Source organism: Physcomitrium patens, chromosome 1 (genome assembly GCF_059467195.1).
Source record: "Physcomitrium patens ecotype Gransden chromosome 1, ASM5946719v1, whole genome shotgun sequence".
NCBI classification, from domain to species: Eukaryota; Viridiplantae; Streptophyta; class Bryopsida; order Funariales; family Funariaceae; genus Physcomitrium; species Physcomitrium patens.
Window position 1 is genome coordinate 5,000,390 of NC_143410.1, and position 130,010 is coordinate 5,130,399.

The 130,010-nt window shown below is 36.3% G+C and overlaps 9 protein-coding genes, 1 long non-coding RNA gene and 1 other non-coding gene across 41 annotated transcripts; 8 read left to right on the top strand and 3 right to left on the bottom strand.

Annotated features, from left to right (window-relative positions):
• Positions 1–5,686: 5,686 nt before the first annotated feature.
• On the top strand, positions 5,687–11,571 carry LOC112284119 (histidine--tRNA ligase, chloroplastic/mitochondrial). Its single transcript, XM_024523700.3, has 12 exons — positions 5,687–6,298; positions 7,303–7,496; positions 7,720–7,815; positions 8,012–8,100; positions 8,247–8,376; positions 8,703–8,795; positions 8,936–9,010; positions 9,289–9,406; positions 9,687–9,829; positions 10,085–10,213; positions 10,621–10,787; positions 11,115–11,571. The coding sequence occupies exons 1-12, from the start codon at positions 6,199–6,201 to the stop codon at positions 11,260–11,262; spliced, it is 1,482 nt and encodes a 493-aa protein (XP_024379468.1). The 5' UTR covers positions 5,687–6,198; the 3' UTR covers positions 11,263–11,571.
• A 408-nt stretch (positions 11,572–11,979) lies between these two features.
• On the bottom strand, positions 11,980–25,417 carry LOC112284092 (lysine-specific histone demethylase 1 homolog 3). 9 transcript variants are annotated; one of them, XM_090247084.1, is made up of 17 exons: positions 22,496–25,417; positions 21,892–22,315; positions 21,448–21,504; positions 20,241–21,230; positions 19,614–19,892; positions 19,260–19,401; positions 18,762–18,915; positions 17,774–18,562; positions 16,111–17,660; positions 15,733–15,981; positions 15,271–15,364; positions 14,808–15,127; positions 14,329–14,502; positions 13,898–14,069; positions 13,025–13,536; positions 12,775–12,849; positions 11,980–12,348 (listed from the first exon to the last, which is right to left on the bottom strand). In XM_090247084.1, the coding sequence occupies exons 4-17, from the start codon at positions 21,023–21,025 to the stop codon at positions 12,265–12,267; spliced, it is 5,379 nt and encodes a 1,792-aa protein (XP_090103210.1). In that variant the 5' UTR covers positions 21,026–21,230; positions 21,448–21,504; positions 21,892–22,315; positions 22,496–25,417; the 3' UTR covers positions 11,980–12,264. The 9 variants fall into 9 exon arrangements, 7 of the variants coding, with proteins under 7 accessions (XP_090103210.1, XP_090103181.1, XP_090103230.1 ...); XR_016500702.1 differs by having other exon boundaries at positions 11,980–12,341; positions 14,651–15,127; positions 20,241–21,504; XR_016500704.1 differs by having other exon boundaries at positions 11,980–12,341; positions 14,646–15,127; positions 20,241–21,504.
• Positions 25,418–25,623: 206 nt separating this feature from the next.
• LOC149989831 (uncharacterized) lies at positions 25,624–34,148 on the top strand. Of its 18 annotated transcripts, none has more exons than XR_016500834.1 (6): positions 25,632–28,487; positions 30,668–30,760; positions 30,913–30,966; positions 31,334–31,397; positions 31,597–31,758; positions 32,147–34,148. It is a non-coding gene; the product is annotated as an uncharacterized LOC149989831 (long non-coding RNA). The 18 variants fall into 18 exon arrangements; XR_016500801.1 differs by having other exon boundaries at positions 25,632–27,988; positions 28,111–28,166; positions 28,380–28,487; positions 30,913–31,758; XR_016500898.1 differs by lacking the exons at positions 30,668–30,760; positions 30,913–30,966; positions 31,334–31,397 and having other exon boundaries at positions 25,628–25,884; positions 26,041–26,165; positions 28,380–28,487.
• Positions 34,149–35,779: 1,631 nt separating this feature from the next.
• Positions 35,780–39,981, top strand: LOC112279547 (aspartic proteinase nepenthesin-1). Of its 4 annotated transcripts, none has more exons than XM_024514168.3 (2): positions 35,780–35,919; positions 37,793–39,981. In XM_024514168.3, the coding sequence occupies exon 2, from the start codon at positions 37,809–37,811 to the stop codon at positions 39,492–39,494; it is 1,686 nt and encodes a 561-aa protein (XP_024369936.1). In that variant the 5' UTR covers positions 35,780–35,919; positions 37,793–37,808; the 3' UTR covers positions 39,495–39,981. The 4 variants fall into 4 exon arrangements, with proteins under 4 accessions (XP_024369936.1, XP_090103852.1, XP_024369926.1 ...); XM_090247726.1 differs by having other exon boundaries at positions 35,792–35,919; positions 37,782–39,981; XM_024514158.3 differs by having other exon boundaries at positions 35,833–35,973; positions 37,782–39,981.
• A 2,852-nt stretch (positions 39,982–42,833) lies between these two features.
• Positions 42,834–44,691, top strand: LOC112289929 (syntaxin-22). The gene has a single exon (XM_073532195.2). It carries the CDS (start codon positions 43,344–43,346, stop codon positions 44,130–44,132), a length of 789 nt encoding a protein of 262 aa, XP_073388296.1. The 5' UTR covers positions 42,834–43,343; the 3' UTR covers positions 44,133–44,691.
• A 710-nt stretch (positions 44,692–45,401) lies between these two features.
• LOC112289990 (uncharacterized) lies at positions 45,402–48,634 on the bottom strand. The gene is made up of 11 exons (XM_024535821.3): positions 48,252–48,634; positions 47,879–48,097; positions 47,663–47,704; positions 47,311–47,431; positions 47,024–47,118; positions 46,812–46,896; positions 46,516–46,644; positions 46,318–46,396; positions 46,023–46,070; positions 45,805–45,912; positions 45,402–45,595 (listed from the first exon to the last, which is right to left on the bottom strand). The coding sequence occupies exons 1-11, from the start codon at positions 48,617–48,619 to the stop codon at positions 45,537–45,539; spliced, it is 1,353 nt and encodes a 450-aa protein (XP_024391589.2). The 5' UTR covers positions 48,620–48,634; the 3' UTR covers positions 45,402–45,536.
• A 1,810-nt stretch (positions 48,635–50,444) lies between these two features.
• On the bottom strand, positions 50,445–55,282 carry LOC141045104 (uncharacterized). The gene is made up of 2 exons (XM_073532196.2): positions 51,370–55,282; positions 50,445–50,783 (listed from the first exon to the last, which is right to left on the bottom strand). Exon 1 carries the CDS (start codon positions 54,720–54,722, stop codon positions 51,591–51,593), a length of 3,132 nt encoding a protein of 1,043 aa, XP_073388297.1. The 5' UTR covers positions 54,723–55,282; the 3' UTR covers positions 50,445–50,783; positions 51,370–51,590.
• A 15,289-nt stretch (positions 55,283–70,571) lies between these two features.
• LOC112289000 (inositol phosphorylceramide glucuronosyltransferase 1) lies at positions 70,572–72,869 on the top strand. Its single transcript, XM_024533857.3, has one exon. The coding sequence runs from the start codon at positions 70,942–70,944 to the stop codon at positions 72,667–72,669; it is 1,728 nt and encodes a 575-aa protein (XP_024389625.1). The 5' UTR covers positions 70,572–70,941; the 3' UTR covers positions 72,670–72,869.
• Positions 72,870–95,112: 22,243 nt separating this feature from the next.
• Positions 95,113–96,971, top strand: LOC112290984 (uncharacterized). Its single transcript, XM_024537889.3, has 2 exons — positions 95,113–96,160; positions 96,290–96,971. Exons 1-2 carry the CDS (start codon positions 95,205–95,207, stop codon positions 96,621–96,623), a joined length of 1,290 nt encoding a protein of 429 aa, XP_024393657.1. The 5' UTR covers positions 95,113–95,204; the 3' UTR covers positions 96,624–96,971.
• Positions 96,972–116,923: 19,952 nt separating this feature from the next.
• Positions 116,924–122,912, top strand: LOC112288610 (glycosyltransferase BC10). 3 transcript variants are annotated; one of them, XR_016501170.1, is made up of 11 exons: positions 116,924–118,403; positions 118,757–118,864; positions 118,973–119,073; positions 119,236–119,307; positions 119,773–119,863; positions 120,211–120,291; positions 120,496–120,555; positions 121,007–121,129; positions 121,493–121,531; positions 121,830–122,121; positions 122,594–122,912. XR_016501170.1 is itself a non-coding variant. In XM_024532981.3 (11 exons), the coding sequence occupies exons 1-10, from the start codon at positions 118,029–118,031 to the stop codon at positions 122,098–122,100; spliced, it is 1,227 nt and encodes a 408-aa protein (XP_024388749.1). In that variant the 5' UTR covers positions 116,929–118,028; the 3' UTR covers positions 122,101–122,121; positions 122,594–122,912. The 3 variants fall into 3 exon arrangements, 1 of the variants encoding a protein (XP_024388749.1); XM_024532981.3 differs by having other exon boundaries at positions 116,929–118,403; positions 121,924–122,121; XR_016501172.1 differs by having other exon boundaries at positions 116,999–118,403; positions 121,780–122,121.
• Positions 122,913–126,868: 3,956 nt separating this feature from the next.
• LOC112292493 (U6 spliceosomal RNA) lies at positions 126,869–126,971 on the top strand. The gene has a single exon (XR_002972762.1). It is a non-coding gene; the product is annotated as a U6 spliceosomal RNA (small nuclear RNA).
• The last annotated feature ends 3,039 nt before the right edge of the window (positions 126,972–130,010 follow it).

Sequence of the window (130,010 nt, forward strand, 5' to 3'; positions counted from 1 at the left end):
CAATTATCAAACTACAAAATACCAAGGCTTACTACTTCCGTCTTAATTCAACACATAATCTATTCTACAAATATCAATTCAACAATACTTCCATATTCTTATCAGTTCATCTTCCACTTACTCTCTTTGTGATTTACATATATTCAATTACTGATCTTCAGCTTACTTATTATATTCAATTTTTCAATTCATCACACAAAATTCAATATCTTCACTTAACACAACACAATTTGATAATCTCAATTCTCAAGGTCACAAATTTTCTCCAAAACGGTCAGTCCAAAGTCATATTCCACAATATTCTAATCATAGTTTCAACAATACTTCTCTCAATCACAATTCTTCACAAGAAAATAATAAAAGCAAAGAAAATAAAGAGGTAGCACCAAGCTTATCCCGGCTTATGACTATCATAGTCTGGCCCTGATCTCTTTTTTCTCAACTTCTTTATCCTACCAAAAGATGGACCGTCGGCCACTAAATTCCAAAGGTTATGAACCTTTGAATTCTTAACCATTTGTTCCATTAACAACCTACTGTTATCAACTAAACTGCCTAATCATAAGTCTAATTCTCAAGGTTATCAATAACCAACTAGTAACTTACCACAAAATTTATTTACATATTCTACAGTAACCATAATTGATAAAGAAAGGTGTTTGTTGCATAGAAGAATACATCATATTATTATAAGCAAACTTTGCCAATGGCAAGAAGATTCTTTAATTATCTTATTGATAATTAATAGTACACCTTAAGTATTGCTCCAAAACTTAGTTTACACACTCTGTCTATCCATTAGTTTGAGGATGAAAGGACAAAAAAAGCTTTATGTCCACCTTTAGAATCTTTAAAAGAGTTTTTCAAAATCTTGATACAAATTGAATCCCCCTATTCGATATAATATCTTTTGATAATCTATGATATTGATAGATATTATCAAAAAAAAGCTTGGCAGTTTCTTCAACTGTGATAGATTTTATGCATGATACAAAATGTGTCATTTTGATAAAACGATCTACTATCACAAATATAGAATGACATGAATCTGAGATTCAAAGATTTATAATAAAATCCATAGAAATAGAAGACCATGGTTGTTCTGAAATAAGTAGTGGCTGAAGAAGTCTATAGGGTCGATGATGAGGAGTTTCTAATCTAAAAAAGTGTCATATGATTGAACAAAGTCTTTTACAGCCTTCTACATTTGCAGCCATCAAAAATCTCTAGATATTAGCTCCAAAGCCTTATTGTATTCAAAATGTCTTGCCATTAGAAAGTCATGACATGCTTGAAAAATATGTAAATGTATTTTTTTTTTTTGGCACATATAGGCATCATTCGAAATAAAGTAAGTTATTCTTAAATTTGAATTTAGAAGTATCACAAGACTTAGAAGAAGTATTCTTGATATTATAAATAAGAGGATTACAAGACATACTTGATTGAATTTGTTTAAAAAAAGTTGAATCAATAGTCAATATTGATTTTATTGTTTGAAGATGAAATTATTCTGGCTCCAATAAAATTGTCCTTTGTTGATCAAAAGCTACATTTCTTTCTTTAGATGTAAGATAAAAATATCTAGAAAGTACATTTGACACATCTTGTTGTTATTCTAGCTGATAAATAATATTGAACTCAAATCTTGATAAAGACATACAAGTTGACATGAAATACTCGAGGTTCTTATAATCCACATATACGATGAAGTGGATTGGAAGTGCTTTTTAGATAATGATGCCATTCTTAAAAAGAATCTACAATTGCAAGAAGCTCTTTATCATGGATCTCATAGTTAAACTTAGCTAGTGAAAATTTCCTTGAGTAAAAAGCTATTGGATGAAGTTTATCATCTATTCCCATTTGTGATAATACGGCACTCAAAGCAAAGTCTGATGCATCTGTTTCCATAAAAAAAATATTTTAGAAAAGTCAATGTGATATAAGTTTGGTACAAAAATAAAGGTTGTTTTTAAAGCTTCAAATACTACTTCCGCTTCTTGATTCTATTGAAGTTTGTCTTTACAAGTTAAACATGTAAGTGGAGCTACAACTTGAAAGAAGTCCTTGATGAAGATCCAATAGTAATTGGCAAATCTCAAAAAACATTTGACATCTCAAATTGTTCTTGAGATCTTCCAATCCGTAATAGTTAGAACTTTTTTAAGATCCATCATAAGTCTATTATTTGAAATCATATAATCTAAGAAGTCAACTTAAGTAGTATGGAATATACACTTTTCTATCTTGGCATAGAATCCAATATCTCTTAATTTTTGTAACACATAACGAATATGAACTTCATATTCTTTTGTATTCTTAGAATAGATTAAGATGTTGTGTAGATAACAAACAACAAAATCATCCAAAAAATCTCAAAAAATATCATTCATAAGATGTTGAAAAGTTGTTGGTGCAAGTCCAAAAGGTAAGACATTATATTTGAAATGTTCATATTTGGTTCAAAATGAGTAGTATAGAAATCCTTAGAGAAATAGAAAATTAGAATGTTAGTAGTGGAAATAGAGTCTTAATAAATCTTATTGAGTCCTTAATAATCAACATACATTTGTAATGATCTATCTTTTTTTTTCACAAATAGAATTGGGACTCCTACTAGAGATTTGGAATGGCATATGAAGTTCTTTGCTAGATTTTCTTTAATATACTCCTTGACTTTAGCCAATTCATTTTGTGGTAAATTGTAGATTGATCCAAATGACAGTTGTGCTCTTTCTTCAAGGTTAATTGAGCAATCATAGGGACAATATTTTGGAAGAATATCTGCATTCTTTTTCTCAAATACATCTTGAAATTCTTCATATTGGCTTAGAATGCCACTTGAAGTCTTTGTACCATTAGAAATGGATGTGGCATAAATGACATAAGGTGATCCTTCTTTTACAGTATGTAAGAAAGTTCTTGCACCTACAAACAAAGATTTAATTGTATTAGACTTGTGATTTTTTACTTAATTAATTACATTCTTAGTTATACTTTTAGAAAAGTCAACAGTATAAAAAATCCAATTTATTCAAGGGTTGTATTTTTTTACTATGATAAATCTAAAATGATTGAATTAGAAGGAGATCTAATAATATTGAATACTACAAACCTATTATGACCATTGGTTATTACTTCTAGAGGAAGGATTTTGTAAGTAACATCTCCAAAAGACAACAAACTACTATCTATAACTTCTACATGAACAAGTTTAGCTTTCTTTATTAAAGATATGTTAAATCTTTTAGCAAATTCTTCATTTAAGAAACATGTTGAGGCTTTTGAATCTAATAAGGCAGAGGCTTTGTAATGTTTAGGTTCTAAAATAATATTTAATGTAAAATAAAGAGAGGACTTTGATGAGAGAATAGAACCTCCATTAGATATTGTACAAGGTTCTAGCCGCACGGTCCTTATTGTAGCTGGACAAACTTATTTTTCAATATATTATCTTCTTTGACATTCATACTTTTAATTTTATAATTGCATCACTTCTTTGAACAATGTTGAACAGTGTGCTTGAATTCTCTATAATATAAGTATAAATCTTCTTGATGGCAACAAGTCTTTTTGCCTCAGTAAGAGGTTTGAAACATACCACATCAATTTGTATATTCTCTACTTCCAAATGTATGTGATGAAAAGGCGTTGATATTGCCATTGAATTATAATAATATTAAGACCTACTTCTCTAACTTTTATATCAAAATTCAAAAAGTCAATTATCACACTTCAGAGTAAAGTCATTAACTTGACTTAATATTTGAGGATCACGTAAGCTGAACATCAATTTATTTACCTCATATTATAATCCATAGAAAAATTAGGTAATAAGTACAACATTATCTAACTTGATATCAATTACAAATTGTCAAAATTGTGAAGCATATAATGTTACAAATCAATTGCCTTGTGAAAAATATAAATCTTGTTAGTTGCAATACAAGTTGCATCATGTTTTCCATACATGGATCGAAACTTTGCTAAAAAAGCCTTCAAATTATTTAATATTGGATCTTGTCATTCAAGAAAAGATCAAAACCACGATAATGTTGAATCTGAAAGAAATGTACCAATAAATCTAACTTATGATCCTATAGTTGGATAACTTTGGAGTTGAAGTTCAATCACAAGTTGTATTTGATTGATAAATCTTCAAAACTTGGATCTTATGCCATCAAACTTTTCAGGTTGAACAACTCTTGGTTCTTTAATACCGGAAGGATGTTCTATTGTAAGAGAAGGGACATGATTGGATGTAGATATTGAAGAAGCTCCAATCATATCTTCACTTCTTGCCATTCTTGTTGCTCCTTGTGGTAGTAAATTGAGTTGATGCATCACAAGCATTAACTCCCTCAATTACTCTTGTATTTGTGCCATTACACTCTTTATTTCAATAAACTCTGTCATAATAATACTTAGAAAATAAATGTCTAATATTGCTGAAGACAAGCAAAAGAAGGGACTTGAGAACAAAGAAGATATTAAGAATAATATTACTTTAGAAGATGGTTATCCGCAACTTCTAATACACTTATATTTTATCAAAAAAAAGAGGTAATCCACTCTTAATCAAGAAAAGACAAAATGCTAATATTATAAGTATAGTCTTGTTAATTTATCAAGGATATGAACTAGAAGAAGATGCATAAACTTGGAAAATCTGTATCAAAAGAAAAGTGACAAAATAGCAATAAAATAGTATATATATTAAAAAGAAACTGAAATGGCTATTGTCAAAAGACAGGAAACTATAGACTCTAGAATCTAGATTAGAAGTAAGAAAGGAGTTGACAAGAGTGAAGAAGGCTTCATTCTTACTTTCATATATACTATTTAACTAGGAGCTATATGACTATGTTCTATAAGACTTCTAATATGTGTTGACTTTGCAAGACATATGCTTTAACTTATGAGGTAAGTTTTCTATGTGTGGGCCACATAGTTAACTTGTTCTTCAAACTACCAATATGTGTGGGACATGGCCAACTTGTTGACCATATTTCTAATCTAAAAAATCAATTATTGACACCTATAAAATCAAAGCAGCATCTCTGAAGCTTTTAGAAAGCTTTTATAAAAGATATTATGGAAAAAACCTTTTTTTACTTACTTTTATCTAGTCATATAAGTAATTATTGGTTTACATGTGTATGTCTGTGACAACCAATCCCTCATATTCTTCTCTCCATGTTCTCAAATCTCATCTCAATCCTCCTCATTCTCCCTTCTTCTCCACAATAAGGTAGATCAATTTAATAAATGGGTGGTTCATTTTAACATTTAACACTTTCTCTCTCTCTCTCTCTCTCTCTCTCTATATATATATATATTCACACACTAAATAATCTTCTTGTGCTTTTGTGCTTCTTAGATGAATTAATTTTTACTCAACCCTACCTATTTTGAATTATACATAATATTAATTTTATAAACTGGACAATGAATCAGAAAAATCACGTGTCACATCATAGAACCCTGTCAAATGTTTTACCTCCCACTCAACGGATGTGTCCTACGTGGCACGCAGGTCTTGTCCAGCGCGGCGACGAAGCGAGCTCTGACGTGGCATGCGATCGAGCGGGTGGGACGGGTCGATATCAATCGGATACCAATCCAATCCAACCGTCCCGGGATCACGCCAGCAGAGGAGAGCAGGGGAGGCTTTCTTGCAATGGCCCCGCCTCTGATCCCCTTGTTGCACTATCCTCTAATTCTCAAATGTGCTCTCGCCGAGCCACAATTGCGTGCAAGTTCATGGCCACCGCGATGAGAGAGCGAGAGAGAGAGAGAGATTGTAGTAGCAGAATATGACCTCTTGGCGAAGCTGGGATGCATTGAGCTTGAGTGAACACAGGTAAGAAGAATGCGGGGCGGCAATCTCTCTGGCAGTGAAGGTGAGGAAGATAAGATTGCTCGCTCGATAGGAGTTGTGCGTGGAAGAGGAGTAGCTGCGCTGGTTTCATCAATTGCGGTGTGAATGGCTTCCTTCCTGTGTAGGAAAAACGTAGAGTGAGAGAGAGAGGGAGAGAGAGGAACGGGAAGTCGAGGGGAATTCGTTCTCGGGATTTGTAGGTAGGAAGGAAGGCATTTAAAGCTTTCAAGAGATTGTGTGCGAGCGGATGAACACGGGCGTGCTCGTAGGAATCTTTGGTGCAGTCGGAAGAGGAATTGAGACATCAGGGAACAATGGCTTGTGCAAGCGTTACAGGTCACCTTCTGGAGTCGGGCTTGGTGGTGCCTGTGTGCAGGACTCGGAAGCCTTCTTCCTTCTCTCCTCCTAAACCGAGTGAGCTCTCCTTCACCTTCCTCATTCCTTAATTTATGAAAGGGTTTCTGTAGCCTTATTTTGCTAATTTTTGCTTTGAAATTCTGTCTTGATTGGTAAGGCTTGACAACTCTTATTGCTACTACAGCAGGTTTTGGTTTCCACGTTTTGATATTATAGGTTACGAGGGTTGTGAGATTATGGCTTTGTTAATCGTAGGATCCCAATGCGGGATGTAAGGGAAAGGTTTAAGTATGTAGTTTATTTCTACTGTCTGGGCTGCCCAATGGCTCTCCAGCATTAGTTGTAAACCAACCATATATCCTCGAATGCTTGTCGTATAGTACATAGCAGGCCATGATCCTGCATAGTTTTCTGGAGTAGTGCCCAGAGAATTGTACAAGAAAGTACTAGCTGTGGCCATGAAAGGTCTCGTTCTACACAGGGTTACAGTGGCCATGAAAGCTTTTAATTTGTGGTATGGACGATTAATATGGGAAGTCCTATGATCCTCACAATTGCACCATTCACCTCTTGCATTCTGATTCAATCCAAGGAACGTTGATCTCGTGCAAGGAATTGGATTTGAGTCAACTATAGGGACCTATACATGCCAATGTCTTGTCATTTAAAAATCCGTCACGACCTGTTTCAATATTTCAAAATCTTCCTTCTATACAGTTTTTCCTCTAATATCGTTTAGAGAGAAAGATATACTGTCTCTGTGCAATTCATCACCTGAACAATGGCCACAGTCGCTAGCACGAGAAGTAAGGAGGCTAATTAGAAGGGTGTTTCTTCGAATGCTTGTATTTCGTTACAAATATCTTTCCGCTAGGTTCTAGAAAGGTACCGACCTTGCTTCTTTGAGTTAGGATTTTCGTATTTTCAAGGCCTCATGTAGCACTGAACGATAACTCATGAGTATCCTTTTTCTCATGTGCAGCTTTGAGGGTTTTAAGTTGAGTGGCAACCTAAATTGCTTTCACAGTGTTCTTCCGTTGATAATGTGAACTGTTTTGCAGAATTTTTTACTGTTCGACGATCTCTTGCGATCAGAGCGATGTCAGGAAGTCCAGCAGTTTCCCTCAAGGAGAAGGAAGGTACTCCGAAAGGAAGTATGGGCTCCCTCATCAGTACTGATCCTCCGAAGGGGACCCGAGATTTTCCACCCGAGGACATGCGCCTGCGTACATGGCTGTTCAACAATTTCAGAGAGGTTTATTTATTATATCTTTAATCCCCTTGCTTTTGGCATGAATCCTAGCACATATTATGATTCGTTACTTTTGCGGCCATATTACTGGGATGGAATACATGACTGCTGGTGAGTTATCCGGTAGCGCTCGTGGCTTATGGTATTTATTTTTGCGGAATTCATTTTACTTCACCAAGTTTCTAAGCTTACAAAGCGTGTCTTCTTGTTCATTTTGGTGGTGCAGGTGTCTAGGTTATTTTCTTTTGAGGAAGTCGACTTCCCATTAGTAGAGTCTGAAGAACTTTATACCCGCAAAGCTGGTGAAGAGATTGTTGGGCAGGTACGGAATCCCTGATCCAGTGCGAGAATAATGTATTTTAATAAGTGAATTTTTGCCAAAATTTGTGCACCTATAATGTAAATTACATCTATGTTAAGTTTCCCTCCGTATACGTGGGATGCGTAGTGGGTATGGATCAAAAGAAATGGTAAATCTACTTATGCGAGTGCTGATATTTAGAACTGTATCGATGCAGCTCTATAATTTTGAGGACAAAGGTGGGAGAAAGGTGGCGCTACGGCCTGAACTCACACCCTCTTTGGCCCGCCTTGTATTGCAGAAAGGGTCAGTTCTCTCTGCTCTAATCTTCATTCTCAGTTTACCTTTACTGTGGCGAAATTTCTTCTTTGTATCATTGGAGCCTGTTCAGTTATGTAAATTTGCAGGACCAACTATTCCTGAAAAATTCTAGTTTTCCCCTATCTTCGCAGGAGAGCACAATCGTACCCTTTGAAGTGGTTTGCTATCGGCCAGTGCTGGCGGTATGAGCGTATGACCCGCGGACGTCGCAGGGAGCACTATCAATGGAATATGGACATCATTGGTGTTCCTGGAGTTGAGGCAAGCAACGCGTACTTAAGTAAATGATTATTTTGGAACTAGAATGATTCGTGTCTATTATACTTGTATGACTATTGTCTTCTGTGCTGTTGCTTGCATAATTTTTGGCAGTCTAAATATTGAATCAACCTTATATCAAGGATCAAAGAGAAAAGCGTGGATTTGGGCAGTGATCACAAGGTTCACCGCCTGGACTTAAGAGCATGGATGCACATTGGTGATCTTAGATACTGCTACTGTGATGCCTAATTAATAATATTGGAGCAAAAAAATGCAGTTGAGTATTGAGTATGATTTTCCAACTTCTGTTGTTTTTACTTTTGCAGGCTGAAGCTGAGCTCTTGTCAGCTATTGTGACATTTTTCACAAAATTGGGCATCACGTCTAATGATGTTGGGATCAAAGTTTCGAATAGAAAGGTTTGTGATCCTTTACTTTATCGTACAATTTCGTCAAAGCATTCTTGAGTCCTTTACTTATTGTCGTCCCATATTAATGCAATTCTTGAGAAGAGGGTTAGGGTATAACTTAACAAAAGCATAGCTCGGACGCGATACAGGTGCTTCAAGCAGTACTGGAGAAGTTCAACATCCCGGTTGATTCCTTTCCGGCCGTGTGTGTGATTGTTGATAAGGTACATTACACATCTTGCTTCTGGAAATAGGGGGTTTTGCTAGTGACTTGTACAATGTAAGTTTGTACGTGACTTGATACGGTTTACCACTTGTTGTAAGTGTGATAGATATTGGTCATTGTTTACCAGATTTTTTGATCCTCGTGTCAGTTCTGTTCTGGTTAGCGATGCTGCACACATGCTGCTTTCATGGAATGGTACAGGAGCAAAGATTGCACTGGATTCTTTCTTGCCATTTATATGTGTCTTTTCACCATCCATGTCGATGTATGTGTCAGTTGGAGAAACTTCCAAGAGAGGAAATCGAGGGTGAGCTGGATAAAGCTGGTGTCCCTAGTAATGCCGTTGAGGGAATCTTGAAAGCACTTAGTCTTAAATCGTTTGATGATCTCGAAGGTAGTGATTTTCATGTGATTTCGGTGTGAACGCTTTTGTGGTGCATAAATCTGATCAAGTTAATTTGCTAATCATATACGGTTGCGCTATCCCCAGCAGTTACCCAAGCGACTCTACAGAGATCACAATGAACTTTGTCTTGCTTCTGTTTCGTTCTTATAAACAATTTTGTATCCTTCAATTTTCACTCGCCATAGTTAGTCTTTCTTTAGCTGAAGAGTCGTGCGATGAGCATTTGGAATTTTGATTTTTAATTGACATATAAGTTTGTGGTTTGCAGCTCTGATAGGGGCACAGAGTGGTGCAGTGGCAGAGTTGAAGCAACTCTTTGCCTTAGCAGAAGGTTATGGTATTCAGGATTGGCTTCATTTTGATGCCTCAGTGGTGAGAGGCTTAGCGTACTACACCGGGACCGTATTTGAGGTGAGGTTCCTCTGACATAATTTGCCGGTCATCTCTTTTACACCTTTTTGGTCATCCTCTGGAAGTGGCTAAAGATTTTGAAGGCAACTATAACTTCCACTCAGTAATTAGCAACAGTAAATGGATGTATTGGAAGCAATTATGATATCGTATGCATCGACTTCCTGTGGTAGATCATGTCTTCGTATGTTTTCTGTTAGTCTCTCTGTAGGTGTTGATTTTTTTGTTTTAGTTCTGGTGTTCGCTGTGTTGCAGGGTTTTGACAAGGACAAAAAGTTGAGAGCTATATGTGGAGGCGGTCGTTATGACAGGTTACTTTCCACCTATGGAGGCCAAGACACACCTGCTTGTGGATTTGGTTTTGGAGACGCTGTTATTGTCGAGGTCAGTAAGTTATTCCATGAATTATGATTTTTAAAGTACGTTTCGAAGAGGAATTTGACCTCTAGCTTGAAATTGAACTTGGTGGACATGGTTTTTGGATAGCGTCTATACAAATGAAGTTGAAACTGTTTTCAAAATCCCAGAACTTGGTTTAAAAGAATGGAAGCTCGAAAATTAGTTGTAAACAAATGGAAAAAGCTTTAGCACAGGGAATTTGGGTACTTCGATAAGAACTTCTAGCTGCACGAAGATATTTAGATGCTTTAATTTTTTTAAATTTATTATTATCATTATTATTATTTTTTATGATGCATATTTCGCCTCTTTAGTAAAATTTCTGATAAGGTGTTCCACTAGGATTAACGGGTTAACTTTAAAATGATGGTTGTATTGGTGATATCATACAGCTTCTGAAAGAGAAGAAATTGCTGCCTGTTCTCCCCCATGTGGTGGATGACGTTGTGATGGCTTTGGAAGATTCATTAAGAGTACCTGCAGCAGGAGTTGCTGCTCGCTTGCGCAGTAAAGGTCGGGTTGTTGAACTTGTCATTGAGAAGGGCAAGAAAATGAAATGGTAAGCTTTTGTAGTTGCCCCACAAGCCATCATAATAAATCTAGTAAAACTGCAAAACAGCGCCTAGTGGTGTTTCATTAAACCAGATCTACGCATATGTCAGGTTTGTTAGTTTTGCCTTCATTATTGTACGGGCAGTTTACAGTCAATGATATGAAAGTACTGTGACATACTCAAATCGTGGTCAACGCCTGAATGGATAGACATTACTATCTTTCCTCATCTAGTGTTGTCTTCGAAAGATCAAATAGGCTGGTTACGATGGTGGCATGGAGCTTATAACTCTGCTTTATCAGTTTGAGAATAATACGGTGGTGTGCCTTTCAGGGTGTTTAAACATTGTGACACGCTGAAAGCTAAGCGTTTGGTGCTTCTTGGTTCAACCGAGTGGGACCAAGGGAAAGTAAATGTGAAGGATTTGGATGCGCGAGAACAGACATTGAAGACAGTGGATGAGCTCATCGAAAGTACATAGGTGCCTTTGAGGTATTCCTTGTTCACCGGCAGAAGTTATGTACGCTATCAAATAGCTAATACACATTCTTTGAGAGGCTCGTCCTTTAGTTTATACCTTCTAAGTATTACAGTATTTGGTCTAGATATCTCACACAAGACTACCATTTTTACATTATCAAACACATGGGAAGTAGTAATTACTGCCCCTTGTGATGATTTTCTGTTCCTGTAGCACACAATGCAGTTGCAGTTCTCAGTAATTCAACGCTTGCGGCACTTTTTGTTTGATAATCAGAGCGGGGCTGGGCTGTAATCCCCTTCAAAAATACATATTGGAGCAACGACAGCGTGTCTCAGTAGTATCTAGAGAAATTTGAGAACATTTCAACCAGTGCATTTTTAGGTGTTCAAGGATTTCTTGCACAATATGACCACTGTAAATCCTGTGGCTATGATTCACAGCTAAGGCCTCGATGTTGCTGAGTTACAAATCTCAAACCAGCCATTTTTGGGTTTTGAAATATTAATTACAATTAATCACATTATAGATAATATAGAGTTAAATGCAGTGAATACAGTTACTAAAATAACCCTCTTTCTGTGACATTCCTCGAATTCTTTTTTAATTTAAGCATTTTAATTTTGGGACTACGGACTAAAAAAAATGCTTCCAGTACATCACACAATTATTCGACAAAAGAAACTTTCTCAATAGAGCAATAATCTTGCAACACAATACCGGTGCAACATTTACTTTATTAGCTGTACAAGAAAATGCTGGTGAGAACACTTTACTGACCTCACAATAATGGATCTAAGATACAAACTTGTGTACGCAGGTATGCTTCACAGTGACAACTCGTGAAAATTTTAAATAATGGCACAGCGAAAACGAATATCACAAACTCTATGATGAAGATTGACAAGATCATACAAAAACATTTTAAGAAATACATGAAACATTTTTTGAACACAATCTCCTTCCTCCTATGTCTGCAACGCGTCGTAAGAGTGCAACCCATCACGGGAGCTCCGAATACATCAACGTGAGCCACCTTTGAGGTGTCTCTCTATGTACATGTCCACCAAAGACCGTATCTGCAATCTCACAACCACCAAAGCACACCGCACAAAATATTTATGACCGCCATATGTACCAATCTCTAAACCGGTGCAACATTCCACAATCCTCCACCCAAAACCGCTAACTGACGACATGAAGAAGGTACCAGAATCTCGCAATATGTGCATTCACCACCCCACGTTTAATTTCAAATTGCACTGTCAACAAGGCTAAGAACTCCATCCAATTTGCTACAGTGATATATCAACAAATCAGTTCTCAAGATAAGGTAACAGCTCTGCCATTTCTGTCAAATCTCCATCTACCTTCGCTTGGTCAATCTTTCAGCACACAACAAAACTCATCGCCGCATCTACAGCTTTCAGTTCTTCCAATCAAACATTTCAGAGAAAAGAACACATTTCATTCATGCTAAACCATCATGCTTCTTATCATTTTAAACCTTACCTTAACTTTCCGTTTCAAGTTCAGAAACTCAGAGACGTCCATGTTGTTGTCTCTTGAAGTGCTCCGGTCCATAACCTGCAAAGTTGGCAACAGTCGGCGAACGTGAAAGTCAAAAAAAATCTTCCTAATAACCCCTTCACATGTAAGATAATACATTCAAAGACGGCGATTCCGACTAGGAGGTGGTTCGGAACTCCGGATTCAAACTCGTCCCACATGTTCCAACACTAAAAACCAGAACATTGCCCACCTTGGCAGTCGACTTTTTCACTATAGCTTTGAAATCATCTTTCTGTAACTTTTTCGTCTTATACAGGGGAGTCAATAGCTGAACCACGTAATCGGAGACCGCCTTCTTAATTACATCTGCGCCTCTCCGGTTGTCTATAAGTTCATTGCTTAGCTGTGAACAAGCCACACCAGGTGACGGTTTGCTGACGTACTCCACCCCTCCTGCTAAACCCTCCGTTCCACAAACAGCTTCCTCTACTGCACTTGATAAGTCGTTTCTTATACAATTGGTAGTGATCACAACATCCACCGAGGACATTCTGACGTCTGCATTTGTTCCAAAGCCATCACCGTGGGCTTCAGGGTGCCCATTTATGTCGCTCGCTGCAACACATGTGACTGGTAGACTAGGAACCAGCCCTTGCCCTTGCTCAATGGGTGTATTCTGATCAGTGCTACCAATGACATCACAGCCATTTGCCTGAACAGTCGATATACAGCCGTTTTCTAGTACCACTCTCTGCTCGACAGCTGCACGGCAATAATCATCCAGGATTAACTCTTAGGCAATCATACTTGCAGATTCAAGAAAACTCTAATTCACCACCAAACCCATATGACTGCTTGAACGAAATACTTGTGAGGTCTTTACTACCAAGATTAACCCCATATACACCATCCGAGAACTACACATTGAATACATAAGTCACTTCGAGAAAGCTGTATTTACAACGTTTGCCATTTAAAATTCAACAAGAAGAGAAACGATCACAGCAGAAGAAGCACAAAAACATCTTGCAGCCACGAGAGGCATGCATACAACCATGAGACTGAGCTTCTCTAGCCTCAGCGTTGCCGTCTATGAAGAAAACAATGCGACTACAATAAATACCTAGCAGAGCGTTGAAGGCTGTAGATATTGGAGGATTGTCGGCTATTCCTAGCCAGCTTCTTGTCCTCCAATCCAAATTATCCTCCTTGTCACGCTTGGAAAATTTGTAAAATGATGGGATCTTCGGCAGTTGTGGAAGAGTATTTCGTTGAGCCTCCACTTGTGCGTACGCCTACAAATATCACAACTCAGTCCAAGCTGATTAGAGTGAGACTTAATACGCCTGCACATGCTTACACATACCTCTCCTCATCGTTTCGAGGAATGTAACAAGATTTCTCATTGTCACTACCTATATCACCAAGCCCGGTATGTTCCACGAAGTACAAGCCACACCAACGTCAACACTATACCTTATCTCTTCTCAGTCGCGATAATCAATTCTTGATGCACAACAATCAAAATATATAAACCACACACCTAAAACTCACCTCTGCAGCTGCAGCTGCTGCAGCCCGTGCCTGCTCTGCAATTTCAATGGCATTGATCTCCAACTTGGACAATCGTCTCTCAGCATTTCCCTCTTCGGAATCTCTCCATATTTCTGAGCTTGGAATACCTTGAAGCCCGGGCTGATCGCTCTTCACCTCCTCACCATTCGATACCTACATGGAAAGAGGATCAAAAACATCTTTCACAACCGGCCGATGTCCAATCGACATGCAGAACAAGAAACTAAAGACGGTACAACGACTTCACGAATTGATTATGACGGTAGTAAACAGTTAACAAATTCCTTTTTTAACACCTTACATAAACGCTAGATGTGCTTCCAAATGCTCATCACTCCGTACTGTGACAGAGCGAGTTGACGGACCAACTTGATGAACCTCAATATGAAGCTTTTCGTGGCGTACAGCATTGGTATGTCCAGACTCCAAAAGAATATGATCCGACTCCAGACGTGTACCTTGCTCTGTCCACCTGAAGAGGAATCACCACTAGGTGAAGCAGATTGGTTGGGAGGCCTACACTTCGAAGCGCTGCAAGGTGCAGGAATCAACTTAGTGCTACCCAGCGCACACTTCTGAGTATCTAGTACTTTCGTCGTCGGACGTGCGGTACATGCACTCGGTGAGCTTCCAGCAGACTTCCTGATTGATTTTATCATCCCTAGTGCTTTCTCTCGTCTGAAAACTTCCATCCAAAGTTTCACAAGTTGACCAGCAACGGTTCGAATATCACGACTAGTATGCATCCACAACTTCTCCTTCACGGTTTTTCCGACACCTGAACCAAGCAAACCGTCAGAAATTCATCTTCAATAACATGTCATCCTTCATCCACAAAATCCCAAGCGTGAGACATCCTACGCCAAATTAACAACGAGAGCAAATAGGCTGCGGTAAGATGATCAAGAGTCATGACAGTACCCGACTGACGAATAGAAGATAAATCGGTAGCCACCACAAGAAGCAGTCGAACGCAATGCCGAAGAAGCTGGATCCCATCCTTGCCCATCGAGTCCTACAGAGACCCACACATCCCACCAGCGCAATATCAGAACCGCAATCAAACGTGTGGCCTCTGCAAATCAAGCCCAATGATCCAGGTGACCACACAACACATTCAACCGCAGTCCCTGTTATCATAGTCCACGAAACAAAATTGCCTGAAACGCATAGCTTACACATGTTGCCAACTGTGCCAACACGCACACATCAGATACATCGTGCTGCATTATGTCTCAATTCATTCCACCCCTCACAGTGGCGAGTACACATAAGGTGGGTACCACAAAGAATGTAGTAATCACCTTTGACCAAGCGGGCTCATAGAAGAGAATACACGGCAGACATATCTGATTGGTAACGTCCGAAATAGTAAGATCGTACCATGATCCACGTATTCAAAATCTCCAGCCCAGATTTCGTCCCAGCGAAAGCCTTCAGAGGAAAAACTGGCAGTTGCAACATCTCTTTGATAAGAAAAAGCCGTCCTGCTGTCGTCTTCGCGTTACCGAACATGTCATTCAAAAGGTCTGCACGGCTCAGAGGTCCCCCTTCTCCGTTCATCGCACCTGTCTCTGCCCTCAATACGTTCGACAGCTCCGCCGCTGCCAATCGTTTCATCATGTCTCTCACCTGCACGTAAGCGGCACACATTCAAACATCCCAATGCCTGAATTATTCGTCGTGTCCTCATTCCTCCACACAGGCCGTCCTCTCACTTAAAAAATCCAACCAGATCCGCTCCACAAAAAGAACACCCACCTCATTCCTCTCGCTTTCTGATTGACGCTGCGCAGCCGCCAGTGCTTCCGCCTCTGCCATGGTATCCCCACGGTTCTCCATAATATCCATGACCCTTATCGCCTCCCTCAAGCCACTCATCATCGCACCCCCCACCGTGTCCGGGTGCTCCTTGCACGTTGCTTCCCCTGCGAAGTACACGCAGTTGTCCACCGGCCGCGCCAGAATGTCGTAATCCTCGCCTGACGCCCCCACTGCTACATACGAATAAGCTCCCCGACTGTAAGGATCTTTTCCCCACTTCGTCACTGTGGAGGCCACTGGCTCCGGTACCGCCTCCTCTCCGAATAACCTCCTCAAAATCTTAACAGCGTGATCCACCAGTTCCCCACTCTCCTCTTCCTCCCCCTCCTTTGCCGCTATGCCCACCACCAGTGCCACCAGGATCGGATACCCACTCGTCCTCTTCAGGTTCCAGAACATGAAGCACCTCCCGCGTGCCAAGCTGCACCCCGCCGTCGCCCCAAAATAATCCACATTCTCGTCCCAAAAAGCCAACGGGAACTCCAACACCACCTTGTTCAGCACCCCGAATCCCAGCCGCTTTATCGACGCCGTCTTCCACTCCGGAAGCTCAGGGCTGAAACGGATCGTCCCAGCTTTCAAACACCCCAGCGGTACCGTAACAAGCACCGCGTCGCCCAAAAACTCCTCTCCATCTTCCGTCATCACCCTCACTTCCCGCTTCACCTCGCCTCGCGACTTCACTTCGCTGCAGCTGTGACTGATCTCTGAGACCACCCTTCCAAACCGGATGTCCAAACCTTCGCTCAATGCCTCCACAGCCTGACTGTACCCTCCTTTGATCATGCAGTGAGGCCCCCCGAATCCCCCATACACGTCATCTTGGTTCCAGTAAGGCAACGACACCACTTGCAGCTCCGCGGCACATCCATACTCCAGATTCGCGAAATGCCAGTCCATGATTCGCCGCTCCAACTGATTCAAATCCCCTTTCAAGGTCCTCACCTGCTCCGCGCCCATAGTCCCTCCGTTCATCAACTCCAACCTCGTACCTACCTTCTCCTCATTAGCAGACTCTGAGATTGCTAGGTTCTCCGACGCATCGCTCACCGTCAGCGTCTCACCAATCACATCGCTCGTCGTCACCGTTACCACCCTTTCCAACTCTTCCGCCGATGGCTTTACCAGTGACAAACTTTGGGTTTCCATTCTGCTCTGCTCAGACCCTTCCCCCGCCATCGACATGTCGTCACGTACGTCACCATTGCGTCCACGTCGTCTTTTTTTCAGACATTGTTCCAGGCCCTCTGCCAGGCACAGCCGCATCGCGTCACCCCCATTCTGTGCAACCATCAGCACCGTGTCGTCCAGTAAACTATTGTACTCCGCCTCCAACGCGGCGTCCAAGTCCGCAGGGACCTTTTCTCCACTCACGGAATCATACAACGGGCAGTCCCCACGCAACGTCGTCAGCTCCAAATCCAGCTGCTTGCACAAAAGAGCAGAAGGATCGGCCCTTCGTTCAGTCGCCACATCTGCCTCTACACCTGCCAAAGTCCAACGCCTTTTCACCATAAGTTGCAACACAACCGCCAGCATATCCAAATCTACAGGCCAGACCACAACGATCCACCATCATAAAACAAAGCCCTCTACTCACCTGTAATGATGCTCGCCCCCAAATCCACGGGCGCAGAAAACGTTTTCTTGTCCGTGTACACACGCCCGCCCACGCGCTCCCGAGCCTCCACAATCGTCACTTGGTATTTCATCCGTTGCAAATGTCGAGCCGCTGACAGTCCCGCAGGTCCCGCACCCACCACGATCACTCGTTTCGTACCCTCCTGCTTAAATTTCAAGCCCCTCTCTCTCTCCACCTGAGCCGCTGCCCTCATTGCCACCAGCCCTTCCACAAGTACATCGCACTTGTGTAGCTCGCGCAACACCTGCGCGCTCTTGAATTCGTCCAGCTCATCTTTTGATGCAACCAAGTCGCACCCTTCTGCTTCCACGGATTCTGATCCCGCGTCTTCGAACTTCCTCGTATTCGTCCCATGCCGTCTACGAACGAACACTTGGTCCAAAGTGGCCATGTCGTCTATCTCATTGTCCACCTCTCCGTTCAGGTCCTCGCACTTCTCTTGGGGCTCCGCTTTGCACAACGTAATCTGGGTGAATGAACTCAGCGGCTTGATTTCGTCCTTGTCGACTTGCTCTAATACCGAAGTAGACTCTACTGCATCCGCATTCAGACCCACCTCGATGTCCATGGGTATGCATTCCCCATCTGCAGCCCCTCTATTCAGCGGCTGGACCGAACTGTTTCTGTTTTCTGTAATCCTGGTCGTAGATTCGTATCCATCCTGACAAGAATCCACTCGTCCATTCGGAACATCACAATGAATTTCCTCCTTCATCGTCCCTGTGCTTGCGTTCCCTCGAATTTGATCTGCCAAATGCACTAAATCGTAAATATCTCTATACACTTGGAAATAGGCAAAATACAACCGTCTCTGCATCTACACGAACCTAACCACAATCCACGTGTTCTAGCCACTGTGAAAGGAACAGTACAGCAACACAACCTGCATGCCCCTGTTAGCTACCTTCTTCACCACTACCTAAGAAAGGAGTCGTGGAGCACTCACCAAGAATCAACGCCACTTCTTCAGCTAAGTCCAATTCTGCCCCCTCAAATACTGATTCAGCACTCTCACTTCCTCTTAAGTTGCCATTACCTTGGTTGGCATGAACACCTCCATACTTCTGCCGCTTATTGGCTACACCGAAGTTAATGTAACCCTGTCACACATACCCACAACAAAGATCCTCGTCAAATAAAATAAAATAAAATAAAAACAGGATTGCCAACGTGGTTCACATCCTCCAATCGAGCTACTCCAACAAACGTCCGGTAGCAATCTAGACTGTCTTTGGAACATGATGAGGTCATGCTTCTTCTTTGCGCACCACGTTTACGAACCCTAGTCTGATTATTACAACTATGAAACGAACAAAAAGCAAGCTGAGTTCATTACAGGCCCAGCTTGCGCAACCGCACCGCTGCACCACTGCCTCGTACTACAATAATTCCTCATTGCAGTTAGCTGAATCCTACCAGATTCCTGTATAAACATTACGCTTACATGGTAGTCCAGAAATCTGTGTATCTCACGAATGAGACCAGCTCGAGCTGGCTCTCCCACTAATGGCTCCTCCGAGATGCCGCAGTCCGTCACCATCAACAAGTGTTGCACGTCTTTCTCCCACATCCCCAGCACTAGGTTCCTGTCAGACACAGCCATTATCAAACCTTCAGAGCAGGACAGCTACGTATCCTATAGAAGATCACTTACTGGCTCCACTTCTCTATATCACACAACTCCGACTCATATACACCTCTAAACCTGACCAAGCTCCCCTAGCCTCATCAAAACTGTAAAACGGAGCAACGCCGACAAAGCTCAGGCTTCTCCACTAAACACGACTAGCAACCAGACCTGCACTCTAGATACTCCTGAAGGCCACCGCGTCGTTTCAAAGCATCCTTGAAGCAGACTCTCTCTGCTCCACTCAGAGTCCGGGCTCGCAGACCTGCTGCCACAGCTGCGGCCTCCCCGGAAAAAATATGACCGGGCGAAGCAAACGCCGAGCCACCCTTGCCACGCCCTCTGCTCAGCTTATCGTTTCCAGGGTGTGAGTTACAATCGAACGGCACCTCTGCTACTCCAATAATCACATCCCACTCCATATCGCCCTCGTAAGCCATATCATCGTGCCTGACAAATCAGCATTTTTAGGAGGGTTTGTGAATGACAGAAACAAATAGCTATTTCACATACACCACCCCTGCAAAACAGGCTATGAGACTTAACTTCCAAAAGACATGAAACAAGTAAGGGAGCCACAAGGATCCCTTAGACGCTGTCCAATCCTTTTCAATTTACGCGGCTATGATAAGCTCCTTCGGCTCTCTGAGAAACCGTCTGAGGTGGCTACCACAATTGGACACATGGAAGATGACACAACTAGAGAAGATGCAGCATACAGGACCAGGGCATCAGCAACAACTCCCTGATAAAGACTACCACAAGAAGTAAAAAAAGAAAAGAAAAGAAAAGAATTGCCTGCGCTTCTTCGATTGCCGAGGAGCCCTACAGGACTCCATCCTTCCTTTCTTAGTGCTCCTCTGAAACCCACTGTGCAAACGATTTTTCTGTGGGCCGCCCTTTACAGCTCTGTCACCTTGTCTTAGTTTTTTATCGACCTCGTAAACCCAGTCTGTTCTGGACAGACTAGAAGAAGATTTCATTTTCTCTGCCCCTAATGGATCCATCGAAGAATGGAGAACACCAAGAAGGGAAGGACTTCGCTCTTCCGTCGGCGTCCTTCCAACAATCGCTCTGAGAACAAGCTTTTTCACATTTCCCTTCAACATCATGCACAATGGTTGATTGTCATCCAAAGAATCCTCCGGCTCTGCACCCAGATCCTTGGCGTCTTCTCCGATTTCCTCCGAAACCGCCCCGTTATCCAATCTGATGATTTCTTGCGAGGTCTCTGTTAAATCTGCTGCTATCGCTATTGACCTCTTCCCCATACCCATGGTGGCATCGATGCAGTCCTGTGTAACTTCGTCACCGGCGACAAGCTCATCGGCTAGGAACATCCCTCCTACTGAACCTTCGTCAAGTTTCTCCGACGATTCTACAAGGACGGGGATTTTATCTAGAACCTCGGATGAGGAAATAAACGATTCATGCTTGTCCCCTATCTTGGGACCCGAAAGCTTAGCGAGAGAAACGTGATATGCGTCCAATACGGACGAGGGGACAGGAGACAAGAAGATACCTGGGGCCATCTGTGCAGACACAATTGTATCTGATCTATCCCCAGAATCATGCACCTCCATCGATTGGTAAGAGCGCAGAAATTACACAACACGCCAATCCATACCTGCCACCAGCACGCCCAAGTCATAGACTTGCATGCGCCACGAGATTTCTTACTGGGATACGCCCTCCGTATGCTACTTCAGCTTCCTTCAGGGTCCATTTGCTCACTCCATCATTCTCCACGTCCTCCAAAATCCACTCTTCCAAATGCATCGCAAATTTCTGTCATGGAGCCAAAGCGTTCACCCCCTGCTCCACTCAGTACCACTACTTCACATTTTCATCCACCACCCCACTCATGATTTCCAAGAATACTGGATGCAATCGATAAAGAATCCAAGTATATGCTCCCATACGATGCAGTGGAAAACCTAACCCTGGCCATAGCTGTTACGATTCAAGGTTTATCGAAACGTGTGTAGAAGACCATGGTGCTCACCATAGCCTCGCTTTCAAAAGAAACAATTCCGACAATTTCACAACAAATTGCACCTCCCTGGGATAGTGAAAGAGGGACAAATTTTTAGGCAAGTTGCAAGTAAGTGGTACAAATCAAAGCACAAACCAGCAGTTGAACAATTTTGAACAAGGAATTTAACTGACACATCCTTCGATTATGACATGGTCAGAAACACTAATCCGACGACATCGCGATAACCAATTTATCAGCTCTCGACAAAGGACACACACATTTGCGCAGAAAGAGATTCAAGACAAAAACTATCTATTTCAACCTCGGAACATCCTCATCTCCTTTGCGAATGATCTATACGGACTAAAAGCGATGCATTTCACAATCATCCATCCTTTCGCTGCCAGGTGGTAGACGAACACGTTCATACGGAGGATGACACAATGAGGTCGAAAAAGATGAGACTCTCACCGAAATTTGTTCGAAATAGCGCGTTTTGGGGGTCGGAAGAAGGCTTGAGCGTTGTAGCAGCTACTGCAGAGCAACCAAATGCGCGCAGAACAAAATTAACGTGGTTCTGACATTAATAAAAGTGCCCAGCTGAGACAGCAGAAACTATGGCGCTGTATCACCAGCCCTAGGTTTTCCGCTTCGATGGCACAGTGGATGGATGAGAACTGGGTCATTGTGATGGATGAATCACGACCATAGGATAGTGTTCGCTTATATTGAGTGCTGGATTGTCAGTATCGCCGTCAAAGTTGGTAGGGCTTCTGGATTTCATGCGGATGTAGATTAGGCAAGCCTTCTGCGTCGTAGCTGTTGGTTTCAACGTCAGGTTCGGCTGCTCAAACTGTCCAAGGCAACGGAGGTGTGTATCTGAACAATTCTTCATCTGCATCTTACAAAGTCTTAAAAAATAAGTTTTACATTCCACTGAGGTTATGTCAGACATATCTACTGCTATGACATCTTACAGTAACAACCTGTTACTTTCATATCACAGCAAGAGCTAGTTAAAAATTGAAGTGCCTGTTCAAAAGAATGTATTGGAAGGAAGAACGAACATGCATACCCAAGAAACTTCATCGTCCCTTAAAGCAAAATTCGATACTCCAAACAATTTGAGCTGTGCAAGGCAGTCGTCGATATCGAAGTTCCAGATTACACAGAGAAAAGGTGCATCGAAACTGGAAATCGCCTGGATGGATAGTCTGAACCTTCTAACTCCTCGGCAGATAGAGAGATGGCAACTGAATTTTGCAGCACAGTGGGCTCGTAGCAATGCGGCATTTCTTCCATATGTGTGCCCCAACTCCTGAAAACTCGTCACCTAGCTACTTGCTCATGAGTCTTGTATTGAAGAAGAAAACCTTGTAGGGAATCTCTATCATACTACTTAATCCCCATGTTACCTGTGACTACAACTGCTGAGAAAAGTTGACACAAAATATGCAGTGAGCTTTCACTCACAAAACAGGCACGTGAGCTCATCTACAATTATCATCTGCCAGTCCCCAATCACTAGACCAAACGCCCAAATCACTTCGCCTTCACAACTCTTCAGGTGAGAAGGATAGAACACGTGGTGGTGTACCATGTCACGCAGCACCAAAAGCCGGTCATTACGTTCAAGATTAGCACAGCGTACATAAGCAGGTGTGTCCATCTCTACCCATTTGCCTTCTTGTGAATCGAGAGCTTGAACCTTTTCTGAAGACAGAGGGTGGACCTTGCAGTGACTAAAATCCCTTTCAGGGTTGAACTGGTCACCACTGTGTACATCTCGTACATCCTTCCAGCAATTCAACTTAGAGTCGTCCTCCTTTCTCAAATGGTCGAGAACGCCCATCCAGAGCCTGCGAACAACTAAATCTTCACAGATCGCATAAAACTTGCAGCTCATGAAGCCAGGCTCCGTATCAGCAACCATAATTACGATGGGAACATGAAACATTGCCTCGGTATGAACTTGCATGCTTTTGTAATTAGGTTACAGACATAAAAACTCAGGTTACTTCCTTGCTGCTGTTTGAATAATAGCAAAAGTTTATTATCCCCCAGTTTTAGCAAGAGGCAAACTACCTTCAGGTACGCAACACCCAAAATGAGTACTCAAGCATGACTGTTCTGTTGATAACAGGGCCAAAATTCTGTCCCTTATATCTGATTTCATGCGTCAAATTAAGAGGTTGGTCTCCAAAGGACTTAACACAGGTCTCGCGTGCAGCATTGTTGAAATGCATGTGAAAAACAGCCTTGTGAAATTCATGAAGGAGAAGGATCTTCTGCATGCAAATCGGAAATATGTACAACTTGCCAAATGAAGATTCGTCATAACTTTGTCCACCACTTCTTTAGAAAGAGATCGCCAGAGGATTTCACCAACGCCTGAGCTGCTCTCTTAATTTCCAAAAATTCATATTCTTCTTCAAAACTACTTGGCAACCCCCGTTTCCCTCAAGGTTTCCTATAACTCCGATTTGCCATTAAGAGCTCAAAGATATCAAACTATCTTGAAAATGAAATCTATTCGTCTCGTTGACGATCGTAAGATCGCAGTTTCTTCACACTAAACCCTCGGCAGCCCTTAAATTTCGAATCTTCCTTCAATGAACAAAGTCTTCAACTGGCATCTGAAAACAAGTATAATTCAATCTATAAAAAGAAGTAGCGGCACATTGACTCTCCATTAGGAGCTGGATGACCGATTCTGATATTGGAATACGACTCAAGAATCTGACTGGTCACAGCACTTTAATTTTCGTCAAAGGCTGCCGCTCTAACACTTGATCCAACCTGTGTACCGCTCGCCAATAACCGGATCTGGGTTTCCTCGATCCATTACTCTGCCCACTGCTGTTTATTCCTAAGGTTGATACTGTTTAGAGAAGGAAAAGAGCTTCTACAACGAAGAATGTCATGAAGCCAATTCAAATGCATACATGACAATCAGGGCCTTTCTGCAGAACATGACGCACAACTACATAAACTCCCATCTAAGTGCTACCATCCTTCAGCAAACAAATATTTCCCCAATTGATGAATACTACACAATTAAAGCGGTCGACGCGATTGACCAAGTTTGACAACCCTGGCTCTGTGTCGAACTGTGATTAACCCTATGGCTTTCAATATTGTCACAGCATGTGAAATGTCCTCCACAATTCAAAGCACCTCATTAATCGTGCACTTCGTTTAATACAACGAAGGCATCAGATTACATAAAAAGTGCAGAAGTAACTCCGTAGGGGCGGAACAGTGCACCTACAACATGAAACATGATTTCATCGAAAAGGACATTATAATCTGTGGAAAAGTGTAAATGACAGCCATCCACTCGTTAAGAACGTAAACTGCTCGATAATCCCTCAGCTCGGTCCCGTACACCGTGCTCAGAAACTAGAGGAATAGCTCAGCTAGATCATGTACTGAGTAGAGGATACAACTTAATTTCAGGTCAGTCCCAAAATAACGTGAAATCGGTGCAAAGAAACAAATGTAACATGCTTTGGAACATGTATATCACATCTAACAACCGACCAAGATCAACATACATTCACTTCGAAGACATCTAAGTGGATAATATCCCCAATGTCCAACTAAATTTACCGCAGATGCTACTGTACACTGCTTACTACACACCAGAAAACCACTGTATCCCGACCAAATTCGTCCACCAGCCCACATATCCACGTCCACAACCTCCACAAACGATGCCACAATGTCTCCAAATTCAACACAAACTTGCTGGTCTCTCTATATTTACATTGATACCTCACAACTCCCCCCCCCCCCCCCCCCCCCCTCACAACAATCGCATTCGTCAAGCCTTGATTTCGCCAGGAAAACTTCGACATCATGCGACAATTTCACACCCAAACAAGCACAAAGAGAGGGAAAATTCAGCGTAAGAAAACGGCTGGAGCGACGCAAAAAAACGAAGAGGAGAAAGGCGGAGAAGCGATTCAATTGCGAGCAACCCCATCCCCTCGAATCGCTAGAGGAATAGCTCCACTGCAGTAGAGTTGATTGACGGGCAATCGTCACTCCAAACCCCCTTCCTTGCGAGGGCTTCTTAACATCCGCCTCATATCCACTTGCAAAGAGACAAAACAACCTCTCAGCTCAGGTTCTCAATCTGGCTCCACGGCTCTTAACATAATCCTCGGGCTGTGATTCCCCCACAATCGTTCACACACCGTGGTCCTATTGCCGTGGTTCCCTGCGAGGAAAGCACCTTGCAAAGATTTGTTTTAGCGATGGGGGGAATGTGGCGCTTGCGAGTTTGAGTTGTGGATACGAAGTGATCAATCGATTTCGGTTTTTTTTTAATTGAATGCGGCTCATACCTTTGGAGCACAAGAGTAGGAATCGAAAGGATTTGGTTGCACTGATGTCGATCGATCACCGCAGTGATGTTTGATATAAGAGTTTATGTTTGATGTAAGGGTTTTTGTTCAGGTGAGTAGCACGAGGAAACTGATATGTTAAGCGCAGGGTTGAGGGCTGCGAGAAACTGACGCGTGAGAAATGTCGGGACTGTTTCATTTTAAGTACTGTTGTCATTGTCTCTGAAGGCGTATTGAATCAAGCAGCGCCTTAGCATTTCCGTTGCAGGTCAGTCTCTTAGGATTTCCCGTTCGAGGGGATTGTCGACGTGGAGACCTGACAATCACTGCGCATTCCTGATCTAGGGCACGAAAGACGTCGTGTGATCGACAGCTCTTTTTAAGAAAAGGCTAGTAAGTAACAGAAATTGTTTTAGGGTCATACCAAATTTAAAGAACTTGTTCCTTACTGCGTTCGTTATGTATTAAATGGATATTGAACGTCAGAAATTTTGATGAAAAACTTCCAGCTGTAATGAGGTTGCTTCTTTGTTATGTCTTGATATCAACACAGTGTTCATTGTCGATGTTGTGAGATTGACCTCAAAATTCTTACTTAATACTTGTTTTTAAATTACAATGCATTTCTGTGAAACATGAAACGTGTGTTACTTGTGTTAAGTGATTCTTTATCACAAGAATATTTTTACTGAAAAATCTTTTGTGATTCCGTTCCTGTGACTTTGTTGTAGTTTATTATTACTTGTGAGATACATGAACAAGATTGTAAAGGAATCTTCGTGTCGATAGAACAACCATAGAATATTGGAATATGGTGCTTGCATGTCCTTCTAGGCTCTCCGTGCTCACAGCATTTCCTTTTTGCAATGTAGGTTATCACTTGCGTGATAAATGCTCCTATAATACGTGTTCAGAATTTAGTTGTGCTTCTGATTTACCTCATTGAGGCTAAGGTCAGTGAGGCATGCCGTGCCCTTGGAAAATTTGAAAGACCGCCTTGTTCTGTTGGAATCTTACCTTGAATGGATAGGGTCAAGTTTATCTTCTGAACTTCTGCAGCAGAAAGTGTTTCTTTTGAATCAAGATCACATGTAGTGTTTTAAAAACTATTATGTACTGCAACACTCGAAATAGCAGTACGTGCCCTGGTGTTAAGCAATGGTCGTCCCAAATGGAAGGCAGGAGCTTTTTTAATTGCAACTTGTTGAGTGGAGTACGATTGAAGGGAAATCAATTTTTAAACTAAAATTGAACAGGGTCCACTGAGATAAAGAGATTTGTGTTGAAAGATCACGTTTTATTTAATTTTTCTAGTGTTTGGTCCTAGCAGATAATTACAATTCTACGTGAAGTAATCTCAGCATTTTCATTTTAAAATTAGTTACAGCTTTGTTCTAAAGGACTCAGGGTGGGTGAAGAATGTGCTCACTTAGCACGGAGAGCCGTGAAAAATTGGGTAGTGTTGTGTTTGATCTCACAGGGAACCAGCTCAAGTACATACTAAGCACAGCACCTACATGGGATACGTGTGAACTTAGCTCTCTCTTCGTCCCTCTGATTCACAGAGGGCTCTATACGGATCATGTGCTCTATCTTCTCTTTCAATGTTACCATTGACATTTCTAATCTGGTGTGATGTCCCTCAGACTAAGCAATGTGGTTCGTACTTGCAGCTAGGTTTGGATGTAAGACTAGGTTTGAATTGTGAAGCTTTTGCATAACCAATTTGCAACGGTAGTTGTTTTAGATGCCTTCGCCTCGAGACATTTTTAAACACGAGCAGCATTTTAAAGAGTGGTTCAATAAGGACCACAGTTAAGTTTCTTCCTGCCCCCTCCCAGTGATTTGAGTTAGGCACTGCTTGACTCAAAGAGCCCCGGGGCTCTACTTCAGGTTCAAGAGAGATGTTTTACTCGGAACGTTTGTCTCATCCCTTCCATCTTTTCAGATATATCTTGCATCACGTTCAGTCATCTCTTTATGAGTTTCTACCCTCCTGACCTCAAGGTTTATGAGCTTGAATATGGTGACAACGTCGGTTAGGAAGTTCCCAGGTTTCAAGGGTCGACGCTGCGACACTCAAACTTCATCGTGTTCCAGTCAGTCAGTTGTATTCAATTGAACATGTCATATGAACAGGGCTGGATGGGTAACACATTTAGATAATTCGGTGCTCTTGGTCTAGTTCGTGATCCCGTCAGAAGTCTTCACTCTAGGTAAGAAATATTTTATTCAGGATTATTTATTAGAGAATGAATCCAACACGATTGTTTGGTGAATTTGTTCAAATATTTATTCTCGTATTCAATCAACCAACAAAATTTAATGCCCTTTGCAGGAGAGGCTCCATTGTAATGTATTCCTGTCATTTTACCCTGAACAATTGGAGTCACTGTGAGAAACATTCGACTTTATTAATTGTTCCATTACTTGCCAGTATTAACAGTGAATTTGACTAATTGGTCTTCCTAAATACTTTTGAAGGTTATCTGCTTCCTCTGAGAGGTCACTGCGAAGGCAAAATCTTACGCCAAACTCCATTTGAATGACCTAGATAATATCCTCAACTTACAGCAATTTTAACTTGTTCAGGTTAAATCTTTGCAGGATCATGGGAATTTTCAGCAATGGTAGTTCTTCGTGACCATCGGGATGGAAACGTCAAATTGCTTTGAAAGAAACGATGCAGGATTCCTCAATGCAAACTACAGTAAGGTAAGAGACCCAGATTCCATTTCCACCAACTGGATCTCCAAAACCTCATTACAAAAGACTTGGCCAAGTTCTTTGTGCACAATTACGCACCAAATGCAATCGGTCTAATCCCCTGCACCACCACCGCCACTACCGCCAAAACAAATCTGGAGGGGTCCAAGTACAGTGTAGGAGCATCTTTAAGTACTGTGCAGAACAAGTCCTGAGTTATACTGGGGCAGTTCACAGGAGCTTTTGGACTTTGGAAGACGCTGAAGTTTTTGTAGGTCGTCGAGGTTAGGCCTTCCTACCTTCTGAGTTGTGTCCCTCTCTAAAACTCAGATGGGTGCTGTTAGGTCTTTCTTCTGTAGATTCTAGTTTTCTGTAGGCAGTTTTGCAAGACCAGCTTGGACTCTGTTTCTAATAAATTGATGTGGTGGAAGGGATTTAGTAAACAGATCGGCTTGTTGAAAGCATGTCGGGATGTAGCTCACCTCCACACTTCTTCAGATTTTTCCCGAATGTAGTGATGGTCGAGCTCGATGTGCTTCGTCCTTTGATGCATGACTGGGTAACTAGTTTGATACTGCTCAAGTTATCATAGAGTAGTGGTGTCGGTCTTGGAGTCTGCACTTGGAGTTCCTGTAACAGACGACAAAAATATGTGATTTTTCTTTCTGCCTCCGACAGAATCCAATATTCTGCTTCGGTTGACGACAGTCCTAATGTGGACTGAATTTTGCTTGTCCAGGCTATGGGTGAAGACCTAGTTTGTATAGAATCCCTGAAGTTGATTTCCTTTTCTATTTCCCCCGCCCAGTCTGCATCTGTGAATACTAGGAGGTTGTTATCATCTGCTGTTGGGTAAAGTATTCCATAGTTCATAGTCCCTTTCAGATATCTCAGATTTTTTTTGTGGCTGCGATTAGGTGATCCTGTTGTGGATTACCCATGTATCTCGAGACACAGCTGATGGCGTATTTTATATCCCAGCGACTTATGGTTGCATAGAGCAGTCCCCCAATTAAGCTCCTGTACATATGTGGATCAACTGCTGGAGTGCCAGTCTCCTTTCGAAGCTTGCCTTTCGGGTTCATAGGAACTGGTAGGGTGTTGCAGGGCGTCATCCCGAATTTGTCCAACAGTTTTTGTATATATTTCCTTTGGTGAAAGTAAACCCACAGTTGTCGTAAATCAGGTGACTCGAATATTTTATGTGTCATCTCCCGTTATGATCATCTACGTAGAGTACTACCACATGTACTGTCACTTTTGATAGAGAAATATAGATTTGGGTCTTCTTTGCTTTTAGTTAGTCCCTGTGATTGAAGGTACCCATCAATCTTGCTGTACCAGGCTTTGGGGGCCTGCCGCAACCCATATAATGCTTTTTCAAGTTTACATACCCTTGCTCTTTTCATTCTAGAATCCTGGAGGTACTGTCATGTAGACTTCTTCATTGATTTTTCTGTTTAGAAAAGCAGTTTTGACATCTAGGTGCTGCAGTTTCCACTGTTTTCTTGCAGCTAATGCGATTATGCTTCTTATGGTTGACTATCTAACGACAAGTGCGAATGTTTCTACAAAATTGATCCCTTCTTCTTGTTCGAATCTGCGAGCTACAAGCCTTGCCTTTAGTTCCTCGACCTGTCCACTTGATCCCACTTTTGACTTAAAAATCGGTGTCTTTCCGACATGTCAACTAAGTGCCAGGTCTAATTTCGAGTTATTGAGTCCATCTCTTGGTCTATCGCTATTTCCCATCCTTTGTGTTGAATTGCCTGATCAAAGGTTTCGGGTTCAAATTCTGCGGTTTCTACTGTCAGTAGGTAATTGTCTCTGAACCTGCTGTTTGGCCTCCTTTCTTGTGTTGGGTATCTTCGTTCCCTCTGTTGGTTTGATGTATGTTCCGGAGTCAGCATGCAAGTGTTGAGGACGTTTTTGATGTGAGAGGCTGTCACCATCATCGTCATTGTAACCTGTGAATTGATCAGTGGAGCTAGAGAGTGGAGGTGCATTGTCCGATGAGCATTGAGTGGCAGGAAGTTCTATTTGCTCATCATTTTTGGTTTCTCTAGGTTCCTAATTTGGGAATAGGGCCAGTTCTTCTAATTTTCCGTCTTGAGGATTGATCTTGACATAGCCTATTTGGCTTTCGTCGATGACTACATCACGGCTAATGTACAGTTTGCGTTTTACAGGATCAAAAACTCTATATGCTTTTGAATGCTCATCGTAGCCTACGAAGAGACACCGCAGTGTTTTGCTATCCAGTTTTGATCTGCTTTCTCGTGGTATGTGTAGGTATGCTATGACTCCAAAGATTTTTAGGTTGTCTACCCCGGGCTTTGTTTTAGTGAATCTTTGTTCAGGTGTAATGCCATGGTTAGCTCTTGTAGGACTAATGTTTACAAGATGGTTGGCTGTATTTATAACTTCCGTCTAGAGAAACCTAGGCAGTTTACAAGCAGCCGACATTGATCTAGCTCTCTCAACCAAGGTTCTATTTTATCTTTCACTCGCTCCATTTTGCTGAGGTGTCCTAGCTATTGTTATTTGCCTTGCTATTCCATGGTTTGTCAAGAAGTTGCTGAATTCATGAGATAGGTATTCCCCTCTCCTGTCTGCGTAACATTAGTATTTTCTTGCCTGTTCCGGATTCTACCCTTGATTTAAATTCTCTAAATTTCCCGAATGTTTCACTTTCATTCTTCATGAAGTAAACAAAGCTTTTCCTGGAGAAGTCGTCTGTAAAGACAACAATGTATCTTGATCCAACTAATGAGGGAGTTCGAATAGGTCCAACAAGGTTAGAGTGAATGAGTTGTAATACATGTGTGCTCATGTGTGGTGATGTTTTTGGGAAGCGCCCTCTGTGTTGACGTCCAGCTAGGTAGTCTCCACAGATCTTCTTCGTATATCCAAGTATGGGTAGGCCAATGACTCTTGCTGCTCTCGAAAGGTGCTGAAGTCTTGCGTAATGAAGATGTCCATATCTGTTGTGTCAGAGATGTATGTCACCGTTGAATGATCTGTCAGCTTCTAGTGATTTGTTTGTAAACCTGTAGAGACCATTTGATAAATCCCGTTTTCCTATGGCTAATATTGTCTGTTCTTTGTGATTGTTCAGAATGATGCATTGTGAGTCGGTGAAGACTATGATATGTCCTTGTTCGGTTAGTGAACCTACTAATAAGAGGCTACATTTCAAGGTCGGCACATATAAAATGTTTCCCAATTTTATTTCACCTCAGGCTGTTTTCACAGTGGAAGAACCCACGGCTTCAACTTGGTGAGCACCACCGTCGGTTGTTTTTAAAGTGTGACCAGATGGGTTGCCTTCTATCCATTGCAATTTTCCTCTCTCTCCTGTGACATGATTACTAGCTCCAGAGTCCATGTACCAATGTTGTTTTTGGTATTCAGTGAGGTTTGCATCTGAAGACCACTCTACTGCTCCTGCATAATTTCCTTCGTTGTAGTTTGGATCTGAATAATACTTTCTGTGCAAGCAGTTTTTTGCAATGTGGCATGGCTTTCCACATGTATAGCATATTATAGTTCTGGAGTTTCTAACCAGTCTTGTTTCGTTACGGTACGTTGGCAGAGGGTTGCCTTGATAATGTCCAAGTGTGTTTGCTCAGTTGTGAATTTCCGTTGTATTGTGTTTGTTGAGGCAGGGATCCACAATGATGGTTGCCGTTGCTGAATGGTGCAGTTCCTCCTCGGCCGTAGCTGCGTCCTCTTCGTCCTCCTCCTTGGAAGTAGCCTCCTTGTCTTGGATAGAATGATCTCTGAAACTGTATTGATAGTGCCTTGTCCTGTTCGAGCTTTTGCTCTCGTACTGTCATTCGGTGTGTCTCTGTTAATATTTTATCCATGATTTCTTCGAAGGATGGGTTTGTCATGTACATAACCCCTTAGATTACCATCTCATAGCTCCTCGGCAGTCCATTGAGAACAATGTTGTTTAGTGTCTTGTCCTCAACTTTTTCCCCGAACGCCCTTAGTTGGTTTCTGATGTCCATCGCTTCAGACAGATAAGTATTGACTTCCTCTCCTTCCTCCATCGTCATGTTGTGTAGTTTGCTCATGAGTAGCATGATTTGCTGCTGATTGCCTGCTCCGAACATGTTCTTCAACATTGCCCATGAGTCTGCAGGGTCATCGTAAGAGGAGACGGATCCGATTAGACTGTCGGCTACTGACATAATAATCCCGGTCTGAGCCCTCTGTTTTGCCTCTATCATTTTTATTTCTGTGACATACGACGTATTAGTCATGACTGCAGGCTAGGCGCAGGGTGTTCGCTTTACTTCCACTAGTGGCCACAGGTTCTCTCTCTTCAGAACCGCCGCCATTTTTACTCTCCACACATTGTAGTTTTGGATCCCTAATAATCTATTGCTGTCTCGTCCTTCGCAGTTTGACGATCTGCTGCTCTCCGTCATGTCTTTCTATTTTCAGATCTCATTGCTATTCTAGGACTGACTCTTGTTCTATCTCTCTAGTACATAGGTTAGAGAGCAATGCTCACCCAAGTCTCCTATTCTAAATCTCGCTCTAATACTATGTTACAGCACACTTTATGGAAAGCAAATCCAATAGGAGCAGGGCTAACCTTGCTTTTCATTGAGTAAGAAGGTCCATCAAATACATTTCCGCAAAACCCTAAAATTAGGGTGCGCTGAACCTCGGTTGGCGTGGATGACAAATGATGTTCATTAGGCCAGGAGGTTCATCGAGAGCAACAGGGGTGAGTTTCGCCAACACATTGGTATCCCAACTTAGAATGGTCGATTATAATGGTCAAGTCGAACGCAGGTTCAGAATTCAGACGAGAAGGTTGAGTGCACTTGCACAGATGTGCTGTAGAGGGCCAAAACCAGACAGACCCTACCAAAAGGCTAGTGTATTTGGAAGAACAGCTACGACGTCCACGGTCAGAAATCAACCTTCTCCATCATCGGGCCTCGATGGTGGGCAACCAGTTTCACTAGTTACACGGTGCTTTTCCATGAATGAAGGTAAAGTCTATTAAACCCAGTAGTGGCAGATTCAACGCTGGTGTCGAGCTTGCGATCCTGCTGTTCAGTGACTGCAGCAGGATTGCACAGCACACGAAGATGTGGGTTCAAACTTCCGAGCAGCCAAGACAACTCTACACCCACCCAAGTTTTGGGATCGTCATCGAATTATGAAATACGAGAGCGTATACAAAGCTCCCAAAAAACACAATACAAGTTCCAAGGTCATAGTGGACATTGACCAAAGCTTGACAAATCCAAACCATGGTGTGCAAGTCCCGAGGTCGGTGACAGTACCCAACTGACAGCTGCGGTCCACATGCCCATGCTTGCGAGAGAGGACGTAGCAATGGCTTGCTTGTCTTTTTGCAGTCAAAATGCTAAAGTGTTAATTCTTCTTCTTCTTCTTTTCCCCCCCATGGCTACAGTTTCAGGGGTTGAAATTGTGCAGTTTCATTGTTCAATTATGGGTGTGAATCAGACTTAGTGCTCAGGTATTCTCAAAAGTACCGCCAGCCTTTTTTTTTTTAATGAAGAATGGGTATCCTCTGATGCACGGAGGAAGAAGGAATCTTTGAAACTGTTCAACTTTCTGTTCTTTTCTGAAACAAAAACATGTGTTCATCCCACATGATTTCTTTTTCCTTTTCTATTACTTATGAGTACCATCATTCCAATTTTCTTTCTGTGTATGTTCTTAACTAATAATCTAGATTTCATTTGTAAGATAGATCATCTATTTGTTTAAAAAAAAAAAAAAAAAAAAAAAAGAGAGAGAGAGAGAGAGAGAGAGAGACTTATCTGATATGTTTTATCTATTCATGCAATTTGTGTTGATGTTAATTTAAAACTGATAATCATTATTTGTGGATTTCATTGGTGTCAAAAAAAAAAGGAAAAAAATGAATAAGTGAATAATACAAAAATCATCAAAAAAAAACAATTTCTCATTAAAGCAATTGCTTAGAAGGGATCATAGAGGGAAAATTTTAATGTAATCATTTAATGTTTAGCTATGATCACAAGCATTTGAAAAGGAGAGTGGACTGAAGTAAAGAAAAAAGAAAAAAGTAAATATATGGCAAGGTCTTCCTTGATTGGATTCAAGCTACAATGTCACCTTCTTAACCACAATCAAAGAGGGATTCAAGTAAAGAAACCTTAAAATATCCAAGAAAGTTGTAGCAAACATGCCAATCTCATTGACATCACCCATTGACATGTGCCAATCTGAACAACACGTTGAAACATCTTCACAACACCTACATGCTACCTCTTTCCACATCATTCACTCCACCAAATATTCAACAAATTTAAAACAAATTTCTAAAATTAGAACCAAAACTGGAACAAAAAAAAATGGTCTCTTCCATTACCAACAACAAGATAAGAACACACTAAACAACCAAACGAATTAAAAAACACACACACACACACACACACATACAATCAATATATATATATATATATATATATATATTTTTGTATGAATCTAAGAAAGAAGCTCAACAAACAACATTCTCACGTCTGAAGAATCCCTTGAAGTGCATTCTCCAAACCGTTCACCTCGCTAAACGCAGTCCCCACCCCCAATGAACAAAGTCATTTTTTGAAAAAAGTGGCCGAAAAGTAAAAGGACGGAAGGAAGAGGAGGTGAGCGCCAGTCAGAGTAGTGCGCCGTCGCGGCGTCGGGAGCCAGCGCCACGAAGTGGCAGCGAAAGCAAGCGCGTCCAAGTTTTCAAGGAAGGGTCGCGCCGCGAGAGCGTGGCGCTGGTGCTGTCGTCGAGGGGACTCATCCGCCGAGCAGCCCCACACACGTCTCTCGCTCGTTTCTCGCTGGTCTCTCGCTCGTCTGCATGCTGCCGCATGGCTCGCGTCTATCTCGGCGTAGGACTCTCTCGCCCTCGCCCTAGCCCCCCACGATCCGCTCGCTAGCTTGCTGAGAGCGGATCCGCCTGTTCGTAACTGGGAGTCGTTTGGCGTGGCGACTTTGTGTTCCCGAGCCCACGGGGGGTAGAGTTTCACCATGTGCCCCATCGCCTGTGCTTTATTATCGCCCCATCAATGATTTCGAGGATGGAGTAGGTAATAGTGTAATACGCCAAGGTGGAATTAACTGCAGCTGTGGTGGTGGTGGTGGTTGGGGGTGAGAGCGCCCTCCCTTCTTTGTTAGAGGGTTTTGTATCTCCGTGGATCGTCGCATCTGGCGTCACGATTGACTCCCCCCCAACCGCCTCCTGGATCGATAACCTGGGTTGGTTATCTTTTCGGGGGTGAAAGGAGGGTCGAGGTGGCGTGCGCGAATTGAGCTCATGACATTCGACTCGGCTGCGCTGTGGGGTGGTGGTATCTCGAGGCTGCTTTTCAAAGCGTGAAGCTGTGTTATTCGACGCTGTGATTGTCGACTACTTCGTCGCTAACCGAAGGTTTGTGGGGGCGGCCTTGGGAGCGTCTTGGCTCTCATGGTGCTTGCTTGAAGGGTCAGTTTGTGCCCAGCCTTGTGGACCTCCTGGCTGTGCCGCTCCAAGGGTCACATGAAGAATTGATGATTTTGGCTTTCGTTGTTGTGCATTTCGTGTAGAAAGGTTAGGCGACATGAATACGTAAGGCCGAGTGTTCAGTCGTTGCCTTTGAGGTAAGGCTGGAGAGGTGAATTGCTAGAATTTGGTCCGATTTGGTGGCAACACTTGAATGAAGTTCAACTGTTGAGGCTTTCTCTGAGTTGCATCATGTAAGTCTTGGTTTTGGATGGAGTGCTTGCTTCTTGCGTCCCGGCAGCATTGAGTAATTCTGTAATATACGCATTGTGCGTAGTGGACCCATTTCTTGCACAAGTCAGTGTTGTCCTTGTTTTTTAAACATGAAGGTGCAACAAGTCACATTCTCAGAGAAACTCGAAACGCAAGATACAACCTAGTTTGTTTGCACTGTTCCCCTGAAGTAAATCTAAGTGACAAATCTGTTGCCGGATATTGAAGTTCCTGATCGAATCGCAAGAGAGCCTTGAGTTCTGTTCATGAAGGCACTCCTGCTTTGGAGCCGGACCCAGCTCTTTACTTGTGTTGCTGGTTTTCTTGAGAAAACTGGCAGTTTTTAATTTTTTAATTTTTTTTAACAGATCCTTCTTCTTCTCCGGTTTTGGTGGTGGAAGTGACCGAATAGTGCGTGCATGTAGCAGTTATCTCCCTGATCACATCTGCAACGTTTCATTTGGAATCGCAAATTTAAAAATCAGTTAGGATTAGAGCTAGTGGCACATCCATGGGGTGATTGTTCTCTCTCCAACGACTCGTACACAAGTAAGGCAAAGCCTTGCAACGAGTCACGAATTGAGTTATAGTATTTGGCAATTGATTAGAAAATCAGGTGTTGGAATCAACCCATTCTCACTTGTTGAGCATGACAACCAGTGGTTTCTGCACAATTTGGGGCGACATTTTAAGATTTCGCTTAGGTACTTGCTTTTCGGAGCTCAGGTCTCTCTCTCTCTCTTTCATCGATCGTTATCGTGGACCGTTATCGTGGATCGTTTCGGCAAGTTCATCGCTACAGGGATGCCATGATGGTGGTAGCCAGTTCAGTCAGCATCGGTTACCCAATTGAAGAATCTCGGTTAGTGTACCAATGCTCCCTACATCTATTCGTCTCCAGCAAACCTAGAATCATGCATCATCCAATAGTACCTTGCATGTAGCTAAATCGTGGGCATCAACTAAAGCTACTGGACTTTAGCCAGAGCTTCGAAGAGGTTAGCGGTACAGTAAGGAAGAGATGGCTCAAGGTCCTCATCATCTTTGCCCTTGTGTGTGCCTCCCTCAGTACTTTGGATCATGTGTCTGACCTGAATTGACGTGCAAACTAGTGACCAAGCCTGTCCCTCCGTGTCATCGCGCGGTCATTAAGCAGTTCTACATTCGCCGTAGACACTGCATCGTCCTCTGCCGCTGAGCTGGGCTGTCCTGTTTGCCATCTCTTGTGTTTGGTCGGTATCTAGTGTCTGTTTTGCTGCGGTACTCCATTTCTCCACCCGTGCGAAGGGAACCAAAGATGGTCAATTGTGAGCTGGAGCATGGCGGTTACTTACAGCGGACTGAAATTAGTGGGGTGGTGTGTCCTTCTTCCGACAAACGGCCATACTTCAGGATGCCTACCTACATTGTACTCTTTATGCCAATTGCGGAAGTTTCGCTGCTGCTCTGCTCATGTTATCACCTGGTCTTGCTACAAACCACGATCACAAACCACCTCCCGTTGATCTGTGTCCCGTGTCTGATTCATTTCTGCTTAGTTGCTGCACAGGGGCTCAGTTCCAGACATGGAGTCTACAAGTGAGTTGGATTGCCGGCACAGACGAAAGTCAGGGAAGGGACTTGTGTCGATTGTAGGATGGACATTAGCGTTCATTCTCGCAGTGTTCGTGGGCCTCGCTGCTGTTGACAAGTACCGGTTGTGGACTTCGGAAAGTATAGTTGGCGATTCTTCCACAGGCTTGCGAGTTTCGGAGGTGCAGGCCAGATTGAATGTTTGGAATGGAGGCGGAAATCACCATCTTTTAAAGCAAGCAGAAATGCGCAGTTGGCGCAACCGGAAGCTCGTGGGTGTTAGCGACACTGAAAAGAACGGATTCAAGGTTAAGATGTTGCACCGGAACTCGATTGGCTCGCCGTTTCGAAAAGAGTACGATACGAAGATGCAAGCATTGATGGAGGATATGGCTATCGATGCAGCGAGGCTCGCTGCTTTGCGACAACAGCAGAGGCGCAGATCAGATTCAGTCACTGTAAGAACATCGGGTGATGCAACATGCGCGATGCCTCCATCTATGCCTCCAACTTTGACAGCGATTGTTGAAGGCCCGTCTTCACAGGACTACCAATTCCGGACCCCTCTCGTCTCGGGCACTACTCTTGGCTCTGGACAATACTTTGTTGATTTCTCCCTTGGCACACCAGAACAGAAATTCCATCTCATCGTGGACACTGGATCTGACCTCGCCTTCGTGCAATGCGCTCCTTGCGATCTATGCTATGAGCAAGATGGCCCGCTTTACCAACCATCCAACTCCTCGACCTTCACCCCTGTGCCTTGCGATTCCGCCGAATGCCTTCTCATACCGGCCCCCGTCGGAGCTCCTTGTAGTTCTAGCTATCCAGAAAGTCCACCACAAGGAGCGTGCTCCTACGAGTACCGCTACGGCGATAACTCCAGCACTGTAGGGGTGTTTGCTTACGAAACTGCGACAGTCGGTGGAATCAGAGTCAACCACGTAGCCTTCGGCTGCGGGAACAGAAATCAAGGAAGCTTTGTCTCCGCAGGCGGTGTTCTCGGACTCGGACAGGGAGCTCTTTCATTCACCTCACAGGCGGGATACGCGTTCGAGAATAAATTCGCGTATTGTCTCACGAGCTATCTCTCCCCGACGTCAGTTTTCTCGTCGCTCATCTTTGGCGACGACATGATGAGCACAATCCACGACCTCCAATTCACACCACTCGTCAGCAACCCGCTAAACCCCTCGGTATACTACGTCCAGATAGTGAGAATTTGCTTCGGAGGTGAAACGCTACTCATCCCAGACTCCGCTTGGAAAATCGATTCTGTAGGCAACGGGGGTACAATTTTTGATTCCGGTACTACGGTAACGTACTGGAGCCCGCAAGCGTACGCAAGGATCATCGCTGCTTTCGAGAAATCTGTGCCTTACCCGCGGGCACCTCCATCACCTCAAGGTCTGCCGCTTTGCGTTAACGTTTCGGGCATCGACCACCCGATCTACCCCTCCTTCACCATCGAATTCGACCAGGGCGCGACATACCGACCGAATCAGGGAAATTACTTCATAGAAGTATCTCCAAACATCGACTGCCTTGCTATGTTGGAGTCATCATCCGATGGCTTCAATGTCATCGGCAACATCATACAACAGAACTACCTGGTGCAGTACGACCGCGAGGAGCACCGCATTGGCTTCGCACATGCAAATTGCGACGCACCATCGTAGGCTTTCGAGCTTGGTGGGGGCCGTGGTGAAATGACAACCGCTGTAATCTTGCAAGTCCGCAAGCTGTTTCTCATCTTATTTTTTTCTGTTGCTGTCAATCTGAGCTTCCATTTTCTTCCCAAGCAACTTATTCCTGCCCGAAACATTCGTTGCATCCGTCGCAGAGGGTCAACTTCTACTTAGGCAACGAGTTCCAGTGATACCCCTTCGAAGCCAGGAAGCACGCCGCGTCTACAAAATCAGGCTTACGGCTCTGCTGATGAGTGGCTGGACAAGGGAAGCCGGTAATCATCGCCAGGGATTGATTAGTGCCGTCCCCGGTTAGGTGAATACCTTTGGTGGTTTTAGCGTCTGCCAACTGCTCCGATTAAAATTGTGGCCGAAGTTTCAGCAGACATCCAATTTGTGTAGTCCAAAAGGAATGAAGTCAATTTAAGATCCGTGGCGAATAACCCACTTGAGATCTACTCTGTTTTTACAAAAGAAATCGCCTTTGTTGTTGCACAATCTAGATATTAAACTTCAATGAATGTCTTGGTGTCTCGGGATCGTGCATCTTGCCTCACAATCCTGCCTTCTGATTGGGACCGCAGGTGAAACCTTTTAGTTTGGTGAAGCTCTGCGCTATCATAGTTCACTGTTGTCGACTCGTGTCTAACTCATCGTACATGTCAAATATCACTGTACATATCTCAAAGCAATGTTTTATTGCTTTGGAAGTCAGTGAGGTGTTATCAGTGCACTGTAGAATATTTATTAGTGCCTTGTAGGATTATACGATTGTTCTGGAATCAGACAACTCCCAAGTGTTTGGATGTCTTGTTAAAAAATATGTGGAACCCGCACTTATGTCTATCGAATGAGGTGATGCTGATGAGGAAGGATTTTTTTTACAATACTCTATTTCGAGTCGACTCTTCCTCCAGCATGCGTAAATCTTGTCCTCACATGATCGGTTTATAAAATCAAATGTCTATGTGCTCTGACTGTTTCAGGAGATATACATGACATTCAAAGCATCAAGTGAAAGATCCAACTACCGTAGCCAGAAAAGTTACTAGAAAAGTACGTTATATTTGCGAATGTGGGGTGACACGAGAGAGGATCTGATGTTAGATGGCGCAGCATGGTCGCCATCACTCATTGTTCACAAAATTCTCGCAGCGAGGGCTCTGAGCCAACCCTGAAATGACGTGCAACTCCATGGCCTGAAATGGCAACACCATTAAAACCAACGAGAAATCGTCAACACCATTAAAGCGTCAAAATGCTAGGTTCCAAAACGAGAAACTGCTGGCACGCTCGTTTCATCCTTCAATGATTCTTGAATGTTAGCAAGTTCAACATGCTTAGATCTGTACACGAGCCTATATCAGTGCAACAGCTGGGTTATGATGCCACTGCCAAGACAACTATTCTAGAATGAGTACACTGTAACACGGCCTTCGGTAAATGAGGTTCAAAGATGTACAGAAGTACCATCACAACTTCCCCATGAGGAAGGCAGTGGCTGCTGATCACACCCTGGATATTCAAAAAGGAACCGCTCAGCTCAATCTTCATCCTAATCCATAGGGCACTGCCCAGTATGCAATGTGCAAAATAATTGCTGAAATTTGCTAGTTCTTTGCACACCTGGTCCTGCCTTCCTTGAGGTGGAGTCGTCATAGTGACGTGCGAAAGTGGAAGCATCGTGTGTGAAACCCTAGCCCGAAAATCCATATCCAGGAAGCGTTCGACGAACTGCTGCCTAATTCGCCTATTCGGCACAGCAGAGTTGCAACATTAATTAGACTATACAAAAAAACTTTGGGTTGAGTGTGAGTTATGAAGGATGTTTGCATATCTTTAGATTCAAAAAAACTGGAACTTTTTTGAGGAAACATAACAATCGTTTCTTGTAATCAACCTTGTGTATCCATTCAACCCAAGTAAATAAATGTAAAAAATTAAAATAAAAAAATAAAAAAAATGTAGTATGTTTTTATTTTGGTAAAGTAGATATTTTTTAACTTAGGAGTCAATTCTTTGGAACTTCCCAATTTTAACTAATTAAAAGATTTAAAAGTTGTATTTTTTCACCTTGTCTTCTAAGTGTAAAGACCCCTCAATGATGAGAAATTTATTTGAGTTACAGCTACTATTTTTAATTATAAAATATTAATTTTTTGGTTTAAGCCTCACACCTCATGTTCTATTTTTTTTTTGTTTATGTTTTGGTGGCATACTTTGTTCCCAATCCCCCTATTCCATGTTTCCAATCCCTCCATCCCTGTTTCCAATGCTTGTCCCATGTTCCAGTTCCTTATCATTATAAATGGCAACAATAACCTTGAACAAAGTTTCTTTTTTATAAAAATATTTTGTAACAAACATTGTTGATGTTGCATTGTAATTTTCCAATTGTAATTAAAAAATAATGCATCTCATTTTAATTTAAACACGTAAATACCCAAGAGGGTGTCATCTTAATAACATGGGGTGTTGCTTTAGCATCTCTTTCTCTCTCTCTCTCTCTCTCTCTCTCTCTATATATATATATATATACATATATATACTAGTGGTTAAACCTACAGTCACTCATGATTATGTTGCCAATTAATATTGTCATTCTCTACTACCAATTCTTTAATATCAGTGCCCCTTATTATAATTAAAAAAAAACAAAAAATACAATATACCTCAGTAGCCACTAAATGCCCCTTACTGCAATTAAAAACAAAGAAACGAAAAACACAATATATCTGGGTAGCCAATCAGTTCCACTTACTGCAATTTAAAAAAAGAAGAAAAAGATCATTTTCCCTGTTGCTCCAGCCAATGGGCTTTTTGACGCTACATATAGACACAGGTTGCTTGATTTTTCTATATATATAGATATAAATTTTATTAAAAATTGGAATATAATTTTTTTGTGTATGACATGTATTATTTTATTATTCTAAAAATAACAATTTTATGTTTTTCAGTAATATATTACACAAATTCAAATAAAAAAATAAAATGTCATATTCACTAATATTGCCTGAATGAGTAATCAGTATGTCACAACATTCCAAAAAAAGCAACCATAATTTCACTTCTTTTCATTGTGTTTGTTTGTTTGTTTCTTTTTTGCATAAATCCAACATGTATTTCCTCCATGGAAAACAATCGTCAAACCGAGCGTTTAATAATAATGGCATTAATCATCCATTCAAGAATCCACACAGTTCCCTAATTCATCCATCCACACATCATCCACTCCATGTCAGCATGCACACGTGGCACACGGGAAGTCCGAGGGAGAAGAACTCGGCTACGGGCTCCGCTGCCTTCACCGACACGGCGCCCATGTGGTCAATTATCTCCTCACTCGCTTCCATTGAATTCCTCCCCCTTCTCATCTCACACGATGTCCTCTGGAGTTTCCATGTGATTCAGCGGGATTGAAACTGTGGCATGGCAGTTGTGTTCTTAGGGCGGGGCTGAATTGAAGTCCTTGGTCTAACTCCGCTTTTTTCCCGCTTGATTCCCGTGTTAGAGTTTGTTGGGTTATGGGATTTGAATCAAATTTGACAGATTCCTTGGCTCGCGTGGTTGTTTTCGTTGAGGGTGAGGGGAATTTGGAGTTGGGTTTGGATTTTTTGGGGAGTTTTTGAAGATTACGTGGTGGTGCGAGGTAGACTTTTGAGGTATGTGTTTGTGGGTGGTGGGGATTTGGAGGAAATTGGTGGTGTTGATTGAAGGGGAGGTGTAGGAGGAGTATGTTTTGCAAGGAAGCAGGAATAAGGGGAGTGTTCTCTACGTTGTTGTGGTGTAGAAGTGTTGGGAGATTGGAATCGAATTTGAGGAGCTGGTGGTAGAGTCATGAGTTTCGAGGATTTCGAGACCGGTCGCAACGCCGGGTCGCGCAGGCAAGATCATAGTGATACGGTGGCAGCAGGGATTTTTCGAATTAACACGAATGTGGCAACTTACAAACGTCTTGTGAATACCCTTGGGACCCCAAGAGACGATCATGGACTTCGGGAAAAAATACATGCGACTGAACAGAAGATAAGTAAGCTTGTTGAGGAAACAGTGGCAAAGTTGAAGGAGGAAAACGAGACGGATCATCTTTTCTCTGCAAGCACCAGTAAGAAGATTAGAGATGCTAAGCTGGCCAAAGATTTCCAAGCCGTGTTGTTGGAGTTTCAAGGTGCTCAGAAAGCTGCTCAGTCTCGCCAGAGAAAGTATGGGCCTGTTCTTCCTCCCGCCTCTTCCTCTGTGGAATTGGATTCTATTCGAGGAAAAAGTGATGATAACGTCCCCTTGTTACGGCAGTCCCAGCAATTAAATATCCAAGCAAATGAATCAGAGGTTATATTCAATACTGTTGTTATCGAAGAGAGGGAGCAGGGTATCCAAGAGATTCAACAACAAATAGGAGAAGTTAGCGAAATTTTTAAGGACTTGGCGCAGATTGTTTCAAACCAAGGACATCTTATTGATGATATCGAAGCTAACATAGAGAGTGCAGCGTCATCAACTGTTCAAGCCAACATTCATCTTACCCGCGCTGCCAAGAGCCACAAGTCATCAGAGTACTGGAAGTGCGTGATTTTGGCAATCATTGGGACGGTTCTATTCGCCTTTCTGATCATCTTGTTCGCTTGATTTATTACCTTCCATGTCCCGTCATGGTTTCACTCAACAGAAGAAGGTGTATTCCTTATTCATTTGGGCTCTTCTTCATGCTCTCCAGCCCAGTTCGACTCCACTCAAGTTGCCCGAGTTCTGGAAGTTGGCCTGTTTCAATCTCATTCGGAAAAGATTCTTCTGAGCCCTATTTAAGGTGATTCTTCACTTTATCTTTAGTGTAAACAATTCTACAGCCGGAAAATTTCTTAGGGAGTCCTCATAAGCTTTTAATTTTCATTTTTTTTGCATTGGGTCGAACGTAGCTTCGCTTGTTAAAATCGAAACTGCCAAATGACGAGATCGTATTTGGAGCTCAGCGAGTCCATAGTTCCTGGGTTGGCTCTGGGGTTGCGACCTCAATTTTGCATTGAGCTATAACTTAGAGCTCACCTTAGTCCTCAGAATATGCGTTTTTGTTAATAATGTATGTAACATGTTACCCATTCTTTAAACATAAAATGTGCTAGTTATCTGCTCAGTTACTGGAAATAAAATCGAGTGAGAAACTCGATGATTGAAGGTTTCTTATTCTCAACTGAGCGTGTATGACCCTGTTTTTGGAACCCCTTGTTTGTTTTGTTTTATTTTTATTATTATTTCTATTTTTATCGCATACGACGAAAATGCGGTTGTACGAAATCTTCGTTCGTGAGGGTTGCGTTTCTCAGGATATAACGTCTAAAACGAGGAAGTACTCCTGGGGCGTTGTCGGTGCCCTGGAGGTTAGCGTCGAAGTATCAAGATCAGGTTCGGTGGAGCACCTGGTTCCGTTCCGTCCGCGAGCGATTCTAGGGTCTCCATAAAATGAGCTTGTCCTCCCTGCAGAGCTGCGATGGTATCCGCAAGCTTATATAACGCCAAGGAGAGCAGAAAACTAGTTGGATGTGGATTATGTTAAGAGGTGATCTTGTATGGTCCACGGTAGAACCAATTTGTGATGGCGGAGTTGTACCAAAACTTGCCTTTTATTTACAGCGTAAGTTCCGTGATAGATTCCAACGATGTTCATTCCCAGCCGTGGATTGTATTGCCCTCTCATATCTGTTATTATCATGATAAAAAAAAATTATAAATTATAAAAATTAAAAAAAATCTTCTAGGGCTTCATCAAGAAAAATATACGACTGTAGTATGATCCATGCCCAACCTTCACACAACCAACTCGTATCGTAAGAACTACACCTCTGGAATTGTTCCACCTGCAGGAAACATGAGCATTGTGGCATACGAAGAATTCACACTAGAAACGTGAAGGCCTTTTGACACTTGCGTGCACTAAAATTAAATTAAATGTTATACAAACAACACCGAGGATGATTTCTGACTACCCGTCGCTGAGTTCCATTTAAGGCAATGCAATAAATCTCAATTCATTCGCTTTCAGTCTTCAAGAATACGATCCACCATATCCATCACATGAGTGTAGTATTCTCCTCCATCTGTACCACGACAGAGGAACTTCAGCGATGTATCCTCCTACGAACTTAAACATCACCAACATATAGATCCATCTCCTTGACTTCCGGTTCCGGAAAAATCAAAACTATCAACCAATATATGACGTGCATGCACAAAATCTTACTAGCCAACTCAATTGAGTACAGTAATGAACTCATGATATACAGCGTGGAAATTAGAAAAAACTTACAGATAACAAAATGGTTAAGTAAGTGGAAGAACTGGTAAAGTTGGTGACGCTTTTCAAATCCTGGGATCTTCGGTAGCAATTGGTGATAAGCAGTGTAGAAAGCCTCAGCTGGTAGACAACCCAACTTGTTAAAAGGTGAAGTGGAGATGAAAAGGCCGGAATCATGCGTGGTGTAAAGTATCAACAAAATGAACGAGTTTTCGAAGAAATGAACTTACAGAAGCCAGGGAAGTCTGGAACGGGTTTCCATCCCTCAAACGCAAGATCTGAAAAATAAAATAAAATAAATAATAAATAAATAAATCCAATCCAAGATATGCACCAGAAAAACAGATGGGCAGTGTAGTTGCAGAGATTCAAAGTAATGAAAACAATTTGGCAGTTTTACACAAAACCAAAAGGTTCACCTCTCTGTGGGATGCACAACGTGAAACGATATATGTTTTCTTAGAAGCAATCAAAAGAAAAATAGGGTATAGCTGGATCAAACTCGGAATACACGATGAGGTTTACCGAATTCAGCGTCACCAATAAAACCTGCTGGATCAAAAACTGCAACTTCTCCTGTAGCGACTAGTCCGGAATTTCCCATCTGGTAATTATTTGATCATGAGCACTACCAAATATTCAGAAACCATGCCAGACACAACTCGTTAAAGGGGGTACCATAAATTCAATAATGATATAGAATAGCTCGAGTCCCAGGCTCACCCAAAGATCACCATGGAGAATACTCGGTTTGGGATTATAATCCTTGAGGAGCGACCTTGCTCTTTCGACAACCATAGCACCTTTCATTTCTAGATCTGTCTTGTCTCCGCCCAATATTTCATACACCCTCTGCAAATGGGTTTAGATAACCGTCAGTGTCGAAAAAATCAAGTCCAGTCCAATGCCGACTGCAACGTTGACAGCAAGAATTATTTTTGAGTATTCATTGTCCTTTTCGTAATTCGCATGAGATCCCTTGCTTCAGCTGAATTGATTCATGTGGTAGGAGGGTTTACCTCAAGCCTGTCCCTTAGTCGTTGCTCGACAAAAAACTCCGACCAAGACGAATTCCAGCTGTTGTCTAGTGGAACTATTCCAACCCTGCAATCATCAAAGGAGCATATATGCCTCCATAAAATCAATCACTTAAAGAGAAGGGAAGTACGTCAAGTAATTGGCTTGGTACAAGAAATATGCAAGTAGTACTGAAGTGATGTGTAAGTGAAACCTTGTCGTCATTGGAAAACCGAAGAGGTCGCCAGAGTCGGCTAAGTGCAACCTTGCCAAATCGCGACCTAGCGCAGATAGACTGCTTTCTTGCATCTGGAAAGTTCAGAATAGGTCAAACCCAAGGACTGAGCACAAGAATGACAGCTGAGAATTGCTACGATATCAATTCTGAAACTGAACGTAGTTCTAGCATAGAGAACTCCAGATTAGGTATCCCACGAATATTCATTACCATGGATGAAGCTCAAGTAGCGGTTTAAGGAATCTCAAAGTACAAAAACTGACCATGCCGAAGGGCCTGAACCGCAGATGTTTCATTATTATATACGACCCTCCATCTGGTAAATTACCGCATCCTAGCGGACTGGGAACAACTAATGTCTGAGTCGCCACTAATCGCCTGAGCCTGCCAACAGCACAAGCATAACATGTACATATACAGAAAGAACAAAATGAGCTGAAAAATAAACTACACAAACATGAAGACTATCCCAACCACTGCATGCTTCCAACTTGAAGACGTCACCAGCGCAAGCAAGAAAAGGAAGATATATATATATATATATATATATATATATATACGACAGTTCCGGATTGCACACATCCTTGCAATGCAACATTAAGGTCGCATACCTACGCTTCAGATTCGCCCACAAACATGCTGTCCATATCAAAAGCCCTGAATCAAAACCAAAAGCCAAACGTGATGTCCCTCTCAGTCAATGTCTGAAATAATAGCAGCACATGTTGCTCAGCATTCGCATTCGACGACACTTCCCAATGTCGTGCATTTCAATTTCGAGGTTTTGTTGGAGCATCAGAATACCAAGACGAAGAAACGTCAGCAACTGACCGATTAATCTTCACAAAAAAGTCTCCACCAGAGCAGTGGAATGCATAAGATTCGTTGATGCATCCACTGAAGTGAATTTCACGAGGTTTGCGAAGAAGCTCTCCGCAGCCAAGCTCTTTCAGATGAGACAAGATGGTGAAATCACCAGTGGTCATTCCTGCACCAGACTTGGCTGAGCTTTCCGAGCTGAAATCAAACCATGATGCAGAGCACTTCCACCTGCACACACAAAATTCACAAACCTCAATTATGGACCTCTCCAACATCACCAAGACAAAGACTAAACCCACAGAAAAAAATGCCCATTTAGATATTCACCAAGCGAGCACACTAACAGGAAATGCAATGTGAGGCCGGGTGATTGTACTCATACTTATCGGCGTCCATACGAAGCTCAAAGCGCTGTAATTTCTTCCCCAATCCAAGAGTTCTCCAGCCCTTATCTCCATCTTCACCTTTTGTAACATTCATGGCACGAAACATAACTATATTGCATTTCCTTCTAGGTCTGGCTATGGGCTGAATCTGGAGCTTAGAAAAGAGGGACCCATTTGACAAGCAAGGCTCGAGAACCCACATTATAAATGTGAAATGCTGATGGTAGTCGAGGTCACAACGGAGAGAACAACAACAATCCAAACCAAAATAGGAAGAACGACACAACCTTGCACACCAACAGAGTGCACAAGGGCTCCAACCCCTCAACCCTAAAATTTTGAGTTTTAGAAAGTAAAGAAACATTGCATTGCTGAATTGGATTTTGGACAAAGGAACTTAATATTATGTTTTTCAACAGTAGCACATCCTGTATTCTGTGCACTTTGCAATGTTTGGACTGCGTTTTCATCTAAACATAATGTTTTGTTCTGCGCCTTTTTCTACTTTTTACTTTTATATATAATTTTATTATTATAATTATTATTTCTTCATGTGTTTATTTTGAAGGAGATTATTTATGAGATTATTTATGAAATTTGATACAAGAGTATGTACTAAATTTGGGTAATTGTGGCTCATACAAGACAAAGGTGTTGTGATTGATGTTGTTAGAAGATTTTTTAAATCATTTATATACAAAAGTATAATTTATAAATTAATAGCAATAAATATTGGAACATTTCTATACTTAGAAAAAACAAACAAAATGTGAGAAAAATGTGAAGTTAAATGATTTTTTGTCTTTTTGAATGAATAGTATTGTTTCCCAAAATTTGTATTAGGACCATCTTCAAAATATTTTTTACAAACATTTAAAGAACATGTTAAATTGTTAAAAAAATATCCTTTAAAAATTAAAAATAAGAAATTTGTTCATATTTGAATAAAAATTTATAACTAAGATTTGATTTGGTGAGTAAAATAGCCTCTTTTTACTTATATTATCTTTAAAGACAAGCAATTCTAATCCTCAATGACCCTAAAAATATTAGATGATGGTTGGGTTGGACCTAAGTTTTTGAAGTAGTTCCAAAAAAGTTGGCAATTTGAACCCTAACTATAAAAGCATGACCACTCTTGACAAAAAAGTATATATATACTATGTCAACATGTCAAAAATAAAATGAAATAAAATAAATACAAACACTTCTAGAGGAAAAAATTTCTTCATTAAATTAGAGATCTTCATAAGACTTTTAAATTATAGCTAGTAATAGGCTTTTAGGTTTAAAGACTTTCCAATATCATTCTTGTACTTATCAACATAAAATTTAGTAAAACTACTTTGGTATGAGAATCTTTATGATTAAAGGTAAAGGAGGGAAGTCACTACTTTCTAAACTCATGATTGGTTGAAATTGAGAATTCTGCTTTGATTGACTTAATACTTTGAAAAATCAACCAAGATACAATGAGAGGAATACTTGAGGTAGAATGCATTTCCTTCCCTACATAGCATGAATGGTGTTGTTTCTTGGAGATAGTGTTAAACCTGTCTAAAGAGAGTTTTTTTAAAAAATTTAAGAAATGAGAGAAATTGCAAAGAATATATTTTATTAGAAAATTGAATCAAGTTGAAATATAGATATAAGTTGCAATCATAATAAAAAATTAAATTAAATCTGATTAAATTCATGTGATAAATTCTTCTTACTTTATACTATCTCCAAAGATTGAGATTTCTAAAACCATTTTTTTTTAAGAAACAAAAGCTTTTTTTTCATGACTTTTCAAAATAGGCTTCTAAGTCTAAAAGTGCCCTTTATACTTCCTACAATTTTTCAAATACACAACCAAAATATTCTTTATAAAAACAAATACTAATACTTTCTAAAACCCTTCCCTATCTTCTCAATTCCATTGTCATCTTCTCAGACATCCCCCTTAAAATTGGGCAACCATGTAGTTGTAATCCTAGGGCTTTTATTTTATTTTATTTTATTCCAAGTCTTGACTTTGGACAAAGCATGGGCCTATTGCATTTCCCAAGACAAACTGAATCCTTTTACAATGTTCATTGCACTGTGACATCCAAACACATTGTTAACTCCGTTTAATCAGGCAACGTCCATGCACACAAGTTTTTTCAAGTTCTCAAGTTCTCAGGAACGTTTGTGGCACTAAAACCTTACGAGTGTCAACAGTCTGTTCAAGTCTACAGACCTCTAATTACTCAGTATGGTTCAAAATACATCTTGTGCAACTGTGTTTGTGTGTCGTCTAGTTGGTTCCACCCACAGTATACCATGGTAATTGGAATTCCTACTTGTAACCAAAGCTATTCAACCAGTCTGACCATGTAACAGCAATACTACTTGTGCTCACAAAGTGACATGCCGTCTAACTCCAACCTAAACCAAAAGAATAAAACCAGGCCAAGGAGTGAATTTGTTAAATGGAAGTGGCAGACGATTTTGCTGCAAAGTCGGCCTAGGCTTAGTGGGAAGCAATGACTGGGAATTGAACCCTACATAAAAGCCACCAAACCTATGGGTTAGCCGCCAATTCAGAAAAAAATAACAACAGGCAGGGATAGATTACATGTCCGAAAAATGGGGCAACCATGAATCCGAACATGGAAGCCCAGAAGGCATTGCAGAATGAAGACATCTCCATCACATGTGACATCAAACAAAAATCATTTAAGGTTTTCAACATCCGCAAAACAAGACAGAAAAATCCCTCCGACGACTTCCGTCAAATCTTAAATTAGAATATCATATTGACAGCACTACATGGTAGCTTGCCTTTTAAATGACTTATAACAGACATTTCGCAATTCAAGCATCTGGTTTCACAAAAAGGTACTCAAAATCTTGCCTAACAACCACTCATCCTAGATAGGAACGAGCGCAATGTAATGCTTCATATGAAGGATTTTATTTTAGTTAGACATATGCAGAACAACTGTAAAAACGTCAAACTCCTAAGAATTCACACAATGACTTCCAGCGTCTAAATGTCAATGAATGTAACAGATAATTCCAAGAACCACACAAGACACCCACACTATTCTAAGAAAATCAAATGAGTTAGCAGATTGATGCACTTACCGCATACAGACACACAGTAAAAGATCCACGAACACTCCAAGATTCGAGTGAGGGGCTTCACAGTAAATCAATCCAAGGACATACGTAGAAACTGAGGGCTAGTTTGATTTCGACACCTCAACCAGGAGCTAGAATAGAACACTTTTTTGCTTCTTGTTCTTCTAATTTCGGAGTGATCAGTACACAAAGGGCAGGAGAAGTCTTAAGAACATGTTTGAGGATCACCTTAGACCTTCCTCTAAGGCATGAAACTGCTGCTCACGGACTGATAAAATTCTTTTCATGATTCCGATTGTGATGCCATCTGGCATGCAACCCTTCACCTTCATTTCATGGAATATCATCGCAGCCTCATGCACTTTCCCTGCTCTTCCAAGAATATCTATGAGAACGTTATAAGTAACCACACTAGGATTATATCCCTCCTCCTCCATTGAATCAAATAGCTCACATGCTTCTAAAAGTTTATCCACCTTTCCAAGGCTCTCTATCAAGGAAGTGAATGTGATCACATCCGGCACTATACCCTTTTCCTTCATCCGCTTGAAATAACTTTCAGCCTCATCGACCATTCCCATTTTGCCAACCCCATCGATGAGAATATTGTAAGTAACAAGATCTGGAACACAACCCACCTTCTCCATCTCCTCCAAGAGCTTCTCAGCCACGTTAAGCCTACCAGCTTTGGCAAGCCCAGAAAGCAGGTTGTTATAGGTAACAATATTAGGAGGGCACTGCCTACGTTGCATCTCCTCAAAGAGTTCAAGGGCTCTGTCCACCATTCCTTTCTTACCAAAGCTGTCAATGAGACTACTGTACACGCCGACATTTGGGGTGCACCCTTTGCTTATGGAGTTTTCAAAGAAATAGTAAGCTTCCTCCACTCTGCCCTCTTTCCCGAGAGAATCGATGAGAGAACTGTAAGTTACAACATCAGGAACACATCTCTTCTTTGCCATAGCCCGGAAAATAATGAGCGCGTGACTGAGTTTTCCTCCTTTACCAAGGACATCCATGAGTGAAGTATAAGCTACAACATCGGGCTCGTGGCCCTCTTCCGTCATTTTGGTGAACATATTAAATGCCTCCTCTAACCTTCCCGATTTTCCGAGACCGTCAAGAAGAGAGGTGTATGTGAAAAGATCCGGCAATATATTCTGATTCTTCATGCTATCCACCAACTTGCAGGCCTCGTCCACGCGATTGGACTTCACAAGCCCATTCACCATAATATTATAAACGAATGTATCAGGAACTAAACTGCTTTCTTGTAGCTCATTGAAAATCTGCAAGGCAAAATCGATCTTCTCATCCTTTACAAGAGAACTAAGCAGAGTTTTGTAGTTCCCCAGCAGAGGCTCCATTCCTTCTTCTTTCATCCTCCCAAAAACGTCGAGGGCTTGGTCCACATCGTCAGACTTGCAGAGACAATTAATTACTAAGCTATAAGTGGATACATCCGCAACACACCCTTTCCTAACCATTTCATCAAATAGACTCAAGGATTCTTCTTCTTGGTCCCTCTTATAGAAGGAAGCCATCAGTGAACTGTAAGTCACCACAGAAGGTTCGCAACCCTGTTTCTCCATCTCCCTTAGTAGACTCACAGCCTCATCCAGTCTCCCAGCCTTGCCCAAGCCATCGACCAACGTTGTGTAAGTTACCACAGTTGGAATGCATTCGTGCTTCTTCATTACCTCCAGCAGTTTGACAGCTTCATCCACATGTCCGTTATGAATAAAAGCAGACATCAAAGTGTTATACGTGATCTCACCGAGGGACTTGAATCCTAGGGAAGGATATTCAACCGTCCTGTCTGCTCCTTCGATGGTACCCTCGTGGCCTGCATTAGAATCTCTAGAGATGATACATTCTCCTCCCTTCTCTACCATTTCCTTGATAATTGCAAGGACCTTATCCATTTGACCACCTTTGCCCAGGACATCGATCAATGTATTGTAAGTGAACACATCTGGGACGGCCCCTTGCTCTTTCAAGTCATGGAAAAGCTGCCAAGCTTCAGGCTGGCGACCTGCTTTACCCAAGACAGATATCATGATATTGTATGTGCGTAGATTAGGCACTAAACCCCTATCCTTCATCTCCTTGAAAAGGCCGCATGCCATGTCTGCTTCACCTGCCTTACCTAGACCGTCAATAAGAGTATTGTAGGCAATCGCATCTGGAGAACAATTATTCTCCTTCATTTCAACAAACACTTCACATGCTTCTTCCAGTCTACCAGCCTTCGCAAGCCCATTGACAAGAGTTGTATATGTCACCACGTTCGGTGAACATCTCAGATTTTTCATTCCATTAAAAAATTTGCAGGCTTCATCAATGTTTCCAGACTTTACAAGTGCATCGATTAACACTGTGAAAGTATGAACTCCTGGATCAATACCAGATTTGATCATTTCCTGAATTGGCTCTGCTGCTGGATCAAGTCTCCCAGATCTGTTGAAACTATGAACAAAAATGCGAAATGTTTGAGCATCTGGCTGAATACGAAATTGCCCCAATTTCCCAAAAACAATAACAGCACTATGGTAGAAACCACCCTTCACGAGGAGCTCAAGCACAAAGTTGTACATGTTTGTGCTTGGATTACATCCAAAACTCTTCATCTGATTGAAAATCTCTAGAGCCCCGGAAACGTTATTAGTACTGCCAAAGGTACGCAGTAAAGAGGTCAAAAGGTGCATAGAAATCCGGTGACCTTCCTTCCACATGGCTGTAAGTATTTGAACCACTGCGTCAGTCTCCTGAGCCCCGGCGAGCCGTTTGATCATTAGAGTGTATGTCCCCACAGTATGACTGTAACCGTCCTGCTGACCTGCCCACGTAAAAAAACACTTGGCCAGGTGGAGGTCCTTCTGATTCACCACCACGTCGCACACAAGACCAGGATTCAACTTGAACTTGAGCCTCTCGAGCTGCTTCCCCATTTCGGCATCCCATTTTCTTCTTCGGATTACTCCGTTAATCTTCTTCAGCTTGAACTTATCACCACCCGAACGCTCAACTGCTTCCAAATTACTGATTTCTGGAACGTCCAATCTAGGACTCAGAATACCGGCAGTATAATATCTACACCCTGAAGCTAATTGTATCCTTTCCTTCACCATCTGACGTCTGTAACGCGCCTGAGGAATTTCAACCAATCGATCCGGGAACCCGACACAGTCGACGATTCCATCCTGCCCACTCGCCGACGACACATTTCCAGAGATAACCCCTGTACTATGCCCACCAAGGTGATGGGAACACAATTGCTGCTGGAAGTGAGTAGCAGCGATCACATGATACATAGATCTTGTACGCCATTTCCTAACAGCAATGGGTAGCATCATCCGCCCTCTACGCAGAAACTGACGCCCCCGACTAAATACCAATCATGCAACTAAAACACAAAGTATCCGCTTCGAGTTCAAACCCCCTCGACTCGTCTCGACTGTCCCAAAATTATCCTCAAGCCACCCACCACTGTCCCCTCTCACACTCTAACCCAACTCTGATATCTTTGACCCACCATGTCCATAACTCAAAACTAAACCCTACAGCCCACAATGTCACGATCTAGCAACACCCACCGCAATTGGGTTAAACCCATAAACCCTAATCAATCTGCTGCAAGCTCCGAATCCCCTTATACGAATCTGCCAATGTGAGCATCCTTGTGCTACCTTTCACCTTGTCTCTCCCCAAACCCCAAGTAGTGAAAATGCACAGAAACTGGGCTAGTGAGTGGGGAAGATGGGCATAAGAAACAACTGAAGAGGGAAGAGTGAGAGGCGAGTCAGTGAGTGAGTGAGTGAGTGAGTGTGCATTCGAGATTTGGATGCGACGAGGAGGAGGTGGAAATGCGCCAAACCGCAGTGGCCACATCGGGTTCAGTCTCATCGTGGATTTTGCAGTGGAGTGGCTCTCCCTCCTAGAATCGTGTCGCAGAAACCTCCTTGTTCAATCGACTGGCTCGAGACATCTGGGCCGTCGGATTTCCATATTGAATCCTGGCTTCACAGGATTTATTGGAACGCAGGGAGGGAACAGAAGGGAACCAGGGGGCGGGCAGGTTGGAGGGCGGCAGGTTGGGAACTCAGAACCCATTACCGATTGGGCCCGCACGGATCCATATTCTGCCACCTCATTGGGCCCACCCTGATCCTTATTCACAAGGATGCGGAAGTTTGTTCAGGGGCTGCCTCTCAATCCCAATTCTCATCCATCACTCTTGCTTCAATTTTTTTTTTTTTTTTTTTTTTTTTTGTTTTCATACACAATAGGAAATGGCACTCATACATGTACATGATATTTTTTTTCAAGGAAGAATTTTTGCTTCTTAAAAAATTTACTCATTAATTTTTTCTCAAACACAAATATTTTATAAAAATAGGATTCATTATTGAATATTGGTTTTTACAAGAAAATAAATATAAATTGGCTAAATTTTAATTTACTCTATTTTTATAAAATATTTAAATTAAAAATAATTTATTAAAATATTATAAAATTTCTCTTCAAAATATTTTGCATATCATAAAACAAATTCTATGAGTATTATGAATCTAAGTAGTTTTGCAACTAAAACAAATGCAATCATCATAATAGTGTGGTCATAAAAACCACCACTAAAATGAATCTTTATTATATATAATAGTAAATACCACATATGAACTATCATTAAATCAAATAAAATCCTTAAACAAAACATCAAATTTTCCATCCACATTCTTAATAAATATCAAAATCTTTGAAGAAAAAGTCTACATCTTGGTCAATATTGCATCCTTCCTTATCTAATGCAACACTATTATCGTCTTTTACAATCATGTCTTGGAAATTTCAACACTCAATTTTGGTGACTCTAGTAAAAAAAAAAAAAAATGTTTAAATCACTATATTTTAGATATGTTTCTTTGCACAACATAGATAGTCTCACTTGTATATACGTTTTCTAAATAACTTCTTATCTTTGTTGTAAAACTTTGAATCTATAAAGTTTTTGAGCTATTAGATTTTTTTTGCCATATCTTTCTTCATTATCAAATTTTTTCTCTTTTTTTTTTGGCTTTCAAATCCAAGTCTAGTACTTGTAACTTGAGCTAATATAGGAATAATACTACTACCTCTTTTTAGTATAAGGATTTATAAAGGTCTTGGTAATAAGTTTCTTATATCTCCTAAAAGTACCAAGGTTGATTTTGTTGTTTTATTGAATATATTATATTATTCTATAGTTAAAGTCTCCATCTTATTTGGTGTCATCAAACTATTTATCTCAAATAACTTGTGGACTTGAATAGCATGCCTAAGAATTTGAATTCTACTATCTCGTCCATTGCTTGGACCATCATTTGATCTATTACTTGGACTATCATATAATTTATTACTTGAGCCATCATTATAAACATCTTCTTCTTGGTCAAAGAAGCCATTGTTTTTATATGCGCTTAGTAATAAATCCAATATATGTGGATATTTTTCATCAATAATCCATCTTCAAACCCACATGTATTTACATATGAGACCATGTTTATTGCATTCACACCATTTGTAAGATAAATTGACAATATACCATTTTTTTAGAATATCTTGGCTTTAAAAAGAAATTTCCATGTGATATGTAAAAAAAACATCCAAATTCGACAATTGGTCTTGTTTGTAACATTCAATGAACAACTTAGTTCTTTACAACCTTGATAATTGTTGTTTATCTCCACTTCACTTAATACTTTCTTAATTAAAGAATAGTTTCTTAATTCACTTAATATATGGATATTGTAGTAGTGTTATATTAAAGTAATTCCTCTAAAATGATGTCTTGTATCTAGCTTGCCTATCAATATAATAATAAGTTCATCAAATTGTCAATTCACCTTTCTGTTTAAAAGAATATATTTTACATATTTTTACATATATTCTATAAAATTAGTTGTATTGAAATATCCATGATAATATAACCTAGTCCATTTTGGCTATATCAGCTTCTATTGGCAATTGTGCCTTGTCCAACCATTTTCTACATATTTAAATACCTTTTTATTTTTAATATATATAATCTTAAATTTTCTGTATTCAATATCAATTTTTTAATATATGATAAATTTTAATATAAAACATATTATCTTGTATAAATAAAAATACTAAATTTTAAGTAATTCAGGCAACAAATATTTGATTCATGTATTTTTTGTATGGAACCAATACAAAACTATATGATACTTTACTTGAATTTCATCAATTTTTTTATTTTCTTAATGAAAATAATCTTCTTTAATGAATTTCATTAAAGCCTTATATTTTATATTATTTTTATTAATTACTATTGGATTTGGTTAAATTATATTTATATTTTGAAACATGATATATATTGTAAGATATAATATTATTTGTTCTTGATTACTATCTTTGTCAGTATTATAAAGCATCAAAAAAATTGGCTTCCTCAATTCCATTGCATTAGAATATATCCTAGAATATAATAGCATATTCTATTGATTGGTCTTAAATGTTGAATCCATGATCCATGTATGACAAAAAGTATTTTTACTATAATTATTATTTATGTGATATGAATAGGTAGAAGTGTTAAAAATAAATTAATTTCATAATATATTTTAGAGAAGCTTTTTAAAAGCTTTATAGATGTTTCTTTGACTATACATGTATTTTTATTGGTTGGTAGGTTAGAAATTTAGTCAATAAGTTTACCTTGTGCCAAATATATTGGTAGCTTGCAAAACAAGCTAATTATGTGGTGTTTTCGTGATGTAATACAATTAATAGGTAAAAAAGATGAAGAAATTATTGAAGATCTTACTTCAAATATTGTAGCAAATTATCTTAAAAGATAGACAATAGTCTAAGAGAAAGTAAAATTAAAGGTATAAATGCTATCTTTTTGTAAAGTAGGCTTTTATTTACTTTGTAAGGTGATAAATAAGGTAAAATAAGGTAAATTATAAAAATAAAGAATATGAATATATGTAGGAAGAAGTTAAGAGTTGATTTGAATAAAAATAAATTCAAAAAAAAAATTGATATCCCAAGAGGTCTAGTTATGAACCTGGATTGAAATAAGACCTTAAGGCACAAAATTGAGCATCTACAGTAATTGTGAGATTCTTTTGTAGATTGGAGAACGGAATTTGAGAGAAAAATTAATAAAGTTTCTTTAGACATTGATTTTGAGTGATTTGAGTATATAATGACTTTGTAAGAGCTTTGAAAAGTTATAGTTATTTTGGATAATTCTAGAATTTATGAAATAAAAACTATATTATATTTTGGAGAATTTTGTAAGTTTTATAGTAGATCCATGGTTTAAATTTTAAGAACTTATGTAAATAGTTGTTTAAAATATATGTTATAATTTTGAGCTTGATCGAATGGTTGAATTGAAGATTATTGAATTTCAAATAGGTTGAAGTCTTAGAAATTGGACTTTGAGGGGCAATTAGGATTTCTAAGATCTTTTGCAATCTTCAAGTTGGATTGGAACGAAATTTATATATAAAAATAAAAAAAATTAATTTACTACACATATGTGAAATTTGAGAACAATTGAATGGTTTGAAAAAGAAATATTAGCATGAGAAGTTCAATATTCAGATTGGAGTAGGAGGTAGGCCAATACCTAAGCAAATTTTAGGATTTTTCTTCGATTTGAGATAAGACTTTGTTATTGCAATTTCCATTCTACTTTCTATAGCTAAGTGCTTGGTCCATTCTCAAGCAAGACTTTATATAATACAATAGTGTCCATATAGAAAACTTGCCTTGTAAGTTAAGTTATGTATTGTCTAAAATCAAAATATTTTGAGGTCGTATAGAACATCATTACATAGCTCTTAGGTAGATAGTATATATAGAGGCAAGAGTGAAGTCTTCTTTACTCTTGTCAATTCTTTTCTTGCTTCTAATCTAATTTCAAGAGTCTATAGTTTTTTTGTCTTTTGACAATAGCCATTCTAATTTCTTTTTAATATACATACCTTCTTATTTCTATTTTACTATACTTCTTTGAGAAAATCTCACTTGTTTATTTACTTTCATTAAATTCTTGTCCTTAAAAAATTGATAAGAATACACTTACAATATCTAAGCTTTGTCTTTTTTTTTTTATTAAGAGTAGATTATTCTTTTTTCTTGATAAAACATAAGTATATTAGAGGTTGCAAATAATCCTCTTCTAAATTGATATTATTTTGAATATTTTTTTGTTCTCTCGTTCTTTTCTTTACTTGTCTTAAGCAATATTATACATCTTTTTTCTTCTAAGTATTATTATGGCAAAGGTTTTTAAAATGAAAAATGCAATAGTACAAAATATAAGAACAATTGAAAAAGTTAATACTTGTAATGCATCAATTCCATTTACTACCACAAGAACGAACAAGATTAATAAAATGTAGAGATATAAAAATGATAGAAGCTATTTCAACATTTGTACGAAATCATATTTCTTTTTTTATAATAGAATACCATTCAAGCTTTAAAGAATCAAGAATTGCCTTACTTGAGAAATTTGATGGTACAAGATCAAAGTTTTGAAGTTTCATTAGTCAAGTATAACTAACAATTGAACTTCTATTCTAAAGCTATCTAATTCTAGGATCACAAGTCAAGTTTATTAAAACAATACTTTTTGGTTCTACGTTGTCATATTACGTGTTGTCTTCTTTACAAATGCACTAAGCACCTAGCTGTGGAAGGTGAGGTTATATTTCACAAACATCTAAAAAATCCTAATAGATTTCACCCATGTTAAAAGAATATAATTCAAATTCCAATTCAAAAGTACTAAAAAATACTCTTCTTAGTAGCCTCAATCACACATAAATCTCAATTATCTTATTACTTTCATATTTAAGCAATTTAGATTTTTCTTATAAGCTCCAATCCTAATCAGTGAGTTTTAACAAGCTGTAACTTCTAATCTGACCGTCCACTTGATGTAAAATTTTGCATGGAATTGTTAATGTAAGTCCTCTATATGCTCACGAATTTTTAGTCTAATCCAACATACAAATTGTGAGAAAATCTCCAAAAATTGCACTAATGTCACTCGGCTGCCAATTTGAAAAGTGAAGCAAAAATCCTAGCTGTGATTTTTCCTTCTTCAACCATTAAATTTGACTCAAAATTGGTGTGAAGTTGATCTTTAAGTCCTTCAACACCATGCCAAATTTCATCTTGATCCAACTGGTAGATCTTTAGATATTACAGAAACCTTACTCAACCTCAAACTGCCAACTTCCAAAACTCTCTTGTGTTAAAAATCAGATATCTCTAAACCACACTGTTAAATTATGACAAACTTTTATATATGCTTAGCACACCCAATAATCCAAATAATATCAAATTTTGAATTATAGATGTTATACTGATTGCACAAACTAATCAAAATTTCTAGTCCTAATTATATTATATAAAATCCAAATCACCAATATAAATCTTGACTTTGAACAACAATTTTCAAGACTTCAAAAATCCTAAAAAAAAAATCTTTATATCCTTGAAAAGAACTTCAAGCTAGCTCTCAAATCTTAATCTTTGATCTTCAAATGCCTCTCTAATTTGCCCTAGGCAGTTATTTTAATGACCAAAGGTCTAATTTCGACTCTGTCTCACAAATGGTCAACCCTCGGGTATCAATCTAATCTATCCTAAGGAATTTTTTAGCCCAATCCTACCTTCAATTTGATCCTAGTATCAACTATATCAACCATTTACCTCTTCTACGCTGATTTTATCAATTTATGGCCTTTCTAAGGCAGTAAAAGAGTTTCTATATCCTAGAAGGTAAAAATACTAACTAATTTTTATCTACTTACTATTAAGATAAGAAAATAGGCTAAGAGACTTTCATAAAAGCCTTATTAAAATATTTTGAATTATTGTTGAATTAATATAATAGAATATTAATTAAAAAAGTATTTTTAGTCATATTTTTACTATATAATCATATCATATCATGACAATGTTATCATAGTTTTTATCTTTTCTTGAATGATGTCATTCAATATTAGATAATTTTAAAGTTTTTTTAGGAGAATTTTGATCTATACATAGAGAATATAATATAATTTATGTTACAACAAAAAAGATCTATATTTTGTAATAAAAAAATCAATTTGTAATATTGTATGCTTTATAGTTTTGACAAATTGAAATTGATATCAAGTGGAATGATATTACATTTATTAATTAATTTCTTTACAGATTATAAAATAAGATGAAGAAATTGATGCTCAATTTAATTGATCCTCAAATATTGAATCAAACAATTTATTTTGTTGAAAAGTATGACAATTCGCTTTTTGAATTTTGGTCAAGAATTGCATAAGTAGGCCTCAACATTATTACAATTCAATGGCAATACCAATGTCTTCTCAATACATATCTTTAGAAGTAGTGGATATACAAATTGATAAGGTATATTTCAAACATCTTATTGAATATAAAAAGACTTATTGTTATTAAGAAGGATTGTATCTATATTATAGAAAATCAAAGCATATTATTCAATATTATTCAAAGAAGCAATACAATCATAAAATAAAAAGTATAATTATCAAAAAAGATAATATATTGGAAAATAAGTTTGTCCAGCTATAATAGGAATTATGAGGCTAAAACCTTGTACAACACCTAATGAAGGTCCTATTTTCTCCTCAAAATTCTCTCCTTATTTTACAATAGATATTAGTTTAGAACCTAAACATTACAAAGACTTGGCCTTGATAGGTTCAAGAGCCTCAATTTATTTTTTAGATTAAGAGTTTGTTAAGAAATATAATATATTTTTAATGAAAAAAATATATATTCATGTAGAAGTCATAGATAGTTGTTTATTATTATTTGGAGATATTATTCATAAAAAATTTCTTCTAGAAATAGTAACTAATAGTCATAGTATTTTGTGGTATTTAATATTATTACAACTTATTTTAATCTAATCATTTTTAGTTTATTTTAGTTAAAAAAATATAATCCTTAAATAGATTAGATTTCTCATAGTCTTGATTTTTTTAAAAGTATAATTAAAAATATAAATAATCAAATAAAAAGTTATAAGTCTAACACAATCAAACTTATGTTTGTAAGTACAAATACTTGCTTATATATTACAAAAAAATGATCACCTTGTGTCATTTATGCCACATCTATTTTTAATAGTGGAAAGACTTCAAATGGCATTCCTACCTAATATCAAGATTTTAAATATGTATTTGAAAAGAAGAATGCAAATACTCTTCCAAAATATCATTCCTATAATTACTCAATTGACTTTTAAGAAAGAACTTAATCGCTATTTGGTGCAATCTATAGTTTGTCACAAAATGAGTTGACTTAATTCAAAGATTATATTAAAGAAAATCTAGCCAAAAACTTCATATGCCATTCCAAATCTCTAGTAAGAGTTTTAATTTATTTATGAAGAAAAAAGATGGATCATTGTGAATGTGTGTCAATTATCAAAGATTCAACAAGATCACTATTAAGAACAAGTATTTACTATTTTTGATATCTAGATTTATTAATCAATTGAATCAAGCTAAGATTTATACAAAAATAGATCTTAAGAGCCATAAAATTTAGTATGTATGAAAAAAAGAGATGAATGGAAGAATGTGTTTTGAATCAAGTACAGATATTTTGAATATAATGTCATGCCTTTTAGACTTATAAATCCACAAATAGCTTTTTAATATCTAATAAATATTATTTTTAAAGAGTTTTTAGAAAATTTTATCATCTATTATCTATATGACATTTTAATCTATTCTAAGAATATAAAAGAAGATGAACTTCATGTTTGTTATGTATTATAAAAACTAAGAGATGCAAGACTCTATGCTAAGATAAAAAAAAATATGTATTTTATACTACTCAAGTCAACTTCTTGGAATACATCATTTCAAATGATGGACTTATAATGGATCTTAAGAAATTTTAAATTATTATAAATTAAAAAATCTCAAAAATGATAAAAGATGTTCAATATTTTTTGGAATTTTCCAACTACTATCAAATCTTTTATGAAAGACTTCTCTCAAGTTGCTACTCTACATACACATTTATCTTATAAAGATAAACTTAATAGAATCAAGAAGTGGAAGCAATATTTCAAGTTTTGAAGATAGATGTTATTTTTGTACCAATCTTATATCATATCAACTTTTTAAAGCTATTTTTTATAGAAATAGATGCATCAAACTTTGTTTGAATGCCATGTTATCAAAAATAGGAATAGATAATAAACTTCATCCAATAGCTTTTATTCCAAAAAAAATTAGTAGCTGAAATTAATTACAAGATCCACCTTAAAAAAACTTCTTGTAATTATGGATTTGTTGTAAGAATGGCACCATTACCTAGAAGGTACTCTTAATCCAGCCATTCGATATATAAAGTACAAAAATCTTAATATTTTATGTCAACATGTATTTTGAATCATCGCCAAGCTTGCTTGAGTATGTCTTTGTTAAGATTCAAATTCAAAATAACTTATTGACCAAAAAAAATAATAAGATTTATTTGATATATTCTTTGAATAATTTTACTTTATACCAAAGGAATGAAATGTCACTTTTGATCAATAACAAATAATTCTCTTGAAGCCAAAGTATGTTTATCTTCAAATAATGAAATAAAATATTAATTATTGATTCAACTTTTACTAAGCAATTTTAGTCAAGTATGTCTTTTGATCTTTTTATTTGTGATATTAAAAGAAACTCTTCAAAGTATCATGATATTTTTAAATTTGAATTCAAGAATAATCTACTATATTTTGAGGAGTACTTATATATTTAAGAAGATGAAGCTCAATTACATGTTCTTCAAGCTCATCATGAATTTCTAACAATAAGACATTTTGGGTACAATAAGACTTTGAAACCAATATCTAAGGATTTTTGATGGCTCTAAATGTAGACGGTGGTCCAAGATTTTATACAATGCTATAATATTTGCTTAAGATTACAAACTCCTTATCATCAATCTTATAGAATTTTTCAACCATTACCTATCTAAAATAACTATGGACTTCTATTTCTATGGATTTTATCAAAAATCTTCTAGTCTCAAGTTCTTATGACTCTATATTTATGATAGTAGATTGTTTTATCAAGTTGACAGATTTTGAACCATATATAAAATCTATCACTAGTGAAGAAATAACCAAGCTTTTTTTTGACAATATCTTTTATTATTTTCGATTACTTAAAAATATTATATTAGATAGGAAAATTTAATTCGTATCAAGATTTCAAAAAATATTTTTCAAGATTTTAAAGATAGATATAAAACTATCTTCAACTTTCCATCTTTAAATTAATGGACAAAAAAAGCGTAGAAATCAAGTTTTAGAATAATATTTGAAGTATACTATCAATTTCTAATAAAATGATTAGAAAACTCTTTTGTCATTGGTAAAGTTTGCTTATAACAACACAATATATTCTTCTATTCAACAAACATCTTATTTTATTAATTATAATTATTATCTATAACTAAATGCTTTTGACTTTTTAAAGTTAATGATCCTCTAGCAAAATATTTGGCAAATCATTTATTTGAGTTACATATAATAATTAAGATACTACAAGAAAAGGCTCAAGAATAATAAAAAAACAATGCAAATGCCTATTGTAAGATTCAGCTTTATTTCCACATTGATAATAAAATATGATTATTTTTTCATAATATTCAAATTATTTGCCATTATAAAAAGTTAGATTACTTACTTATGAATGAATCAATCTAATTACTTCTTATTGATTACATCTATTAAATTTTATGAAAATCCATCTTCTATTTCATGTATCTCTTTTTGAGTCATATAATACAATAAATATCTTGAAAAGAAGACAAATATCATTGCCTTCTATAGAAGTCAATAAAAATAAAGAATTTAAGGTGGAAGAAGTCTTAGACTTAAGGGAGGGTTGACTAAGATTGAAATATATTATTCATTGGTACAAATATAATATTAACAAATATAGATATGATAGCCAGAAAAAAATCTTATAAATGTAGCAAAGAATGTCAAAGCTTTTCATGAATGCATCCATCAAAATCAAAAAAAAGAATAGTAAATCTTTGCTGTAAAAGAAACACAATTTAAAAAACATTGCATTCTATCTTCTATCATTGTTTTTAATTTCTATATAATTATGGCATTAAAGATATAAAGAATCAATAACTAATAGATTCAAATTAAGATCCATCATTTATTGAATTATTAAATAAGACATTGTAATTATCATAGTCTTTAACATGATGTAATAGGAATGAAGACCTTTAAGAGTAACATGTTTTTTTTTGAATAGATGACAAGATACAATGCATTTGGTATCACGACCTCAAAAAGAAAGTTTTAATATTTGGTGATTTTATTAGAGGTAGAAAAATCTCTTGATGGTATTATAAATGTTTTGTTTGAAAGAAGTTATGAAGGTTTCAACAATGATCAAATAACATGGTAGTCTTTTTGCCCTAGTATAAGACATTACCAATAGTTGAGAGGACCTATCAACTACCTTCAAAGGAAACAAAGATTAGAATACATAGCAAATATAATTTGACTCATCTTAAACTTCTTCAATATGTAATTATTGCTCCTTGTAGAATTTGTCTCTGAAAAAAGAGTTAATTTCAGAGATATATATTTACTATAATTATTACTTAAATGATATGAATAGATAAAATTAGATAAAAGTAGATTAATTTCATAATATCTTCTAAATAGACTTTTTAAAAGTTTTATAGATATTGCTTTAAATTACATGTATTTATAGTTGATTGATAAGTTAAAACTTAGTCAATAAGTTTATCACGTACCACACATGTTGATAGCTTGTAGAACCAGCGAATTATATGGCGCTCACATAGAAAACTTACCTTGCAAGTTATGATACATGTTGTACAAAGTCAATATATTTTGGAAGTCTTATAGAATATTGCCACATAGCTCTTAGATAGATAATATATATAGAGACAAGAGTGAAGCCTTCTTCATTCTTGTCAATTCATTTTTTGTTTTTAGTTTAATTTTAAGAATCTATAATTTTCTTGTCTTTTAACAATATCCATTCTAGTTTTTTTTAATATACATACCTCCTTATTTTTATTTTTTCAAACTTCTTTGAAAAAGTCTCACTTGTTTATTTGCTTTCATTGAGTTCTTGTTCTTAATACCATACCAAGTTTGTTGTAATATCTTTTACTTTTTAAAGAATTTTCTTTTTCTTTTTTCATCACTAATATAAAAAGTCACTTCTTTGCTATTGAATTCTTTGGATCATAAGGTTGATAGATTTTCATTTTTTTTTCCACCCATTTAAGAACTATTTTTCTTATCACTTCATAGTTGTCTTCATTGCATCTTTTTTTTATTTGAAGATGATATAATAGGTTTGATGCTTCTTTTGGATCTAAAATAAAATAAATTTTTTATTTTTCATATAATAAATCTTTTTTTCTTAAAATATCTTCATATCTCTTAGAATTTTTTTAAATAAATTTGATATAATTAAGTTTATTTAATATCTAAGCATAATTATTAATTGTACTTTGATGAATAAGTAAAAAAATAAAAATTCTTTAATCTAAAATTATTACCACTATAGCTAGAATTGGCATAAATTTCAACATCTTATCCTTCATCCTCTAGATATATAATTTTTATAAAAAGCTTACATCCTATATATCTTTTAGATAATTATTTTCTAAATTTAGTAATATTATTGATTTAATCAATATCCTTGCCATAAAAATTTTGTCTTTGGTAGCACAAAAAGATTGCCATTTTTGAGATATAAGGTGTCTTTTTTTTAATTCATACTTAATCCAAGTCTTAATGTCTTTGGTGACGTAAGTCTTTGGAATTCCATATTTATTCCCTCCTACCATCTATTTCAAATCATGTAATCCTTAAAGAGTTTTTGCATCTATAAGATGGGATCCTCTTTTGCAATATCCATTTCAAATTATTGATATCTATTTTTCAATGTATGAAATAATAAAGTCCAAATATTTTTAATTAAATAATTAATTTTCACCATTATGCAACTTAAGTATCTCAAAACCATTTCTAAAAAGTTCTCATTTTTTTCAAAATGATTATATGAAATACTTCAATTGAAGTTTTTTCTTGATGAACAAAATTAACATCTAATTCAATAGTAGTCTCAATTATTCAATTAAGCATTCTTCTAATTTATATTTAAAGAAATAATATCTATTAGGCATAAATACTAGAGGATCTAATTTTGGATCTTGAACCACAACCATTTCATATTCATCTTCTTATCCTTTATTATCTAAAAGTCATGGGAAGTTGAAGTCAATTTCATCATTTGAAGAAATATTGTCAAAGTTAAGGACCTCAAAGACTTCATTAATGGTTTCTATCATGCCTCCATTTTCTAAGTTTTGAAATATAGTATCTACTTCACCTACAAAAACAACATACATAATGGTTAGTATTGCATAACGTTCTTATTTTTAAAATAATATTTAACTAATTGGCAGTAATCTCTACCATTAAATTTTTATATTAGTTATTGCCAATATTTTAAATTAAAATTATAAAATGGTGGATCCCATCACAAAGTTGCCCAAATAATGACCACTTTCTACTTATTTTTCATCCATTTTTTACTACCAATTTCTCCACAGTGGTAAAAAATGGTCACCATCTATACTTATTTATAATTTATTCTACTCAATTTTTACCATCTATTTCTCCTTGGTGTTGAAAAATGGTCTCCATTCATGTCCATTTGTATTACTTCTATAATTTTTACACAAAATCATGTCTTTGTGGTAACAATCACTATCCATTTTTTCTTGCTAAAAATTTGTCCTTTTTTTTTCCTTGTTTGTTTGTTTGTTTTTTTTGTTTGTGATTGCTACCATGATTCTCTATGAGGAGGCACTACTACCCTCATATTACTCTGTAGGATTTGGCAAGCCTCCCCGTCCTACTCCACTAAGTGACTTCCAAGATATAATTTATTTTGTAAAAGACCATCAAATCTTATTATCATGTTGTGCAGCAATGTTGACACAAGGAGAGGGTGGCTAGTACTCATGGCCACCCTATCTTATAGGGCTACATACTTGGCTAAATCTCTTGCATTTCTTATGCAATTCCGGTCTTCCATAGTTCCCAAGTGTTATCCATCCTTACCGCTTCTTCCACTCTCTCCTGCTCACCTCGCCACGTTCATTTTCTTGCTCCCTTTATACTCCCTTCTTCACTTCTCTGCAACTACTGCTAATTTTTCTTGAGATCTTATGCTCATCTTTTGTGTTCTCCATGAATTCTCAACAGACCCTATAACAACAAGGATTCAAATTGAAAATCTAAGAGCCTAGATGTCTTGAGCTAGTTAATTGAATAAGAATGTTTTTTTGACATGTAATAACGAGGTTGGTTCTCACTACATTTTCATTCATCCAACTTTACGCATAGATTCATTTGTCAAACTTTAGACATACATTCGTTCATTTCATTTTTAAGATCATTCTATTATTAGAAAATAAAATAAAATACATAGCACATATTTATTTAAAATCTATTTTAATTCATTACATATAAAAAAAGTTTTTTTTATCTTTTTTTATTTCAAAAAGATTATATATATATATATATATATATATATATCTAAATATGTGTAATTATTATATCTATATATCTATATATCTATATATATATATATATATATATATTGTACCATTGGATCTCCTTACTTTGCATCTAGATTTTTATATTAAGGAGAGTTATTAAGGCATTATATTAAATTTTTTATGTTAATCTAAATTATTATAAAATTAAAATCAATAACATTAATAAAATTCGTTTTTGTGATTCTTGACTACATTGTGATTTGTGGTTAAATTTAGTTGTTGTTTATTACAATGGTGCTAGAGGTGATTTTAAAAAAGATAAATTTATCTTATATACAAATAGACACTTTTATATACAAATATATATATATATATATATATATATACATACACACACACATATATATACTCAAAAATATTATTATTAATTAAAATATTTTTTTATATTTATATAAAAATATATTAGATATATCCATATATCCTTATAAATAAATAAGATATATCCCCGTCTCTCATTCCTACTTCCCCTCCCCTCATCTTAAGTTTTGAGTTTTTAATTATTCTTGATAACAACTTTATCCAAATTCTCAAATTTGAGGTATTTACTTATTAAAATTTTGCTTTTAGTTGGAATAAATATTTGTGGTGGTAAATATCACATCCAAATAATGTGAAGGGTTGAATCAAAATAATGTTTCAAAGGACTATGTTTCTATCAATAGATTTAAGTGAAGTTTGTAAATTGCATGATCTAACATTCAATCAAAAATATTGTTTTTTGAATTGCAAGATTTTCTTAAATACATGTAAACACAAAATTATTCTGTATGTAGACATACATACATTCTCTTTGTGGACAGTATTTGCATGTTAAATCCTAGCATTCATCTCCTTACCATTAAATTGTGAAATTAGAATAATAATAATAATAATAATAATAATAATTTTAACAATTAAATTGCACAATAACAAAAAAATATGGTTTTTCATGTAATCTTTTTACATTACTTTTGTCATGTTGTATTTTATTTAAAAAGTATCATATATTTGTACATGTATAATGGAAGAAAACATGTCATAATATTACATTTCATACATAAATTTATGCTTTTGCTTCTTCCTTCCTTTAACTATTATTATTTATTGTAACCCAAATTAGCATGATTATCTAAATTCGTGGTGTGTTTAATGGGTCAGGCTGGGAATGGGGTTCAAGACATGAGACGGATATAGAATAGATGATAAGGTGGCAAGGGGGGGTGTGGCTTTAACAACTCTTTAAATAAATCATATGAAAGATCATTATTGAAGTAAAAAAATTCTATATGATTGAGGTATAAATAGTTGGGATGTAAATAGGGGTTGGGCCCCACGATGGATGCACGACATTCATCCACTGAGGACCACATTGTGGCTCGTCAGCTCTGTTCCCACAAACCGGATATCAATTGAACTTCCAGGACGTCAACCTAGATACCCGGACTGTAGGGGAATAATCCGGATGTCAATAGGACGGGGGGCTTCGGCCGAAGGACCTAAGTAGTAGTCTACTTCGGAGCCTTCTCTTCTCTATTCTCTAGTGCTACTGTTGTTCGTATGGATCACATCTTGCATCTCTAGTTGTTGTGGGGATCCCTGGCCGAACTAACACTCTCATCAGCTGGGAAGATGTCGGAAGTACAAGGCAGCGTGTTCTTTTCGCGGTTCTGCAACAAGATTTTAGCCTGAAGTGCTGAATTTCGAGTTGTTGTAGAGTTCGCTTGCAACGCGAGCTCTATTTGAGACTTTATTGATGTGGTAGAGATGGTTGAGTGTTTTTTATTTTTGTTCTTATGAATTATGAAATACTAATGATTTGAGACTTTCATTCTGAATTCATCTAGAGAGAGCTGGGCCTAGACTTTGGATATCGAATTAAGATCAGATATGGGGACAGGAACTCGTTCGATGCGGAGAGAACATAGGGTTTTTGCGCTCTTCCTTCTAGTTGTTTTTTGTAATGTCTTGAGGTCGGACGCCGGATCAAGTTCTCGAGATCTCCTCGCAGAGAGCTTCATCCCTCAAACAAAAAATGTCCAGCAAAAGCGAAGTGGCCAGGCATATGCAACTCTTTTGTACGGTGATGAATTTCTTCTCGGGGTGAGGGTTTTAGGGAAGTCCATACGGAATACGGGAGTTGCAAAGGACATGGTGGCGCTTGTTTCTGATGGTGTCTCAGAAACTGGGATTCGACTTTTGAAAGCAGATGGATGGATTGTCCAGCGTATTAAGCTACTTGCTAACCCTAATTCTAAGCGTCCCACCCGGTTCTGGGGTGTTTACACGAAGCTTAAGATTTTCAACATGACCGAATACAGCAAGGTTGTGTATCTAGATGCTGATACCATCGTCACTCGTAGCATCGAGGATCTTTTCGAATGCCAGGGCTTCTGTGCAAACTTGAAGCACTCTGAGCGTTTAAATTCGGGCGTGATGGTGGTGGAGCCTTCAAGTAGTCTCTTTGAAGACATGATATCAAAGGTGCAGACGACGTACTCCTACACGGGCGGGGATCAAGGATTTCTAAATTCGTATTATGTAGGCTTTGCTGATGCCGAACTTTTCAATCCACAATTGCCACCGGAAATTCGGAAAGCTCGTCCAAAGAAAATGGAGCGGCTTACCACACTCTACAATGCCGATGTTGGCCTGTTTGCATTGGCGAACAAGTGGATGGTTGATGCTAGTGAGCTCCGCGTGATACATTACACACTCGGACCATTGAAGCCTTGGGATTGGTATGCAGAATGGCTTCTGGAGCCTGTGAAGATGTGGCAAGACATCAGGATTACATTGGAGGAGGTTTTACCTGGAACAGGACAAGGCCGTGATCCACACATTAGTCTGATTACATGGACTCTTTTCCTGGTTCCTTTAATAGTTCTATGCTACATCAAGAGGACATTGCTCCTTCAAATTCAGAAAGATCTATTCGCCCTTGTGTGCAGTGGATCCGTGTTTTGCACTTATGCTAATCAGTTGTGGTATAAGTACAAGCCAGGAGTCACTTTGCCCACCTACTTCACCTCGGGAGCCGCCGTCTCCAATGGTTGCAAGCATCAGGGCTGTCCCAAAGGTGCTAGCGGCGACGCGGGATTGTCCTGTCGCGTACCCAAGCATTTAGGGATGATGGCGATTGTTGCGTGTTTCTTTGCATTGTTCGCATCTCTCGGATTGGCTGCTTTCCTTGTTCCTCGGCAAGTTATGCCATGGACCGGATTACTTCTGACATACGAGTGGACATTCTTCACATTCCTCTTGCTGTTCGGAAAGTTTCTTGACTACATCTATTCTTTGGGAAGAAACACTGCCATAAAGTCGTTGAGTATTGCTGAAGAGATCAGCTTTTACAGCGCAGAAAAACTGCATTCAAAGAACTCCACCTATTGGGACGCCGAAACGAGCACATACGGTATTGTCGCTGCACTAACTGCTCTTCTAATCCCAACTCTACCTTGGATTTTTGGCACCACAGCCATTTTTGCTCGCGCTGGTCTGATGGTGTCAGGCGGTTTTGTCCTTGCCGTGGTGGGGACCTACTCCGCCGAGCAGCTTGCCGTTCACTGGTTCTTGAGGGGGCACGATGATTGTAGTCACATGGAAAGATCGTCTTGACATCTTTCCTATGTTCAGTGGTCTGAATGATACATAATGCACAATCTTTCGCTTGCTGGCAGACTTGTTCCATAGTTCAGACATAGGTTAGACAAATGTTTTGGCATTAGCTGGCCTGGACAGAATAGATGAAGTAGCAAACTTATATATATCCCTTGCATACTTTTCAATCTAGTGTTGTACATAACTTGTTGATTGTACTTTCGAGGTTGTGCTTCTGTCTAAACACTGTCATGTTTCTAATGTTAGAAAGTATCAGTTCCTTTTGAAATCTCTGGAATTCAACTCAATGCAAACTGGTGTCTGGGAAGGTAGCAGCCTTGCATTGGTTGTGAAGTGTAGAATTGGATGTCCTGATCTTGTCCTTAGATTTATGATGTCCTTTTCAGACTATTGATTATGCTAACCCCTAAAATTTCAAGTAGCCTTTTGTGTGGTTTTTTGGAATTGTTTTCCTTGAAGTTGTAACAAATAGGGAAAATTAATTAGAGATCTTATTGTATATTGTAGGAGTATCTCTTACTCAAGCATTAGTATGATATGACAATAGATTAATTGATCTAAATCACTTGTATAAAGTGAATATTTACATCTTTATTAGACTTTGTTGCCAAATTGATGTTCTATTGTATTAAACAACAATCCATGCAATAAACTTCATTGTTTGTGAATTGGTGATATAATTGTGTTCACAAGATAGAAATGAAGAATTGTTTTGGATAGATAATGCATAACATTCATTCGAATTTATTCATATTATTTTTGAAATAATATAAATGTTATTGAAATCATCTATTTTTGTAATAAATACTATATAAAGCATGTTAAGTAGAATAAAAGTCTACTTAAATTATTATTAGTTATGAAAGGAATATTGTGTTTTTAGTCTCAAAAATATAAACTAGTAGATTCAAATAGACATCATATTCCAAAATGACATTAAAATCTTTGAGATTGTGATGTTTACATTGTGTTAATTATAAAGATGCATTTATGTAATTAGACTATGTGATACTTGTTGTTATGTAAAAAATAATGCTATTTGTATTCACATTAAAAAAAATCAAAATCAAAATGTGGTTTTTTCAAAGATTGAAATGATTTTATATATAAAAAATCATTAATTTAGAAATAAATAAATAAATATATATATATATATATATATATATATAAGTGAAGATAATAGTTTTGCATCTTTAAGATGGCTTTAAATCACACTTATACATATTTATATTAATAAGAAGTGTTATGTAGAAGATAAATATAAGTAAATTTGATATTATCTTGTAGCAAAACTTCTTAGAAGCTTTATAGACACCTATATACCTTTATACATGTTTGTTGTTGATTGATAGGTTAGAAACTAGGCCAACAAGTTAGCCACATGTTGCATGTGTTAGTAGCTTGTGGTAACAGGTAACTATATAGCATCATATATGAAATTAGTCTTGTAAGTTAGATACATGTCTTATAAGTTGAATACATATTAAAGATTCTATAAAAAGCCATCATATAGCTCTTAGTTAAATAGTAAAGGCAAAAGTAAATCCTTCTTCACTCTTATCAATACCTTTCTAAGTCTTAGTCTAGTTTCAAGAGTATCTACTTTTCTTGTCTTTGGCAAAAGCCATTCTAATTCTAATACTATACTTGTCATAAACATACTCATGTAAGCTAGTAATTAGATATACAAATAGATAGAAGTAATAACAGTAAGTTAATTCTATAGTACTTAATATGGAAGTTTCTTAGAAGCTTCATAGACGCTGCTTTGACTTCATAGGTATCTTTAATTGACTTTTTGGATTAGAAACGTGGTCAACAAGTTGGCCATGTGCCACACATGTTGTTAGCTTGAAGATCAAGCTAACTATGTGGCCCAAAGTACAAAAACTTGCCTTGTAAGTCAAGGCATGTGTCCTACAAAGTCAACACATATTGGAGGTCCTATAGAACATCGCCATGTAGCTCTTAGTTAGATAGTATATATAGAGACAAGAGTGAAGCCTTCTTCACTCTTGTCAACTCTTTTCTTGCTTCTAGTCTAGTTTCAAGGGTCTCTAGTTTTCTTGTCTTTTGGCAATAGCCATTCTAGTTTTTCTTTCAATATACATACTTATTTATTTATATTTTATAACCTTTCTTTGAGTGAAGGCTCACTTGTCTGGATTGTTTTTTCATTGAGTTCTTCTCTTTGACAGATTGATAAGAATATATCTACAATATCAGAGCTTTGTCTAATCTTGATTAAGAGTGGATTACCCTTTTTTTTTGATAAGATATAACCATATTAGAAGTTACGGATTACCCTCTTTTGAATTGATATTGTCCTTAGTATTTTCTTTGTTCTCAAGTCTTCTCTTCTATTTGTCTTGCGCGATATTAGACATCTTCTCTTTTCTAAGTGATATCATGGCAAAACTTGTTGAAATGAAGAATGCAATAGCACAAATGTAAGAGCAATTGAGGGAGTTAATGCTTGCGATGCATCAACTCAATTTACCACCACAAGGAGCAATAAGATTGGTAGGAAGTGAAGATATAGAAATGGTTGGAGCTGCTTCAACATCTGCACCAAACCATGTCCTTTCTCCTATGGTAGAACGCCCTTCCAATGTTAGAGAACCAAGAATTATCCTACTCGAGAAGTTTGATGGCACCAGATCCAAGTTTCGAGGATTTATCAATCAAGTGGAACTTGTGATTGAACTTCAACCCCAAAGCCATACAACTATAGGATCGCAAGTTAGATTCATTGGTACGCTTCTTTTAGGTTCAGCACTATCGTGGTTTTCATCTTTTCTTGAACGACGAGATCCAATATTGGATAATCTAGAGAAATTTTTGGCGGAGTTTTGATCCATGTATGGAGAACATGATGTAATTCGTCTTGCAACCAATAAGATCCATATTTTACGACAAGATAATCGATTAGTAACGTTGTATGCTTCACAATTTTGATAACTTGCAACTGATATCAAGTGGGATGATGCTGCACTTATTAGCCAATTTCTCTATGGATTATAATATGAGGTAAAAAAATTAATGCTCAACTTACTTGATCCTCAAACATTAAGTCAAGTAATTGACTTTGCTGTGAAGTGCGAATATGTGTTGACTTTGTAGGACACATGCCTTGACTTACAAGGCAAGTTTTTCTATGTGTGGGCCACATAGTTAGCTTGGTCTTCAAGCTAACAACATGTGTGGCACGTGGCTAACTTGTTGACCACGTTTTTAATTCTAAAAAGTCAATTAAAAACACCTATGAAGTCAAAGCAATGTCTATGAACCTTCTAAGAAGCTTCTATATTAAATACTATAGAATTAACTTACTTTTATCTACTTTTACTTACTTCTACCTATTTGTATATATAAAAACTAACTTATATGATTATGTCCGTGACATTACCCCCCCTTCTAGGAACGAGTTCCACGAGGAGCGGTCATCATATGTTGAGGAAATCTATGATGCGACGAATTGTATTCACCACATACTCTGATCTTTGTTCTCTTTGAAGATGATTGATAGGGCCTCTCAACTATCAGTAGTGTCCCATATGAGGGCGGGAAGGCCACCCAGTTATTTGATTATTGTTGAGGCCTTCATAACTTCCTTCAAATAGAACATTTGGAACACCATTAGGAGTTGTTCCTATCTCTAGCACAATCACCAAACATCGGAAGTCCCTTCGCAAGTCGTGATACTAAACGCGTTGTATCTCGCCATCTTTTCGAGGAAGAACATGTCGTTCTGGAAGATCTTCATCTCGATTGCGTCGTCTTGAAGGTTGTGACAATCGTAATGTCTCGTTCAGCAGGTCAGCAAATGAAGGCTCTTGAGTCGAATCCGTTGGTTGTTGGTTCTGCATCTCTTGAGCGTCACTACTACAAAGAAGCTATGAACAAGAATTGAAAGTAGAATGTTATCTTGCCTAGATGTTGTTTCTTTTATAAAGAAGGTTTTCATCTTGATTTTGATGGATGTCTTCGATGAAAAGCCTCCACCGCCTTTGTTACATTTATAAGATTCTTTATTGGCTCCCATGTGCATTCACTAATATCATATCCGCGCCAATGGACAAGATATTCTAATTTATTTCAGCGCCCCCTTGAATCTAAGACTTTTTCTATTTCAAACTCTTTATTATTGTCCACTTCTATAGCAGGAGGTAGAGCTTGTCGTCTTCTTGGTATGTTCACTATCTTGTATAGTTCAAGAACAGACACGTGAAATACTGGATGAATTGCCAAATCTTTCATAGTAGGATTATGCTTTTTTGGCAGAGTTTTGATCCATGTATGGAGAACATGATGTAATTCGTGTTGCAACCAATAAGATCCATATTTTACGACAAGGCAATCGATCAGTAACGTAGTATGCTTCACAATTTTGACAACTTGCAACTGATATCAAGTAGGATGATGCTGCACTTATTAGCCAATTTCTCTATGCATTACAATATGAGGTAAAAAAATTAATGCTCAACTTACTTGATCGTCAAACATTGAGTCAATCAATTGATATTGCTATGAAGTGTAACAATCGCCTTTTTGAATTTCAATCTGAGAACCATACAAGTAGACCTCAACGTTACTATAATTCAATGGCAACACCAACACCTCTTCAACACATACATTCGGAAGTAGAGGATATGCAAATTGATGCAGTACGTTTCAAACCTCTTATTGAGCAAGAAAAGACTCATCGTCATTAAGAAGGATTATGTTTATATTATGGAGAACCAAAGCACACTACTCAACATTGTCCAAAGAAATGATGCAATCACAAAATGAGGAGTATGGCTATGAAAGAAGACAATATGTTGGAAAACGAGTTTGTCCAGCTACAATAGGGAACCGTGCGGCTGGAACCTTGCAAAACATCTAGTAAAGGCCATATTCTCTCCTCAGAGCCCTCTCCTTATTTTACATTAAATATTATTTTAGGACCAAAATATTACAAATTCTCTGTCTTATTAGATTTGGGAGCCTCAGCATATTTTTTAGATGAAGAATTTACTAAAAGACATAGCATATCTTTAGTAATGCAAAATAAACCTATTCATGTAGAAGTCATAGATGGTCATCTATTATCTTCTGGAGATATTACTCACGGAACCCTTCCTATAGAAGTAATAATCAATGGTCATAATAGTTTTGTAGTATTTAATATCATTAGATCTCCTTCTAATCTAGTCATTTTAGGTTTATCGTGGTTAGGAAAATACAACCTTCAAATAGATTGGATTTCTCGAACTCTTACTTTTTCTAAAAGTATAACTAACAGTGTAGTTAATCAAGTAGAGAGTCATAAGTCCAGTTCAATTAAACCCATATTTATAGGTGCAAAAGCTTTTTTGCATGCTGCCATGAAAGAATCACCATATATAATTTAGGCCACACTTTTTCCTACTAGTGAAAAGACTTCAAGTGGCATTCCAAGCCAATATCAAGAATTTCAAGATGTATTCGAAAAAAAGAATGCGGATACACTCCCGGAACATCGTCCCTATGATTGTTCAATTGACCTTCAAGAAGGAGCACAACTGCCATTCGGACCAATCTACAGCTTATCACAAAATGAGTTGACTGAACTCAAGGAGTATATTGAAGAAAATCTAGCCAAGAATTTCATATGCCATTCTAAATCTCCGACAGGAGCTCCAATTCTATTTGTGAAGAAAAAAGATTGATCATTGCGGATGTGTGTTGATTATCGAGGACTCAACAAGATTATCATCAAGAATAGGTATCCACTACCTTTACTATCTGGACTTCTTGATCAGTTGAATCAAGCTAAGATCTATACAAAAATAGATCTTCGGGGAATATACAATCTAGTATTCATCAAAGAAAGGGATGAATGGAAGACTGCGTTTCGAACTAGGTATGGACATTTTGAATACAACGTCATGCTTTTTGGACTTACAAATGCACCAATAGCTTTTCAACATCTAATAAATGATGTTTTTCAAGAGTTTTTGGACGATTTTGTGGTCTGTTATCTAAACGATATCTTGATCTATTCTAAGAATCGAAAAGAACATGAATTTTATGTTCGTCATGTATTACAAAAATTAAGAGATGCAGGACTCTATGCCAAGATAGAAAAGTGTGTATTCCACACTACTCAAGTCGATTTCTTAGGTTACATCATTTCAAATGATGGACTTATGATGGATCCTAAGAAAGTTCAAACTATTATAGATTGGAAGATCCCAAAAACGGTAAGAGATGTTCAATGCTTTTTGGAATTTACCAACTACTATCGGATCTTCATCAAAGACTTCTCTCGAGTTGCAGCTCCACTTACACGTTTGACTTGTAAAGATAAACTCCAATGGAATCAAGAAACAAAAGTTGCTTTTGAAACTTTAAAGACAACATTTATTTCTGCACCAATCTTGTATCGTGTTGATTTTTCCAAAGCATTCTTTATGGAAACAGATGCATCGGACTTTGCTCTTAGTGCGGTTTTATCACAAATGGGAATAGATGACAAACTTCATTCAGTAGCCTTTCATTCAAGAAAATTCTCAGCAGCAGAAATCAATTATGAGATCCATGACAAGGAACTTCTTGCAATTATGGATTCTTTTCAAGAATGGCATCATTATCTAGAAGGCGCTTCCAATCCAGTCACCGTGTATATGGATCACAAGAACCTCGAATATTTTATGTCAGCACATGTATTAAATCATCGCTAAGCTCGTTGGAGCATGTCTTTATCAAGATTCGAGTTTGTCATCACTTATCAACCAGGGAAGCAACAAGGTTTATCCAATGCCTTGTCTAGACGTTCTTATCTTGCACCAAAAGAACAAATAACAGCTTTTGAGCAACAAAGAACGGTTTTCTTGAAGCCGGAGCAATGTCATCTTTGAGCAATAAAATCAACATTGACTGTTGATTTAACTTTTCTTAAGCAATTCCAATTAAGTATGTCTTCAGACCCTCTTGTTCATGATATCAAGAATAATTCTTCTAAATCTCATGATCCTTCTAAATTTGAATTCAAGAACAACCTACTCTATTTTGAAGGACACCTATTTGTTCCAAAAGGAGAAACATGTTTACATATTCTTCAAGCTCGTCACGACTTTCCAAAAGCATGACATTTTGGATACAACAAGACTTTGGAGTTGATATCTAAGGATTTTTGGTGGCTCCAAATGTGGAAGGCAGTCAAAGATTTTGTACAATCATGTGATGTTTGCTCAAGATCAAAAACTCCTCGTCATCGATCTTTTGGACTGCTTTACTAATTATCTATTCCAGAACAACCATGGTCTTCTGTTTCTATGGACTTCATCATGGATCTTCCAATCTCAGGTTCTTATGATTCTATATTCGTGATAGTAGATCATTTTACCAAGATGGTACATTTTGTACCATGTACAAAATCTATCACAAGTGAAGAAATAGCTAAGCTCTTTCTTGACAATATCTATCGCTATCATGGATTATCAAAGAATATTATATCAGATACGAGAACTTAATTTGTATCAAGATTTTGGCAGACTCTTTTCAAGATTCTAAAAGTGGATATAAAACTATCTTCGGCATTCCATCCTCAAACTGATGGACAAACGGAGCGTGTTAATCAAGTTTTGGAGCAATATTTAAGATGTACCATTAACTGCCAACAAGATGATTTGGCAACTTTCTTGCCATTGGCAGAGTTTGCTTACAATAATACAATACATTTTTCTACAAAATGAACACCTTTCTTTACTAATTATGGTTATCATCCATGACTTGATACTTTTGACTTTTCAAAAGTTGATAATCCTGCTATGAAAGATTTGGCGACTTATTTGTCAGAGCTACATGCAATGATGAAAGTGCAGTTAAAAGAGGCTCAAGAACAACAAAAGATCAATGCGGATGTCTATCGAAAGGAACAACCACCATTCCTCTTGGGTGATAAGGTATGGCTACTTCGTCACAATATCAAGACCACTCGTCCTTATGACAAGTTGGACTATCGAAGGCTGGGACCATTTTCTATTTCTATACAAATCAATCCAGTTGCATATCGTTTACATCTACCGAAGTCAATGAAAATCCATCCAGTATTCTACGTGTCTGTTCTTGAACCATACAAGATAGTGGACATATCAAGAAGATGACAAGCTCCACCTCCTCCTATAGAAGTGGACAATAATGAAGAGTTTGAAGTAGAAAAAGTCTTAGATTTAAGGCGGCGTCGAAATAAATTGGAATATCTTGTCCATTGGTACGGATATGATATTAGTGAATGCACATGGGAGCAAGTAAAGAATCTTGCAAATGCAACAAAGGCGATGGAGGTTTTTCATCGATGACATCTATCAAAATTAAGATAAAAACCTTCTTTATAAAAGAAACAACATCTAGGCAAGATAACATTCTACTTTCAATCCTTGTTCGTAGCTTTTTTGTAGCTGTGACGTTCAGGAGATGGAAAACCAACAATCAACGGATTTGACTAAAGAGCCTTCATTTGCTGACGTGTCGGACGAGACATTACGATTGTCACAACCTTTAAGACGACACAATTGAGATGAAGATCTTCAAGAACGACATGTTCTTCCTCGAATAGATGACGAGATACAACTCGTTTTGTATCACAACATGGGAAGGGATTCCCGATGTTTGTTGATTTTGTTAGAGGTAAGAACAACTCCTGATGGTGTTCCAAATGTTCTATTCGAAGGAAGTTATGAAGGCCTCAACAATGATCAAATAATTGGGTGGTCTTCCGCACCCTGGTATGGGACACTACTGATGGTTAAGAGGCCCTATCAATCATCTTCGAAGAGAACAAAGATCAGAGTATATAGCAAATACAATTCGTCTCATCATAGATTTCTTCAATGTATGATGACCGCTTTTCATGGAACTCGCCTCTAGAAGGGGGGGTAATATCACGGACATACTCATAATTACATATACAAATATGTAGAAATAAATAAAAGTAGGTAAAAGTAAGTTAATTCTATAGTATTTGATCTGGAAGCTTCCTAGAAGCTTCATAGATGATACTTTGACTTCATAGGTGTCTTTAATTGACTTTTTGGATTAGAAACGTGGTCAACAAGTTGGCCATGTGCCACACATGTTGTTAGCTTGAAGACCAAGCTAACTATGTGGCCCACATATAGAAAAACTTGCCTTGTAAGTCAAGGCATGTATCCTACAAAGTCAACACATATTGGAGGTCCTATAGAATGTCGCCACATAGCCTTTAGTTTGGTAGTATATATAGAGACAAGAGTGAAGCCTTCTTCAATCTTGTCAACTCCTTTTTTGCTTCTAGTCTAGTTTCAAGGGTCTCTAGTTTTCTTGTCTTTTGGCAATAGCCATTCCAATTTCTCTTTCAATATACATACTTATTTATTTATATTTTGTTACCTTTCTTTGAGTGAAGGCTCATTTATCTGGATTACTTTTTCATCGAGTTCTTGTCCTTGACAATACTACTTTAAGTGATATATTCTTCTTGAGTGACAAAAGAATATTTTAAGAATTTCATTGTTGAGTTTCGTATCTTTGATAATTTGATAAGAGTGCTAACTCATTTACTCTTATTTTGTTGTAGAAGTGAGTGGATTATTCTTCTCCTATTATTGTATTTTGAAGGTTGACGATTATCCACTTTTAAATTAATTTTTGATTTTTTTACACTAATTTTATCCTTAAAGAGAATGGACTACTTGTCTTTGTGGAAGTTTTTATTTGATATTAGAAGCTATGGATTACTCTCTTCTAATTTTATTTTTAGATTTATTTGAATTATTTATGAAAAAAAAATTATATTTGCTATTTTTGGAATGAAAAAGAATAAATTTATAACTATTACAATCTTCATAAGCTTGTTAATATTCTTAAGATGAATTTTTTTATGTATTTATAATGTCAAATATAGGGGTAGTCATCCAAAGCCTATGAAAGAAATTAATAATAAAATTTAAAATCTATATCAAAAATTTGTGTAATTGAAAGAAGTAAGTAGGTTCAATTCACAACTAAATCCAATAAGTCTTGCTATTACAAGTATGAATGAAGCAAAGATAAGTATGCCAAAAAAGTTCTATGGAATAAAATCAAAGTTTTGAAGATTTTTACAAGTAAAGTTCTATCTAAAGTTACATCCTATCTAATATCTTGATGTATTTATCCAAGTTGTATTTACAAATACATTTTTTTTTAAGTGTGCTCTCTCTTAGTTTATATTTCTGATAAAAAAAGATTCACATCTCTCTTATGATTTATATTCATTTTTAGTGGTATTTATAGCTATTTTTGGAAAAAATGATCAAAAAAAGATAGTAGAGACCAAATTTATATCTTTATTATCAAGAATGCATTCAACCACCATACATGTTGTTGAATTCCAAAACCTCACTTATGACATAGATTGGAATGATAAAGCTCTTATCAATCAATTTTTATATGAATTATAAGATAATATTAAAGATTTACTATTGATGATGTTTATTTTTTTATTAAAATAATTCATTACTCAAGCCATTGCATATAATAATCAATTCTTTGAAAGATGCTAAGAGCAAAGATTTAATTGAAGAGGTAGAAGTAAAGTCATAGCGTTAATTTCTAAGTTTTTAAAAACTTATTTATTAAGATTGGAACCTATGCAAATTGACATGGTTTCAAATCTTATATTGAGCAAAAAAATATTTGACTTGGTTAAAAATTATTATACTTATATTGTAGAGAACCTAAGCACACTACTCAACATTGCTCAAAGAAATAGTATAATTACAAAATGAGGAACATGGCTGCCAAAAAAGATGATGTGTTCGAAAACAAGTTTCTTTAGCTATAATAGAGAGAGTATAAATGAAAAATTATGCAATATTTAGTAAAGGTTCTATTCTCTCATCAAATTTGCTACCTTATTTTATAATAGAAGTTTATTTAGGACCAAAAAATTACAAAGTTTTTGCTTTGTTAGATTGAAGAGCCTGAACTTATTTTTATAGTTAGAGACTTTGTCAAAAAAATAAGATATATCTTTAATTAAAAAAATAAATTTATGCATGTAAAAATCAAAGAAAATTATTTGTTATTCTTTAGAAATGTTATTCATGAAATTATTCTGTTAAACGTTGTGGTGTTGTAACACGAGTATACCATGAAAATATAAAGAAAGTGGACTTTTATTAATGTTCAGTTACCTCGAATATTGGAAGTAACGACCAATTCCAGTGCAAATACTAAGAGGCCAAGTTCAGTCATTCCATTACAGTCAGCCGAGGCATACTAAAATGCTCCATTCGATTCCAATAACGGGAGTTAGCAGAAAGGAAAAGGACCAATTCAACGATGGGTGAGCCTCGTTCGAAGAGCCAATTGGATCCAATTTCAAGACATCCAATCCAGGTCCTATTATGGGCCTCTTATCTAATATGAGACCTGACTTGGTCGGGCAACCCAATGCGGTCCAATTACAGGAACATTCAAGTCTTACTACGGGCCTCTTAGCCAATATGAGACCTGAATTGGTCGGGCGACTCAATGTGGTCCCGATTACGGGGCTCCGATTCCGTTTCAAGCTGTTCCGTCTTTTGTGCCGTTCTGGGAACGTCCTTTCGATAAAAGGATCTCTTAAAGGTAAAAACGGAAGAGAAAGCTATGATGTCGGAGCTAATTCCGAATCTAAGACGGAAGATTGAAGAAATTCAGAGGCTAGGATTTGAAAGAGGAGAGAATTAGGGTTAAAGGGGAGGATAGGTTAAGAAATGGAAGAGGGGAGAGAATAAGGTTTTAGGGGTCGGACAGCTAGCTTCATGCTTTGGGAGGGGGGAAAAAAGACAGAGAATTGGGGTTTTTTTTCTTCATAGGATTTTGGAAAGACTGAGGCAATCGTTGCTGAAGTGAGTGTTGTACTAGTGAATTGGGATTTTTAATGAAGTGGGTGTGATTACTCTTGACTGTTTTGTGAAATCGAAGTTACGTCTGTGATTGAAGAATTAAAAGGGTGTCTATAGGATTGAGTATGCGGAGTGAATGAAATTTATTGGGTTAATCTAACAAGACAGTCAGTGGATACAAGGTCGTGAGTATAAAGCGGTATCGGAGATTAACAGATCGGGTTGTTCGGGGTTCTCAATAACGTCTAGAGACCTATCGGCTGGGGCAAAAAAGATTTCGGCGAGCAGTCGAAAGACATCCGTATAGATTTACGGTATATTTTTGCAGTCGTTTATATTCCAATAATCAAAAACCAATAGACTGCTTGAATATTAGCAAATCTCCATACTACCTTCTACAGCCAGATGCCTGGCACGTTCTCGAGCAGGAAAGCATGTAATACGACAACGTAGCAACTAAAGATTATAATAGCTTAGTAATATTTAATATCATTAAATCTCCTTCTAACCCTATCATTTAAAGAATATTGTGGTTAAAAAAATATAATCCTCAAACAAACTAGATTTTTCATAACCTTGATTTTTTCATTATTTAATCCAAAATTTTATTAGTTGAGTAAAAACCTATAAATCAAATATAACCAAACTTGTATTGTGAGGTGTAAGAACTTTCATGTATGTTGTAAAAGAAAATCATATTTTTTTTATATATATGTTACATCTATTTTTGATGGTGCAAAGTCTTTAAGCTATAATTTAAGCCAATATCAAGATTATTAGTACATTTTTGAGAAAAAAAATACAAATATTCTTCCAAAGTATTGTTCTTATGATTCTTCTGTTGATCTTTAAGAAGAATCTCAATTATCATTGGAAGCAATCTATAGCTTATCATAGAGTTAGTAGTCTATACTTAAAAAATACATTGATAAAAATTTGGTTAAGTATTTCATTTTTTATTCTATATTTTAATTAAAAAATATATTTTATTTGTAAAAAATAAAAAATAAAAAAATAATTTTTTTTTTTATTAATACATATGAATTATCAAGGACTTGATAAGATTACCATCAAGAATATGTATCTTTTATCTTTGATTTCAAGATTTTTTCATCAACTCAATCAAGCAAAGATCTATACAAAAATAAATCTACAAAGAGCATACAATTTGATATACATCAAAGAAGGAGATAAATGAAAGATTGCATTTCAAACCAAATCTCGACATTTTGAATATAATGTCATATTTTTTGGACTCACAAATATATTATTTGCTTTCTAATATTCAATGAATGATATTTTTTGAGAATTTCTTGATAATTTTGTCATCTATTATTTATACAATATTTTAATCTACTCTAATAATACAAAAGAAGATGAATTTCATATTTATTGTGTATTGTAAAAACTAAAAGATGCATAATTATATGCCAAGATAAAAAAAAATTATGTATTTTATATTATTCAAGTTAACTTTTTAAGATATATTATTTTAAATGATCATCTTATAATAGATCATAAGATAATTTAAACTAATATAGATTAGAAGGTACCAAAAATAATAAAAAATATTCAATGTTTTTTTAAATTTTTCAATTACTACTAGATCTTCATCAAAAAAAATTCTAAAGTTTTAGCTTTATTTATATATTTTAATTGTAAAGACAAACTTAAATGGAGTAAAGAAGTTGAAACATCATTTGAAGCTTTAAAGACAAGATTTATTTTTGTATCAATCTTATATTGTGTTAATTTCTCCAAAGCATTCTTTATGGAAATAGATGCATAAAACTTTACTTTAAATGTAATATTATTATAAATATAAGGAGATGAAAAATTCCACCTAATACCTTTCTATTCTAAGAAATTTTTAATAATCAAGATCAAGTATGACATTCATAATAAAGAGCTTTTTGCAATTAAGGATTCATTTCAATAATAGCATCATTATCTAGAATGCACTTCTATTTCAATTATTGTATATACAAATCATAAGAATCTCAAGTATTTTATATTAGTAAATATTTTGAATTTTTTCCAAGCCAATTAGAATATATTTTTATTAAAATTTGATTTCAAGATTATTTATTAATTTAAAAAATAAAAATTATTTTTAGGTACTCTTTTTAGATATTCTTATCTTGCATTAAAAAAATTACTTTTGATCAAGAAAAAAAAATCCTCTTAAAGTCAAAGTAATTTCATTTTTGAGCAATAAAATCAACATTGACTAATGCTTCAATATTTCTCAAGAAAATTCAATCAAGTATGTCTTTTCATCTTTTTATTTATGCTATTAAGAATAATTCTTCTAAGTCTTATGATACTTCTAAGTTTGAATTGAAAAATAATCTACTTTATTTTAAGGGTTACTTAAATATTTAGAAGATGAAGCACAATTATGTATTCTTTAAGCTTGTCATGACTTTTTAGCAATAGGATATTTTGGATACAACAAGACTTTAAAATTAATCTCTATAGATTTTTGGTGGTGTCAAATGTAGAAGGCAGTAAAGAATTTGTACATTTATGTGAATTTTTTTTAAGATTTAAAATTCCTCGCTATCGACCTTACAAACTTTTTTAACCATTACCTATTCCAAAGAAATCATGGTCTTTTGTTTCTATAGAATTTATCACATTTTAAACCTTATATAAAATCTATTACATGTAAAAAAATATCCAAGCTTTTTGTTAACAACATCTATCGCTTTTATGGATTGCCAAAAGATATCATATTAAATAAAAAAATTTAATTTATATCAAGATTTTGAATTTTTTTTAAAGATTTTTAAAGTAGACATAAAAAGATCTCTGGCTTCTATCTTCAAACTAATAGACAAATGAAGCAAGTGAATCAAGTTTTAGAATAGTATTTAAGGTATATCATCAATTACCAATAAGATGATCAAATTTTTTTTTTCATTGCTAGAATTTGCTTATAATAATATAGTATATTTGTTTATTTAATAAATACATATTTTTTAATTATGATTATTACCTAAAATTTATTTTTTTTAATTTATTTTTTCAAAAGTTGATTATCCTATGACAAAATATTTGGCAAATCATTTTTTTGAACTACATATAACAATGAAAGCACAACTAAAAGAAACTTAAGAATAATAAAAACTTGACATGGATGTCTATTGCAAGGAACAACCTCAATTCCATGTTAGCAAAAAAAAATGGTTACTTTATTGTAATATCAAGATTGTCTGCTCTTGTAGCAATTGTAAATTTTGACCATTTTCTAAATATAAACAAATTAATCCAATTACTTATCAATTTCAACTATTGGAGTGGTCTATGAAGATCCATCCTACATTTCACATATTTCTTCTTGAACTTGAGGTATATAAGATAACAGATATATCAAAAAAAAGATAAATGCCATTTTATTCTATAAAAATAGAAAATAATCAAGAATATGATATCAAAGAAGATTTAGATTCAAGGCAGTACCAAAATAGATTAAAATATCTTTTACATTAGTACCTATATGATATTAGTACATGCACATGAGAACTAGCTAAGAATCTTGAAAATGCAACAAAGAAGGTTGATGCTTTTCAATAACAACATCCATCAAAATCAAGATATAAGATATTAAATCTTTGTTATCAAAGAAATAAGATTTAAAGAAGATTGCATTCTATCTTCTATCTTTTTTTGTAATTCCTATATATTTGTGGTACTAAAAATTTGTTAAATCAATTACTAGTGGATCCAAGTCAAGAAATTTTATTTCTAGAATTATCAAATCAGACATTACAATTGTCACAACCTTCATGACAATATAATAGAGGTGAAGACCTTAAAGAATGACATGTTCTTCTTCTAATAGATAGTAAAATATAACATATTTGATATCACAATCTTAGATGAGGCTTCCTATGCTTGGTGATATTATTAAAGGTAGAAACCATTTCTAATAATTTACAAATTATTTTATTTGAAAAGAGTTACAAAGTCTTTAACAATGATCAAATATCAAGATAGTCTTCTTGCCTAGATATGCAACATTATTGATGGCTGAGATGAATGGTTAATAATTTTTAAAGAAAATAAAGATCAGAGTATGTATCAAATATAATATGTCTCATCTTATACTTCTTCAATATACGATTGTCACTCCTTTTGGAACTTATTCCTAGAAGAAAGGATAATATCATAGATATGTATATTTATCTCAATAAGAAGTATTAAGTAGAAGATAAATGTAGATAAATTTAATATTATCTTATAACAAAGCTTCTTAAAAGCTTTATAAACATGCATTTAATTTTATACATGTTTGTAGTTGATTGATAGATTAGAAACTTGGCCAAAAAATTAGCCATGTATTATATATATATATATATATATATATATATATATATATAGCTTATAGTACAAGCTAACTATGAAGCATACATATATGAATTTTTTTTTGTAAGTTAGACATGTATTTTTTTTTTTTGCAAGTTGGAGACATGTCAGAGATCCTATAGAAAGTCCTTGTATAGCTCCTAGTTAAATAGTATATATGAAACCAAAAATAAAGCCTTCTTCACTCTTATTAATGTCTTTCTTGTTCTTAGTTTAATTTCAAGAATCTCTACTCTTCTTATCTTTGGCAATAGTTATTATAGTTCTAATACTATATTAATTTAAGTGATATAAATTCTTCTTTAGTAATATAGGAGTGTTTTTAGGATTTTATTGTTGAGATTCATGTCCTTGATACTTTAAATGAAGTGTGATAAAGATCTTAGTTTCACAAAAGACAACTCTTTTAAGTAATTTGAGAGCATTTTAATATAAAAAATTCATTTTAAGATTAGTTATAAATAAAAAAATCTTAAGATGAATACATATCAAATGCATTGCAATTTGAAACATGGTTTTGTGATTTTGGACAAGCATTATTGAATAAGAATTTTGAATTAATAATATATATATATTAAAAACATAGATAAAAAATTACATCTTTTTTCTAAAGAAATGAAATAAAGAACAAAACCTTGAAAATATTTTTTAGAGTATGTTTGTATTAAAGATTTTAATTCTTTCTACTTTTTAACATAAAATAAAAATATAATTTTATTTTTGTAAAATTAAGAATGCCATCATTGTGGATACAAATTATTTTAGATTTATTAACTATAAACTTAAAAATCACATGAATAAGTTTCTAACTATGATAATAATTATTTTTCAATGGTACATAGACAGAAGTCCAAAAGAATGATTAATATGTATCAACAAAAATATTCATAATACTATTCAATGTAAAAATGTAAAATTTAAAAATAACAATAATGGTAAAAATAAAGACCATATAATTCTTTCAAAGCCATGTAATGGATTCTAGTAATTTTATTTTAGTCCAAGAAAAAAAAAATCAATAAAAATTTCATCATTATAAAACTTGTTTAAATTCTATTGTTCAATTTATTCTAATTAGACACAAAAAATGAAATTTGAATCTGATTTGTTTTACAAATCGTTTGTTTATTTTTATATAAAATAAAAAAAGATGGAAAATACAATTTTATTTTATTTATTTTTATTCATTCTGTTATATTAATTATAAATTAGAAAAGAAAACCCATTTGGCAAGTAAAACATATGTTAAATGCTTAGAAGAATTTTAACAGGCTATAAAATTCTTTATAATATATAGCCTACTAAATCACAATGTCTGCTATCAATTTAATAGTGTATGTGAATGTCAAGATTGTAGTCACATGGTTTAGAATATTCAGACTAATTGTGCAAAAGAAACAGGAAAAGCTTGTGTGTGAAATTGGTACAAAAGATGCTGATTCTAAAGGTCCAAGGTCAAAATTTGATTGTAATTCATACCTACTCATTTAATAAAATTAAAAATTAAATTGTAATACAGTTTTTGATAAAGATTTCATACTTTTTATTTTATTTTTATAGAAATACGTTCAAAAAATATAAGTACCTTTTTGTTACAAATGACCAAACACAAAAATTACTATCATGAGTCAAACACCAAATCTTATTTTGAAAACCATCCAATTTGAATTAAAATTTTCTCATAGTGCCAATTTCAAACTTCATATGGTAGTGAAGGTGTTGTCGTCTTTGTAAATATAAAATTTGAAGTTACCATAAGTCAAGTTGCAGTTGAAGGTTAGAGTAGATTTAATAAAACTTATTGTTTTGTCTATGATCCTCTACTTTTTCTTACACAAGATTTTTATTTTTACGTTTATTTTGAGAAACTATAAAATTCTTATAACACTGTTCACATCTGGAAGATTGTATTTTTATTTATTGTTTTAAAGCTTTACAGTAAAAATTAAACACATTTTAGTTGGAATTTTAAAGCAATTTTTTTATATTTTGTAATAGTATTTTTTTTTTTATTAACTTTATTTTTTAAAACTCTATGTAGATTATTGAAGCTAGATTACTTGTTTAGATTTACTGAAAGTATGTGTTGACAAAGAAAGAGGAGTGTTGTGTGTAATATTTAAGTTAAGACTATATGATAGTAAATCAGATTTAGCAAACAATTTCTAAGAAAAAAAAAATGATTATGTTTTATTGCAATTATTTGAAATTTGAAATCCACAAGTTGAAAATTGTCAATACATGGATTATAAATATAAAACTATTCAACTTTACATACATTTTTGCATCAATTCCACCATCCATTTATATCCATATATTTGCACCATTTGATCCTAACCCATGAGCCAAAAAAGATTTGTGTCGACTTCAGTACATATTGGAAAGGCCTAAGAGCACACAAAACTTGGTTTTCTTACTTCTGTTAACTGATAGAATAACAATAATAGCAGTGGCCATTTCACCAGTCAAAACGCAAAATAAATTGGGAAAGTTGGAAATCAGGTGTCCACGTCCCCAGCCCTGCAGAAATGTAAACTCTTAATACAAAGCTCTCAATACTCTGGACAAAAAGCCAATTCTACAGGACAGCTAAGAAGAAGATTGAGAGCAAAACCAGTCCAAAAAATGTCACAATAATTCCATTTCTCACTCCCTCTCATGCACAATAATTCTATTATCACATGTGGATGTATGTATGTACATACATATATATATATATATATATATATATGTGTGTGTGTGTGTGTGTTTGTTTGTTTGTTTGTTTGTTTTTGTTTTTTTTGTTTTTTTTGTTTTTTTTTTTTGCCTTGTTGATTTCTGAATGGTTTTCGTTTATTCCATTAAGCACTTTTAACCCCCCAAACCAATGTCAGAACTAACACACACACACACACACACACTCTCTCTCTCTTGTTTGGGAGATGATCCCAAATGCATCACACCCAAGTGTGTAGAAAAAGCAGGAAATGTGGTGCACAAAACGAAACATGTGCTTCAGAAACTCTCGGCGGCACCATGACGACGGAGCCATGGGTAGCTTTCAAAGCACCCAATCCACCCAGAAGAAGGAAATGCTTGGTTGCATGGCTGCTGCATGGTTGCTAGCTAACACATCTGATAAAGTCAGACAAGCAAGCAAACAAGCAGGCAGGCAGGATGAATGAATGGCTGATTGGATGTTGCGGAAGCCACAACAAATGCAGTGCCAGCTGTGCAATTGCGAGGTTTCAGTATGCAATTGGTTATGAAAGAAAGGGAGGAGGCGGAGGAGGAGGACAAACGGAAGTTTAATCAACCGAATGTGGATCAGGAGAGGAGGAGGAGGAGGAGGAGGAAAACGGGAGTTTAATCAACTGAATGCGGATCAGGAGAGGAGGAGGCGGTGGAGGAGGGGTCAGGGTCTCTGTTGTTGTTGTTGTTGTTGTGCGTGGGACGGCAACGGGGACAGGCATGACAGCAGTGAAAACGACGGAAGCCTCGTGAGAGCGTAGCAACAAACAGCAGGTGAAAACAACCAACCTAAGATAGGGAAAACTTCGAAAAATAGAGAGAAAAAAAAAAAAAAAAAAAAAAAAAAACTGTTGAGAAGAAAATTGCAATCCCTTCCATGACCTGACAAGCGAGTTCGATTACCGAGAAAACATGAGGACCTGGGTCGGGTATTGGATTCCGGGAGTGTTCGAGGAGTCAGGAAACTGGATCGATCGACATTATCAGTATTTTCTGGCGCCGGAGAGTGGAAAATTGTGGAGCTAAAGGGGGTCAGCGATGGCCGGCCACATGCAGTGAGTGGCCCCTCCTCATGATGGATGGATGCATTGTTCGATCGATGGATCTCCTTCTGTTGCGCTACAGAAAACTCACTCAAGCAGTGGGTTTCCGTAGAATGGTTTTTCGTTGATTGTTGTCTAGTGCTCGGCGACCTCTCATGTGGGGGTGGTATTAGGCACGGTAGTTAGGTGTGAGGTGACTATACGCTACACCATCCTGAAGCTTCTGGATCCGTATTCAATCCCCCTACTCCACTTGGATAGAATGGGTGTTGTTGGATGCAGGCCTGCCGCTGCAGGGGTGGCAGGTGTGGCAGGTGTAGCAGCAGGCCCGGCAGTTGTTGAGCTTTCATGTGGACATGACAGGTCTGACACTGACGACGGTAGTGCTGCCACCTGATGCCAGAAGCATTATTGAGCTATGTCTGATTTGTCAGAAAGAAAGAAAGAAAAAAGGTTTTGTTAGGGGACTGTTGCAGGATCATACTCTTCCGCTCATTCTCTTTCTCTATCTCACTTCCTGTGGTACCTGCTGATCATACTCTTGCGCAGAAATACACGTACTGATCACACGCCAAGGATTGAAATACGAATGCACTACCCCTCTCATGCATGATTCTAATGGTTTCCTGTTCATTCTTGAGAACCGACTTCTTCTATATAGGTGAGAAATAGCTGAGTTGTAAATGCTGGCGGTTGCTGGAATGTGGGGGTATACTGTTGCAGACAGATTGCGAGCTATGATCTGCACTGCTGCTTTGAATGAGCAGATTGGCTTAGTAATGGACATAATCCAGGGAAATAAAGGAAGAAAAAGATAGATAGTAGAGATAAAAAAAAGAAGAAGAGAGCGACGAATTGTACCCCACTTTGCATTACATTGTACTAAGTTTAAACAGTAAAACATTCAATTGGTCATCACCTGATGACTCTCAATCATTTCATCTGCTTTGCCCACCTTTAGAATCGGTGACACATTTAGTTTGGAATGTCTGAAGTTCGCCACCCGTGAGTGACAAATCCCCCCTTCTAGTCGAACTTCAGAATTGATGCCGAATCCACCAGCTTCCACTTGAATAATCCAGGCTCTTTTAACGTGTTCCTCATCAGTTTCTATTCAGCGCGATCTCAATATATATATTTTTTTTTCCCACTTGGATGTTTTCCTGGCTACTCAGATCTTCGGAGCCCCACAAGCATAATGATCCTCTCCACCGGGCTACTCCAAATGATCCGAACCAAAATTAGCGTTACCGATTGCCCCTCCGCTCTGAAAATTCCATGCAGGGCCCGCCAGATTTAGTAGTGGATATATTAGATTAGGCGTGTTTGAGGGGAGCGACACAAAATCCCATCCTCCAATCTTCGTTTTTGTCTCACCACAAATAATCACCAAAAAGGTGGGCCCAGGTCTCTTTACCGTGAGGCATGAGTGAGGATGCTCTCTCTTACCGTGCACGTTTGATGTTTTTTTGAAACACAGGAGCATATTTTAAGTATATGCAAGAGTGAAAAGCAAAATCTATGTCCCATGTCACACGAAGCAACACCGTCCAAAGACTAGTGGAGGCTTAAATGGAGAAACTCAGAGCTTCTGTCAAACCAGCTGCCAGCTTCAGTAGCCATCAACATTTAAAACCCTAGTGGAATTTCCTCCACACAATTCAATGCCCCTCCTAACTGCTTAAAAATGTATTTTGCTGATCACGCTTGCACTCTGAAGAGATTGCGTTAACTAAGCGTTTAACGTTTTAGTTGAAGTCTTTCGAATTGAAATCCGAGGCGTTTCGTGTAATGTATTTCAGTGACCGGATTTATTGTTCAACTGGTGACATGAGTACCCAGTCATTTTGAGTATGTAAAACGTCTGTCCACACCCTAATGAAACACAATGTCAACAAGCTACGATTCTGATTCCTAGACGACAGTGGGAATCGGAACCCTCCTGCATATCTCATTTAGTGAAACTAGATTTTTGAAGAGAAAAAGCATACATTTCGGAGATTGCCCGCAGAAGTACATTGATTATTTTTACGCACCGGGCAGAAGGAAAGAAACAAATCGCTCTGCAATCGAGAGCTCGCTGGCGTGGTAGAAGGGTGTAAAAGCATGGCTAACTACAGCTCAGGTCTGTGAACTGTTCTGTAGGGGACCTGACGTGAGATTTATTGCTATCCTCCCCTCCGCGCGTCTCGCATCCTCCGTGACTGCTCCCTTGTCCACAGCGCCGGGCGATGGGCTTCACCTACGCAATCGATGGTGTACGAATCAGTTTGTTTCACTCATCACTTTCATCGCGTGGACGGTCAAACATCACTCCGTTAATGTAGTGCTGTCATTGCATCCGGACTTGCGTGATTGGAGGTCCGTTGCAGTATTTGTACCAGTCACCCGGAAGGCGATCAGTTGTTTTTCTTCTTGAATTGATGTGTGTGTGTGAACCTGCAGACGAATCGCTGGTTTTCTTCGGAGGTTTCCAGGGGGTAGTTTAAGCTTGTGTAACTTGAGAGCAATGGCGTCTAGGAGGATGTTGGTAGTGGCGTTGCTAGGGTTGTGCATAGTCTCGGCTGTAGCGGTTGCAGATGTGAAAGAAGTGAAGCCGAACAATTATCCCAATTTCGAGTTTCACGAGTCGCCGGTTGTGTCTACCGCTGACGAGAAGCCAAACAACTTCCAATCCTCGCAGCTTGATGCTCACAATGAAGAAGCCTCAACAAAGGAGTTCAAGCCCAATAACTACCCTGACTTCAAGTTCAAGGAGACGCCCGTGAACGAGGCATCTCCAGCTCACGTAGACAATGCGCACGACGCGTTTGCGAGGAATGACCACAACAGCTTGTACACGGTGCCGGATGCGACCTATTGGTCGTCTCGGTCAGACGACCAATCGTCCAGCCATGAGACGTACTATGGAGACTCGCAATTCGAGTTTAATGTCCGGCAGGGAACGCAGGAAGTTAGTAGCTTCGAAAACACTCCATCGACGAAGGCGGTCTTCAAGACTGTACTTCCTGAGTACAAAGGCTCTGATGTCAGCAACAGATACCCCTCTTCGTACGAGATGATCAACGGGCGCAACCAGGAAACCAATTCCGGGAGGTTCAACCCTTTTGCCTCGAATGAAGTGCGGTTCACTAACGTTCACAAGACGCAAGTGCCGGGGGAGGATCACGCCTCTGGCAGTGAGCATTCCGAGCGCTCCGGCTCCAGCCAGTTCTACTCTCCTTCAAGCGACCCCGACTTCGCGTTTAGGTTCGCCAAGCCCGAGTCCACGACGCCGTCGAGTTTCGGTGACAACAAGTTCCAAGCCGACAACCAAGCCGATGAGAATGTTTACTCGCAGTTTCAGTTCGACAATAGCGAGGCCACTAACGATCCCACTGCTACTTACGGCCGCACAACCCCCGTCCTTGCCGCAGGTAATGCGAAACAGCTAGTCGCTGGAGGAGGCCATGGCTGCAGCCACATGTAAGCCTCTCCACTCTCTAAATGCTCTTTTTACGTGTTTCTCTTGACAGCAATACTCTGAAACCTTCGCTTTTTCGGTTTGAGATTGCATGAAGAAGCTCATGAAACACCACATTTTTGTGGTTTTAGGTATTGGGCGGAGCACACCAAGCAATGGCCCTCGTTTTTTAACGTCAACACCCAAGTCGCCCAGGCATTCGGAACGAAAGCCGGTGAGGTGTATGGAACCACCACACTGTTTCAGGCTTTGTATGATAACCGTTCCGATGGGTACAGCCAGCTCCTGAGCCATGGAACCGCAGCTCTTCTCAACTCCTACATCATGCCGAACTATGGAGACCGCCACGACGCTGTGATTGATCAGTTTCTCGGTGCACTGGCTTCCCGGACTGCGGCTGGCGTTCAAGCGCAGAAATTCTTGAACAAAAACCATGCGTATGGACCCAACGAGTGCATGAACTAGGAGCTGCGGCTTCCTCCTCCTCTACCCCCATAATCTGATCCTCATCTTCTCCTATCATTTGCCTAAGTGCATGCAATGAATAGTACTAGGAATTGGTGACTTCGGAGATGGATCCCGTCGTGGCTCACACTTATTTAGTTACGACTCGACGTGTGTGTAACTGTGTCGGTTATTGCTACTGCACCAGTCGTTGGGCGGGTGTGATCTCCTCTAAAACTTCCTCAACATTGAGCTTTTGTTTGTACCAGGATGCAGGGTCTGTAGGCCGCACGGGTGATAATGCTTAGGCTCGTCCAGGTTTGAAAATTTTATGCATTCGTGCTCTAATAACAATCGAATCTCCTGCTTCGACGGCCTCATAATGTTCTGGACGTTGCACTTCGCTGCCCCGTGTTGTGATGGTATGTCTTCATTGTTGTCTTGCGAAGTCTCAAGTGAAGAAATTGAAGGGGTTGTGAAGGAGTGAATGAATCATTTGTCATTCCGAGTCATTTGTTGGCTATTTGATGTAACTTTCATACTCAGTGGATGTCCGAGTGAGAGTCAAATCGAAAGGATTTCACATACTACTTGCAGAAGTCACTTGTTTTCACAGGCTCATTGAGAATCTACGTTCTCTAAACCCATGATCCACAACTTCTCATACTTCCGAACTAATTTCGATTCGTACGCTCCATCAGTCTGATTCAAAATAGACGAAATGCTTTAAATGTAAAACATTTGTGCCATAATGCTTCTCAAATCTAACTGTTTGCATACCCCATGCTCCGTCTCTCTAGCTGTGTCTACTTTCATTATAACAGAACCTGCTGCCATAATGTGCACTGGACACAATCCCTCACCAGACAAGCTGCACAATTGCTGCAGTGCTGATCCTTGATCACTGTGGCCAATCCTCCAAACTAGACGACGCTGATCAAGCTGCTGTCATGCGTTGCAAACACCATTCACAGATTTGTTACGCGAACTGTGAAGGAAGGTCTCGCAGCTCTTGCCAAGGCATCACGCACTGTTTCATGCTCCTTCGTTTCTTAAATTCTTTTGTGTGAATGTTTTCACTTGCCTTCATTATCTTTTACTTAACTTTATGCATGAACAAATTAATTTTTATTGCAGCGAGAAGAGAACTTTGAAGTGCAATTCATGGTGGGATGAATTATTCTCAAGTCCATTCTTGATGAGTTAAATTAACATTCTTTAAGAAATATATTCCATTTTTCTTCTCTTTTTCTAAAAGTTGTATTCTCCAATGGGTTTATTTATAATATTCTGTTATTAAGGGATGTTAGAATAGAAGAATAGATAAATGGAAGTTTAGCAAAGAATAAAGATGCTAATTAGAGACTACTGGAGAATACAACTTTTAGTGGAATAGGAGGAAAAATTAATCAAAAAATTAATCTAAAAATTATGGATTCTATCTTTAAAAAAACATATAAATCATTTATAGTAAAAATCAGATAGATGAGTATATTTTGTAGTTATTAAAAAACTTATCTCTACTCTAATAGAATTTTAGCTTTTTTCAAAATAGATTTATGAATTTTGTATTGTTATGCTTTTTAGGACTTTCATCTATTAAATTAATCATTTTTGCTCTAGTTCCAAATATTATTTTATTTTGGCCTTCTAATCTTGTAGCAATGTTACTACTTTTGTTGTTCTAGAACCTATGTAATTTTATAATTTTCGTGGTGTTTCTTATTTGTATTTTTCTGCTATATTTAAGTTATATTTTTTTGTGGTAAATAGAATTATTGGCAATAATTTATACATAGTTGTATTTGTTAGCATCATATAATTTCTTTGATTAATCAAAAAAACTATAAAATTATAATATTACACAAAAATAAAGTATTTTATAAGATAGGATATTTCAAAAGAAGTAAGAACATGTAGTATTTATTTTATTTATAATTGTATTATGCATAAAATAGATTATTTTTAACAATAAAAGTACTATAGTTTCCTATGTTATTTGAGAAATTTAATACGAATTAAAGGCATCTTAAAAAAAATATAATAAAATTATAAATATCTTACAAGCGATGGTATAGTACCAAGAACAAGAATTCAAAGATTGTACACAAACAAGTAAGATGTATATTAGAGAGAGATGACTAAACAAAAGAAAAAGTAATTATACATATTCAAGAAGAAACTTGAATGACTAATATGAAAAATTAAAAAAACTAAAGACTTTTGAAATTAAACTAGAAAAGAGATAGGAGTGAATAAAAGTGAACAAGGCCTCACTTTTTTCTCTATGTACACTATTTAAATATAAGCTACATGGCAACTTTCTTTAAGACCTTTGACACACACCCAACTTAAAAAATATATGTCTAACTTGCAAGACAAGTTTTATGTAGGTGCACTATATAGCCAACTTGTATAATAAGTAGCCAACATGTGCAACATGTGGCCAATTTGCAGGCCAAATTTTCAATGTGTTAATCACATGTAGACACATATAAAGCCAAATTTGTATCTACAAAGCTTCTAAGAAGCTTGTACATAAGATATTATCATCATTTATTTACTTCTACTTACTTCTACTTAATTCATCTTATTTAGGTAATTTCTAGTGTTAGTTATATCTATGACATTACCTCTCTTTTTAAGCACTAGTTCCACAAGAAATAATGATCACATATTAAGAAAGTCTAAGATGTAATAAATTATATTTGTTATATATTTTGATGTTTATTTTCTTTAAAAAGTAGTTGATAGGTTCTTTCAACCATTGATAGTGTCTTATATTAGGACAAAAATACTAGTCTATTATTTGATCATTGTTAAAGTCTTTATAACTTTCTTCAAATTAAATATTTGGAACTTTATTAAATTAAGGGTACATCTCATTTATGTAGCAATAATATATGGTTGTCTTAAAATACAAAAATATGTAAACATATCTTATATACAAAAATTTTGTTTATAAATAATATCTCCTATCATTCCATTGATATTTTACACAAGCTTCATAGAAATCTTCTTTTGAATTATTTGTTGATAATATCATCTATCCATATTCAATAGTAATAGGCTAATTTTTTTATATATATAATTCTTTTAACATCAAATCAATTTCAACATCACAATCTATTAATAATACAATTTATTTCTCTAATTCTCATAATTTTATCAAAGCTTTTGTAGTGGCCCTTGCTTAATAAATTTATAAATAATGATTAAAGGCTTGAATTATATATATATATATTTATAAATCTAATTCTTAAAACATCTCCAAATATATTGCATTTCAACTTCTTCATATATATTATTTTCTATTCTTCATATTTATTATGCATTTGATGTCATTGTATTTCTTTTAGATTATCATTTCTTCTTTTTTGTATCAATATCAACTTCAAGAAATTTATGCTTTTTATTTCTTAAAATTTTATTTATTTTAAATTCAATCTTTCCATCTGAAATTCGTTCTTCTAGTATCTTCTTCAAATTTGTAACAATCTCAATATACATTTGTGATCTCAGAGCATAAGTTTTTTTTCTTTATGATTTTTTAGAATTTTTCTTTGCTTTAAAGAAACATACTCTATTGATTTTTCATGCATAGGAGTATATTTTGTTATTTTTTTTTTCTATTCTTCTTATTATTTACAATGGTATTTCATTATTTTCAAATTTTATTCATTTTTCTTCTATTGATGCATCTTAATGACTCCTTGCAATAAATTTATGAACATATAATCTATCTATTGAATCATCTCACTTAAAAATTTATAAAATATTATTGCTAAAAAATTCTAAATTATTTCTAGTAATTTTGATTTTTTAGCATTATGCATTGCAGTTGACATAAGAAACTAAAATCTCTTAAAAATTCAAGATTTATGATTAGATGTTTTCATAGATTTTCTTCCAATCAATATGTTGGTGTTTCATTTCGTCAGAATATATGCACTTTAAAATCATCTTTTAAAAATACCTCCATTCTTCTTTTATCAAAGTTTGTTTTCAATTTTTCTTCACTTTCTTTTTTTAAGTATACTATACCATCATTGAAAAAAAAATTATTCCTTTGCATAGCACTTTTGTGAAATCTTTACACTCCATTCTTCAATGATCTATTGTCAAGGACAAGAACTCAATGAAAAAATAATTCAGACAAGTGTGCCTTCACTCAAAGAAAGGTAACAAAATATAAATAAATAAGTATGTATATTGAAAGAGAAACTAGAATGGCTATTGCCAAAAGAAAAGAAAACTAGAGACCCTTGAAATTAGACTATAAGCAAGAAAAGAGTTGACAAGAGTGAAGAAGGCTTCATTCTTGTCTCTATATATACTATCTAACTAAGGGCTACGTGGAGATGTTCTATAAGACCTCCAATATGTGTTGACTTTGTAGGATACATGCCTTGACTTACAAGGCAAGTTTTTCTATATGTGGGCCACATAGTTAGCTTGGTCTTCAAGCTAACAACATGTGTGGCACATGGCCAACTTGTTGACCACGTTTCTAATCCAAAAAGTCAATTAAAGACACCTATGAAGTCAAAGTATCATCTATGAAGCTTCTAGGAAGCTTCCAGATCAAATACTATAGAATTAACTTACTTTTACCTACTTTTATTTATTTCTACATATTTGTATATGTAATTATGAGTATGTCCGTGATATTACCCCCCCTTCTAGAGGCGAGTTCCATGAAAAGCGGTCATCATACATTGAAGAAATCTATGATGAGACGAATTGTATTTGCTATATACTCTGATCTTTGTTCTCTTCGAAGATGATTGATAGGGCCTCTTAACCATCAGTAGTGTCCCATACCAGGGTGCGGAAGACCACCCAATTATTTGATCATTGTTGAGGCCTTCATAACTTCCTTCGAATAGAACATTTGGAACACCATCAGGAGTTGTTCTTACCTCTAACAAAATCAACAAACATCGGGAATCCCTTCCCATGTTGTGATACAAAACGAGTTGTATCTCGTCATCTATTCGAGGAAGAACATGTCGTTCTTGAAGATCTTCATCTCAATTGTGTCGTCTTAAAGGTTGTGACAATCGTAATGTCTCGTCCGACACGTCAGCAAATGAAGGCTCTTTAGTCAAATCCGTTGATTGTTGGTTTTCCATCTCCTGAACGTCACAGCTACAAAAAAGCTACGAACAAGGATTGAAAGTAGAATGTTATCTTGCCTAGATGTTGTTTCTTTTATAAAGAAGGTTTTTATCTTAATTTTGATAGATGTCATCGATGAAAAACCTCCATCGCCTTTGTTGCATTTACAAGATTCTTTACTTGCTCCCATGTGCATTCACTAATATCATATCCGTACCAATGGACAAGATATTCCAATTTATTTCGACGCCGCCTTAAATCTAAGACTTTTTCTACTTCAAACTCTTCATTATTGTCCACTTCTATAGGAGGAGGTGGAGCTTGTCATCTTCTTGATATGTCCACTATCTTGTATGGTTCAAGAACAGACACGTAGAATACTGGATGGATTTTCATTGACTTCGGTAGATGTAAACGATATGCAACTGGATTGATTTGTATAGAAATAGAAAATGGTCCCAGCCTTCGATAGTCCAACTTGTCATAAGGACGAGTGGTCTTGATATTGTGACGAAGTAGCCATACCTTATCACCCAAGAGGAATGGTGGTTGTTCCTTTCGATAGACATCCGCATTGATCTTTTGTTGTTCTTGAGCCTCTTTTAACTGCACTTTCATCATTGCATGTAGCTCTGACAAATAAGTCGCCAAATCTTTCATAGCAGGATTATCAACTTTTGAAAAGTCAAAAGTATCAAGTCATGGATGATAACCATAATTAGTAAAGAAAGGTGTTCATTTTGTAGAAAAATGTATTGTATTATTGTAAGCAAACTCTGCCAATGGCAAGAAAGTTGCCAAATCATCTTGTTGGCAGTTAATGGTACATCTTAAATATTGCTCCAAAACTTGATTAACACGCTCCGTTTGTCCATCAGTTTGAGGATGGAATGCCGAAGATAGTTTTATATCCACTTTTAGAATCTTGAAAAGAGTCTGCCAAAATCTTGATACAAATTAAGTTCTCGTATCTGATATAATATTCTTTGATAATCCATGATAGCGATAGATATTGTCAAGAAAGAGCTTAGCTATTTCTTCACTTGTGATAGATTTTGTACATGGTACAAAATGTACCATCTTGGTAAAATGATCTACTATCACGAATATAGAATCATAAGAACCTGAGATTGGAAGATCCATGATGAAGTCCATAGAAACAGAAGACCATGGTTGTTCTGGAATAGATAATTAGTAAAGCAGTCCAAAAGATCGATGACGAGGAGTTTTTGATCTTGAGCAAACATCACATGATTGTACAAAATCTTTGACTGCCTTCCACATTTGGAGCCACCAAAAATCCTTAGATATCAACTCCAAAGTCTTGTTGTATCCAAAATGTCATGCTTTTGGAAAGTCGTGACGAGCTTGAAGAATATGTAAACATGTTTCTCCTTTTGGAACAAATAGGTGTCCTTCGAAATAGAGTAGGTTGTTCTTGAATTCAAATTTAGAAGGATCATGAGATTTAGAAGAATTATTCTTGATATCATGAACAAGAGGGTCTGAAGACATACTTAATTGGAATTGCTTAAGAAAAGTTAAATCAACAGTCAATGTTGATTTTATTGCTCAAAGATGACATTGCTCCGGCTTCAAGAAAACCGTTCTTTGTTGCTCAAAAGCTGTTATTTGTTCTTTTGGTGCAAGATAAGAACGTCTAGACAAGGCATTGGATAAACCTTGTTGCTTCCCTGGTTGATAAGTGATGACAAACTCGAATCTTGATAAAGACATGCTCCAACGAGCTTAGCGATGATTTAATACATGTGCTGACATAAAATATTCGAGGTTCTTGTGATCCATATACACGGTGACTGGATTGGAAGCGCCTTCTAGATAATGATGCCATTCTTGAAAAGAATCCATAATTGCAAGAAGTTCCTTGTCATGGATCTCATAATTGATTTCTGCTGCTGAGAATTTTCTTGAATGAAAGGCTACTGAATGAAGTTTGTCATCTATTCCCATTTGTGATAAAACCGCACTAAGAGCAAAGTCCGATGCATCTGTTTCCATAAAGAATGCTTTGGAAAAATCAACACGATACAAGATTGGTGCAGAAATAAATGTTGTCTTTAAAGTTTCAAAAGCAACTTTTGTTTCTTGATTCCATTGGAGTTTATCTTTACAAGTCAAACGTGTAAGTGGAGCTGCAACTCGAGAGAAGTCTTTGATGAAGATCCGATAGTAGTTGGCAAATTCCAAAAAGCATTGAACATCTCTTACCGTTTTTGGGATCTTCCAATCTATAATAGTTTGAACTTTCTTAGGATCCATCATAAGTCCATCATTTGAAATGATGTAACCTAAGAAATCGACTTGAGTAGTGTGGAATACACACTTTTCTATCTTGGCATAGAGTCCTGCATCTCTTAATTTTTGTAATACATGACGAACATAAAATTCATGTTCTTTTCGATTCTTAGAATAGATCAAGATATCGTTTAGATAACAGACCACAAAATCGTCCAAAAACTCTTGAAAAACATCATTTATTAGATGTTGAAAAGCTATTGGTGCATTTGTAAGTCCAAAAAGCATGACGTTGTATTCAAAATGTCCATACCTAGTTCGAAACGCAGTCTTCCATTCATCCCTTTCTTTGATGAATACTAGATTGTATATTCCCCGAAGATCTATTTTTGTATAGATCTTAGCTTGATTCAACTGATCAAGAAGTCCAGATAGTAAAGGTAGTGGATACCTATTCTTGATGATAATCTTGTTGAGTCCTCGATAATCAACACACATCCGCAATGATCAATCTTTTTTCTTCACAAATAGAATTGGAGCTCCTGTCGGAGATTTAGAATGGCATATGAAATTCTTGGCTAGATTTTCTTCAATATACTCCTTGAGTTCAGTCAACTCATTTTGTGATAAGCTGTAGATTGGTCCGAATGGCAGTTGTGCTCCTTCTTGAAGGTCAATTGAACAATCATAGGGACGATGTTCCGGGAGTGTATCCGCATTCTTTTTTTCGAATACATCTTGAAATTCTTGATATTGGCTTGGAATGCCACTTGAAGTCTTTTCACTAGTAGGAAAAAGTGTGGCCTAAATTATATATGGTGATTCTTTCATGGCAGCATGCAAAAAAGCTTTTGCACCTATAAATATGGGTTTAATTGAACTGGACTTATGACTCTCTACTTGATTAACTACACTGTTAGTTATACTTTTAGAAAAAGTAAGAGTTCGAGAAATCCAATCTATTTGAAGGTTGTATTTTCCTAACCACGATAAACCTAAAATGACTAGATTAGAAGGAGATCTAATGATATTAAATACTACAAAACTATTATGACCATTGATTATTACTTCTATAGGAAGGGTTCCGTGAGTAATATCTCCAGAAGATAATAGATGACCATCTATGACTTCTACATGAATAGGTTTATTTTGCATTACTAAAGATATGCTATGTCTTTTAGTAAATTCTTCATCTAAAAAATATGCTGAGGCTCCCAAATCTAATAAGACAGAGAATTTGTAATATTTTGGTCCTAAAATAATATTTAATGTAAAATAAGGAGAGGGCTCTGAGGAGAGAATATGGCCTTTACTAGATGTTTTGCAAGGTTCCAGCCGCACGGTTCCCTATTGTAGCTGGACAAACTCGTTTTCCAACATATTGTCTTCTTTCATAGCCATACTCCTCATTTTGTGATTGCATCATTTCTTTGGACAATGTTGAGTAGTGTGCTTTGGTTCTCCATAATATAAACATAATCCTTCTTAATGACGATGAGTCTTTTCTTGCTCAATAAGAGGTTTGAAACGTACTGCATCAATTTGCATATCCTCTACTTCCGAATGTATGTGTTGAAGAGGTGTTGGTGTTGCCATTGAATTATAGTAACGTTGAGGTCTACTTGTATGGTTCTCAGATTGAAATTCAAAAAGGCGATTGTTACACTTCATAGCAATATCAATTGATTGACTCAATGTTTGACGATCAAGTAAGTTGAGCATTAATTTTTTTACCTCATATTGTAATGCATAGAGAAATTGGCTAATAAGTGCAGCATCATCCTACTTGATATCAGTTGCAAGTTGTCAAAATTGTGAAGCATACTACGTTACTGATCGATTGCCTTGTCGTAAAATATGGATCTTATTGGTTGCAACACGAATTACATCATGTTCTCCATACATGGATCAAAACTCTGCCAAAAAAGCATAATCCTACTATGAAAGATTTGGCAATTCATCCAGTATTTCACGTGTCTGTTCTTGAACTATACAAGATAGTGAACATACCAAGAAGACGACAAGCTCTACCTCCTGCTATAGAAGTGGACAATAATAAAGAGTTTGAAGTAGAAAAAGTCTTAGATTCAAGGGGGCGCTGAAATAAATTAGAATATCTTGTCCATTGGCGCGGATATGATATTAGTGAATGCACATGGGAGCCAATAAAGAATCTTATAAATGTAACAAAGGCGGTGGAGGCTTTTCATCGAAGACATCCATCAAAATCAAGATGAAAACCTTCTTTATAAAAGAAACAACATCTAGGCAAGATAACATTCTACTTTCAATTCTTGTTCATAGCTTCTTTGTAGTAGTGACGCTCAAGAGATGCAGAACCAACAACCAACGGATTCGACTCAAGAGCCTTCATTTGCTGACCTGCTGAACGAGACATTACGATTGTCACAACCTTCAAGACGACGCAATCGAGATGAAGATCTTCCAGAACGACATGTTCTTCCTCGAAAAGATGGCGAGATACAACGCGTTTAGTATCACGACTTGCGAAGGGACTTCCGATGTTTGGTGATTGTGCTAGAGATAGGAACAACTCCTAATGGTGTTCCAAATGTTCTATTTGAAGGAAGTTATGAAGGCCTCAACAATAATCAAATAACTGGGTGGCCTTCCCGCCCTCATATGGGACACTACTGATAGTTGAGAGGCCCTATCAATCATCTTCAAAGAGAACAAAGATCAGAGTATGTGGTGAATACAATTCGTCGCATCATAGATTTCTTCAACATATGATGACCGCTCCTCGTGGAACTCGTTCCTAGAAGGGGGGGTAATGTCACGGACATAATCATATAAGTTAGTTTTTATATATACAAATAGGTAGAAGTAAGTAAAAGTAGATAAAAGTAAGTTAATTCTATAGTATTTAATATAGAAGCTTCTTAGAAGGTTCATAGACATTGCTTTGACTTCATAGGTGTTTTTAATTGACTTTTTAGAATTAAAAACGTGGTCAACAAGTTAGCCACGTGCCACACATGTTGTTAGCTTGAAGACCAAGCTAACTATGTGGCCCACACATAGAAAAACTTGCCTTGTAAGTCAAGGCATGTGTCCTACAAAGTCAACACATATTCGCACTTCACAGCAAAGTCAATTACTTGACTTAATGTTTGAGGATCAAGTAAGTTGAGCATTAATTTTTTTACCTCATATTATAATCCATAGAGAAATTGGCTAATAAGTGCAGCATCATCCCACTTGATATCAGTTGCAAGTTATCAAAATTGTGAAGCATACAACGTTACTAATCGATTATCTTGTCGTAAAATATGGATCTTATTGGTTGCAAGACGAATTACATCATGTTCTCCATACATGGATCAAAACTCCGCCAAAAATTTCTCTAGATTATCCAATATTGGATCTCGTCGTTCAAGAAAAGATGAAAACCACGATAGTGCTGAACCTAAAAGAAGCGTACCAATGAATCTAACTTGCGATCCTATAGTTGTATGGCTTTGGGGTTGAAGTTCAATCACAAGTTCCACTTGATTGATAAATCCTCGAAACTTGGATCTGGTGCCATCAAACTTCTCGAGTAGGATAATTCTTGGTTCTCTAACATTGGAAGGGCGTTCTACCATAGGAGAAAGGACATGGTTTGGTGCAGATGTTGAAGCAGCTCCAACCATTTCTATATCTTCACTTCCTACCAATCTTATTGCTCCTTGTGGTGGTAAATTGAGTTGATGCATCGCAAGCATTAACTCCCTCAATTGCTCTTACATTTGTGCTATTGCATTCTTCATTTCAACAAGTTTTGCCATGATATCACTTAGAAAAGAGAAGATGTCTAATATCGCGCAAGACAAATAGAAGAGAAGACTTGAGAACAAAGAAAATACTAAGGACAATATCAATTCAAAAGAGGGTAATCCGTAACTTCTAATATGGTTATATCTTATCAAAAAAAAAGGGTAATCCACTCTTAATCAAGATTAGACAAAGCTCTGATATTGTAGATATATTCTTATCAATCTGTCAAAGAGAAGAACTCAATGAAAAAACAATCCAGACAAGTGAGCCTTCACTCAAAGAAAGGTTATAAAATATAAATAAATAAGTATGTATATTGAAAGAAAAACTAGAATGGCTATTGCCAAAAGACAAGAAAACTAGAGACCCTTGAAACTAGACTAGAAGCAAGAAAGGAGTTGACAAGAGTGAAGAAGGCTTCACTCTTGTTTCTATATATACTTTCTAACTAAGGGCTACGTGGCGACGTTCTATAGGACCTCCAATATGTGTTGACTTTGTAGGACACATGCCTTGACTTACAAGGCAAGTTTTTGTACTTTGGGCCACATAGTTAGCTTGATCTTCAAGCTAACAACATGTGTGGTACATGGCCAACTTGTTGACCACGTTTCTAATCCAAAAAGTCAATTAAAGACACCTATGAAGTCAAAGCAGCGTCTATAAAGCTTCTAGGAAGCTTTCAGATCAAATACTATAGAATTAACTTATTTTTATCTACTTTTACTTACTTCTATATATTTGTATATGTAATTATGAGTATGTCTGTGACATCTATGCTATTACACTACATACACTGATGTATTATATCTTCCATTGGTCTTAATTTTTTTCTTGTTAATACTCTTGATGAATGATCATTTTCTTCAAGTGTTACAAAATTTATTTACAAATCTATCATCTTATGTGTGATTTTATTAATATTCATTTCTTCTTTTTTTGATGTAGCTATTGAATGTTTAGTCATAGATGTATGATTGTCTAAAATATTCTATAATTAACCTAATGTGATTCCTCATTTTTAGATCAAAATCCAATTCAAATAATTAAACCATGTTTTTTTTTAAAACAATTCCATATTTTACCTAATACCTTAAATACTTTGTAATAACAGTTTTTAAATTAATCAATCTAGTTCACAAATTTTTGTGAGGCTTTGTTTGTTATATCTTCTTTGTAATATTTAATATTTTATTCTTAAAAAATCAAAGCAAATACTTCAAAAATGCTCTTAGAATTAAATTTAAAATTCATATGTTTTCTTCATACAAGACTTTTACTTGTAGCTCTACTTGTAATTCCTTTCAAAGATTGAATTGAAGTATTATCCATAAGTCCTTCAACTTTCTTGCCTTCTTTTTTCATTATTCAAACAAATAAAGAAAATTGAAAATAAAACATCTTCCATTGTACGATTTTTATGTTTGATTCATCAAATATGACATGTAATGTAACTTCTTCCTTGAGAATGCAATAGGCACTTGGCTATAGAAAATAAACTAGAAATTTCAATACACAAAGGCTTGCACAACTAAGATAGAATCTTAAATAAAATATAATTAAATCTTAATAATCTTAATTAAATTGTAATCGATTTTAAAAAAATATTAAAAAAATATTAAAGATATTATAAAAAAAATTAAAGAAATTCTTAAGAAATTCTAAATAAAATTTAAGGAAATATTAAAAAAAAACAAAATCAAAATATAAAAATTATTAATTAATTATTAATTAAATTCAAATAAAATATTAAAGAAATATTAATTAAATCATAATTAAATTTTAAATAAATCATAAAAATATCCTAATCAAATCCTATATAAATCATAAATAATTTCTAAATGAAATTTTAAAACAATCTTAAAAAAATCATAATAATTTTTAACCAAATTTTAATTAAATTCAAAATAAATATTAATAAAATCTTAAATAAATTCTAACCGTATGCTAAATAAAAAGTAACAAATTTCTAAATAAATTCTAATCATATTTTAAATAAATGCTAATCAAATTCTAATGAAATCATAAAAAAATCTTAAGAAATTTTTAACCAAATTCTAACCAAATCCCTACAGTGGTCTTAAGAGCTCAATAACTATTATTTGAATTATTAATCTTAATTTATTACTTTCTTACATTTTAATATTTAAGCAAACAATTAATATACAATAAACATATTAAATTTGAAAAAAATTGAACTTATGAATTAAAAAAAAAGCGCTTTTAATTTTCTCAAATATTAATTGTCTTTCTTCTCTAACTTTGTTGATCTTCTAGTAGCAACAACTACTTGTTGAATTGATTAATTTTTTTTTTTTTATCAAAATTATCAAAAATCAATCTTATTATACTTTTATAAAATTATGCTTGGATTTAATTGAGAAATTACTTATGATCCACTTAAGCTTCTTAAGCTTCTTAAACTTCCTTGAATTAAGCCTTTTTTTTATTGGATGTAAATTTAATAAATAATTTTCCATATCTTCAATCATAAGATTATCAATTTTTATAAAATCTAATGTATCAAATTATAGATAATTATTATAATTGCCATAGAACTAGCTATCTTAGTGAATCAATCTACTATCACAAATGTAGACTATTAAGCATTTGAGATTAAAATATTTGTAATAAAATCCATAAAAATAAAACACCATGATTGTTTTGATATAAAAGTGATTGAAAAAATCCATAAGTTTGATTACAAAGATTTTTTGATCTTAAATAAATATCACATAATTTTAAAAAAAAATAAAAGCCTTTTATATTTGAAACTACTAAAAATCTCTTAATATTGATTTTAAGGTCTTGTTGTATACAAAATATCTTTTAGTTGGAAAATTGTGAAAATTTTAAAGAGTAAATAATTGTCACAATTTAGAATTACTTGAAATAGAATAAGTCATTCTTAAATTTAAATTTAGAAGTATCATAAAATTTAGATGGATTATTATTAATATTATAAATAAAAAATCTGATAACCTATTTTATTAAATTTAATTAAAAAAATTAGTTGATAATCAAAGTTGATTTCATTACTTAAAGATATAATTGCTTTAGCATCAAAAGAATTATTTGTTATTAATCAAAGGCTACATCTTCTTCTTTTAGTGCAAGATATGATAGTTTAGAAAAGGCATTTGAAAAATCTTATTGTTTTATTATTGATAAATGATCTTGAACTTAAATCTTAATAAAAACATGCTTCAATGGATTTGGCAATGATTAAAAATATGTATTGGCATAAGATACTTAAGATTCTTATAACTTATATAAATGATTACTAAATTAAAGGTACCTTCTAAATAATTGCACCATTTTAAAAATAAATTTTTAATTAAAAAAAGCTCTTTCTTGTAGATCTTTTGATTGATTTTAGCTTCTAAAATAATTTCTTGAATGAAAAACTACTGAGTGAGGTTTTTCATTTGATTCTATTAATTAAAAAATTATATGCATGATAAAATTTGATGCATCTATTTCTATAAAAAAATGTTGTAGAAAAGTTGATGCAATATAAAATTGAGAGTGTTGTAAAATCTATCTTTAAAGCTTTAAATGATGTTTTAGCTCCTATAATCTACTTAATTTTGTCTTTACAAGTTTAACATAAAATTAGAGTTGCAACTTGAGAAAATTTCTTGATAAATATCCAATAATAGTTGATAAGTTTTAAAAACCATTGGACGTCTTTTATTGATCTTAGAACCTTTTAATCTATAATAGCTTGAACTTTCTTAGGATTTATCATAAGGCTATGATTTAAAATAATATATTTTATAAAGCCTACTTAAGTTTTATAAAGTATACACTTCTTCATTTTGGTAAATAGTCTTGCATCTCTATGTTTTTGTACTATATGAAAAATATGATGTTTACATTTTTTTATATTTTTATGATAGCTTAAAATATTGTCTATATAACAAACAACAAAATCTTCTAAAAATTCTTCATAAATATCATTCAATAGATGTTGAAGAATAGCTTATTGATTTATAAGTCTAAAAAACATGGCGTTATATTTAAAGTTTCAATACCTTATTTGAAAAATAATCTTCTATTTATCTCCTTGTTCCTTGGACTTTTGAGATTACCAACAAGCATGAGATATGACCTTGTAAGATTAGACTCAATATACATGATGATGAAAAAAAAACAAAGACTAGTTTATTACAATGTCAAAATTATACAACCTCTTGTCTTACACTAACTTGACTTGTGGTGCTACTATATACAATCCATTGTGTACTATACTACTTCTCAATTGTCTACTAAGTGCTTTCTTCAATCTTTATATATCCCTTTACTTTACTATCTCTCCTGTTAATTTTGACATCCTTTTAATAGTATCTTATATCATCAATCACTATTCCTTTGATATTGTGTTACTAGAGTACTTCAACAAGTTTCATCCATGGTGAATATAGATTCTCAAATAGAAAACATCTTCATAGTCAAGTGTGTATGGGTGATACTTCTTCTTTAATGCAAATTAAGTTATATATTTTCTATAGATTTATATTTATAAAGATCTTGGATTCAATTGATGAAGAAGTTCTAATATCAATTAAAAATAATATCTATTGTCCATAATAATCTTGTTGAACTTTCAATAGTCCACATATAATTGTAATGATTTAATTTTTTTTCTTCACAAACAAGATAAGAATTTATCTTAGAGATTTTCAATGGCATATAAAGTTTTTGATAAGGTTCTTACTAATATATACCTTGAGTGTTGCAAACTCATTTTATAATATATTATAAATTGGTTCAAATGGAAATGTTGTATTACATAGAATCTTACTTGAAGATGCATTAAGTACTTGGTTGGAGAAGGTAAATTAAAAATTTTAATAATAAGGTCTTAAAATACCAATAGAATTTTATATAAATTCTAATTAAAGCTTAAAAATCCTAATTGAACCTTAATCAAATCTAATTGAAGTCATAAAAAAATTATAAAAGAAACATAAAAAAATCATGAAGCATTTAAAATAATATAATGAAGTTTATAAAAAAAATTAAAGAAATCATGAAGAAATCCAAAAAATATTAAAATTAGAAAACTTAAAGAAATATCAAAATTATGAATCTTAAATAAATCCTTATCAAATCCTAAATTTTAAATCAAATCTTAAATTAAATCCTAATTAAATCCTAAATCTTAAATCAAATCTTATAAAATCTTAGTTAAATTTTAAATCTTGAATAAACTCTAATTAATCCTATAATAAATTAAAACCTTAATAATTAATTGTATAACCATAGATTTTTACTCAAAATTTACATACTTTTTAATTACTAAGTCAAAAGCAAGAACATACAATTTGAAGAAGATTGAATTTACCAAATAAACGATATATCCTAAAGTTTGCTTAAGTATTGGCTAGTCTCCTTCTCCAACCTTGGTATCAATCTTTGAGTGCGAATATTTCTTAATTTCTTTATTTATTGGCTTTTTAAAAAATTTACAAATATTAAAAATCAAGTCTACTAATACTATACAAAATTTTAATTCAATACAATTGATAGATTGCTCTCATATATAAAATTCCTTATTATTATTTTAAATTCCAATTTGAGAGATTGCAATACATTTGAATTTCAATAATCTTTGAATAAACCATTAGATTAACTTCAAACTTATAACATAAATTTAATTTGTGATTATGTGATTGGTATTTTTTATTTGGATTATGCCATGGAAAATATTAAAACTACAAGACATCTATTTTAATGAATGATTATATTTCTATAGTCATGATAAACTTAAAATAATTAGATTAGATGGAGATCTAATAACATCAAATATTACTAAGCTATTATGACTATTTTTTCTTACATATAAAGAAATAGTTTCATGAATAACATTTCTTTTTAATAATTAAAAACTATCTATCGCTTTTATATACATAGACTTGGTTTTTTTGATCAAAGATATTTCTTATTTTTTAACAAAGTCTTTCTTTATAAAACAAGCTAAGGTTCATGAATCTAATAAGGTAAAGACTTTGTAGTTTTTTTTACCTTATTGTAGCTAGACAAACTTGTTATCCAACATGACAACCTTTATAGCAACTATGCTCTTCATTTGGTGATTATATTGCTTCATTGGACAATGCTAAGTAGTATGTATAGATTCTCTATAATATAAATACAATCTTTCCTAACAATGTCAAGTCTTTTCTTGCTTAGTGAGAGATTTAAACATATTACATTAATTTTTATATGTTTTAGCTTTAATGAATAAGTTTCTAAAAACTTAGGAGTTGTTGCTATAACTTAACTTATTCTTCTCCAATTAAATCTTTGTTCCTGATATCTTTCAAAGAGTCAATTATTGAATGTAATGGCTAAATCAATAAATTATTTTAATGAGTCTACTTTTGGCATTGTCAATAATAAGTCTTTAACATTATCTTTTAATCCATATCAAAATTGATTGATAAGGGTTTTATCATTCAAATCCATGCCACAAGTAAGCTTTTGGAATTTAGCTACATACATGGTTGTTGATTGTAATCTTTGCCATAAATACATAAATTTAGTCTTTATTATCTTTTTTTTACTCCTTTTTTAAAAAAAAAATCATAAATACTTCCAAGAATAAATTTAAATCATAGATCTTTTTCCATCAAAGATATAAACTAAAAAAAAAAAAAAAAAAAAAAAAAAAAAAAAACTTCTAGATAGAAGTGAGTCTATAAATCCAACTTAAGTAAATCTGTTAAGATATTGAGAAGAATGCAATCTTTGATAGAGCTTGATTTGCTATAGAAATCTTTGAAATTTTGATCTCGCTCCATTAAACTTTTCTAGCATATTGATTCTTGCCTCTCTTATACTTATAATAGTAAGACTTTTCAACTTTAATTGTAAAGTTGATCTATTTGTTTTTCTCAATTACACAACTTTTTAGTATAGATAGTAAATTTTATGGTTGACTTCTTCCATAGGCATAGGAATAGTATCTCAATGATTGATGTTGGTAATACTTGAAATTTCTATTCTAAGAATATTGACAAGCTTGTGAAGATCTAGAATAGTTATAAATCTATTCTCATATTTGTCAAATATAACATCCATAATTTTTTCTTCCATCTCTATATTAGAAAAATTTAACAAATCTATAAGAAAAATAAGAGGAGAATAATTTGCAACCTCTAATATCAAATAAAAAATTGCTCAAAAAAAATTATTTGTTTTATTTTTAAAAAAATTAATGTTTAAAATTTTAAATTTTAGTTTAAAGATAGGCACTCAACAACCATTAAAATACAACAAAAGAAGTAGAAATTTCACTTACTTCTAAAAATAAAAATAAAATATTCAATTAATATTCTTGTCGAATTCTCAACCTATCATATACCTATAGACACATATAAAGTAAAATCCGGTTTATAAAGCTTCTAAAAAACTTCTCCATAAGATATTATTAAATTTACTTATTTCTACTTATTTCTATGTAATTCTTTTAATCTAGGTAAATATGCATTTTTGTGACACAAATTGAAAAAAAAATTGGAAAAAAATTGTTAATTTTAAAAATATAATAACATATTCAAAATAATATTAAATTTAAATTTTTTTAAAACTTAATAAGATTTTAAACTCAATAAGTTTATATAAAGAATGTGTGTTTAGAAGCTAATATAATTATTATAACTAATAAGTATTAAATATATCTAAATAAATATTTTCTATCAAATCATATAAATAAATAAATGAATTAATAAGATTTTTTCTTAATAATTTGTGATATTTTATTATTAAAATTATATATATATATAATTCTTTTTACCATCCAAAAGTTATGATATAAATATTTCTTAAAAAAAATCTTCTTCTTGAATAAAAGTCTTAGATCCAATTAATTTTTTAAAAAGTAAATGTATATGTTTTTATTAAAATTCTTATATGTAATTTTGTTTTTGGATATTAAAATTATATCTATAGACTATGAATTTTCTAAATAAATAAATAAATAATATATTTTATATATATATTATAAAAAATTAAAATATATAAGTAAAAAATATTATAGTACTAGATATTTTTTAAGTATATGGTTTTTAGCTATTATATTTTATCAAGTATGGGATAATATATTGTCAGCATTATTATTTTGGTCTTGTGATTATTTATCTATCTGTTTGTATTATAATATAAAACTCAAAATCATAAATAAAATCTCAAACCCTAGAAATTACATTACAATGAATATGTGTTGTAAAATAATGCTTGTGTGAATTTCTAATTTTCAGTTTTTACCTTTAATTGCACAAAACACAATTCATATTTGAAAGAATATACTTTTACTCCACCTAATAATTTCTAAAAAAAATACATAATTTTTTTTTTTTTTTTTTTTTTTTTTTGTTATAATCTATTACTCCATCCACTTCCAATATAACATTGTTCCAATTCTCTTGGCCATATGCATAACATTCTACCTGCTCAAACCCCAATGCAGCAACAACCAAGTTCATATACTATTATTATTTATGGTTCAAAAGTTGCATACCTATATATTACAATAATCAACAACCAAGTTTGTATTATATTATTATTTATGATCCAAAAGACATTCAACCATATATTACAATAATTACTTTTTAAAATTGTATTAATTCATTATCTATTTTGAAGCAAAATTTAACACAACAAAATAAATAAAATGAAGATTAAAAATATTCAAATAAAACATAGGAACGTTCTAATAGTAGTACAAGATAAAACGTCATCGCAACTTGGATGAAATCACGAATGGAAAACCGCGGATGAAACAAGTCTAACAAGCCTAACAAGTCTAACAAGGTGGGAAGAGAGCAAGCACAAGAGCGACAGGTAGAGAAGCACAAAACGTCCGAATTAGGGTTTGGGATGCGAGGACTTCCGAGGGGTCCGACATTGCAGCGGAGCGAAGAATGACGTCGCCGCAGAATCCAATACCCGATTTTTTGTCGAAACAAATGATGAACAAACAATGGGGCAACTACGTCCCAGCGCGATGCAAACCGACTAATGGTACAGCGACCGAAATCTGACACAACTTTGACTTGCGGTGGAACGCACTCCTCCACTGGGCCCTCCCTCCCTCCCCGACAATCGTGCAACGAAATCAGTTCGACAATTTCAATACCACAATCATCTGTCCCGTTCCATCTCTCACAAACCTTTTGCAACAGAAAGCTACTCACGAGCTAATTTCGCCCATCGTCCACACAACACCGAATGGTCTAGTCTTAGAAGCCTCAGTGGCGCTGTCTTTAGATTAGCGGCCATGCAAGTGAGTTTATGTCAAGCACGACTTGATGATGATCATGCGTCAAAGTTTAATGACCCCATGGTGGAGGGCGCCCCCCTTTCCCCGCCTCCTCCTCCTCCCCTGTGTGTGGTTTTTTTTAAGATGTTTTCAGTAGGTTATAGATCGGTAGTTGCAGTTTTAGTGAGAATCGTCGATCCTTTGGGTTGCAAGGAATTATTCCAATGGGGAATGGTGTTTGGGATCTTTGAGGTTGCTTTTTCGAACCGTGAGACCTCGATTCCTCGCCTTGCATGGTCAATGTGGTCATGCGGAGGTCTCTGAGGTTTAGGGGGGTCTTGTGTGTCTAGTCCAGGGTGTTGCGTGGGTTGCCTGGCGATCTGGGTTTCTGTATTGTGGGTCTTGGGTTTTTAGAGACGGTTTAGTGTGCTGGAGATGGGTTTTGTGATTGTTGCTTGATCGGCTGTGATTGTGTTCATTGTTGTGTTGTAAGATTCCCCTGCGTACTCTTTCTTGTTGTGTTTTTGCTTCTTCTTCTCACATTATCTGTGGATTTATATTGGGTTTCCTGGGTGTGATCGAATACGTCCGATTTAGACGGATCAAGCGTATGGCTGAATGCGAGTGGTATGGTGGTCGGGATTCTGTTCCAGCGATGCTTGCAAGAAGTTCAAACACTTAAGCGTTTTTCTTTCGTTTTTATTTATTTATTTATTTATTTCTCCTTCTGTCTGGCTAGTCTAGCGGGTGCGATCTGGGGGGACATCGAGTCCTAGATATCGAGCTTTGGTATTGTAAGAGAACACGCTCTTTCATACTTGGGAAGATTTAGGGCAGATTAAAGGGTATACTGCAATGGAGAAGCAATGCATGCCATGTCTGATCAACGACATGTATACGAGAATGTGAAATTCAGTGCACAGAGCAGTGGAACTCCAGGAAATCGATTGTGCATGCAATGGCAGTAACATTTTCTTGTTTGAATTGAAATCTTTATCAAAATGCACAGTGGTTTGGGTAGTTTTAGGTTTAGGGACAGGCAGCGGAGGAGAAAGCCACGTGCATGGTGTCTTTGCGTGGGAGTTTTAGTGATGGTATGTATCACGGTGCTGGTATTCACGTCGAAGAATCTCAACTATTCTGCAAGGAACATGAACCTCAACCCCTGTGAATTGTTCGGCGGAAACGTGTGCGCGGATTTTTTTAATCAAGCTGCTCCTGCTAGACCGCTGACGGACCAGGAGCTTGCCATGCGAGTGCTCTCACAAGATTTGCTCTCAGAACGACCCAGCGAAGATGTGAAACCGAAGATTGCGTTCATGTTCTTGACTGCAGGCAACTTACCATTTGAAAAAGTTTGGGAGGAATTCTTTGAGGTATGTTTTGCTAATTATGCTCTTCATTTTCATCATTATCATTTTTTAACTGCTCTGACTTAGACTCTTACATTTTGGATTGACTTTTCTTGGGGGAATTGTAACCATAGATAGTTCCTGTTAGTATTAGTAAATGTTGATTAGCCCGTGAAACTAGAGTAAGCCTGTCGTTACCCTTCAATTGCCTCCACACTTGTTTCGCGGTACTCATGCATACTGGAAATCTCGCTGGGTGCTTGGGCACATCTGGCCTTTTCTTTGTCATTCTGGTTGACAACGAACTGAAAGTCGTCCGAAAGTACGAGAAGATCATTTCAGTAAAAGTAGACTGATTTAATTGCGTACTTTGGCAGGGTCACGAGGGTTTATACTCAGTCTACGTGCATGCCTCTAAACGTGCTGAATTGAAGAGCGTTTGGAACTCCTCTGTATTCATCAACCAGGAAATTCGCAGCCAAGAGGTTTTGTTCTCATCTACTATTCCTAGCTTGACTATCATGGAGAACACATACATACCTTAGCATTTCTTAGTCATCTTTGAAAGGCTGATGTGGATGTCTGTTTTGCAGGTCTATTGGGGAAAGATAGAAATGATTGATGCCGAGAGGCGTCTTCTTGCCCATGCGCTTATGGATTTAGACAACCAGTACTTTGCCCTAATATCTGAATCGTACGTCTGTAGCCTGTAGTCTGTGTACTCTGAAATTACGGCACTTAATCTTGTATGTATATGCTTGCAAGTATAGAGTAGCTCGCATACCTATAAATTTTATATTGTACATATTATATACAGGTAGGTATAATATTGTATTTAACTTTTTCCCTGTTGCAGGTGTATACCACTGTATAACTTTAACTACACCTATGAGTATCTACTTGGTGCTCACATGAGTTTTGTGGACTGGTAAATATCCCAAATATCCATACGTTCTCATGTAGTTCTTTCACGTCTCCTTGTCCTGTATCTAGAACTCAGAAAATGCTTCCTATACATACTCCTTCTTCTACACCGGCCCACACGTTGGATCGAGGATAAGGAACCAAGTTAATTGGTTTTCGGTAATTTTATATTGCACCATGTTCATAAATGATTTTAATTCACAAGACAATAAGAACTTAGGCAGTGTGGACGACAGTTTCATCCAACACTTGTTGTCGTTTTCTTGGAGTCTGAAATGCAGGATTTTTTTCTCCTTTGGCATTCTTAGAAGTTTCCTTGAGGGCAGCTGGTGACTTTGGAAGATTATTTTTATTTTTATTTTTAGAAGTCAATGCAAAGTCTCTAATGCACGAAGCTCATGATTTGAACTATGTCATGCTTTCATGAGGCCTGTTCAGAGCTGATGTTCTTTTTTGGTTATGATGACAGCTTTGATGATCGTGGCCCTCATGGGCAAGGTCGTTACCATGACAAAATGGCCCCTGAAGTACCACGTGAATCTTGGAGAAAGGGGGCTCAGGTATGAGTTAAATTCTTGATGATGATGATCCTTGTCTGTCTATTGAAATGAGGAATTACTACAATTCATGTGGTTGAATCCCAAATGGTTGTAAGAAGGCCCTGTGGACTTTCGCTGAAGTACACATTTCGGATTGTTTTGTTGTTTAATGTGTGTTCTCTTGATAGATTAGCTACTCAAGGAATCCATCAGGCAGCATATCGGGGGGCTATATAGTCGTCAATTTTGTGTCCTTCACAATGATATAGCAAGTCGTTCAGTTTACTAACGTCTATTTACAGAGTTATACTAATCAGGATGTACAAACTTGGCTTCCCCTAACTCCATGATGCGTTGGTTGTTCACAGTGGTTCGCCGTCAATCGGAAACATGCGCTGCTGATTGTGTCTGATTATCTTTATTACAATAAGTTCAAAAATTATTGCAAGGTGCGCATGAGACACTCTTATTGCATCTCTTGGAATATGAGGTTTGTGTAACTTTTCTGACTGATAATTGTGTGATTTGACTATTGCGGGACATCACATGCTCCTTAAGCCCCATGATTTCCTTCCATCTGGATTCACAATCAGTTCCATTGCGTTTAGCTGTATAAAATCTGCCGATATTAATGGATCCTGGGATGGTTGCAGCCTGGACCAGAAAATAAGAACTGCTACCCCGATGAACACTACATTCAGACGTTCTTATACGTATGTACCCCACACTTCTGAGTTCATGTTAGTCGCAAATTCTAAGTTACGTTTTTCAATTTCGATAAAAATACCAGTTGAGAAGTGAACTAGTTCGTTGCACATCTGGATCGAAAGTGATTGACTTGTTGAAATGTACATGCTTCTCCTATCACTTGAAGAGTCAAATCAAAACAGTATCGTTTTCACTGTACATTGCAAATATAGAAACATTATCAATCTCAGGGGTGGACCATTTTAGGATATATTAGCACTGTGTGCATTCATTTTTACTACGATATTTGATCTGAAAACTGTTGACTTCTCTACTAGAGCGCACTCAATATACTTGTATTTGCTATTAGGTTCCTTGCTTGTATTATTTTGCTTCTCTCTTGCGCGTCAATTAGATTAGGTTTGGGATCCGTAGTGATATATTATTGACAGCATGTGTCCGATATTACTAGTTCAGATGATGGATGCGGCCCACCTTTCAAATTGGACTGTGACCCATGTTGATTGGTCAGAGGGTAAATGGCATCCTAAGTCTTATGAGAAGACTGACATCACGGAAGACACTCTTCGATCTATTCAGGTAGTACTAAAGAAGGTTTTTCTTCTTTCTTTTTCTTTTTTTTGGAAGTCTTTCTGAAAAACTAAAAAACTTAAAGCATTTTTGTATTCGAAACATAATGTCTTTCAACTGTTAAGAAATTGGAGTTGTTACCATACTCCTTTTTGGCTTTTCTACTTCTTATATTTGAATGATTTACGTCTTTTAAAGTTTAAAAGTCAAGTGCATTAAAGAAGCAGCCTTGACTTCTATTTTATTTCCCTTGGCCTATTTGGTCATATTTCCTACTTTAATAAGGTATCTGCTTCTAACAGGTTCACCTCCCCATTCGTTCACCCCTTTTATGGCTTCATTACTAAGAATTTAAGTTTTGTCTTGATGCAGTCTATCAAGAAGCACGAACACGTTACGAGCGATGGTCATGTAAGTAATCTTTCAACTCTACACCTCTTTGCCTTGAATAAAGGTATCAATTCCCTTATCTTATGTTTAAGAGTTGAGTTCTTGTTAGCTGCACTGATGCACTTTATCAATGTATTTCTTAAGTATGGCATTTCAAAATACATATCTGCGTTCGATAGCTATGCATAAACAAGTATCAAACATCATGTGACCAACAAATAAGGAGTACAGAAATCAAGGTCTTTGTCATCGTGCTGGAATTTTTGTAGGTGCTCAAGCAATATTGAATACTTAACAAGTGATAATTTCCTGCCCGCAGCCCTTGGTGACTACACCCTATTTCTGCTTGCTTTCTCAAGTTGTAAAATTTTGTTGGCACTCAAAATACGGACGCTTTACGTGATTTAATGCAGCCTATACGAACCGTGTTGCCATGCATGTGGAACGGTCGCCAACAACCTTGCTTCCTGTTTGCTCGAAAGTTCGTCCCAGAAACAGCTGAGCCCCTCTTAGGACTGCTGCCGAACAACATTTGGAAAAGACCACTACCCAGCTCACAATCTGAAAACAATGATGGGAAAAATGGGTGATTTCATTGACAGACTCGGAAGGTGAGAATCATGAGAACTTCATTGGTTAGTCTTCATTAAACACATGAAAAAAAATAAAACGCACTGTCAAAGGAGTACTCTTAATTATCATCGCTTATGATTCATCTCTAAATGACAAGTCGATTCTAGCAATTCGTGCAAGGGCCTGCAGCCGAACACTGACTAGATTTCGATGGAGCATTGAAATGTGAAATTTAAGGAACGGGTATTGATTGAATGCTAGCAGTTCACTGTCGTGATCTTTTTAGATGTGTTGGTTGCCTTGTTTATCATTCGTTCTCCCATAGTTTGGGTTTTGATTAACTTATCTTCTAATCCCTCTGCATAAATCATTCTTTGAGTCCCACTTATGGAATACAATGTGAGCCTTTCAGTAGCCTGTTGAGCTGTTGACATGTGAGAATGACTTCAATGCTGTATGTTGAATATCCGTTTTCTGGATATGGCAGTAACAGTGGGCTCATCTTTTCAGGTTTCCAGTGCATGATCTTCACCACTTGAAGCGTGGCTTGTTGCACATTGGTAATCACTGTAAACTTAGTGATTACAATTAAGTCGAGGCTTATTAAGATTGAATAAGAAGAAGAAAGAAGCCAACAGGTTGTGCACGACTGGGCATGTGCTACGTAACGGTGATGACTTAATGCAAATGTCACTGAATATTATCCCGCATGTCAATTAGAATTGTTTTCTATTCAAATGTGAATCAATGTGGTTCGTTTCCTGCTGAACTCCAAGTTGTTCACATAATTTTTTAAATCTTCATGACATTATCCGACATTCAATTTGAACATGATCCGTATATGTACTATATATGTGAGTGGGGACGGTGATATAATGTACAGACTACTGTAATTTTCCATGTCTAATTGAACACCTGCGTAATGTGTTTGGTCATTTACATTAAAAAATCAAAATTTTCTGAATACATGTGTTATAGTTGTTTGGCACAAATAAACTATTAAACTGATTATTCCACATTTCACATTTCGGATTTCACGTTTAAAACATGGCTTTGGATTGAAATCCAATGTCTACTGTTCCAAAAAAACTTTCTTGCCGAACCATGACTTTTAACTACATCACTACAAATCTATCTTCCAAAAACTGGCATATTATGCCAAGATCTACAAAATTTAAAATATTTTTAATTAAAAAGCAGTCATGATTCTTACATCTTAACTACAAATTAGTGGCCAATGTTTAAAGTATTAAAGAAGTATGGAAAGATATCTCCCTACTATATCAACTTTGTGATTTACAACTCTTGAATCAATGCTACAAAGATTTTGGACAAATTTTGAAATTGATTATAAGTAAAAAATAAAATGTGGGATTAAATCACTTCTTTATTAAACAAGATAGCCACTAATCCCAAAAGAACTAACTCATAGCCATTATTATTATGGAAGCAAATTATCTTTGTAGAAGACATTCCTTCCAAATTTGATGAGTTAAAAACAATGTGGTCTCTATTACATGACATTTGTTTATTGACAATATAGAGACAATGCAACTTTTTATCCAATGAAGCAACTTGGGACAGTAAAAATTTTGATAGAAAATTTGGTCAAACCTTGTAAATTATGGTAGAATGACCTAAAAACTTACTCTAAACAAATTAGACAAACTAGTAGACAATTGCAAAGCCATGCTCCATAGTTGGGATTGAACATGGATGGTAAAGAATAAGTCAGTTGCTAGATATAACAAATCCATAAGGTGGAACTTGGCTATCTCTTGTGGTGACATAATTGTACACTAGCTTAATAACTAACACACAATAATAGTGTAATCTTGTAATAGTGCTTTGTTCATTGCTCAGTTTTCAGGTCCTTAAACATCATGCACTTTCCTTTCTAATTAATACATCAAGTATATCCCAATTGTTTTAAGAATAAAAAAAAAAATAATGTAAGAAACCGATCAGTTGCTAGCTTTGTGGAAGAAAAAACAGCCACACGATCACTAATTGTGGACGAAGCATGACCTTTTCAACCTCCTTTGAGATTGGTCTGCACACAAGAGCCAAAACTCTCACTTTGCAAAGAAATTTATTTTTGTCCCTCTTACGAATCAGTGAAATATGGTAAGCACCGACCATGGCAACTAGAAAGTAAATGCTCTGAATTCACGCCGCATTGAAAATCGGCAACTACGAATCGCAATCTCGTCGGTGACTTAGATGAGTTCCGAGTGTTGGTCGTCGGAGACGCTGGATCAGTGAGCGTGGGCATCAACCTGTTTTTGTAAGTTGTAGTCTCTGGAAGCCCCTCTCTGTGTCCTTGTTGGGAGGATGCCACTTACTGTGAGTAGAAGTGTAAGCAGGGGGAAAAGGGTGTCTACACAGACGCTATTTTTAGAGGAAAACGCCGTTTTCTGTTGGGATTGGAGTTGGAGTTGTATTTGTCGGTACGTTGCGGAAGCAGACGTGACTCGGAGGGCCGCACCAAGGAGATTATCTGTAATGCACTCTAGGTTCCTCGTTCCTGCGCATGTTGGTGTAGTGAGAATTGTTCTTGGGTTTGGAAGTGTGACTTAGCTATCAGCTATGAGCTACAGAGCCTGACCTACCCAGATGCATGCTGGTTGTTTGGAGATACACGGCGTACCATTGCAGGCTAATGTTGTAAGTGCTCAGTGGGGGTTCTTCGTTCTCTTTCTCGCGGGCGATGTCGTGCTTGTGAATGCGTCTTTGTTGTGTAACCAAGAGTGGTCGAGACTCTCTGACTGGGTTCTTGAAAATTATCTGAATTCTGTTTTTTTTAATACACAGACACGAGCGTCCGTGTCACGAGACGTATCTTAGGCCGAGTTGTGGAGGCCTGTTTAGTAGAAATTGCAGAAGGAATGTTATTTGTTTACTATCAATGAGGAGATCCGAAGATGATTTTGAGACCTGACTCTTTTTGGCGAGTGTCGGTAGTTTTTCCAATTGATCGTACTTCTAATGGTTCGCAGAACTAGAGGCTCTATTATTTGCAAATTGAGTCGAGAGGTCGCAACTGTTCCACTTTTAACTTGGAAACACATGCTCAGTGTCTCACCTCAGTCGCCTCAGTGTCTCGTTTCATATAGCAGTAATAGCTTCCTGTTCGTCCGACTCTTGCTGTTCATGTAGAACCTGTTAATGAAGTTGCCACGCGCTCATTTTGGCTCTGCTCAGCGATAGAGTTTCTGCTCAATTGTTTCAGAAAATGATATAGAACAAGAATTCTAGCTAAAGATGTCGCGTCGTACTGAAATGGATGCATGGCTGGTATTGTAATCCTACATGTTGTATGCATTCTGCTATTGCAACGAGTGCTTTTTAACGTGAAAGACTGCGTCATCGATGAATGGTCACTCTATCAATAAATAGTCTCTTCATATTATTAAGTATAGAGTCATAATAACATGGTTCTCAGTTTGAATTGTTGTTTTATGTTTTTCCATATCAATCAATCGCATCTGCACTGGCGGTGCTCTATTTAGGAATTTGCATGTCTAGTCCCAATCTCTGCATGTTGTGCTATGTAATGTGCTGGGGAGCCTTTGTGTCGTACACTTATGTATTGTCAAGGTTGGTACATGTCGCTTTTTCCCGGTTATCTTTCGAGAACTGTGTGGTCGCGCTATTCAATACTTTCTCTCCTCGACACTTACTAATTGAACGGTTAATATTTATGTAAGAGCAGGTCAATCAACACATGTTCAATCGATAGCCAGAGCGCTACTCAGGCACCAGCAAGATTCCTGCCGAACTCTTGACGAAGATTTTATGAAAGATCAGGCGCGCTTCACATGTTCACGAGCTCAACGTTCATATGTTCAACTTATCTTTGAGTACTTAGTTGCTTGTTTTAGAGATGAGAAGATGGATAACGGTCAGGAGTTGGGCGTGAGAGCATTAAAAGTACAACCTATCTTCACTCACTTTGACCGTAATCAAGATGGATTCCTCAACAGGAATGAAATGGCAAGCTTGTTGATTGCTGTCAACCCCCAGCTCAAGTTTAGTAAAGATCAGATCGAAGCCATTCTTGACGAAGTGTCCAGAACGTACGGGGGGTTCTTCGAAGGTAGCAGGGGTTTGAGCTTTAAGGGATTCCTACGAACCTACGAAGACGGAGCTGGTGATGTGGACGCGGATTTTGAAACCTTACAGTGGATTCTCTCCAACTGTAAGCGGAGCGGAGGCGCGTGAGGTGAAGCAGCAGGGGGGTGGGGGGTTGGAAGCGTGAGTGGAGGGGCAGGTGCGTGGCGGCGAGCGAAGGCCACCGAGAATGAATGAATGTACAGTTGTTGCGAGGGGATTGCGAGGTCGAAATCAGAAGCGTTGCGTGTGTGTGAGTGTTTGTGTGCTGGGGGGCTGGGGGGCTGGGGTGCGGTGGCAGCGATGGATGAGGCATGGGACGACGCCCGGTTCTCCACTCCAAAGCTTCGATTGAATGTCCATTGAAGCAGACGTGTTGCGACAGGTTAGCGACGATGGGTGTAGATGTGATGTGATGTGATGGTGTGGTTCTTCCACGGCGGCGTCCTTGCGGTGGCGGAGAAGGGGATATCCCGAAGGAGCGGCAGCGGGAGAGCACAAGCAGAAAGGGTGCAGTGAGTGAGTGGGTCCAGCTGGGTGGCTGGCCGAGTGGACGCGACCGGGTTTCGAGGGGGGGGGGGAGAAAAGGGATGGAGCGAGGGATATAACCCACATGGAATGGAGGTGGGTGTGAAGGCGGGTATATAGGAAGGTGGAGGACTTACAACCCATGTCTCTTCGGAGACATCTGATAAAATTGGAACGATACAGAGAAGATTAGCATGGCCCCTGCGCAAGGATGACACGCACAAATCGAGAAATGGTCCAAATTTTTTTCCTCTCTCGACTGCTTTTGACTGCTGTTTTTTTTTTTTTCTTTCTTTCTCTCTTTTTTTTTTCTTTTTCTCTCTCCTCCTCTCTGGACTGCTTCAGTTCAGGGTTGCATAACCAACTGAAAGAAATTTGGTTGGTGGACAATCTAAGTGACAGAGATCTCTTACAAGTAACTCCTCAGTAGACAATAGAAGGACTTTGCATGTTGTTAATATTTTTGAACTAGAACGTATACATGAATGAATTGGTCTTTAGCAAGATGCACTTTTCATGTTGATAGAATGGAATTTTAAATACTCGTCAAATTTGAGAATGTAAAATTCCTTGCAAAGTGCACTAAGGAAGCTCTTGGATTTGCATGATCCCCCATGTTGACTGGTTTATGAGACCAAAGTTTAGAACATGTGAAATATAATGATGCTATCAATCTATTAACTTTTAGTTCAAATAGTCTAATAATAGTATTTTTTAATTCAATATATATTTTAAATTTGAATTCTACTAGTTCTACTAATAACTAAAAGTTTTTTTTCTACTTTTCTTTTGTGTGCAATTTAATCTTGCTTTTTGTTATTTTAGTCTCTACTTGAAAATAATAAAAATAATAGCTTAATTTGTATATTGTTTCAATTCTTAAAATAATATATTAAAAAATTCAATCAACAATTATCAATAGTTAATGATACTTTCAGAATTTTAATCTTAAGGACTTTTAGTATATATTCCTTTATTGTCAATAGATATTATTATTTGAAACACATTGTCATGTCTTTTGGACTTAAAAATGATTCAATTATCTTTGAACATCTAATAAATAATATATTTTGTAAACTTGTAGTTTTTTTTTTTAAAAAAAAATAAGGAATAGTCGTATTATTTTATAAGTATATGGAAGATAATAAAAAAATATTCTTGTATCTTTTTATTTCAATATTTGTAATAGATTTTAAACTTTCATAAATTATAAAGAATTATTGTGATAAAATATGAAGAAGTATATTGCTAGAATAGAAGTAGAAATTTGTTAAGAAATGAGAACTAAAACTACTTGGAAAATGAGCTTGAAGCTTGACTTCTTATACTATTAGTCCAATGTCTAAGCACAAATACTTTCTAGTGTGAATACACAAATAAGTAGTCTAGTCAACAATGTCCAATTTACAAGTAGATACTTGTCTTATTTGGCCATGTGATGGTTTGGTAGGCTATGGTGGCTAAATGGTATTACTACCAACAAATGGTGGCTAACTAGTATTACCACCAATAAATGGCAGCTACAACTTGTCAACAAACAAAGTAGTGTCAACCGCCCATTGTACATTATATCTAATAGGAATTACACATTCTATTAACACTTCTGCTTAATGACATATTAGACTAACTCAATTTGATGATATCCATCATCTCCTTGAATTTACAATGTTTTTTACAAGTTAGACCTTAAGTCAAAATATCCGCAACTATGTCTTGAGTTTTGCAAAAAACCAAGTTGATGTCGTAACTTTTTATTTTTTCATAAATAAAGTAATGTTGAATTTTAATATGCTTAGTATAAGCATGGAATGTAAGATTCTGTGAAAGAAAAATATAACTTTAGTTATTTCTAAAAATATTTAAAAGACTATTTTATAAATATCCAATGTCTTTATAAAAAATCCTTGAAGCCAAATTGCTTCCTTTGTAGCATGAATAGTTGCCATATACTTTGTTTTGGTGGTAGATAATGTAGCCATTGGTAGCTTCTTGTTATTCCAACTAATTGCATCACTAACCAACAAGAATGTATAACTAGTTGTTGAACATTATGTATCAATATCTCATGCATATTCTACATCATAGTAATCAGCCCCTTGTAAATTCGAAGAGCTTCTACCATATTGTAGCACATGATTTGATGTACCTTAAAAAAATTACAAAATGTATTTCACTGCTATCCAATGTTGTCAGCCAAGATTTTCCATGTATTGGCTAACAACTCCCATCGGATAGAGAATATCAGCATGAGTGCTTATCATTGCATAAACTTAACTGCCAACTACATTTTTCCTTCTACATCTATAATAGGAGCTTGATTAAGGACAAATATTGCAGTGTTGATCACTTCTACTTACTATGCATTTGAAAGTTGCTTATGCTATAACATGCACCTTGCATTGTCAAACAATGTTTGATTCTTACATTGTACAACTTTACTTTATTGAAGCATATAAGACATCAAAAATTGTCTATCAATGCCATGTTGCTCGCAAAACTATTTGAAGAACTTAGATGTGTACTCTCCTCCATTGTCACGACATAGTTTTTGAATCTCTAAGCTTCATTGTTTCTCAACTAGGGCCTTGAAAATCCTCAAGTTATGTAGGACTTCAGATTTTTGTTTCATAAAATACAAGAAAATCATTCTTGAAAAATCATCAATAAAAGTAACAAAGTATTTTGCTCCTACATGAGATATTATCCTTACAAGAACATTTACATGAAATAGTTTTGCGAGCAACATGGCATTGATAGACAATTTTTGATGTCTTATATGCTTCAATAAAGTAAAGTTGTACAATGTAAGAATCAAACATTGTTTGACAATGCAAGGTGCATGTTATAGCATAAGCAACTTTCAAATGCATAGTAAGTAGAAGTGATCAACACTGCAATATTTGTCCTTAATCAAGCTCCTATTATAGATGTAGAAGGAAAAATGTAGTTGGCAGTTAAGTTTATGCAATGATAAGCACTCATGCTGATATTCTCTATCCGATGGGAGTTGTTAGCCAATACATGGAAAATCTTGGCTGACAACATTGGATAGCAGTGAAATACATTTTGTAATTTTTTTAAGGTACATCAAATCATGTGCTACAATATGGTAGAAGCTCTTCGAATTTACAAGGGGCTGATTACTATGATGTAGAATATGCATGAGATATTGATACATAATGTTCAACAACTAGTTATACATTCTTGTTGGTTAGTGATGCAATTAGTTGGAATAACAAGAAGCTACCAATGGCTACATTATCTACCACCAAAACAAGTAGTATAT

Bases quoted from the DNA above. Each gene is read 5' to 3' on its own strand.
- LOC112284119 (XM_024523700.3), top strand. From the start codon at position 6,199: ATGGCTTGTGCAAGCGTTACAGGTCACCTTCTGGAGTCGGGCTTGGTG. The intron at 6,299-7,302 runs GTGAGCTCTCCT...ACTGTTTTGCAG, and splicing joins CTTCTCTCCTCCTAAACCGA to AATTTTTTACTGTTCGACGA. The intron at 7,497-7,719 runs GTTTATTTATTA...TTGGTGGTGCAG, and splicing joins TGTTCAACAATTTCAGAGAG to GTGTCTAGGTTATTTTCTTT.
- LOC112284092 (XM_090247055.1), bottom strand. From the start codon at position 21,025: ATGGAGGTGCATGATTCTGGGGATAGATCAGATACAATTGTGTCTGCA. The intron at 19,402-19,613 runs GTCTGGTTGCTA...TGTGTCTGACAG, and splicing joins CAGGAGTATCTAGAGTGCAG to GAACCTAGTGCTGGGGATGT. The intron at 15,365-15,732 runs GTACGATCTTAC...GGGTCTCTGTAG, and splicing joins TTTTGAATACGTGGATCATG to GACTCGATGGGCAAGGATGG.
- LOC112279547 (XM_024514168.3), top strand. From the start codon at position 37,809: ATGGAGTCTACAAGTGAGTTGGATTGCCGGCACAGACGAAAGTCAGGG.
- LOC112289929 (XM_073532195.2), top strand. From the start codon at position 43,344: ATGAGTTTCGAGGATTTCGAGACCGGTCGCAACGCCGGGTCGCGCAGG.
- LOC112289990 (XM_024535821.3), bottom strand. From the start codon at position 48,619: ATGTTTCTTTACTTTCTAAAACTCAAAATTTTAGGGTTGAGGGGTTGG. The intron at 48,098-48,251 runs GTATGAGTACAA...TTGTGTGTGCAG, and splicing joins CTTCGTATGGACGCCGATAA to GTGGAAGTGCTCTGCATCAT. The intron at 46,397-46,515 runs GTGAGCCTGGGA...AATAATTACCAG, and splicing joins TTCTCCATGGTGATCTTTGG to ATGGGAAATTCCGGACTAGT.
- LOC141045104 (XM_073532196.2), bottom strand. From the start codon at position 54,722: ATGATGCTACCCATTGCTGTTAGGAAATGGCGTACAAGATCTATGTAT.
- LOC112289000 (XM_024533857.3), top strand. From the start codon at position 70,942: ATGGGGACAGGAACTCGTTCGATGCGGAGAGAACATAGGGTTTTTGCG.
- LOC112290984 (XM_024537889.3), top strand. From the start codon at position 95,205: ATGGCGTCTAGGAGGATGTTGGTAGTGGCGTTGCTAGGGTTGTGCATA. The intron at 96,161-96,289 runs GTAAGCCTCTCC...TTGTGGTTTTAG, and splicing joins GGCCATGGCTGCAGCCACAT to GTATTGGGCGGAGCACACCA.
- LOC112288610 (XM_024532981.3), top strand. From the start codon at position 118,029: ATGCACAGTGGTTTGGGTAGTTTTAGGTTTAGGGACAGGCAGCGGAGG. The intron at 119,308-119,772 runs GTAAATATCCCA...TTATGATGACAG, and splicing joins CACATGAGTTTTGTGGACTG to CTTTGATGATCGTGGCCCTC. The intron at 119,864-120,210 runs GTATGAGTTAAA...GGTTGTTCACAG, and splicing joins CTTGGAGAAAGGGGGCTCAG to TGGTTCGCCGTCAATCGGAA.